The 113,567-nt window shown below is 51.2% G+C and overlaps 5 protein-coding genes across 8 annotated transcripts; 3 read left to right on the top strand and 2 right to left on the bottom strand.

Annotated features, from left to right (window-relative positions):
• The first annotated feature begins 8,016 nt into the window (after positions 1 to 8,016).
• Positions 8,017 to 28,558, top strand: EIF3L (eukaryotic translation initiation factor 3 subunit L). 2 transcript variants are annotated; one of them, XM_055567103.1, is made up of 13 exons: positions 8,017 to 8,130; positions 10,278 to 10,326; positions 11,014 to 11,224; positions 12,443 to 12,522; positions 14,647 to 14,708; positions 15,837 to 15,906; positions 16,104 to 16,177; positions 18,751 to 18,922; positions 20,449 to 20,603; positions 21,328 to 21,498; positions 22,577 to 23,074; positions 27,422 to 27,502; positions 28,343 to 28,558. In XM_055567103.1, the coding sequence occupies exons 1-13, from the start codon at positions 8,098 to 8,100 to the stop codon at positions 28,379 to 28,381; spliced, it is 1,695 nt and encodes a 564-aa protein (XP_055423078.1). In that variant the 5' UTR covers positions 8,017 to 8,097; the 3' UTR covers positions 28,382 to 28,558. The 2 variants fall into 2 exon arrangements, with proteins under 2 accessions (XP_055423078.1, XP_055423082.1); XM_055567107.1 differs by lacking the exons at positions 8,017 to 8,130; positions 10,278 to 10,326; positions 12,443 to 12,522 and having other exon boundaries at positions 11,146 to 11,224.
• A 24,627-nt stretch (positions 28,559 to 53,185) lies between these two features.
• MICALL1 (MICAL like 1) lies at positions 53,186 to 80,679 on the top strand. Of its 2 annotated transcripts, none has more exons than XM_055567053.1 (16): positions 53,186 to 53,652; positions 57,818 to 57,866; positions 58,309 to 58,450; positions 62,744 to 62,832; positions 63,899 to 64,041; positions 65,231 to 65,676; positions 67,785 to 67,842; positions 68,533 to 68,894; positions 70,289 to 70,758; positions 73,886 to 74,020; positions 74,572 to 74,698; positions 74,841 to 74,931; positions 75,085 to 75,158; positions 77,540 to 77,654; positions 77,826 to 77,872; positions 78,904 to 80,679. In XM_055567053.1, exons 1-16 carry the CDS (start codon positions 53,507 to 53,509, stop codon positions 79,023 to 79,025), a joined length of 2,616 nt encoding a protein of 871 aa, XP_055423028.1. In that variant the 5' UTR covers positions 53,186 to 53,506; the 3' UTR covers positions 79,026 to 80,679. The 2 variants fall into 2 exon arrangements, with proteins under 2 accessions (XP_055423028.1, XP_055423021.1); XM_055567046.1 differs by having other exon boundaries at positions 62,741 to 62,832.
• Positions 80,680 to 81,314: 635 nt separating this feature from the next.
• C1H22orf23 (chromosome 1 C22orf23 homolog) lies at positions 81,315 to 89,494 on the bottom strand. The gene is made up of 7 exons (XM_055567091.1): positions 89,305 to 89,494; positions 88,893 to 89,004; positions 87,651 to 87,713; positions 84,023 to 84,205; positions 82,723 to 82,854; positions 82,401 to 82,501; positions 81,315 to 82,252 (listed from the first exon to the last, which is right to left on the bottom strand). The coding sequence occupies exons 2-7, from the start codon at positions 88,993 to 88,995 to the stop codon at positions 82,181 to 82,183; spliced, it is 654 nt and encodes a 217-aa protein (XP_055423066.1). The 5' UTR covers positions 88,996 to 89,004; positions 89,305 to 89,494; the 3' UTR covers positions 81,315 to 82,180.
• Positions 89,495 to 89,520: 26 nt separating this feature from the next.
• On the top strand, positions 89,521 to 97,891 carry POLR2F (RNA polymerase II, I and III subunit F). 2 transcript variants are annotated; one of them, XM_055567068.1, is made up of 5 exons: positions 89,521 to 89,678; positions 90,150 to 90,219; positions 92,975 to 93,105; positions 97,136 to 97,207; positions 97,651 to 97,891. In XM_055567068.1, the coding sequence occupies exons 1-5, from the start codon at positions 89,659 to 89,661 to the stop codon at positions 97,835 to 97,837; spliced, it is 480 nt and encodes a 159-aa protein (XP_055423043.1). In that variant the 5' UTR covers positions 89,521 to 89,658; the 3' UTR covers positions 97,838 to 97,891. The 2 variants fall into 2 exon arrangements, with proteins under 2 accessions (XP_055423043.1, XP_055423050.1); XM_055567075.1 differs by having other exon boundaries at positions 89,522 to 89,678; positions 97,698 to 97,891.
• A 3,481-nt stretch (positions 97,892 to 101,372) lies between these two features.
• On the bottom strand, positions 101,373 to 111,775 carry SOX10 (SRY-box transcription factor 10). The gene is made up of 3 exons (XM_055567089.1): positions 111,249 to 111,775; positions 106,122 to 106,390; positions 101,373 to 103,399 (listed from the first exon to the last, which is right to left on the bottom strand). The coding sequence occupies exons 1-3, from the start codon at positions 111,683 to 111,685 to the stop codon at positions 102,696 to 102,698; spliced, it is 1,410 nt and encodes a 469-aa protein (XP_055423064.1). The 5' UTR covers positions 111,686 to 111,775; the 3' UTR covers positions 101,373 to 102,695.
• Positions 111,776 to 113,567: the final 1,792 nt, after the last annotated feature.

The following is a 113,567-nucleotide window of genomic DNA, read 5'->3' as shown; positions in this document are numbered from 1 at the left end:
TCTGAGAGCCAATCACTGAGCCAGCAAATTCTCTGTGCTAGGTCCTGGACACAGCATCAGACTACGCTCTGAGAGGCTCACGTCGGATGGGAGAAGTCAGAGCCGGAAACAAGGAAGTGTTCCGCAAACCGCTAACGGTGAGCTTAGCAACCTCTCCCAGGTACCCTGCTTTGTAAGAATTTTCACAACCCTGAATCCCACATGCACTTCTGTAAAGTGAGCAAAGAGGATCACCGCTACTTCATAGACGAGGGGCTGAAACCAGAGATAACGGACTTGTTCACGGATGCCCAGCTCTCTTGAGAGGAAGACTGTCCTGGCAAAAGTTGTTCCTTGTTATTCAGCGCAGTGAAAATGTAATCTTTTTCTGACAGTTGAAAAGCACTTTCAGATTTTGCAGTGTTCTCAGAACACCACTATAAAGTTTATCATTGTAACATATGGAGAAAAATATTTATTATTATTATTATTCTTCTCCTCTGCCCCATGCAGGAGAAGGGCATATGCCAAGTTCATTTGTATCTAGAAAGAAACATTGAATGGGTACTATTTACCAAGTGCTTAATATATATGATGCCATTTAGTTCTCCTTCACAAGAGCCTTAGCAGGTAGATATTATTATACTGACTTAGCAGAATAGGAAACTGTAGTCTTGAAATGTCATATGAATCAACCAGGGGTATGAGACTAGAAAGTTGGAGAACTGGGATTTGAACATAGAAAATCGTCTTTCCATCACACTGTTCTCTTTAATAAAGAGCCCACTGGAAACCTGCGTCCAGAGAATATAAGTGACTTCTGGGTGTTTATACCTCACTTCTGCTGAGTGTACACTGAATTAACTTTATTACTCATTCCTCAACTTTTTCCATGTAATAACCTCCAAAATAATCTTCATCCCTCCAGTCTCTCTTTGAAGAATCAAGGTTTACTTGTTGTCTAAAGCACAATTCTCTTCATGTCCTACTAGTGGGTCTGGTCTTCAAGCCATCTGGTCTCCTAAGATGTTTGCATTGTCAGAAATCTTTTAATTTAAACAGGATCCCTAAACTCTAGAGGTTGCTGTTACTTCTAAATTTTAAGTCAGCTTTGTTGAAGTGCATAGCCCAACCCTTTGTGTGTTGCAAGAACCACTTGTTATTTGGGATTGGAAGAATGGGATGTGGGTTGGATGTGGACCCAGTTAGCCTAACCAGATGAGTTTTAGAGCGGAATTTGGGACTATGAAATTGTATTCCCTCATAATGCCTGGCTCAGCAACTGGAGCCAGCATATTGTAACTATTTGACTAACTTACTGGTTGAATGAATGAATGTATGAGTAAAGATAGCATGTCCCAGTGGTTAAGACCATCAACATTGGACCATAAATATGTAGTTTTATGGCTCTGAGCAAGTGACTTTCCTTTTCGTATCATCAATTTCCTTAGCCACAAAATAAAAGTAGGAGTAGTCCCTATATCATGTTAGTGCATGCTCACTCAGTCATGTCCAACTCTTTGGGACCCCATGTGCTGTAGCCCACCAGGCTGCTCTAGAGGCCCATGAAATTTTCCAGGCAAGACTACTGGAGTGGGTTGCCATTTCCTGTTTCGATGATCTTACCAAACCAGTGATCAAAGCCAAAGATAAAAGAACCTAGTGGAGAAGGCAATGGCAACTCACTCCAGTACTCTTGCCTGGAAAATCCCATGGATAGAGGAGCCTGGTAGGCTGCAGTCCATGGGGTCACACAGAGTCGGACACCACCGAGCAACTTCACTTTCACTTTTCCTTTCACGCATTGGAGAAGGAAATGGCAACCCACTCCAGTGTTCTTGCCTGGAGAATCCCAGGGACGGGGGAGCCTGGTGGGCTGCTGTCTATGGGGTCGCACAGAGTCGGACACGACTGAAGCGGCAGCAGTAGCAGTAGCAGCAGTACAGAGTGTGATACAGTTATTGCTCAAAGTATGATAGTTGTTCTTATAAAGAAGCTTAGGATGCAGGTCAGTTCAGTTCAGCTGCTCAGTTGTGTCCGACTCTTTGTGACCCCATCGACTATAGCACGCTAGACTTCCCTGTCCATCACCAACTTCCGGAGCCTGCTCAAACTCATGTCCATCGATTCGGTGATGCCAGTGCAAATCCTATGCGATTGTGGGCATATCACACTGGCATGAACTTGATCTAAGGGTGCTGCAAGCATTCATATGCAAGTCAGTATGTTTGGTCAGTTAGCAAATAGAACATGGAGCACTTAATGGGAGACAAAGAAAGTACCTCTAATGTTGCCATGTGGGAAAAGCTTCTGCTTGGGAATCCAGGGGCTTGTGTTCTAAGACCTACTCTGCCAAGACTCACTTCATAATTTGGGGACGAGTGTTTCCTTTCTTTGGGCTTCAGTCTTCACATCAAAAGTATTGTCCTAGGTCAGATATTGACACTGGCTCAGGCTGGCTTGGCTTTCCCTTCATTCATTCCTTCATCCTGTTGGCCTACACAGTATTTTAGAGCAATTTGAACTGGTTTCCAGCATTAAAAAATTTAGATCTTTCCCATAAAACTTTTTATTTCCAGATTCTTTTAAAAATAAAACAGTATAGCAATACACGACCAACTCTGCCACATGGCAATGGTTGGCTGGAGCTGCACAGCAACTTTCCCCTTTAGATGGGGCATGGTATTCTAGTTTGCCACAGTCCCCACCACTCTCTGTTACCTCTGTTTGAGGCCTAAAGGCAGTTGCCATTTGTCCTCATACCTGTGATTTTTTTTTCAATGGAGCTAACAGGAAATTAAAATATCACTTGTCTCCATCAAATGTGGAATAATGAAAACTAATGTGGAGGAAAATTATTTAGTATGTAAAAGCATGATGTACAGTGATTGTGTGACTTCTTAATGCCATTCTAGAGAATTTCTAATAAACCTACATAAGGGACATCTGACTTTCTGGGGAAATTTAACTTTGACTAACAATTGACTAGGACTCAGTGATGTTTTTTATAACTCTGTAAAGTTAGAGGTTAGCTTGTAGGAAACTGATAAAGTAAAGTGATTTTTGTATATCCAGTAAAGAACGTAACACCAGAGTTATGGTTTTGTTACTCTGGAGGGAAAGACACAGATTTGGATCTAATTTAGCAGTCATATTTCCTTCTTTCTATTTTTTGGCTGCACAGGATCTTCGTTGTGGCATACAAGTTTCTCTAGTTGCAGACGTGGGATCTTAGTTCCCTGACCAGGGATTGAACCCATGTCCTCTGCTTTGGAAGGTGGATTGTTAACCACTGGACCACCAAGTAAGTCCCTAGCAATCATATTTCAGCATTTCTTTGCCCATTCTAGTGCACGTGTGCCCAGTTGTGTCTGACACTTTCTTTGCTCATCAACTATTCTCAAATTCTTTTCAGGCCATGTCTGTCATACTGCTGTTTCCTTCATTAATGAATAAATAAGCTCACTCTTTATTGGTATGAGAATTATGTTTTTAATCTCTTAGTGGTATTAATCTTTTATCTACTGTGGGAGTTCCAAAGATTTTTCATTAGTCATTTGTTGTTAATTTTACTTATAATTTTTAAATGAAATTTACTCATGCGAAGAGTTGACTCATTGGAAAAGACTCTGATGCTGGGAGGGATTGCGGGCAGGAGGAGAAGGGGACGACAGACGATGAGATGGTTGGATGGCATCACTGACTCGACGGACGTGAGTCTGAGTGAACTCCGGGAGTTGGTGATGGACAGGGAGGCCTGGCGTGCCACAATTCATGGGGTCGCAAAGAGTCTGACATGACTGAGCGACTGAACTGAACCGAGGTTTAAAGTATATACAAGAAAATTCCACGTTTTAACACAAGGCCACTGATTTCTGATAAATGTATACACTCAGGTGACTATCACCTCAATCAAGATATGTAGCATGACAAAGAAATATATATATGTGCACGACAATTATATTTGTAACAATTTGAGAATTGCTATTTTAGATTGTAGAAAGAGGGACACGCCCTTTTCAGAAAAGTAGGTATTTATTTGCAGGCAAGAAAAACAGTCTTCAATAGTCTCTATCAAAGAAGGCTACAATTTAACATATATTTGGAAACAGCCTCCTACTTTCTTGGTTTTGTTTTTTTTTTCCTATCTAGTGAACTCCTGTACCAGATGTTCCCTAAAGATACTTCTGCTTCTGATTTATGAAGACTCAGCTACTTGTCTCTCAAGGCCTACATACTACTGCCCCAAATGGCAGTGAGCAGAGGCTTCTGAGATCATTTCAGGAGAGTGAAACAAACAAGATAATACATCAACTACAAACAACCTCAAGATTCATGGGAAGTGGGGCTTGACATGAACAGAGCTGAAGAGCCCAGGATGACTATTAAACATAACTAATGGCTTTTCTGCATCAGAATTTCCTGCCTCAAATCCCAAGCAAAAGATCAAGAGAAACAGGCTAGCTTTTCAACTGCTAAATTCTCTCAGTAACTCTCTCAGGTAAAATTATTCCAGGAGCTTTGGCCTGCCCCCAGTTTCTTTCCTTTTGAAGTACTGGTTTTCCATTAACAAGGGAGCCTTGCAAAATCAAACACTCCGTGATCAGACATTTCATAGTCTACAATGGGGGCCCAGCTACTCTCAGGTCAAAGTTGGATTTCTTTCTTTTCTAAAAAAATTGTCTTCCTTGGATCTTAATTGTGGCATGTGGGATCATCATTTGGGTGTGTGGATTCTAGTTTAGGGGGCACCTGGGCTCCATAAATTGTGGCATGTGGAATCTTAGTTCCCATCAGGGATGGAACCCATGTTCCCTACATTACAAGGCAGATTCAAATTACACGAGGAATAAACAACAGAAAATAACAAACCAAAAATGAGAGAGGAAAGAGATTTATTTATTTAGAACGAAGGATCACAAAGAAAATTGTGGGAGAAATCTTGCAATTACAATTTGTAATTTTAAAAAGCTAACAACACAAACATTATGAAATCCAGAGATGAAGCCCTAATTTTCTTAAACACCTCTATTTTTTCTTTTGAAAGGCTTGACTTTGATCACTTCTTTATATAACAATTTTGTATCATTTTCCACAATTTTAATGGAAAGACAATTTAGTTTTTCCTCCAGCATATCAAAGCAAAATTTTTTTACTATAATTTAGAAAAGTTCCGTCAGACTTCGCAATTCTTTTTTAGTAACGTCATGAACTGACCTGGAAAAGTTCAGTTTTCATTCCAATCCCAAAGAAAGGTAATGCCAAAGAATGCTCAAACTACCGCACAATTGCACTCATCTCACACGCTAGTAAAGTAATGCTCAAAATTCTCCAAGCCAGGCTTCAGCAGTACATGAACCGTGAACTTCCAGATGTTCAAGCTGGTTTTAGAAAAGGTAGTGGAACCAGAGCAATTTGCCAACATCTGCTGGATCATCGAAAAAGCTAGAGTTCCAGAAAAACATCTATTTCTGCTTTATTGACTACATCAAAGCCTTTGACTGTGGATCACAATAAACTGTGGAAAATTCTGAAAGAGATGGGAATACCAGACCACCTGACCTGCCTCTTGAGAAACCTATATGCAGGTCAGGAAGCAACAGTTAGAACTGGACATGAAACAACAGACTGGTTCCAAAAAGGAAAAGGAGTACATCAAGGCTGTATATTGTCACCCTGCTTATTTAATTTATATGCAGAGTACATCATGAGAAACGCTGGGCTGGAAGAAGCACAAGCTGGAATCAAGATTGTCGGGAATCAATAACCTCAGATATGCAGATGAAACCACCCTTATGGCAGAAAGTGAAGAGGAACTAAAAAGCCTCTTGATGAAGGTGAAAGAGGAGAGTGAAAAAGTTGGCTTAAAGCTCAACATTCAGAAAACGAAGATCATGGCATCTGGTCCCATCACTTCATGGCAAATAGATGGGGAAACAGTAGAAACAGTGTCAGAATTTATTTTTGGGGGCTCCAAAATCACTGCAGATGGTGACTGCAGCCATGCAATTAAAAGACGCTTACTCCTTGGAAGGAAAGTTATGACCAACCTAGATAGCATATTGAAAAGCAGAGATATTACCTTGCCAACAAAGGTCCGTCTAGTCAATGCTATGGTTTTTCCAGTAGTCATGTACGGATGTGAGACTTGGACTGTGAAGAAAGCTGAGCACCAAAGAATTGATGCTTTTGAACTGTGGTGTTGGAGAAGACTCTTGAGAGTCCCTTAGACTGCAAGGAGATCCAACCAGTCCATCCTAAAGGAGCTCAGTCCTGGGTGTTCATTGGAAGGACTGATGCTGAAGCTTGAACTCCAATACTTTGGCCACCTCATGAGAAGAGTTGACTCATTGGAAAAGACCCTGATTCTGGGAGGGATTGGAGGCAGGAGGAGAAGGGGATGACAGAGGATGAGGTGGCTGGATGGCATCACCGATTCGATGGACATGAGTTTGAGTGAACTCCGGGAGTTGGTGTTGGACAAGGAGGCCTGGCATGCCGCGATTCATGGGGTCGCAAAGAGTCGGACACGACTGAGCAACTGAACTGGACTGAACTGAACTGAACGTCATGAACATTTTGAGAATTACCAAAGTTGAGGGCAACCTGTATCAAATTTTTGTCATATACTAACTAAGATTTTGGGAAATTTGAAGCTTTCTAGTTGCCCTGCTGCTGCTGCTAAGTCGCTTCAGTCGTGTCCAACTCTGTGCGACCCCATAGACTGCAGCCTACCAGGCTCCTCCATCCACAGGATTTTCCAGGCAAGAGTACTGGAGTGGGTTGCCACTGTCTTCTCCTGCAACTGCATAGTGATACACTAATTCAAACTTACTGCTAAGGGGGAAAAACACCATTTAATGAGACATGAAGACAAAGCACAAACCCGACTAAGGGGACACACGCTGTGGACCACAGCACTGCTATGACCAGATTACCCTTAAATACTTATTTCATTGAGAACCCGCAGTGATCACAGCGGGTGGTAGGTGTACGTTACACACGGAGGGTCAACATTAACTATTCACAGAAGAGCATCACATAAACATATCCTATTAAGCTCAAACGTTCCCAACAAGATTTCCTCTAGCTGAATCCCAAACGCCACTAGACACAAGGGGAAATGTGATGGGAAGATAGATCGGAATAGAAAGAAGTTCTAACCGACTGCAATAAAAACATTACTCTTAAAAAATTTTCAAAACCATATGACTATGTGAGCACGGTGCTGGGTACCCTCCTTAAGCCAACGAAGAGTTCCGGGGACTCGACGGGCCCTTTAAGCTTAAGCTTAGTTCCATGATGGTATCACCTTTTGGTAACCGACGACGCAAAGCAAGAACGCACAAGGAGCTGGGCCGAGGCACTGATGTTGTAATGGCTAAACTAAGGCTCTTCACCCACACACCGGTTTGTGTTGGTCTGTTTTATAACCCTGTCCCTGACTCTAGGGTTTCATTAGGACTCGAACTCATTCAAACGCCCGGTTGTGAACACCCCTCACAGCGTGCAGTGCGGTAGGCGAGGGTGGGTCCTAGGACTTCCTCCTCCCCCCACAGCTGGCTTCATCTTTGCCTGCTCCAACATTAATGTCCACAGTTGGGGGCGCGGGGGCTTTTCTCAATACCTTCGCACTGAACTGGACTAAACCTCCATTTTTACACTCGGTTAAGTTTAGACTTTGGCGAGCAGAACATTTGAAGACCTTTTTTTCGCCTCCGGCAAACCTCTAGCACCTAAATCCACATTCAGGCCCCCATAGCCAAGTGACCCATCTCGCGAGAGGACGGCCGAGGGCGTGGTCAACCATCCTTTGAGAGGGATTACTTCTGGTTTCTCTTTGCCCATTCTTTATTACCCTGAGATACTTAACGTTATTATTTATAAAATTTTGCAAGCACTGTAGAATCGCCTTCCTTGTAGAGCCTCTATTTGAAGAAGGAAGATAATGGTGTTTACTTGCGCCCTTCCCAACATGGCTACCTCAGCTTGCCGGCGGCCCCAGAAAAGCTTCCGGTTTCCCGGCGGCCTCCAGGGAGGTTGGACTTCCGGCGCCCAGACGGAGGAGAGGCCTGATTTTTCTGCTCTCTCCAGGCTGGGCTTGCGGCCGCCGCAGCCATGTCGTACCCCGCTGATGATTATGAGTCTGAGGTAACTTGTCCTTGAGGTGTGCCGGTCTCCGTCACAGGGGCAGGGCTTTTGGGATACTGACCCCCAAGGGGAAATGGTGTCTGCGCCTCTCTGGGAGGCCCTGCCGGCCTCGCCGCGTGCGCGTACTCATGCTGCTGCCACTCACAGCTCCGGACTCCAAATCAGCTGGGTCTCGGCCGCCCACCTCGTGTGTCCGGTCCCCTCGTTCTCTCCTTTTCAAGCCCGGGGGCCGAGGCTGGAGATAAGGGGTTCTGTGTTTCTATAACTGAACTCTGATTTCTTATGATTTGGGCTCAGTTCCGTCAAACCGCGCTGATTCCCACAGCCTCTTGTGCTTTGCTCTTCCGTATTGCAGCCGTAACGAGGTATTGTCATTGCCTATTTATTCTCCCTTTTCTCACAGGCACATGAGTCGCTCAAAAGCAGGGACTGTGTCTTGTTCGTCTTTGTGTCTTTTCAGTTCAGTTCAGCCGCTCAGTCGTGTCCGACTCTGCGACCCCATGGACTGCAGCACACTAGGCCTCCTTGTCCATCACCAGCTCCCGGAGCTTGCTCAAACTCATGTTCCTCGAGTCCGTGATGCCATTCAACTGTCTCATCCTCCGTCGTCCCGTTCTCCTGTCATCAGTCTTTTCCAGCATCCAGATCTTTTCCAATGAGTCAATTTTTCACATCAGGTGGCCAAAATATTGGAGCTTCAGCATCAGTCCTTCCAATGAATTTTCAGGACTGATATCCTTTAGGATGGACTGGTTTGACCTTGAAGTCCAAGGGACTCTCAAGAGTCTTCTCCAACACCATGGTTTGAAAACATCAATTCTTCTGGGCTCAGCTTTCTTTATAGTCCAACACTCATATCCACACATGACTACTGGAAAAACCATAGCTTTAACTAGATGGACCTTTGTTAGCAAAGTAATGTCTCTGCTTTTTAATATGCTATCTAGGCTGGTCATAGCTTTTCTTCCAAGAAGAAAGTGTCTTTTAATTTCTTGGCTGCAGTCACCATCTGCAGTGATTTTGGAGCTCAAAAAAATAAAAGTCTCTCAATGTTTCCATTGTTTCCCCATCTATTTGCCATGAAGTGATGGGACTAGAGGCCATGATCTTTGTTTTCTGAATGTTCAGTTTGAACCCAGTTTTTTCCATTCTCCTCTTTCATCAAGAGGCTCTTTAGTTCTTCTCTTTCGGCCATAAGGGTGGTGTCATTTGCGTATCTGAGGTTATTGATATTTCTTCTGGCAATCTTGATTCCAGCTTGTGCTTCATCCAGCCTGGCATTTCACATGATGTACTTTGCATATAAGTTAAATAAGCAAGGTGACAATATACAGCCTTGATGTACTCCTTTTCCTATTTGGAGCCAGTCTGTTGTTCCATGTCCAGTTCTAACTGTTGCTTCTTGACTGCATACAGATTTCTCAGGAGACAGATAAGGTGGTCTGGTATTCCCATCTCTTTCAGAATTTTCCACAGTTTGTTGCGATCCATGCAGTCAAAGGCTTTCGTGTAGTCAATAAAGCAGAAGAAGATGTTTTTCTGGAATTCTCTTGCTTTTTTGATGATCCAGTGGATGTTGACAATCCGATCTCTGGTTTCTCTGCCTTTTCTAAATCCAGCTTGAACATCTTCATGGTTCACATGCTGTTGAAGCCTGGCTTGGAGAATTTTGATCATTGCTTTTCTAGCGTGTGAGATGAGTGCAATTGTGCGGTAGTTTGAGCATTCTTTGGCATTGCCTTTCTTTGGGATTGGAATGAAGATTGACCTTTTCCAGTCCTGTGGCCACTGCTGAGTTTTCCAGATTTGCTGGCATATTGAGTGCAGCACTTTCACAGCATCATCTTTCAGGATTTGAAATAGCTCAACTGGAATTCCATCACCTCCACTAGCTTTGTTGTAGTGATGCTTCCTAAGGCCCACTTGACTTTGTATTCCAGGATGTCTTGCTCTAGGTGGGTGATCACACCATCGTGGTTATCTGGGTCACGAAGATCTTTTTTGTATAGTTCCTCTGTGTGTTCTTGCCACCTCTTCTTAATATTTTCTGCTTCTGTCTTACTCGCCTTTGTGTCTTTAGGAACCTAGAACGAGCATGTTGGAGTCACAGACTGGTGACTGTTTATCTGTGTCTCTTTTGTTAATAGGCTGCTTACGATCCCTATGCTTATCCCGGCGACTATGATATGCACACAGGTGAGTCTACGGGTTTGGCTAGCTGGGTGCTTCTGAGGATTGGCACCTTTTTGAATGTCTCATAGCTGCCTTGATGGGCACCTGTTTAAAACTAGGTGTTGATGATCCAGGTTTGGAGTCAGTTATTAGCTCTCAGCCAAAGGGTGGTACAGAGCCTATTAAACCAGGCTTTTTTCATGCTCCACCTCAAAGTCTTACAAAGTAAGGATGGTTGTCCTGGCTGTGGTTTTCCTTGTTTAAACTATTACCCGAAGAAGAAAATGTTGTTGTGAAAAGTTAAAGTTTAGTTGCTTGCACTGTCATATTGATAGAGAATGGCAGTTGGTTATTTATTTAAAAAATACTAAGTGCCTACTACTTACTTTCTCTTAACCACAGTTCCACCCCCTTCCCGATAACCATCCCAAGTTCTGAGGGTAGACCTGGGTACAAGACAGATAAGGTTCTTCCTGTCATAGACTTTAGATTCTGGTGGGGGCACCAGTAAGCAAATAAATTACTTTAATAATAAAATGAGTAGTGGAAAATGTTGTGAAGAAAGAGACCAGTGGGGATTGGGAGTGACATGGAGAGTGTTTAAAAAGGCATTACACCTAGTTTTATAGACATTTTAGTTTTACGAGAGACCTTGCCCTCTTGTTATGTCATACATAGGGATTTGAAGTGTTTATCATATCCAATCTCTAGGAGATCCAAAGCAGGATCTGGCTTATGAACGTCAGTATGAACAGCAAACCTATCAAGTGATCCCTGAAGTGATCAAAAACTTCATCCAGTACTTCCACAAAACTGTCTCGGACCTAATTGACCAGAAGGTGTATGAGCTACAGGCCAGTCGTGTCTCCAGCGATGTCATTGACCAGAAGGTGTATGAGATTCAGGACATCTATGAGAACAGGTATGGGCCATTGGCTGAAATGATCTCCTACTGGGTGAGACTGGCTGAGTAATACAGTCTGTAGAAGGGGGTGATATTTAATCATTATTCTGTAAAGAGAGTGCCCTAGGGTTTTCTGTGATTCTTTGGGGGTTACAGAGATTATTTTATTGGACTCTATATCCAGAACTTGTACAAGGCCTAAAATAATACCATCAGTATTAATTATAATAGTAATTACATATATGATCAGTATAAATTAGACAGTGTCATGAGTGCTTTTCTTGTATTTACTCATGTACTCTTCACAGCAACCTTGTGAAGTAGGTACCATTGTTTTCCTCCTTTTATAGTTGAGTAAACAAAGCACAGAAGGATTAAGTCACATAGTGGATGTTCTGAGTTTTGAACCTGCACAGTCTGTCACCAGAGCCTAATTTCTAAATTGTGCTGTACAACTTCTCAATGCATGATAGGATGAACAGAGCTCTTGAGTGGTTGCTTCTCAGTTTTTTTGTCTTAGTCGTCCTCCTCCCCACTTTGTTCATGCCGTGTGACTTGTGGGATCTTAGTTCCCTGACCAGGGATCAAACCCAGGCCATGGCAGTGAAAGTGTCAAGTCATAGTCACTGGACCACCAGGGAATTCCTGATTGCATCCTAGTTTTGAGGGCACTGCTTTTGTGTAAAGGGTTTTAGAAGTGAGACAGGTCAGTCAGAGCTGGATAGTCAGCAGAGACTTCAGGAGGAAATAGGGTTGTGAAGCATCTTGGGCATCAGTGTTTGGGTTGGATGCTCTAGGGCTGTTGCGGCATCAAACTGCAGCAAATACCGTTGCTGCCGTGTTTGGAGAAGAGCACTCTCGGAAGTGGAAAGAGGGGAAGCTGAGGGAGGTATGTGGGGGTGTCTGAAAGGTAGTCCTCAAGTCAGGGAACAGTGAGCAGTGAAATACAACTCCAGAGTTCATGATACAAGGGCAGGAGATGATCTTGAAGAGCTTGGTGGTTGCCTAATTGATGTAAAAGAAATGTTTCACTGTGTTAAGAAAGGTTGGGGTGCAGAGTTGGGTTGAGGAAAGTTACAGAGTTGGAGGCTCTGGCCCTGGCTCTGTTTCTGTGACTTCTTCCCTTTACTGAGCTTGGGTACTTACCTATAAAATGTGACAGATCTCTAAAACTGATCCTTCCTGTTCAGATCCTTCCTGTTTTGGACTTACGGAGTATTTCTGTTTGGTTTTCAGCTGGACCAAGTTGACTGAAAGATTCTTCAAGAATACACCTTGGCCTGAGGCTGAAACCATTGCTCCGCAGGTTGGCAACGGTAGGTGTCCTGGGTGCTGGATGGGATCCTATGACTGGAAGTCATTAGAAAGTTCAGAATGGTCTGTGTCTGTTTTGTTCTTCATTTTATTTCCCCAGGGTTTGGTGCATAGTGTATGTAACTTGTTGAATGAAAGCTGAATAAATGAAAAGAGGACAGATTTTTCATATGTGGTGAATGCTGAAAGTGAGATTTTTGTTTTGACTGATTTCTTTTTCCCTGTGTAATTTTTGGGGTCATTACAGTTGCTCCAGAGTGGGCTTTCTGACCTCCTCACATTTCACTTTCTGATGGAGTCTTTCATATATGGTGTAAAGTGTTAAGATCATGGCATCTGGTCCCATCACTTCATGGGAAATAGATGGGGAAACAGTGGAAACAGTGTCAGACTTTATTTTTGGGGGCTCCAAAGTCACTGCAGATGGTAAGTGCAGCCATGAAATTAAAAGACGCTTACTCCTTGAAAGGAAAGTTATGACCAACCTAGATAGCATATTCAAAAGCAGAGACATTACTTTGCCAACAAAGGTCCGTCTAGTCAATGCTATGGTTTTTCCAGTAGTCATGTATGGATGTGAGAGTTGGACTGTGAAGAAAGCTGAGCTCCAAAGAATTGATGCTTCTGATCTGTGGTGTTGGAGAAGACTCTTGAGAGTCCCTTAGACTGCAAGGAGATTCAACCAGTCCATTCTAAAGGAGATCAGTCCTGGGTGTTCATTGGAAGGACCGATGCTAAAGCTGAAACTCCAGTACTTTGGCCACCTCATGCGAAGAGTTGACTCATTGGAAAAGACTCTGATGCTGGGAGGGATTGGGGGCAAGAGGAAAAGGGGATGACAGAGGATGAGATGGCTGGATGGCATCACCAACTCGATGGACATGAGTTTGAGTGAACTCTGGGAGTTGGTGATGGACAAGGAGGCCTGGCATGCTGCAATTCATGGGGTGGCAGAGTCGGACACGATTGATCGATTGAACTGAATTGAACTGAACTGAAAGTAGGAAGAGCCAACCTCATTCTTTTGCATGTGGATACCCAGTTTTTCCAGTACCAGTTTTTGGAAAGACTTTTTTTTTCCATTAAATTGTCCTGACACTCTTTTTGGAAATTAGTAATCATGTAAGGTTTATTTCTGGACTCTCAACTTGACTCCATTGATCTTTTATGACTGTACCAACCACACTGTCTTAATGATTATGGCTTTGGACAGTTTTGAAATTGGGAAGTATAAGTCCTCCAACTTTGTTGTTTTTCAAAATTGCTTTGGGTCTTCTGTGTCCCTTGAATTTCCATATTAATTTTAGGATCAGCTTGTCAGTTTTGGGATCAGCTTGGATTTTGATAGAGGTTGTGTTGTATCTGAGTATCAGTTTGAGAGAACCTCAGTTTGAGATTCTAACATTCGTCTCCAGTGGAGTCACATGGATTGTACTTCATTCCTTGAGCAAGGAGTTGTGATACCATGTGTGACCATAGTTGTCTACCATAGCAGCTCATTACAAACTCAACATGTACTGAAATTCCAGACTCCCAGAAGGAAAGCAGGTATTCAGTATAAAACATGTTGTTTGCACAAACAGTTTAAGGACACCAGCCCTATCAGGTTGGTGGGAACCCTTCTGAAACCTGGGTTCCCAGATGCTAGTCAAGGAGCAGCTTTACTAGCAGGCCTAAGGATAATAGTCTCAGACCTGTATGTGAACTCTGCACAGCATCAGTATCTGAAGAGCGTCCACACATCTTTCTTTTTCATGGTTGCATCGTATCAATAGGATAAATTCCTTAAAATAGGATGTCTAAGTCAAAGATCCCCTTGCACGTGCAATTTCAATAGTTAAAAGTCATGTTATCTTCCTTGGAGCTATTATTATGTCCTGGTTAAGCAACTGGATGGCAGCAATAACTAAATGGTGAAGGGATATGGGCCTGAATGAGGTTAAGATGAATTTGAAAGAGTAAAATGGGAAATGAATTTTCTCGTTGCTTGTATTCTTGGAGTGTGAGTGTTAGACGTTTGATGTTTAATCTCTGAAATCACATTGACCCTGTTACTTCCCACCAAGGGCTAAAACTGAGTAGTAGTTCAGTGGATTCCTAAAGCATCCCTCTGCCATCTCTTTCAGATGCTGTCTTCCTGATTTTATACAAAGAATTATACTACAGGCACATATATGCCAAAGTCAGTGTGAGTATCTAAATGTTACTAGCAGTTTTTAAACTCTCTGCCATTTTTGTCCCTGGAACACAATTGCTAGTTTAATTTCTCCACCTCGAATAGTTCTCCTTGACTGGGCTCGGGCAGGTGGTGGTTTCACTGGAAGAGCGTTTACTGTATTAGGCACTTTACCTTCATAATCTTATTTTTCAGAGAGATCAAATGCCTTGTCAGACCCCATGGTTAGTAAGCTGTGGGACTAAGACTCCAAGGCAGTGTTCTTCCTAATCCATCAAAAATACACTGTTCATCATGTTGTTCCCCAGCTCAGACATCTTCAGTGGTTCTCATTTACCAGCAGCATAAAGTCTAGCTCCGGGGTCAGCAGCCTTCTATGTACAGAGGCAGTTAGTAAGTATTTTGGGCCTCTTCAACACTCTGTTCACCTCTGTAGTAGCCACGGACAGTGAGTACACATAGCTGTGTTCCAGGTGAGCTTTTTATTTACCGAAACAGGTGATGGTGGATTTGCTGAACCCCTGGCTTAATTCTTGTTTGGCCCTAAAAGACCTCTGCATTTCTGGCCCATTGAAGCCCAGTGTAGCATTGTCTGCCTTACTCCCCAGCCCTCAAGCACCATACACATCTCTTTGCCTCTGTTAGTCCTATTTTTCCTGAAGCATGTTCCCCTTGCTCCTCTGCTTGCCAGATGTGCGTACCTGATGTCTAAAGGTCAGTTAAGGTTTTTGGCATAAAATTTGACCCTTAGGGTCAGATACTCAGGATCGCTTTGAACTGCTCTAGCACTTACTGTCTTCCCTATCACTGGAGTGCTCTTTACGTGCTAACAAGGGGGGAGCAGACGTCAGTTCTCATGTATGTTTGACCCTTGAGCAACATAATTTAGAACTGTGTGGGTCCACTTACATGCAGATATTTTCAGTAAATATACTGCAGAGTTGACTCTGCAGATAATGGAAAAACCAAGTGTATGGAGGGCCGACTCTGTGTCATACATAGATTTTTGACCGGAGGGTTGGCACCCCTGACCTGCATGTTTTCAAAGGTCAGCTGTATTTGTCTTCAGCTGTCAGTGGCAGGCCATGAGTAGAGTCCGTTAGGTTAAATGTGTCCTCCTGTCTTCTGCTTTCTTTACAGGGAGGACCCTCCTTGGAGCAGAGGTTTGAATCGTATTACAACTACTGCAATCTCTTCAACTACATTCTTAGTGAGTCTGAGGTTATGATGAAACCTAATATTTGTCTTCATCTCTTTTTAATAGGATTTTAACATGCAGGTGGGAAGAGGGGAGGTCTTGAGATTCATAGTCCTTTTAAGAGAGAAATTAAAAATTGTGTTCTGCAACCTTGCTGAATGGGCATAGTCATTGACTTGAGTCTGACTTTTCTGTGGTCTTCTGCATAGATGCTGATGGTCCTGCTCCCCTTGAACTCCCCAACCAGTGGCTCTGGGACATCATCGATGAGTTCATCTACCAGGTAGCTGGCCAGCCTTGGGTTAATTTGGAATATTCAATAACTGGTCCAAACAAAGAACAGCTGTTAAGTGTTGTTCGTGTTATTAAAAAGATACAGGGACACTCTCCATCCCCCTTCTGATGTCTGTGTCAGAAGCTTTTTCTGTCCTTTTTCACTTTAATAAAACTCTGCTACACACACAGAAAAAGATACATAATATAAAACCGTCTCAGCATAGTGAGAAATAACCCTGTCACATTGAACTCCATGTCGTGGTTTTCTGAAGAATTCAGTGAGGTCTGAGAGCTCCATTCTGAACTTGGAAGTTGAGCTCCAGACTTCCAACACTTTGTTGTCTGACCTTGAGAGGTGGTCTGATAGGAAGAACACAGGTTTCCTAGGCTTTGGAGTCAGCTAGAAGTGGGGTCTTGCGGGTTGTGGCCAGCTGGTGGCTCTGTAGCAGTGACATGTTTTTTCAGCTTTCTGAGCCTCACTTGCGTCACTTACGGGTCAGGAAGTTTTTATATCTTGATTGTGGTGGTGGTGATGTGAGTATATTCTGGATTAGAGTAAAACGGGACATTTTTATCAAAGGGGAAATATTACCTAAGAGTACTGTTACTAAAAAAAGGAAGTCGAACTTGGGGAAAATTTTTTTTCTTGTGTTTTACTGAGATAACATAGCCCTTAGTGGGTATTTCAGGAAAAATCGGTTTGTTAATAAAGCTCTTATTCGAACTCCATGAATCATAGAGACTCTAAATACAAAGTGCTGACGCGTTGTAATTGGAGAGCTGAGGAAACCTTCCTAGGCCCTTTGAGAAAGAGGCTTCTTGCTCGATAGGCTTCAGTGCCTTTGGGCAGTGAAGGCCGCAAAGCACACCGGCTTTGTTTGCCTTCTCTGGCTCCTTGGCTTGTTCTGTTGTTTGTAATTTATTTATTTGGCTTTACCTGCTGTTAGTTGCAGTTCATGGCATCTCCACTGTGGCATGCAAACTCTTAGTTGAGGCATGTGGGATCTAGTTCTCTGACAAGGATCAAATCCAGGCCCCTGCTTTAGGAGCTGGAGTCTTAGCCACTGGGCCACGAGGGAAGTCCGTCCCTTGGCTTGTTACTTGGCATAATTTTAGAAGGTTGGCCATCCTGTTGGCTCACAGCAAGTCAGAGTCTGTGTTAAGGTTCTTCATCTGACTAAAGATAATCCTAATTCCCTGGCTTAACTGGTGCTCTATTAATGGGTTTAAGTGCTCTCACTTCTAACAAAGACTCCCACTATGGGCTAGGTGTGATTCCTCCGGCCAGTCTTTGTGAGAAGTGAGAGTGCTATAAGCCTCTTAAGAAAATGCCAGCTATACCTCATAGGGTGAGTGGCTCCTCCCCACCACTTGTTCCTTTTTTCTTTAAAAAAAATTTTTAAAAAGTGTTTTTTTTTCTCTTTATTCCCCACCACTTTCATTTATTTGTATTGATATAGTAATATATGAATTTGTTATTACTGAGTTTTTTTTTTAACTACAGATTAAGTGAAAGTGTCTTCCTGCCTTACCTTTGCAGAGATATCAATTAGTATCTGCAAAGATAATCAGCGTATAAAGGCCTGCCTTATTCTTTTGTGCAATCCACATGACGTACCACTCTTCTGGTCTATGTGCTACACATAAGTCTGTTTCTGGAGATGACTGGAAGTAGAGTTGTTGGCTGAAGGATATTTGCTTCTTAAATTGTTTTAAATCAGGTTTATAGAGTCATAAATTGCACACAATAAAACATACCAATTTTAAGAATATAGTTGAGATCTGACAAATATATTGGAGAAGGAAATGGCAACCCACTCCACTATAACCACAATCAAGATATAAAGCATTTTAGTCACTTCGAATTTTAATAAATAGTGATTACTGCCCTCAAAAGGCTGTGTCAAATGTACTACTACTATCAGCATTATTAGAAAACAAGTTTTCTGTATTGGATGTTATTGGTCTAATTTTTGTCAATTTGGTAGGTAATCATTTTAATTTACATTTCTCTGAAAAGATTGAGCATTTTCTCTACTAACTGACCAGGCCTGTTCAAAGTAATTATCAGTATTCTTTGCCTGTTTTTCTGTTGGCTGATCTTCCTCTTTTTGGCTTAATGAGAATTCCTTCTACATTCTGGATACTATTCTTTGTTTATTGTAAATTTAGAAACGTTTTCTCCTGCCTTCTTAGAGGAAGATGATATTTTAAAGTTGAAGAGTGATCTTAGGTCATCTAGAACTTAGCTTCTAGGTCACTGGAACCTGTGTTTGGAAACCAGGTTCTAGTGGCCAGCGCTGTGATGCCCAGAGACATTAAGTAACTTTAGGCTGTGTTTGACTCCAAATTGAAAGTTTTCTTTTTCCCACTACTTGTCATTTTAGAGATATTTACTTCGCTGTGGAATAAGTAATATAGTAATGAACAAAATTCACAGCTTAGTCAAAGATGGCTTTCAGAGAACCAGTAGTGAGCGCGCAGATTGCTGTAGCGGAAGTGACAGCCGCAGCGCTGTGCGCTTGTGCCGTCCCTTTGGGTTTTACGCCCCTGCCACATCGTTCCCTTCTTCCTCAACAGTTTCAGTCATTTAGTCAGTACCGCTGTAAGACCGCCAAGAAGTCAGAGGAAGAGATCGACTTCCTTCGCTCCAATCCCAAAATCTGGAATGTTCACAGTGTCCTCAATGTCCTTCACTCCCTAGTGGACAAGTCCAACATCAACCGGCAGCTGGAGGTGTACACGAGCGGAGGTGAGCGCTGCCCGCCGTCGGTTCCTCAGGCATAGCGGCGTGGGTAGGAGGAGCCGCCGTCTTTCGGGTGACGGGCTGCTCCTCTGGTGTCTGGGGATGAATAGGAGCTAAGTGCTGATTTGGAGGCTGCTGGGCTTGGCCATCTGTTGGCTGACAGAATGAACCAGTACTTCCTAAGAGCTGTGTTTGTAAACACTTCTGCTGCCTCTCCAGGACCTTTGTTTAGATAAGCACTTCTCAAACATTTTGGTGTGAGGACCACTTGACACTCTAAAAGATTGAGAATCCCAAAGTTGATCTCTATAAGCATTTTGTTCCAGTGAGAAGAGTGGAGGTTTTGCAAACCTCTTTAAATGTGGCTTTGTGGAAGAGTGCTGGAGGAGTCTTCTGCCTCTTCCTTCAGTTTGTGGCAAGACGCTGCTCTGGTTGATGTATCTGAGGGGAATCTGGCCTCACACAGATATTTAATTGGGACAGGGAAGAGAAACTTTGTTTAACAGCCTTTTTGCATAGCCCAGCTCTTCTCTGATTCTACACCAGAACTTGACCATGGTAGTTTCTGTAGGTTCGTTGCAATGTAGAATCTGAAACCTTATCAGTCAACTTTTACTTTGTTATGTTAAGGTTTACTAGTCTCTCCTGCAGCCTGAGTGAATTTTTTTTATCCATGCATGATGTTGTAAAATGAGCTAGCAAGATTTTCTGAAAGTTGACACATTTTATTATACAGTTTTTTGAAACCACATCTGTTACTTTGACCATCAACCTCATCAGATAAGTCCTTATTTTGGGAAGCTGTTGTTCATAGTAGTTTTATGAACTACTAGTAGATAGACGTTTTATGAAATTCTAATTTTTACTTAAAAGTTGATAAGTTCATTGACACTTAACAGACATTGGTATCTTAACAAGTTCGCTGCACTCATTTTTGAGAAAATGTCTGCTAAATACCCATGTCTGAATAGTCATAGTTTGTATATCAGTTGTTCTTTTAAGTAACAGTGGGGTTTTGTGAAGAAAGAGGGGCTGGTTCTTTGATTGCAGGTGAGTGGTGGTCAAGAATACAGTGGTGATGTCGAGTTCGGTGCCACCGTCGGATTGGTGCTAAGCTGCCGGAAGTTTTACTCAAGTTGTTTCTGCACCGTCAGTGCAAATGTCAACCCAGTGAGAAAGGCACGCGGTATCTCATGTTGTGAGGAAGGTAGCTTTGGTCTCATGGACATCCCGAAAGGAGGGGCTTAGTGAGGAGCTCTTATTGATGAGAGGGGTCCTTCTGTGTTCTCAGGTGTGTGCGGGACTGGCACCCGCCCCCGCACCACCAGGTGACTTAACTGGTGAATATAAGATTAGCATAAGGCAGGCGTGCTGCTTCTTCCTGTTCATTCAGAGGCAGAGTTACTTCTTTTGCAGAAAGCTTTGGAGGCTGGCAGTAGGTTAAGAGTTTACTGAGTGACATTGAAGGTTCGGGCCTGCCCTTGTTGCCGGCCTCCCCTGAAGTGTACACTGTCTGTCTGTCTGTCTCTCAGGCGACCCAGAGAGTGTGGCCGGGGAGTACGGACGGCACTCCCTCTACAAGATGCTCGGCTACTTCAGCCTGGTGGGCCTGCTGCGGCTGCACTCCCTGTTGGGGGATTACTACCAGGCCATCAAGGTGCTAGAGAACATCGAGCTGAACAAGAAGGTAATTCCGTTTCCTCAGGCCCACATTTGCAGGGCCTTAAGAGAATACCTAATCTATTAGGACAGATTTCAAGGAGAAAAAAATGAGGAATCCTCTCCAGGGAACATTGAGACAAGAATTGGAAAACTACTGCAGGGAAAACCTGAATCTGGACAGGGTGGTTTTCGCTTTGATGCTTAGTAACGTCTCGGATATTCACCACTCCTATTGATACTATTTTCAAATCAGAATGATTAGGCAGATTTTTTACCTTTCAGCTTTCACCAAAGAATTAACAAAATACTTTAAAAGTTCTGAGGTGGTAGAGATAATGGTATGTTAGCAGTGGTTGTTTGCCTCGCCATAGAAACATGATACCTTTTTTGTTTGATGTATGTATCTTATCAGTGTGTTCCTTTATAGGGTTTATTTGGAAAAGCAAGAAAGAATGTAAAAGTGAGGTGTAGAGGATTTTAGAGTTGAAAGAAATTTTAGGGTCATCTGGTCCAGTCTTTTTCTCTTACAGCCAAGGAAATGGAGTCTTCAGGTCACATAATCAGTTAGTGATACAATCTACTCGGAGCCTCCAACTCCAGAGCCAGGGCTTCCTCTGAGTAGTTCAGGGCCTCTGCAGGGATCTCTTGATGCTTCTGCTTTGGCTGACACTAGGCCCCGCCGATTTTTACATCCTAGCTGGGATAAATTGGTTAAGACTCATGGATGCTGCTTCTGCCTCCTTCCACAGAGCATGTATTCCCGTGTGCCCGAGTGCCAGGTTACCACATACTATTATGTCGGTTTTGCATATTTGATGATGCGTCGCTACCAGGATGCCATCCGGGTCTTTGCCAACATCCTCCTCTACATCCAGAGGACCAAGAGCATGTTCCAGAGGACCACGTACAAATATGAGATGGTAAGGAGGCCTCTGACCAGCTGACACACCAGTGCCAACAGTTTTTGGGTAAACCAAAATTTTGCTATTTTGCCTGCTTTTTCAATAGGATGATTTCTTAATGGCTAGCCTATTCTGAGTTTCTTTTGTTACACACATTACTTTGGATCATTAACACCTTGATGATCAGGACAGTAGTGTCTTTTCTTTTACTTTTATCCCCCAGCAGTACTTAGGATGTTCACTGGGCTGTGGGTACTTAAAATCAGTTAGATATGGGTACTGCACTCAAGCAGTTTGCCTGGAGGACTATGGATCCAAAACATGCCTAGAATTGGAATGATGATGTGGGTGATTGAAACACAGGCGTGTGTGCCCAGTCACTCAGTCATGGCCGATTCTTTGAGACCCCGTGTACTGTAGCCTGCCAGGCTCCTCCGTCCGTGGGATTTTCCAGGCAAGAGTACTGGAGCGGGTTGCCATTTCCTTCTCCAGAGGATCTTCCCAATCCAGGGATCAAACCCACGTCGGCAGGCAGATTCTTGATGCTCAGCCACCTGGGAAGCCAGAATTGGGGGGAGGTTTCTAAATAAAGCAGAGGTGTCGAGACTTGGAAGTATGATCATGTAGCAGCCCAGAAAACCAGATGGACTGAAAGGCAGAAGAATAACCAGACTGGGGTGGTAGATTTTGTGATAACCTTTACTAGTCAGCTAAAGTATTTAATCTATATTCTACAGGCGTTAAGTACCATCAGAGATTTCTAGATATTATAAGAAACAATTAAAATATTAAAAAAAAAAAAGATTTCTAGGTGACTTGATCATAATTGGTGTAGGAGGATTGACCTGCCACTGGTACATAGGGTGGACTATGAGACAGAGACGGAGGTACCAGTAAAGAATCCAGGAGACAGGGAGGACTTGGAACTAGACCGGAAGTTCGGTGGAGCTAGAGGGAGGATTGGGAGAGACATTGGGAAACTCAGCTGCTGGGTGTAAGACAAAGGGAGACGTCAGGAGGTCTGAACAGAGAGCATTTGGGAGGGTACAGGGTCCTTTTCATGGGACCCTGCAGCAGTCTCTCCCACCAACCCCAGATCAACAAGCAGAATGAGCAGATGCACGCGCTGCTGGCCATCGCCCTCACCATGTACCCCATGCGTATCGACGAGAGCATTCACCTCCAGCTGCGCGAGAAATACGGGGACAAGATGCTGCGCATGCAGAAAGGTGACCCGCAGGTCTACGAGGAACTTTTCAGCTACTCCTGCCCCAAATTCCTGTCGCCGGTAGTGCCCAACTATGACAACGTGCACCCCAATTACCACAAGGAGCCCTTCCTGCAGCAGCTGAAGGTGTTTTCTGACGAGGTGCAGCAGCAGGCCCAGCTCTCGACCATCCGCAGCTTCCTCAAGCTCTACACCACCATGCCCGTGGCCAAGCTGGCCGGCTTCCTGGACCTCACCGAGCAGGAGTTCCGAATCCAGCTTCTTGTCTTCAAACACAAAATGAAGAACCTGGTGTGGACCAGTGGCATCTCCGCCCTAGATGGAGAATTTCAGTCAGCCTCTGAGGTTGACTTCTACATTGATAAGGTATGGCCGGCCCCCCCGCCACCCCGCCAGGCTAGGTTCTCAGGATGCTCCCTGTTCTGTGCATCTGGGACGTATCATTGAACAAAATCAACAAAGATTTCTGCCTTTGTGCTGGTATTCTAGTGTTTAAAAAGTAGGTGGTAAACATCATCATTAAGCAAACCATGTAATAGTTCAGATGTTGCCCCTTGCTGTGGAGTAGGTCAGGTTGGTGGTAATAGAAGCCACAGGTTGCAGTATTAAATAAGATGATCAGGATAGACTTGGTTGGAAAGTGAACTTGCAGCTGAGCCTTGAAGGAGGTGCAGAAATTAGCAAGCAGATACCTGGAGGAAGAGCATCCCAGGCAGAGGGGGCAATTAGAGCAAAAGCCCTGAGGCCAGAGCGAGCCCAGACAGCTGCAGAGCGCTTGGAGTGGGCTGTGAGGAGGCTGTGGTGGGAGATGGGGTGGGAGAAGAAAGGGGGATGGTGCTTTGTAGACTGTTGGAAGTACCTCACTGGATAGGAAGCCATTGTCCTGACTTGTACCACCCTAGCTTGGTGCTAGCTGATTTTGAACTTCTTTTAGGGGAATTATGCAGGACGTGCTCTTTTCTGTCTGACTTCTTTGGCTCGACGTTGTATTTGAGAGAAATCACCGTCCAGCGTTGTCATATGCAGCAGCAGTTTAGTCATGCCTGTTCTGTGGTGGTCTAACATCTACTGCGGTTACTGACTGCAGCGTTTCCATTCTTCTGCTGGCGGACATTTGGGTGGTTTTGGCAGTTGAACGGTACACATGTGATTTTATAGAGTGGCTGTCAATCGTCCATTTAAGGTTTTTTTTTTTTTAATGATATATATGCTTGTATATGCAAAGAGTCATTTCTGGAAAGATGCACAAGCAATATAGTGCATAGAGAAAGGCAGTTTGAGGAATATTGTTCATGTTTGTTTTTTAATAGTAATTTATTTGGCTACGGCGGGTCGTAGTTGCAGACTGTAGGACCTTCCTTGCGCCATGCAGGATCTTTTGCTGTGGTTCGTAGGCTGCTTTCTAGCTGTGGTGTGGGGCGCTCTGGAGCACACAGGCTCAGTAGTTGTGGTGTGTGGGCCCAGCTGCTCTGCAGGTCGCGGGATCTTGGTTCCCAGACCAGGAATCAAACCTGTGTGCCCGGCCCTGCAAAGCACATTCTTAACCACTGGACACCAGGGTAGTCCCTCCCTGTCAGAGTTTACCTTCAAGTTGAACATTTTAATGTACTTGTGAGTTTTTTTTTCCCCTAAGTTGTTTTAAGTGAGTTTTTCCAGACTTAAAATATGCTGGACTTCTCAAATTGTTCTTTGCAGGAAATATCACCTTCCCCCTGTTTGTTTGCACCGTGTACGTAATACTCAAAAATGAATGGAACGTTCTTTTTTCCCCTCCTCTTTTCTTTCTGGGCTCGTGGTATCTCAGTTCTCCAACCAGGGATTGAACCTGGGTCGTGACAGTGAAAACCCAGAATCCTAACTAGTAGGCCACCAGGGAACTCCCAAGGAAACGTTGTATTCAGACAAGTTTGGAACCCTGATAAAGACTAAAGAATCTGTTAAAAGTTAGTGGATCAGTATCTCTCATCTCTTCTGGAATATTCTTAGCCAGTAAGTCTTAGGTATTGTTTCTGTTCTGTTCTCCTTCTGGAATTCTTTAATCCATATTAGACCTCTATCCTTCATGTCTCTTAAACCTTTCTTCCATCTTTTTGTCTCCTCTCTTCTGGATACTTTTGACTAAAAACATCCTGTACCTGTTGATCTATCTCTCCAGCTCTGTTTCTAGCTTTCTCTTAAAAAAAAAAAAATAATGGTGCAGTGTTTCCATATGTGCTTGGTTATTATTATTATTATTTTACTACATATGGTTCATTGTCCTTGAAAAAATATTTGTTGATATTCTTTGAAGCCAAGGATGAACATCTGTTCCTGTGAAGGGAATTTGTTTTTGCCTCCCCGAGGTGCCTGGGAATATTCTTGGTCTGGGACCACCGTAGACTGAACTCACCAGACTGGGGTTCCTGGGACCAGCTGGGTGACGAGGCCAGGCGGTAGACTGTCAGAAGAATATGTCTCAGAGAGGAGTCTCTTTTATGCTTCTTCCCCCACCCTTGGCAGGCTTTGCTTGGTGTCAGGAGTGGGATGGCAGTTCACTTCTGGATCACCCGTAGCTGAGGATGCAGCTCTTTAGGATCTCAGTGTTACAAGGATGGTCTTCTGTTAGACTGGCCTTCTGCCCAGGTTTTCTAGGATTAACAGATCCCCTCAGTGCAGAAGGGGCTTCTGTGTTTTGCTCGCAGAATGGTTTGTTTTCTCTTAAATGATTCTTCATTCTCTTGTCAGCTCTTTGCTGCTATGAGGCAATTTTTTAAAAAATATCCTACATTTTTGGTTGCTTTCAGAAAGTATAATGTATTTAAGTATAGTTGATTTCCAGCGTTGTGAAGTTGTGTTAATCTGTGCTGTACAGCAGAGGGATTCCGTTACGCATATGTATATATTGCTTTTCATATTCTTTTCCATTATGGTTTATCGCAGAGTGTTGACTATAGTTCCCTGTGCTGCCCAGTAGGACCTTGTTGTTTATCCATCCTGGATATAATAGTTTACATCTGCTAATTCCAAACTCCCCATCCATCCCTCCCACACCCCCATCTCCCTTGGAAACCACGAGTCTGTTTTCTGTATCTGTGAATATAACAACTGCGTTTTAAAATTAACTCTTAGACCCCTGTTCCAACAAAAATAACCAGTCAACACAAAACTTACTTTGAAACTGTCAGATTAAAAAAGTAATCATGTTCAGAAAGCTAATATGTCGTTTGACCCATTCACCTTTGTGGATATTGTGATACTCATCCTTATAAAAGGCAGAAAATCAGCTTAGCACAGCTGAGGTGGGGCTTGAGGGGTGAAAAGGGGAAGAAAGTGTAGTGGTCTAAACATACTACTTTTTGCTGGCAGTTTTTAAAGCTAAAATTAATAACAAACTTTACTGGGTAAAATTCCATGATTAAGTAGTATATTCACCATGTTGGGCAGCCATCTCTGCTCTGATTCCACAACATTTCTGACATCCCGAAAAGGAATCCCTGTCCATTAGCAGCATTCCCATTCTCCTGCCCCCACAGCCCCTGGCAGATCAGTAATTTGCTTTCTTTCTCTCTCTGGATTGGTCTGTTCTTAATATTGTCTGAAAACTAGAATCATGAAATGTGTGGATTTTTGTGTTTAACTGCTTTTATTGAGCATCTTTTCAAGTTTCATCCAGGTTGTAGCAGGTATCAGTGCTTTATTCCTTTTTGTGGCTGAGTAGTATCTCGCGATTTGGACATACCACACTCTGTTTATCCATTCATTAGTTCGTGGGCAGTTGAGCTGTTTTCACATTTTGGTCATTATGGGTAACACTGCTATGAATTTTTGTGAACCTGTTCTCTTGTGTTTATGTACCTAGTTCTAGAATTGCTTGGACAGTTTGGGTAGTTTGCTTTTGGAAACTTACCTTGCTAAACCAGATCCTCTCATTTTAGACTTCATGGCTTTTGGGAGGATTGGTGTTCAGCAGAACTTGGCTATCCCTGCCATGAACAGAATCACCAAAAGTAGAGATGTGTCAGTAGTGAAAGTTTTAAGTTGCGTGGGTTTTGTTTTTTATTGGTGGTGGTGGTGGGAAATTTTGGGGTTTTTTTGTTTGTGCTTTTTGCCATGCAGCTTGATGGATCTTAGTTCCCAAGTCATGTTTTTAAAAATCAAAACCACCTACCCCCTGCAGTGTTGTATCAGCTACTTAAAATTCTGTTTGAATTTATTCCTAATGCCTGACACTCTTGGGCCATATCAGTCACCTGCTACATTCCTTTTAGTGAGCAGACGAACTAGTCCCAGCCATCTCTGGATTGTCTTCTTCCAAGAGTTAGCAAGTTCATTTTTTTTTTTTTCCATTCTTGACTTGAAAAAAATCAAGAGATTCAGGAAGTTCTTGGGTCCTAACCTAGATTATGTAGGAATTTACAAATAGTGCTCAAGAAAATATTTTGAGCTAAAAAATCATTTAAAATCTAAACTAATTTGGAACTTAAAAACAGTATATGAGAATAAAATGTTATGTTTTAAATGTTACTATTGCCAACAGATTCATGGTCATTAAAAAGTCCAGAAAATAAATGAGTTAACATGAAGAAAGTAAAACTCAGCATCTATAAAGAGCGGCTCCCAGCTGTTAATGCCCCCCCATAGATAGGGGTTTATCTGGCACTTAGCACCACTGGTATCTGCAGAGTCCGTCAGTGACTCCTCCTCACTGCACCTCTGTGGTTGCTTTTCCCACAGGACATGATCCACATCGCAGACACCAAGGTCGCCCGGCGCTACGGGGATTTCTTCATTCGGCAGATTCACAAATTTGAAGAGGTGAGAGGTGTGGAGAGTGGTGTGGGGGCTGGAGACAGGAGTTGGGAATGGAATGGGGAGTTTGTTTAAGTGTTTTATTTCTCATTTCTATTTTCAAGAAAGCCTGAAATTGGCCTTTGAAGTTTCTGAGCTAGACTGGCTGGCTCCTTGGGGTCGGGGTGGGTGGGGCTGGGCCTGTAGGAGTTGCTGCGTCAGCCTTCTCTGGAGCATCTCTTCCCAAGATCTCTCTCTGCGGGTGGCCGGCTCTCGCCTCCCTCCCTGTTATTTCCTAATATGGGTGGATTCACTGCCTGCTCTTACCCGTCCCTCCCCATCTGGCAGTTAGTTACTCTTCAACTTAGACAGGTCTGGCCAGTCTTTGCAGGCAGATACCCTGAAGCTCTGTTTTGACAGACCTGGTGCATTCCACGTCCTGCCCTCAGAGAGGCCTTGTGGGTCACTCTTTGTGCCCATAGCTAGAGCCACAGCGTCCTGGTGCTTTGAGTCCTCCAGCAGAGGTCACTGCTGTGCTGTGGGCCATGCTGCTGGACTCCTGCAGGACAGTAACACAGTCCTGGCAAGTCTAGCCACTCTGAGGCCCTTGCCTATCTATAAAATGATTAGAGCAGTATAAGGTGTGTGTTCAGTGTGAAAGGCAGATAGAACAAGCTGCGTGAACTGTGCGGCACTATGAGAGTGTCGGGTGGAGGGCCCACCACTGTGATAGTAGACACTGTGTTAGTGATGTGATAGTAGACACTGACGGGTCTGCTCGGGAGTGTGGCCTGGGGATCCTGCACGCCGTAGGAAAAGGTTTGGTGAAAAAGCCAGTATCTGACTTTGCTTTTCCTTCCCTTCCAGCTTAACCGAACCCTGAAAAAGATGGGCCAGAGACCCTGAGTATATTCACACTTGACACTACTCAGGAGCTTATTTTGATGTCATTGTAGGGGGTGTTCCTCCACCATGAAGCCTTTACCCAGCTCAGCCATTGGCCAGTCACCTGGGTTGAAGTTTTTTGAATCAAAGACTGAAATGTTTTAAGTAGTTCTTAATAAAGGATCTTCTTTGGAGTCAGATTTGTCTTCTTCTTCTTGTTGGGGAGCATCTGTGAACAAGAATACTATATGTAATTTCCCATGTGTCATGAGATACTATTTCCTGATGCCTTAGTTATTGATGTTTAAATTGAATTACTTAATTCCTGTATTCATAAAGCATTATACAGTATACAGGACAGTTTCATATTTAGTGTCTTATCTGCATCTCAAAGGAATCCTGTGAGCATTAATGACCTGCCGAAATTTGCATGCATGTTTGTGCAAGTGCTGGGTTTTTGGAAGGAACCACTGAGCACCTACTGCCAGGACTGTGCTGAGGAGTCCAGGTACACTCCTGTGCTGTACAGCTCGGGTTTGGTAGCAGGGCCCCATCTTGTTGAAGAGGAAACAGACCTGGGGAGTTAAGGGACTTAATCAAGGTCATGCAGTTTTATTGGGTTGAGCAAAAAGTTTGGGTTTTTCTGTAAGATGGCTCCAAATTCTACTGTGTTATGCTGCTAAGGTCTTGTGATTCTTCACACTGAAAACTTATGTTAAAAAAAACCAACCAACTTGTGCAGTAGGCAGCTTCTCCCACCCTCAGTGAGTTTGGAACTACTGCTTGTCTGCCAGAACCATCACAGCCAGTCACTACGAAGCCGTGTCTGCTTTTCATATTCTTTCTCATCCCTCCTGTAAACGACCATATGGGATCTGCTATCTTGGAGACTTCTTTGAGATGGCATCTTCACCTCAAAACCTAGCAGCCTACACTATTATCAGAGCCGATTTCTAATCTTATCTTTTCTCACAGTTAAAGCACAGATCATATAGATCTGTGATAGTTGAAAACTTCACTGAAGTTGTCTCAGGTAGCTCACCTAACCTACACAACAAAGATCAAGTGTTCCTGGACCTGTAGAAATCTTGGATTCAGGGGTAAGCCCTCAGAATGGTCTGTACACCATTTATGCATTATCTCACCCAAAGATGTGGAATCCTGATGAGGCTCCTTTGTCCATGGGGATTCTCCAGGCAAGAATACTGGTGGGTTGCCATGCCCTCCAGGGAATCTTCCCAACCCGGGGATCAAACCCAGGTCTCCTGCACTGCAGGCAGATTCTTTGCCATCTGAGCCACCAGGGAAACTCAAGGAAAGAGGCTTAATTAAGTAGCTTGCCCAAGTCAAAGATGGTAGGGAGATGAAGACTGGTCTTTCATTTCCCAAACTTGTGTTTTTATCTTAGAAAGTCTTACCCTAAGACTGGTAGCAAGAAGAGCTTCACTGGTGGCTCAATGGTAGTCTGCCTGCCAATGCAGGAGACATGGGTTTGATCCTTGGTCCAGGAAGATCCCACATACCACAGAGCAACCAAGGCCGTGCCCCACAACTACTGAGCCTGTGCTCTAGAGCCCGGGAGCCACAACTGTGGAAGCCCGAGCAACCTAGAGCTTGTGCTCTGCAACGAGAGAGGCCGCTGCAATGAGAAGCCCTGGCATTGCAACTGGAGAACAACCCCTACTCACTGCGGCTAGAGAAAAGCCTGTGCAGCAACGAAGACCCAGCACCACCAACAATAAATTAATTATAGAGCATCATATCCTTTTTAAAAAAAGACTGGTAGCAAGAGGTTAAATAGCAGTAGCTATACCATCGAGATCTACAGGGTCTATATATCCTCTCCAAAGCAATTTCCTGGAACTTGGGAGGGGGTGGCTGGTGAGGCTCCTGGCTGCCACCCAGCAACAAGGTGGTTGTGAATTCTGAAGCTAGGCTTTGTGCTCACCTGGTACATGGCTGGTTTCTTTTAAGTTTTCCGGCTATAAGGAGGCTAGAGAACATGGAAGAGCCACTGTTTTGAAGGCATCACACCTGGATTCAAGTCTGAATTGTGTCACTACTGTGCAACCTCTTAGCTGGTAGACTTAGCGGAAAATTAAGCTCTGCCTGCCCTCTGTTGAGAGAGGATCTGCCATCTCTCTGTTGAGAGATGAAATGAGGATGATTGGGCTGTGTTGCTCCCTGCTGTGCAGCCCACCTGAGGATCCCTAGAGTCTGCAGCTGGGCAGATCTGGGCCTGTTCCATGGCCTCAGTGTTGGGACAGCGGTAGCTGGAACTGGTCAACTGGCTTCCTTATCTGGGATGTCACCTGTCACACTGGGGTGGATATCTGTATGGCTCTTGGGGTGGAAGCTCCTGCTCGCAGGTCAGTTCATCACTGCACACTGTTCCTTGCTTGTAAATGAGGATGTTGTGTGTTAGTCGCTCAGTCATGTCTGACTCTTTGCAACCCCGTGGCCTAGGGTTGTAGCCCACCAGGCTCCTCTGTCCATGGATTCTCTGGGCAAGAATACTGGAATGTGTTGCCATTCCCTTCTCCAGGGGATTTTCCTGACCCAGGGATTGAACCTGGAGTCTCCTGCATTGCAGGCAGATACTTTACCATCTGAGTCACCAGTGAAGTAAAGGAGGATAGAATCTGCTTTAGTGGGGAGTCAGGACTAAATGTGGAGAAGGAAATGGCAACCCACTCCAGTATTCTTGCCTGGAGAATCCCAGGGATGGCGGAGCCTGGTGGGCTGCCGTCTGTGGGGTCACACACAGTCAGACACGACTGAAGCGACTTAGCAGCAGCAGGACTAAATGAGATGCTGTTATTTTCCCTCCACACACTTTAAATTCATAAACTCTTCTGTGTCTTTGTTTCCTATTGATACGAATGCTGGTAGTTCATTTGGTAGTTACTGAATGCTGGTCCCCGAAAAGATACGCCCATGTCCTAACCCCTGGAACCTATCAGTGTGATGTTTGGAAAAAGGTCTTCACAGATGTGAGTTAAGTATCTCAAGATGACTTATCCTGGATTATCCAAGTGGCCCTTAAGTCCAATGACAAGTGTCCTTGGACTCAGAGACACACAGGGAGGAAGGGGGCCACAGAAAGGTAGAAATTAGAGAAAGGCAGCCACAAGCTAAGGGACACCTAGAGCTAAAGAGGACCGAGGACAGAACGCAGGTCAGACCAGTTCGAAAGCCTGTGCTGTCTCTGAGACGAAAAGAAAACCAAAGGCAGGCTCTTTGTTAATTGCAAGAGGCGAGGAAGCGCTCTCCACTAGAGCTGGTACCTTGATTTTGGATTTTCAGCCTCCAAAACTGGGAGAATAAGTTTCTGTACTAACCACCAACTTTGTGGTAATTTGTTACAGCAGCTCTAGGAGTCTAACACAATGCCTGCTGTGTATCAGGCCCGTTGTAGGGTTTCATGCACAGAAGATTGGATCCTTTTTCCTACAAGTGAGCCAGCCAGGTGTTGCTAGGCATGAAGGAAAGGAAGTGGGTAAAAAAGCAAAACCCATAAAAGACAAATAATTACTTTAAAAAGAAAAATAAAGTCCCTGTCCTCATCTTAAATTCTAATGGGTGGAGGCAGGTTATAAACCATGCAGAGCATGTTGGATGGTAATGTATCTTACAGAGAAAAATCAAGGATAGGAGTTACTGTTTTGAACTGGATGGTCATCACCCTAATTGGGATCATTTGGGCAGAGACCCAAGGGGCAAGAAGGCAATGTTGGAGATACCTGGAGAAAGTGTTAGGAAGAGAAAACTTGCAAGTCCAAAGGCCCTGAGGCCAGAGCATGTTTTGTATGTTGAGAGAACGTAGTGAGAAGGCCAATTGGAGGAGAGCTAGCAAGCGGGAGGAAGAAAGGTTCTGGGTCATATATACGCCTTGCGGAGACTATTAGGGCTGTGACTGAGTCCGAGCTGGGAGGCCTTTCTCCACCAGGGAAGTTACATGACTTGTCCAAGTTCCAGGAGCTAAAGAGGACCGAGGACAGAATGCAGGTCAGCCCAGTCTGAAAGCCTGTGCTGTCTCTGAGACGCAAAGAAAACCAAAGGCAGGCTCTTTGTTAATATGTAATAAGTCCAAACATTCAGAGAGCTCTTGGTAGCTTTCCAAACACTTCCTCTGTTAGCTTGCTGGATTCTAACAAGTGGCAGAGTTGGGATCCAGTGCCAGGCAGGCCTCCTTAGCAGCCCCTCCCCGGGACCTGTCCATTCTCTGGTTCCCTGGCCTTCTTAAGGAGGGCTCATGCAGTGTCATCTCTCCTGTACCCACCACCCGTCCTGACACTGGGCAATGGCGGCTCACAGGATACAGACCCACCTGGGCGGCCCTGGCGTTAACTTGTTTTGAATTCACCACCAGAGATGCACGGTTCATGTTGGAGTCTCCTGTCTCCACCACTGAAATTATGCCAGCTCAAGGTGTGCCGTGTCTGACCCAGCCCCTCAGCACTCTTCTTACCAGGAGACAGGCCATTTCAGGAGCCCAGGGTCACACAGAGCCACTGTGTAAGCGCCTGGCTTGGGCCGCTTCCCAGTGTCTTGGCCCACGTCCAGCCACAGTGCTGGGCAGCCGGCAGGCCTAGTGAGGGGGCAGGCACAGCTGAACTCCGCCTGGTACCGCTTGAGGAATGCAGGGCACCAAGCAGCTGCAGTCAGCTTGCAAGACTTTTATTCCAGCTTGTCTGGAGTGGAAGAAGCAGCTTCATAATCCTCCCACGTGTAATGGGAGTGAGGATTTTTGAGTTTGTTTTCAGGTTTAATTGACTGCACCGGGTCTTAGTTGCAGCGCACACAATCTTTTTGCTGCTGTTGTGGGCATGTGGGATCTAGTTCCCCAACCCGGGATTGAGCCCTGGCTCCCTGCATTGGGAGCGTGGAGTCTTAGCCACCGGACCACCAGGGAAGTCCTGATGGTCCAGTTTTATGGTTTTATTAGCTGGGAATGGGGAGCTCTGGGTGGTGCCACTTACCAAACCTTCCTGTGCCAGAAACAGAAAGCAGCCCAGCAAAGTGTGCAGGCTCGGGCTTGGTCAGACCTGGGTTTGAATCCTGACTCCACACACTAGCTGTGTAACCGTGGGCCAAGTTACTTAGCTTCTCAATGCTTTATTTGCTCATCTATAAAACTGGGGGGTAGTAGCATTTCCCTTAATTAAATTATATGAAGTACTTAGCGCAGCACCTGGCCATCATGTGCAATGAACGAATGAAGTCCATTGTTGTTAGCTGGCCATGACCTTGGAATTCAGAGTCATAGATTATATGGATAAGCAAGGCTGTTTCCTGGTGGAGCTCAGACTCAGGGCCTACTGACTCACCCAAGGGCTTTCTCTACTCCCTATTCCTGGGTGGACTCAAGGCAAGTCTGTGTCGAGACAGTGTAGAGGCCAGTTCACAGAGAGGCTGAGGTGCTTGTCTAGAGTAGCCCAGCCATAGAGGAGCTCTTGCAGGGTGCTGGCAGGGGAAGGGAAAGAGACGCCCAGTCCTCTGGCTTTTGCAGCTGGGGAGACAGTGGAACCTCCCTCGAGATGCGGGCGGATGGGTCAGCTTGAAACAGGAAGCATGTGCAGGTGGGTAGAGAACTGGGTTCAGACATGTGCTCAAGGCCCTGTGAGATGTTCAGGTGGACATGCCCAGGGCATAAGAAGTTGGGCACTGGCCGTGAACAGCTGGGGCCGGAACCCTGATCGTCAGATCCCAAGGCTGCAGCTGGTTCCTCGCCACACAGAGCAGCCTCTGGTGGCCTTGGCTCCCTGTCCACAGCGTGGACTGGACCGCAAGCCTGAGATGGGGCTGTTCTTCACAGAATGGCCTTGACCTCGGGTGGATGCTGACCATTTCCTCATCTGCAAAGTCAATGGGACCGGCTGTTGTCCAAAGGCTGCAGCCCTACAGTTTTAGAATTCTGGGTAAGACTGTGGCATCTAATGGGCCAAGACCTCCCCTGAATACCAGAGAAAAGGGGGTAGCAATGGGCTTTGCAGTAAAGAGAAATAGTTGGATAAATGAACTAATGATGAATACACGAGGAAGCGAGTGAATGAGGCTTATCAAACGAAACAATATGAGTGTGTCAATAAGTGGAGTGCTTTAAATCCTTTCTAGAAGACAGAGGCATAGGATGAATAAATGCTGAATGTATTCACTCTCTTCAGCAAACGGAGAGTGTGGGTGGGCCTGCGCTGTCTCCTTCTCTGTGTGGCCTTTCCGCCCCACCCCCACCTGCCCTGCGCACTGGAGAGGGGCTGGCATGGGCTGTTGCTTGGAGTCAGGAGCCAGGCTTTGGGAGGGCAGAAGGGCATCAGGAAGAAGCTGTGAGGGAGGCAGGGGGTGGCCAATTTGAAGATTCTGTCAACTACAAATTGACACTGGTCAAGAGAATTTGCCAGCAACTGAACAAGAACAATAACAGCATTTGCCGTCTGCCTAGAGGAGATTGAACCCTGTGTTGCTGCAGCTGATGGCTTTCAATACCGCCTGAGGAAGTTCAGGGTGGAGGGAGGCCCTCTGTGTTCCAGGGAATCTGGTGGGACAGGTCTTTAGATAGATATTTTCAGGAACTGATTTCATGATCCCAATCTTTGCATTTCTTCGTATCTATTGTTGTTGTTCAGTCACTAAGTCGTGTCCGACTCTTTTGTGACCCCATGGATTGCAGCATGCCAGGCTTCCCTGTTCTTCACCATCTCTCGGAGTTTGCTCAAACTCATGCCCATTGGGTTGGTGATGCCATCCAACCATCTCATCCTCTGTCGTCCCCTTCTCCCCCTGCCCTCAATCTTTGCCAGCATTTGGGTCTTTTCTAATGAATCATCTCTGTGCATCAGGTGGTCAAAGTACTAGAACTTCAGCTTCAGTTTCAGCATCAGTCCTTCCAGTGAATTTTCAGGATTGATTTCCTTTAGGATTGACTGGTTTGATCTCCTTGCTGTCCAAGGGACTCTCAAGAGTCTTCTCCAACACCACAGTTCAAAAGCATCAATTCTTCAGCGCTCAGCTTTCTTCACAGTCCAACTCTCAACGTCCATGCATGACCACTGGAAAAACCATAGCCTTGATTAGATGAACCTTTGTTGGCAAAGTAATGTCTCTGCTTTTTAATATGCTGTCTAGGTTGGTCATAACTTTCCTTCCAAGGAGTAAGCATCTTTTAAATTCATGGCTGCAATGACCATCTGCAGTGATTTTGGAGCCCCCAAAAATAAAGTCAGCCACTGTTTCCACTGTTTCCCCACCTATTTGCTATGAAGTGATGGGACCAGATGCCATGATCTTCGTTTTTTGAATGTTGAGCTTTAAGCCAACTTTTTCACTCTTCTCTTTCACTTTCATCAAGAGGCTCTTTAGTTCCTCTTCACTTTCTGCCATAAAGGTGGTATCACCTGCATATCTGAGGTTATTGATATTTCTCCTGGCAATCTTGATTTCAGCTTGTCCTTCATCCAGCCCAGCATTTCTCATGATATACTCTGCATATAAGTTAAATAAGCTGAGTGACAATATACAGCCTTGATGTACTTCTGTCCCAATTTGGAACAAGTCCATTGTTTCATGTCCAGTTCTAAGTGTTGCTTTTTGACCTGCATACAGGTTTCTCAGGAGGCACGTAAGGTGGTCTGGTAGTTCCATTTCTTTAAGGATTTTCCACAGTTTGTTGTGATCCACACAGAAATCACATTTAGAATCAAACTTCTTACCTGCCAGAGACACTTGGAGGGCACGAAGCCTTGTGTGCACCAGGACCCAGGGACCCCACAAGACACTGAGCCAGACCTGTGTTTGAGTGTCTCCTATGGAGGCATGGGTCAGCAGTGGCCTGCCGTGGGAACAGGGGCTCTGGCTGCAGCAGACCTGGGAGGCACAGTGTGTGGCGTAAGCCCTCTTGGAGGAGGTCACCATCAGCCCCATCACAGAGCTGCTGAGCAGACGACCCACAAACTGCAGAACAATTATACCAAAGAAGCTCTCCCACTGTTGCAAAACTTCTAGGGTCCACAACAGATTTCCCAGCCTGAGGATCAAGCAAAGGGATTGAGAACCTCCAGGGAATTTGACTTTGAAGGCCAATGGGATTTGATTACAGAATTTCCGCAGGACTGGGGAAACAGATTCTTGGAGGGCACAAACAAAACCTTGTGTGCACCAGGACCCAGGAGAAAGGAGCAAGGTCCCCACAAGAGGCTGAGCCAGACTTGCCTGTGAGGGTCCCAGTGTCTCTGGCAGAGGCGTGGGTCAACAGTGGCCTGCCACATGGTCAGGGGCACTGAATACAACAGTCCTGGGAGCCCCAATGTGCTGGCTTAAGTCCTTTTGAAGGAGGTCACCATTACCCTGACCATAGTTTGGCCTCAGGGAGTGAACTTCAGTGAGGGAACACAGCCCCACCCATCAACGGAAAATTGGATAAAGATTTACTGAGCACAGCCCTGCCCACCAGAGCAAGACGAGGAGATTACATGACAGCCTTGCTCCAAAGAAAAGGGATGATTCCTTCCAGCCAGTTATGGTTTTCTCAGGTGACTGAGAAATTTACAGGAGCGGTGGAGGCAAAGTCCTCACACAGTGCAGTGGTCCCATAGAGAATGCACGCATGCTAAGTTGCTTAAGTCATGTCCTACCGTTTGTGACCCCATGAACTATAGCCTGCTAGGCTCCTCTGTCCATGGGATTTTCCAGGAAAGAATACTGGAGTTGGTTGCCATTTCCTTCTCCACCCATAGGGAAGTTAGTTAAATCACTCAGTCGTGTCCGACTCTTTGCGACCCCATGGACTGTAGCCTACCAGGATCCTCAGTTCATGGGATTTTCCAGGCAAGAGTACTGGAGTGGGGTTGGCATTTCCTTCTCCAGGGGATCCTCCCGATCCAGGAATCAAACCCAGGTTTCCCTCATTGTAGGCAGACGCTTTACCGTCTGAGCCACCAGGGAAGTCTCACTCATTAATTAAAATACTTGCTTGTCCGGGGTCACAATAAGCATCGGCCATTCAGTGACCTGAGTAGCCATGGTGGTCTTAGATTGCTGGAGGCAGAATCTGAGACACATATACATGTATACCTGTGGCGGATTCATTTTGATATTTGGCAAAACTAATACAGTTATGTAAAGTTTAAAAATAAAATAAAATTAAAAAAAAAAAAAAAAAGAGGAGCTGAAATGACTCTGGGGTGACTCCTGGAGGAGTTACACTCACAAACAGCACACAGGCCCGTCACACAATTTCACTAGTGATTTTTATCCCTGACAGATTCAGCTTAAAATGGGAAGCATCTCAAAAACAGAAACGAGGGGTGTCAGAAAGCCAACCTCTGACTAACACTCCAACCAGATTCATGTACAGTATGTACGGAGTTCATATTTGCAAGTACTTAGTTAATTGGGGAAATTACGCTAAAGAAGATCTTAACAAAAGTGTCCAAATTGGAGTTCTTTTGATATTCCAAAATTGATATTTTTGCATGCACCGTTAGGAGAAGCCAGGTGTAAGATCAAGCAGACTGAATGGAATGCTTACTTTGGTACCTAGAAGGTTCTAAAAGAGGAAGCAATAGGGTAACTTCTTTGCAGGAAGCCAACAAGACATTGCTTGAAGTAGATCAGAACCAAAAACGGCTGCTAGCACTGAGTCTCCCAGGTTAGAGGTCTAGTGGGACTGGGAAGTCACGTTTGACATTTTTGCCATTTGGCTTTTGGTTTCTGGGCATCTCTCTGCCTTTTGTTTTACTTGGAATGTGACTTCTGGCTGGTGAGATTCTGGTTTGGTTTGAGTGCACAGACATCTGGTACAAACTGCTCAAGTTAAAATGGGAAGCGCTTCTTCTAAGGTTCCACACCACACCTGGGAATCCCTTGCAACAAATTTTTAAATGACTGGTCAACCTATAGCTATGATCCAATGACAAAGGAAAACGGCCTAAAAATATTAGATCTCTATTGCCACAGGATGGGAAAATGAACTGAAGTTCCCTGATGTCCAGGACTTTTCTCCTATAATCAACAGCTTGGGGCTGATCAAACTAAGACCCCCATTTCCCCAGAGGGACAGTCCCTGCTGGGACTAATCTGCCCTGGTTATCAGGGCCAATTTGAGCACTCAGTTCAGTTCAGTTCAGTTGCTCAGTCGTGTCCAACTCTTTGCAACCCCATGAACCACAGCATGCCAGGCCTCCCTGTCCATCACCAACTCCCGGATTTCACCCAAACCCATGTCCATTGAGTTGGTGATGCCATCCAACCATCCATCCTCTGTCGCCTTCTTCTCCTTCTGCCCTCAATCTTTCCCAGCATCAGGGTTTTTTCAAATGAGTCAGCTCTTCACACCAGATGGCCAAAGTATTGGAGTTTCAGCTTCAACATCAGTCCTTCCAATGAATACCCAGGACTGATCTCCTTGCAGTCCAAGGGACTCTCAAGAGTCTTCTCCAACACCATAGTTCAAAAGCATCAATTCTTGGACGCTCAGCTTTCTTTATAGTCCAACTCTCACATTCATACATGAACACTGGAAAAAACATAGCCTTGACTAGACGGACCTTTGTTGGCAAAGTAATGTCTCTGCTTTTGAATATGCTGTCTAGGTTGGTCATAACTTTCCTTCCAAGGAGTAAGCGTCTTTTAAATTCATGACTGCAATCACCATCTGCAGTGATTTTGGAGCCCCCAAAAATAAAGTCAGCCACTGTTTCCACCATTTCCCCATTTATTTGCCATGAAGTGATGGGACCAGATGCCATGATCTTAGTTTTCTGAATGTTGAGCTTTAAGCCAACTTTTTCACTCTCCTCTTTCACTTTCATCAAGAGACTCTTTAGTTCTTCTTCACTTTCTGCCATAAGGGTGGTGTCATCTGCATATCTGAGGTTATTGATATTTCTCCCGGCAATCTTGATTCTAGCTTGTGCTTCTTTCAGTTCAGCATTTCTCATCATGTACTTTGCATATAAGTTGAATAAGCAGGGTGACAATATACAGCCTTGACGTACTCCTTTTCCTATTTGGAACCAGTCTGTTGTTCCATGTCCAGTTCTAACTGTTGCTTCCTGACCCGCATACAGGTTTCTCAAGAGGCAGGTCAGGTGGTCTGGTATTCCCATCTCTTTCAAAATTTTCCACCATTTATTGTGATCCACACAGTCAAAGGCTTTGGCATAGTCAATAATGCAGAAATAGATGTTTTTCTGAAATTCTCTAGCTTTTTCGATGATCCAGCGGATGTTGGCAATTTGATCTCTGGTTCCTCTGCCTTTTCTAAAACCAGCTTGAACACCTGGAAGTTCACGTATTGCTGAAGCCTGGCTTGGAGAATTTTAAGCATTACTTTACTAGCGTGTGAGATAAGTGCAATTGTGTGGTAGTTTGAGCATTCCTTGGAATTGGAATGAAAACTGACTTTTTCCAGTCCTGTGGCCACTGCTGAGTTTTCCAAATTTGCTGACATATTGAGTGCAGCACTTTCACAGCATCATCTTTTAGGATTTTGGAATTCTATCACCTCCACTAGCTTTGTTCGTAGTGATGCTTTCTAAGGCCCACTTGACTTCACATTCCAGGATGTCTGGCTCTAGGTGAGTGATCACACCATCGTGATTATCTGGGTCTTGAAGATCTTTTTTGTATAGTTCTTCTGTGTATTCTTGCCACCTCTTCTTAATATCTTCTGCTTCTGTTAGGTCCATACCATTTCTGTCCTTTATTGAGCACATCTTTTGTGAAATGTTCCCTTTGTATCTCTAATTTTCTTGAAGAGATCTCTAGTCTTTCCCATTCTATTGTTTTCCTCTATTTCTTTGCATTGATCCCTGAGGAAGGCTTTATTATCTCTCCTTGCTATTCTTTAGAACTCTGTATTGAGCACTACCCGGTCTAAATTTTGGAAGAACTGATCTCTTTAGAATTCTTGCCCTGTGGGAATAGCTCCTCTTATGCCTTGGCCTTGAGACCAGAGCTCTCTGAATCACTTATTTAGACTATCTCTAATTCCTGAAACTGAAGAGGGGAAAAAAGGGAAAGAAGCCTTTTAAAAAATTTCTTATTCCAACTGTTATTTACAATTAGTGAACTTTATATTGTGAAATCTGATTCATAACTAAGTTAGGAAAGCAAAGCTGAGATCTCTTGTGTCTGTTTGAATACATGTATGTCTCGGTATATGTCTTTGTCTTTGGATAATATTGCTGATTGCTGAGATTAGTTTGTAAATGAGCTCTAATCTAATTGGCCTAAAGAAAAGTTGCTGTTCAGTTGCCCAGTCCTGTCTGACTCTGCTTTCCTGCCAAGAAGCAGTTGTCTTCCACGTTCATGGCTGCAGTTGCCATCCGTGGTGATTTTGGAGCCCAAGAAGAGGAACTCTGTCATTAGAAAGAAAAGTGCTTACAAATCAAACAATTCTAAATACAAGAGAAATCAACCCAAATGAATTTCAGGTTCATGAGAACTGGGAAATACTCAGTGTTAAACACCTGGTGTTAATCTTTGTGATATAATATAGACAAGTTTAAGAGTTATTAACATTAAGCATAAGATTTTCATTGTGCCTAGGTTTAATGTAAGTTAAATATTATTATATCTGTTACAAGTTTGTCAGCAAGGAAAGTAAACTCAAGTGAAGAAATTTTTAAGGAAAGAAAATGTATATGAAGCCTTTAGAAAAACTCTATTAAAAATGGTTATACTTTAGGAATGTCTAAAATAGTCTCTCCAGATTTTGGTAACCTGAATCTCTAGCATTGTGCTAAATGAAGTGATAGAAGTTTATTGAATAGCTAGGTCATTTCCAAATGAAATAAGATTCTGAAACACTGATTACTGAAAACTAATTTCCCCTTAAAGAGAAATGAAAGAGATTTTTGACTATTAACGAATAAGGTTTGGTGCCATCCTGAGATGCTTTCTTTAAGAAAGCAAAGGTTTTTTAGAAATTATCCCTGGTATTTACACCCACCAATCTATAGAATGCTAATATAAAGGTCAGTTCTTCGCTGCTTAAGGAAAAGTAGGATGTGTGTTTTCAGTAAAGAAGGTATGAGGAATGGAATTGCATTTTATGAAGGGAAAAGGAAGTAGGTCTGACTTACAGGTGGCTGTTTCAGGATGGGAAAACAAAGTAATGGGTACAGAAAGTAATAAGTTTTGTGGAAAGTGGACCCTGCAAAAAGAGTTTTGTGCATGGTCAGGACTGACTAAATTGAATATAAATCTACTTAAGCTTACTTTTAAATGAATTTAAAACTTGAATTTGGCTTTTCTCTCGTTAAGGGAACACACTTTCCTCAGATGCTGGACTTCTTTTGATAATAGATTTAAGTTTCTTTACCTCTTAAATGATCTATTCTATATTTGCCTTTGAAATCCTTTTTTGTTACTTTGGCTAAGTGAATAAGCTATTGTTTCACAGTGACCTATAATCCCACCTAGACAAGGTCAGTTTTCATTACAATCCCAAAGAAGGGCAATGCCAAAGAATGTTCAAACTGGTGCACAATTGCCCTCATTTCACATGCTAGCAAGGTCATACTCAAAATCTTCCAAGCTAGGCTTCAACAGTACATGAACTGAGAACTTCCAGATGTTCAAGCTGGATTTAGAAAAGGCAGAGGAACCAGAGATCAAATTGCCAACATCTGTGGGATCATAGAAAAAGCAAGAGAATTCTAGAAAAACATCCACTTCTGCTTCACTGACTACGCTAAAGCTTTCAACTGTGTGAATCTTAAAGCCTTCAACTGTGTGAATCAACAAATTCTTAAAGAGACGGGAATACCAGACCACTTTACTTGCCTCTTGAGAAACCTGTATGCAGGTCAGGAAGCACAGTTAGAACTGGACATGGAACAACAGACTGGTTCCAAATAGGAAAAGGAGTACGTCAAGGCTGTATATTGTCACCCTGCTTATTTAACTTATATGCAGAATGCATTATGCAAAATGCCAGGCTGGATGAAGCACAAGCTGGAATCAAGATAGCCAGGAGAAATATCAATAATCTCAGATACGCAGATAACACCACCCTTATGGCAGAAAGTGAAGAGGAACTAAAAAGCCTCTTGATGAAAGTGAAAGAGGAGAGTGAAAAAACTGACCTAAAACTCAACATTCAAAAAACGAAGATCATGGCATCTGGTCCCATCACTTCATGGCAAATAGATGGGGAAACAATAGAAACTGTGACAGACTTTATTTTCTTGGGCTCCAAAATCACTGCAGATGGTGACTGCAGCCATGAAAATAAAAGACACGTGCTCCTTGGAAGGAAAGTTATGACCAACCTAGACAGCATATTAAAAAGCAGAGACATTAGTTTGCCAACAAAAGTCTGTATAGTCAAAGTTTTTCCAGTAGTCATGTATGGATGTGAGAGTTGGACCATAAAGAAGGCTGAGCACCAAAGAATTGATACTTTTGAACTGTGGTGTTGGAGAAGACTCTTGAGAGTCCCTTGGACAGCAAGGAGATCAAACCAGTCAATCCTAGAGGAAATCAACCCTGAAAATTCATTGGAAGGACTGATGCTGAAGCTGAAGCTCCAATACCTTGGCCACTTTATGCGAAGAACCGAATCATTGGAAAAGATCCTAATGCTGGGAAAGATTGAAGGAGGAGAAGGGGATGACAGAGGATGAGATGGTTTGACTGCATCACCGATTTGATGGACATGAGTTTGAGTAAGCTCCGGGAATTTGTGATGGACAGGGAAGCCTGGCATGCTGCAGTCCATGGGGTCGCAAAGAGTTGGACTCAACTGAGTGACTGAACTGAACTGAATTGATTTCTTCTGGGTACTAGAACTACCCAAGGCTTGGTGGAGTTATCCCCTCTAAGGCTCTGACTGGATGCCCCCTAGGAAATTTGTTTTAGAAAACAGTTAGGTCCTGTTCTGTGTACTCATGATATTATTAGATGGGATGCTGTCATCTGGCAAATTAACAACATCTGCTCTGACACTGGCCACAAATTTAAGTCTTCTCTTAGGATCACTCAGACTCAGTCAGAGCAATGAACTAAGTCTCAATCAAATACTGTAACCTGTCATCTATTAAAAGGAAAAGTTCCACAATTATGGGATGGATCTATATCGTTAACACCAGGCTATGATCATTTAAGTTTAAAAGCTCCTGTATGTTGGGAACAATTAAATCATACTAAGGACGATCAACCTAGTTACATTAGGAAATGAGGCTAGGTGCCTTATGAACTATGCTTATTATTACCCTTAGAGACAGTGATGGGTATGGAACTGACTAGGTCAGATGACCAGAGATTCACTGGATTGCATCTAATGGAACTCAGTACATTTGTGGCACTAATTTCTGGCCTTGGCTTCTACTGGGGTGGATAGGAAGGCATAGCCTGGGAGTCCCATGAACTCAAGGTTGTATACGCAACAAATTAGAGGCAACTCCAGCCAATCTAACATTAATGTGAGCTTGATGAGTCAAGAGATCTGTATTCTACTGGTATGACCATTTAACAGCTATTTTTGTGCCTTCAATAGGATTAGAGGATATAATTGGCCATATTGAAGTCTTAACAACTTTCACTCAACAAGCTTTACATGATAGTAACCAGGCTATTAGCTTATTGAACTGTGAGGTCTCTCTGGTAAGGAAGGTGGTGCTACAGAAGCACAAGGCCCTTGACACCTTACAGCATCTCAGGGAGGTACCTGTCCCATAATTCAAACTGAATGCGGTGTTTTCATACCTGATGAGTCCTCTGATATAACACATTTGATGAACCATATGAAAAATCAGATTTCTGCCTTAAGTGACCCATTCCCTAGTCTTGAAGATCTTTAAAAACAAACAAAAAACCAAAAAAACTGGCTTGGTATGGGAGGCTCATAGCTGAAATATTTACTTATAAGGCCACTAATGTTATTAGCTATACTGTTTGTATTTTTCCTGATTTACAAGATTATTGTTTCCTGTTTTATCAAGTGTATAACTGAGCCTCCCATGAAAATAATGATAACTAGACAAATGCATAGCTTGATATGTGATCAATGGTAATAGTGTAACTCTGGATATGGGAAGATGCATTGAGAGGGAATACTTTCCTGAACCGTAACTAGAAGACAGGTGTCCAGAGATCTTTGACTATTATGACCTAGTCCAGTAATAACACATTGAGTAGTCCATCAGCAAAATCTTCTCCAGAACTAGGAATGGGCCTTCCCAGCAACGTGGGACAAAATAGTCATGAAATGCCTCCTAAAGTATAGTTGGATTTATGACCATGAGGGGGCCCTATCAACTACAAATCGGCACTGGCCAAGAGAATTTTCCAGCAACTGAACCACAAGAACAAGAGCATTTGCCATCTGCCTCGGCAGAGACTGAACCTTTTGCTGCTGCAGCTGCTGACCTTCAAGATCCCCTGAGGGAGTTCAGGGTGGAGTGAGACATTTTCAGGTGGACAGATATTTTCAGGAACTGATTTCATGATCCCAATCCTTACATCTCTTCATACCTAGAAAAGCATTAAATCCCTTCATGACGACATCAGCAGAATGGTGACTGGCGGAAATCCCCTTGTAAAACAAGCATTTGACTGCATTGAACTCCCCCCTCACCAAAATCTTATATACTGACCTTGCTCCACTACCTCTTTGGAGCAGCCTCTCAGAGCTATCTGAGGTGCTGTCTCCTGGGATGCAGTGCTCATTTTGCCCCAAATAAAACTTAACTCGCAACGCTGAAGTTGTATTTTCTTTTTAGTCAAGAATCCAAAGTCTGACCAGCAACTTTCCTGACTTTTCCATAAGGCGGTGGATAAGGAAAGCAGCAAGTCCGCCCGGTTCCTATGGCTTCACATTCCTGTCAAATCTGCAGCTGAAAAACCCAGCTTTCTGTATTTCCGGCCTCGCCCTTGATTAGGATACCTCCCTGCTGTTCCCACCCCCACTCCTATATCTCTCCCTGGGGCTAGTTGACCTAGAGGGTGGACTTCTCCACTGTCTGGTCAGGCAGGGGGCCCAGCTAAACTTGTCCCGACACTGCCCTCTTAGAAGCCGGAAGATTTCAGGCAGGTTGCTTAACTTCTCTGGGCCTCTGCTTCCTCATCCGTCAATGCAGAGAATAGTTCCCCCCCACCTGCCTCCCCGGGAGGCTAAGTCTCAGCACTTGGAGCTGGAGCCAACACCCGTGTTGGCTGTTTCTCTCGTCCGTCCCACCTCTGCTGTGTTGCGTCATCTGGAGATGAGGTGTGCTCTTGCTCACATCTGTTCTACTTACAGGAAAAACAAGTTGCTCAGAGCTTCTGCAGAAAAGTCTCACTTTCTGTTTCAGACGGGAAGAGCTGCCTTTCTCACAGTTTGGTGTAGACAGTCAGGTAAGCAGGAGACAAACCGTCCTTTTCTAGTGTCTGACAGCCTTGGCAGGGGATCTGACCTTCTGGCTGACTGAAATCTCTCCAGCCTGGTAGCCCCTTCCTTGTCACTCGGTCCTCAGAGGCGAGATGACCTTCCAAGGTCAGGAAGTCTCAGAAACCATTTCCCACCCTGCCTGCATTTCACTAGCAAAGCTGGCCGGGTTGATTCTGAGGGATAGTTGAGAGGGCTCCAGCACCCATGACCTCTACTGTAACCCCCAGTCACCCCTAAAGAGTCCAAACCTAAACGGGGACTGGCATTGCAGACCCAACTATAAGTCAGGCCCTCTGATCTCCCACCCCCTCCTTCCTGCCAAATTTCTGTCCCCAAGCCCCACTGCAGAGCCACAGGAGCCCAACTCTTAGGGCCTAGAACATTCCATTTGCATCCAAGCACCAAACTTATTAGCCTTCAGGAAGAACCCCAGTACCAGTCCCGTTTATTGCTGTCAGAAGTGAGTTGGAACAGCTGCTGGGGGCTGTGGACCTGGGGTCCCTGGGAGGGGGGGACTCCCTCTGAGAGGCTGCTCAAAAAGCTCACTGGTACATAGCAGTGAACGAACTTTCAGTGAAAATAACGTGTGCAGAGGCGAACCTGACACAAGGCAGGCCTCAGTCCACCAGCGGCACATCTTTGTGGTGAAAGTTTTTTTTGAAGTCAGAGCCAGACAGAGTCCTGACCGCCTTTTGACAGCTGTGTGGCTTCGAGCAGAATTTACTTCTCAGAGTCTTACCCTCATTATAAATGGGGATCACGTGACGCTCACAGAGTTGTGAGAAATCAAAGAGGGGATGTACATCAATAAGAAAACATCCCCCCAACAACACACACACACACACACAATGTCTAGCATAAGGTTCGTGCTCAATAAAGATTAGCTATCAATATTCTTAAGGATCTCACAGTCCAATGGGGAGAGACACATATACACAAATAAATGCCACATAATGGGAGCCACTGTTCAAATGCCACTTTCTCCACGCAGCCTTCAGGGATGTACCCTCAACCCCCGGACAGGAGAGGAGAGGCTTCTTGTGGAAGTAGTGTGGCGCTTTGTCCATTTCTATATCACCTCCCTTGTCTTGTCTTTCTGTGACTGTTTATTGTGATTATTTACATTCTGTCTCCCACACTGGCCTGCCAGTCTCTCCAGGGTAGGCCTGTGGAAAGTCCTCTCTGATACTGGCAAGGATATCCCCTTTAGTTTCCATCTAATTCAAGGGTGGGATTCTGTAAGAAGACCTGGAGTTGTGGCTTCTATCTGGGTCTATCAGGGAAGGCTTCAGGGAGGAGGTGACATCTAGGTTGGACCTTGATGGCTGTGTAGGATTTGGAAAAGCAGCAACAGGCATTTCAGGGGAAGCCTAAAGGGGCAAGGGACAGTGTGGGAGGCTGAGATCTCACAGGCGGGCTGTAGCTTGGAGAGCGAAGGTCAGGGGGATGGGGTTCAGCCCCAGCCTCTCCTCAATGGCTTCTACCTTCTGTCCCCAAGCCCCACTGCAGAGCCACAGGAGCCCAGCTCTTAGGGCTTAGAACATTCCATTTGCATCCAAGCACCAAACTTATTAGCCTTATTGTTTATCAGAGCTACCTTAGGTGAACACCTTCCCTCCTTGGCTCCAGTCTCCTATACCCGGAAGGGCTTTGCTAGATACTCCCTAAGGGTCCTTTCCAGCCTGGATATTTCAGTGGCTTCTTTGACCTGTGTCCCTTCCTGGGACAGACTCAGAAGGCAAAGTATTTCCCAGCTCAGAGAGAACCCTCCCAGTGATGGGCAGTTCTGGTTCTCTCTACTCTGGAAGGTTCAGCTGCAGAGTTGCTTCATTTTGGAGTAAGGATGCAAACCTACTTGCGCAATTCCAGACAGATTTTCCAGAATGTGTCTATGTGGGGAGCAGTAGGGCCTGTGGAGAATGGCTTGGAATAACTGCCTATCCCAGACATTGCTGGGAATCTATGGGACTCGACTCATCCAGGTTGGCTGGGGCGGGGACGCAGGGTGCTGTCCTGACGTGCTCAGGGCATGCCTCTGGCCCACCGAGGATGAGGAGAGCTACAAAGTGGCTGCTACTCCTATCTCCCGAGCTTCCCACATGCCTCTCGCTGCCCCCAGGCCCTGGCTTCCAAGGTCCCACAATGCTCCTATTGTCCGCTGCTCTGCCAGGCTGCCCCCTGGAGAGCAGCTCAGAGCCAAGGGCCTGGGCAGGGCCCTGATGCCTGGGGTACAGTCTGGACGGAAAAGCAGTGTGGTCAGACCCACATGGATCTTGGAGTCGGAAAAGCTTAGAAAAATGAAATGCTAGAATTGGAAGCTCACAGGTGCCAGGGCTCTGGGCTGCCTAGACTGGAGGGATGGCCCAGTTCCTAAAGTCCTGCTCTGTCATCGGTTCACTTTTTCATGATGAAGCTATGCTTGTTCTACCTGATTTACCTGGATTTCTCGTCTTCCAGTGATCTTCTGCGGCCCTGGTGCTGTGTGAACAAATTTCCTCTTGCTCATTTGGGGCTGATTTTATTTTAAAATTCGAGCCCCGTTTGTTTCTAGCACCATTAATTAAACTGCAAATAATGTTGTGTTGGTATGGGAAAGTTCTCTTGTTTTTTCAAGTGACTGGTTAAGATTATGACCAGAGCAAGAATCTAAACATTACTCAACAACAAATATTGAATGATTCCACTTACAGGAGGTACCTAGAGGAGTTGAAGGCTTCCCTTGTGGCTCAGCTGCTAAAGAATGAGCCTGCAATGTGGGAGACTTGGGTTCGATCCCTTGGTTGGGAAGATCCCCTGGAGAAGGGAAAGGCTACCCACTCCAGTATTCTGGCCTGGAAAGTCCATGGACTGTATAGTCCATGGGGTCACAAAGAGCCGAACATGACTGAGCGACTTTCACTTTCATTTTCAGAGGATTTGAGGGCTTCCCTGGTGGCTCAGTGGTAAAGAAGCTGCCTGCCAACACAGGTGACTCGAGTTCAGTTCCTGGATTGGGAAGATCCCTTAGGAAAGGAAATGAAAACCTACTCCAGTATGCTTGCCTTGGAAATCCCATGGACAGAAGGAGCCTGGCAGACCTGGCGGTCCATGCCATGGGGTTGCAAAAAGAGTCGGACCCGACTTAGCGACTGAACAACAACAAGGAGGAGGGGAATACATAGAAAGTAAATATTGGTCGCCAGGGGCTGGGCAGGGGCCTGGGGGAAGGGCAGTGGGAGTCAGTACTAAATGGGTACCGAGCTTTGGGGTGATGAAAATATTCTAAATAAAATAATGATAAGGGTTGCACAACTCTGTGAATATACTTAAACTCGCTGAATTGTACAGTTCACAAGAGTGAATTTTATGGTATGTGAATTATATCTCTAAGCTGTCATTTTGAAGTTATGCCTGCTGTTGTTACAAATTCAAACCATAATGACTTTTAAAAAGTTAGTCTACCACACTCCTATCTCACTACCAGGATGAACCACTGACAGCATTTTGTTAGATTTTTTCCCTTTCTTCTTGACGTTTTAAAATTCCATGTATCTGCATATGTAAATGTGCAGATACATATACATTTATATACATAAATATATATGATATATATATATATTATATGGGTTTCCCTGGTGGCTCAGTCAGTAAAGAATCCGCCTCCAATGCGGGAGACCTGGGTTCGATCCCTGGGTTGGGAAGATCCCCTGGAGGAGGGCAAGGCAACCCATTCCAGTATTCTTGCCTGGAGAATCCCGGTGGATAAGAGGAGGCTGGTGGGCTAAAGTCAATGGGGTCACAAAGTCTCAGACATGACTGAATGACTAAGCACAGCCCAAGAGGTTCCCCAGAGGCAATGATATTCTTTTCCCCTCAGCCGCTCCAGGTCCTCTCTATGGCCATTCCTCTCCCCTTCATCTTTCTGAAATTTACCCTGAGATTTGCATGTGAAAATAAATGTAAGCTAGGGACTTCCCTGGTGATCCTGGTGGCTAAGATTTCAAGTTCCCAAGGCAGGGGGGCTGAGTTTGATCCCTTGTCAGGGAATTAGATCCCACATGCCACAACCAAGAGTTCATCTGCCACAATTAAAGAGTCCGCATGACGCTGGGAAGATCCTGAGTGCTGCAACTAAGACCCAGAGCAGCCAAATAAACAAATACATAAAATAAATATATATATATTTTAAATATAAACTATAGGTCCTGGTCATGCATTCACACAGCCATTCCCATCCGTGCTCATTCTACATTAGCTCCCTACCCCTTGGGCTTTTTTTCATCCTCCCTTTACACTCCCTCCTTCACAGCCCTCCTGCAAAGCAGGCTGGAAGGAAGAATGGGAAGTAAAAAGCATTGCACCCTTTTCCAGACTAGTCAGGGTTCTCCTTTAGACGCCTGTTCTTCCTTAGGGCTTCCTTTTCCCTTGCCCCTTATGCTGGACAAAGAGTATTCACTAGTCTGTCTCACTCACCACACCAGTCAGCGCTTCCCTGCCTAGATCCTGCCCGGCACTGTTACTGGGAATTTTTAGAAGAAGTCAAACTACCTGCAGGGACATCTCTCACTGGCTTGCATTTGACTTGCTTTCTTAGGGGGATGGGTATCACTCAGCTCAAATGTCCCCACCACAAAGAGGACTTCCCTGGCTGCCCTGACTGTTTCCATGGTTCTCAGTCACACTGTCTTGCTTTATTTTCTTCTAAGCCCCTTTCACCATCTGAAATGATCTTCGCTGATTTACTTGTTCCCTGCCTGGCTGCCCCTCTAGAATGTTAGTTCCATGAGGGCAGGGATCCTGTTCTGTTCACACCCCATCTCCCCTTGAGCTCCCCAGCCAAGAAGCAGGTGCTTGGTCAAAATCTGTAGGATCCGTTTGAGTATAAAAGCATGCACAAGGTTTGGAAGGCTTGGCTTCAAACTGACAACCGTGACTACATCATAGGAGGGGACTGGGGTTGAGGGAGTCAGTCAAATAGGAACTCTAGCTTTATTTTGTTTTAAAGTTTTTGATAAGGAGAATGTATTTACTTAATGGATAGTTAAAAAAATAAATACACCAGATGAAGGGCCCAAATCCCTCAGTCCTAATCCTGAAATTGTGGCATGATTTGGGCCCATGACCTGACTTGTGTAACTATCTGTGGCTTCTGACCTCACCTGTAAGCACAGTCCCACCTCTCACCCGAATCCTGGACTGACAGTCTGCACAGCATTTTTACATTCATTATCTCACCTGATTACCCACAACCCTGGGATGCATGCACAGCAAAGATTATTATGTCAATTTTATAGGGTAAGAAATTGGGGTTCAGAGGGGTGAGTTGTCTGGGCTGTGGTCATGCAGGCCCTTACTTCCTATCATGGTGAGCTGACTCAGATAATGAGTTTATAAACCCTACAAAGGCTAATTGGGACCCAGAGTCTGGGCTGGGTGAGCTATTATCATGGCAATGGGATCGAGGTTAGATCTGAAGCTGTCTTCAGGGACCTGAAGGGAGCCCTTTAGGCCGGTGAGGACAGGATATAATCCCTCCTGGGTTTTAATGAAGAATACTGGTGGTCTTTGAAGGCCAAGGAGGGTGCTGGTACCAGAGTCCTGAGCCCAGGTCTCTGATTTAGTGAGAATACTTGGAACCCTCCTTTCTTAGAGTTGCTTTCCCACAGCGACAGGGCTGGAGGCGGCAGGGAAAGGCTGGTGAGGGGCCAAGAGGGCTGGCCAGGCAGCCTGGCTCACGGCGGCCCTTTCCTAGGTAACGTAAGAGTCTGTATTCTGGGCAAAGATGGTGGCCTTCCAGTCTTGTTACAGATCTAGGGTGTGAGGTTCCCCCAGGTGGGCAACCTGGGGTGCCCCACCCTGAATCATAATTGTATTCTGGGCTGGAACTCAGTGAACCTTTGAGGAAGAAAGTGAAAGAAAGTGAAGTCGCTCAGTCATGCCAAACTCTTTGCGACCCCATGGATAGTAGCCTGCACCAAGCTCCTCCGTCCATGGGATTTTCTGGACGGAGTACTGGAGTGGGTTGCCATTTCCTTCTCCAGGGAATCTTCCCAAACCAGGGATCGAACCCAGGTCTCTCACATTGTAGACAGATGCTTTACCGTCTGAGCCACCAGGGAAGTCCTGAGGAGGAAGGATTCCCCAAATCAGCCTCTTTCCTCCATAGTTTACTTAAAAAGTCCAGGAGATAAGCTGGGTAACAAAACGTTTACAATCCATTTTACTGCATTGTTATCAGGCACTGGGTATCAAGTTAGAATTTATGAGTGATGACTAATGGTGAGGCACCTCTTACTCCTCTCAGCCACTGTGTAAAGCAGGAATTACCCCATTTTTAAGATATGGAAGCTAAGGTTCATGGAGACACAAAATCACATGGCTGAGTGAGCAGGAAAAGCCAGGATTTAAGCCCGAGTGGATATGACTCCCAAGCCCGTTCTCTCCATTCTTCCCAGGGCTGATGGCTGACAGAAATGATTAGGGCCCTGCTCCTTCCTTTGGGGAGTGGTGAGACAGACTCATTCTGGCTTCAAAGTGATGTCACCGCCACAGCAGCCTAGTGGAAGCTGATTCATCTCTCCTGGAGGTCATTAGAGGCTTCTGGGGAGGGTGGACCCAGGTCTTGATGGGGGAGCAGGAGAATGAGGCTTCAGAGGTTCCAAGGCCAGACACCCAAGGCCCCACCAGACAAGGGCCTGCTTCCTATAGGTCCTTCCCATGGGACCCCAATCCTCCACCACTCCAATCAGGATGCCCCAGTGGGGATGGGTGAGATCCCGGAGCCTACACAGGGGGCAAGGAAAACTCTGCAGGACCCATTGTGAGGCTCAGAACATCACTGAGTAGACAACAGGACTGACAGTGGTGATGGGGGGTGATGGGTGATGGGTTCAATGCCTGGGTTGGTGATGGGTGGGGTGGAGGGGGATGGAGTCTCCCCCTCAGGCTCTGGGGAAGAGGGGGAGGTGGTAGAACTACCTCGAAGTCAAGGGTGCTTTGGAGTGGTGAGAACAAAGCTAGTGGTCATCCGGGGGGCTTTGGAGTCTGCAGAGGAACTGCCTGATTGACTTGAGGTGGGGGGAATGCCTCCCCTCAAACTTCAGGCCAGGGGAATGTGAAGGATTTGCAGGTTCTTAGGCCAAAGAGTGGGAAGCACTCAGGATGGGAGAAAGAGAGTTCCCAGCGGGCAGCGTGGTGGAGGTGGAAGAAGTTATTGTGGGGAAGGGCTAGTTTGCGGTGGGTGAGGGGTTCAGGGGCCATCTCAGAGCTCTTTAAGAGGGGGGACCTACAGTGGGGGGGTGGGTGATCGGGATCTCCAAGGAGAGGGGCGGCGGGGTGCTGGCCTGTGTGTGCGGGAGGGGGGGCCTGGCGGGGGGTCCGCGTCTGGGGGGCGGAGCCGCCGCTGGGTGGGGCGCCAGGCCACCGCCCCCTCCCCGCTCTCGGGCGGCAGCAGGCGGGACCGAGATCAGGACGCCCGGGGCCGGCCCACAGCTAGGGGAGCGGGCGGCGGTGAGTAGGCGGCGGCGGCCGGCCGGGCCGGGCCACGCGGGCGGCGGCTGCTTGGGCAGGTCCGGGCGGGCAGCCGGCAGCCGAGCCAGGACCCTGCGCCGGGAGCCCGAGCGAGGACTCCCAGGCCGCGGCCCCGCCTCCTCCCCGCCTTAGAGCCCGCCGCCCGCGGGTCGCGCCCCGAGCTCCTAGCGGCGCCGGGGCAGAGCCGAGCCGCAGCCGCAGCCGGAAACCGGCCCAAGCCGAGTCTGCGGGTGAAGTCCCCGGGCCCGAGCCCCGCGCAGCTCATGGCGGGGCCGCGGGGCGCGCTGCTGGCCTGGTGCCGCCGCCAGTGCGAGGGCTACCGCGGCGTGGACATCCGCGACCTTAGCAGCTCCTTCCGGGACGGCCTGGCCTTCTGCGCCATCCTGCACCGGCACCGGCCCGACCTGCTGTGAGTGCCGGGAGGGCGGGCGGCCGGGGCGCAGGGCGGCGCGGGCTCGTTGCTGGGGACCCCCCGCCCCCCTCAGTGACGCGGAGCCGGGGCGGTGGCAGACGCCGCCCCCAGAGGCCGAGACGCCCACCCTTCGGCGGGCCCCCGCGCCTTGCGGGACGCCGAGACCCTCCGATCCAGGGCACCCCTCCCCCACTTGGCCCCTGACCCCGCCCACTGGAACACTGAACCCGCCCCGCGTGCTGGTCCCTCTACCGGGGGCCTGGCCCCGCCCACAGGGCACTGATTTCCGCCATAGGGACACCGAAGCCCCCAAGGCATTGACTCTTTGAAAAGGCACCCGCGCCCTCCTCCGGGACCCTGGGCCTTTCTTACACTAAACAGGAGCTCTGAGCAGCCCCGTACCCGTTCGGCATTGAGGCTCCCGTTCTCTTTGTGGGGCCCCCTTGCTTTGATTCCCCTGGGCCATCTCTTCTCCAGGGCACTAGCACAGGGCCTGGCACAGAGGAGTCCCTACGTTAGCAGAGGTCAGATGAATGGATGGAAAACCCCTCCCCCCAGGACACAGCCCTGCCTCCCAGGTGTGTGCCTCATGACCCAGCTGTCCTCCATGGGGCAGGGAGGCTGAATGAGCAACCCCTAAAGGGCTGCTCCAGGGTGTGAAAAGGCCCCTTCTTGCCCTCAGCTGCCCAGTTCCCAGGCTCCGTTGGAGAAGCTGACTTGGGGTTTCTGCTCCCTCTACCTGGGGCCCTGGAACCTCTTCCACTCATTCATTCATAAAACACAACATGTTTATCTGGCACTTGCTGTTCCTTGTACTTCTGGTCTCATCTGCAAATTGGGGACAAGAGTCATGGTCCTTGCCTGTCTTGCTTACAGCCCCTCGGATGGGGCTTCCCTGGCAGGGTCTGGAACCTTTTGTGTGTCTGTTCCACCTTCAGACCTGTGCTCCCCAAAGACAGCACCTGGGAGGCTTTGATGAAGGAGAGAAGGAGGGAAGGATGACCTCAAGGTTCGATAGTGTAGGTGCCCTTAGTTTATTCTGTACCATGTGGTACCGTGTCTGTGGGTGGTGGATCAGGCCCTGGGCTGGGCCCTGGAGGAGAGGGTGTGGGTGTAGAAGTGAGATGGAGATGTAGGTGGGCCACTGTCTGCCGTGGGGCATGTGACATGGGGTAAGGGGGCTTAGGAGCCAGGGCTTGAAGATGGAGAAGAAGGGTACCCGGACTGGGCCCTTAAATTAGAGTGGAGGCCTGCAGGGGTCTTCTGTTTTGGCTGGAGGGCAGGTGGTGAGGCAGGGCCAGTATGTGAAACGACTCAAGTGTCAAGCTAAGCTACATCATGGACTTGAGCCTGCCAGCCACAGAATGCAGGCTGCTTGGTTTGTGGTCAGCTTCTCTGTGTCCTAGGTGTGGCAAAACTAGTAGATCCCATCAGGCATCAGTTTCCTCACCTGTAAAGTGGGTTTGACAATAAGACCTAACCTCCCAGGATTGTTGTGAGGATGAACGTTCAGTTAACATTAGTGATTGTAGAGAGTGTTATTAGGCAGGAAAGGATGATGCAAGTGTCTTATTCTTTCATTTATTCCCAAAAGTGTCTGCAGAGTTATACTCTGTGCTGGGCACTGAACCTGGTAATGGAAATAGTTTCCAATCAACCAAGAGACAAACCCTACACAGTCTCCTATGGCCTGTGGAGGTGATAGACGTATAAGCAGTGCTGAGAAGTCCACGTGGGAAGTGCTGTGTCAGAGGGCCAGGCTGGGGTGGCCTGGTCACCTCATCTTCAAGGAGATCGCAGGAGCCGGGCCAGGGAAGGGCCTCCCAGGCAGAGAGGATATCCTGAGCAGAGATACAGGCAGCGCTGTTGGAGGCCGTAGCACAGGGCGGGGAAAACCAGGACTTGTGGCTGGGCCAGAGTGCTTAGGGCCTCCCAAGGAGGGTGGGTGGGGCCACAGGGAGGGACGTGGCATTAGTGTGGAGCAGAGGGGGGCTTCCCTCTTGAGAAGAGATCCGGAATCAGGTCCAATCATTCATTTGCAAGGCAGGCCAGCATCTGGGCTGCCAGCCCATTGCACAGGATAAAAACTTGAGGCCCAGGTCCTACGTGAGGCACAGAGAGGACCTCAGTGATGGGTAGGGGAAGATCTCCGTGAGAATAGGGCTGGGGTAGGGGTGCGGACAAGCACTATCTTCTTAAGTGGTTCAGGCTGCTGGAGTGGTGGGCCCAGGCCTCTGCTGGGGGTGGGGGGGTGGCTGGCCCATCTGCCCTTTCCCAATTGAGGCATCTTTAAGCTCCCTTGCGGGCAGGACCATGTGGGTTTCATTTTTGTGCTCCTCATCTCCCCCATGGCCAAATAGAACTTCCCAGGCCTTTGAAAACTCTCAGGAAATAGGCTTCCCAACCCCAGGTGTTGATTAGGGGCCAAGGTGGGGGAGGGAGAAGCAGCAGAGGGGAAATTGTAGCATCCCGGGACCTTTACAGTTTTCAGGCTGTTGCCATCATGTATGCATTCAGTAGACATGTATGGAGCGCCTACTAAGTACCAGGCAGTGTGATGAGTGTTGGGTGCATGGGGTGAACAAAAATGTGACCCCAGCCTTGAAGGAACACCGCTGGGGAGACTGCAGTCCAGGGCCCTGACAAGTTGCTTTTGTCTCATTTGGTCTCAGAACAGGCTTTTGTTGGGAGCTGGGGTGGTATCACAACCCTAACCCTCACCCCAAGGTTTAGAGAGGTTGTGTGTAGCTTACTCAGGGTCGTACTCTGAGGCAGTGGCGAAGCAGGGGGAGGAGTTAGGGACCCAGTTGAGGGGAGGAGGAAGCAGCCTGGCCAGAGGTGGAAAATGGAGCTGAAGTGCATACACAGCCCCCTCCGCCTCCCAGCCCACCCGACCCTGGGCCTTGGGACAGTTTGCAAGCGACCCCCTCCTATCTCGGCCCAGGGTTCACGGCACCTTGGACTCTGCCTGCAGGTGAGCAGGAGGAGGAGGCCTCTCTTGCGTCTGCAAGGCCTGCCTCCACCCATCCCGGTCCTCCCCACCAACCTGGGAGGTGGTACGAGGCTTCCCCCAGTTTGCAGATGGGAACACAAAGGCCGCAAGGACTGTTGACTCGCCCCAGGTCACGAGGCCTGGCCTGGAAGAGCAGGGCCTGGAACCCAGACTTGGGAGGCCGCGTTGGCCCGCTGCGGCCTCTGGGCCCACGTCTCTCAAGCAGTCAGGCTGCAGTTTTCAGCCATAGAAGGACAAGACCCAGGAGGCTGCTGAGCAAGCAGGCTGGGCCTCCTCCGCCGGTTTCAGCCGCTCCAGCAGCTGGAGCGGGCAGGTGGGGAGTGGGGATACCCACAGCCAGGGTCCCCTGGCAGGCCCTGCCACTTCTCACCTGTCCCAGCTAAGAAACTGGAACACCCTTCGCTGCTCCCCCACAGAGGGTTCCCCCAGGAGCGGCCCAGCTGGGTCAGCCAATCATTTAGTGCCGGCAGCTCTGGAGAATATACCATTTCCAGGCTGGTTCAGACTTGTTCTATTCCTGGCCCCATTAAAACAACATTCCTCTTTGGGCTGGGTTAGGGATTCAGGAAGCTGGGGTGGCTTCTCCAGGTTTGTGGCATGCAGTGGAAGGACGAGAAATGCAGATTCCCACAGTGGCTACCTCTCCCCACAGTGGCTTCCTCTCTCTGGACCTCAGTGTCCCCATCTGTAAAGTGGGGTGAATACCTGCCAAGTAGAGCTGAAGACAAATTGAAGGCAGGCGCTCAGCCCAGTGCCCAGAGTGAGGTCAGCAATCCATGGCTGTCCCTCTCGTGACCAGCCTTGGACTTGGTCTTAGTGTTTACGTTTGCCACTGAGTCAGGACATGGCTTCTTGGGGAATAAACTTGAAGCTGGGACTTTTTCAGCCCCACCCCTTCTGCGTGGATTTCCAGCCTCTACCTGGAGGCCTCCTGGGACAGTGAGCTCTTCCTCTCTCCCACCTGGCCACCCCTACTCTTTTAGCCTGTGCTTGTTGCCTCAGTTTCCTCCTCGACAGCCCACGGACGCCTCCCTGAACCCTGCTGAAGCCCAGGCTGGTTGGGATAAGGTCACCTCCCCTGGTCACTCTACACCCATGGCCCTGCCCCCTGCTCAGTGCTCCTCCCCACTGACCCCTTTTCTCTTGCAGAGATTTTGATTCACTTTCCAAGGACAATGTCTTCGAGAATAACCGTTTGGTGAGTTCCCCAGGCAGATAGAAGCCCACGATGAGGCTGTGTGTTGTGTGGGGCAGGGGGTGTTTATTGGAGGGCAGGGGTCTTGCGGAACAGGAGCCGATCGAGGGGCTCCTGGAGCAGCTGTCCTGCCCTGGGGCCCTGGCTGCTCTTCTCCCCAGCCCCTGCTCCCCTCTGTCTGGCTTGTGCCTGGAACACCAGCCCTTCCCCACTCCAGGTCACAGTGTGGGGCCAGAGCTGCGGGGAGCCCACTCACCCCTGCCCTGGCCCCCTCATCCCTCGGAATGAGGCTGGGCCTATGCAGGGTGGCACCCCCTGACCCTGCCTCCTCTTCCTCTCTGATTCCCACCCTGCCCAACTTCTCCCTCCCCTACACCTGCCCCCATCCCCACCCCTCTCCCTTACCCCAAACCTTCCCCGACCCTGACATCTGCCCCCACCCCAGGCCTTTGAAGTGGCCGAGAAGGAGCTGGGCATCCCTGCCCTCCTGGATCCCAATGACATGGTCTCCATGAGTGTCCCCGATTGCCTCAGCATCATGACCTACGTGTCCCAGTATTACAACCACTTTGCTGGCTCCGGCCCAGGTGAGAGGGTGCCCCAGGTGAGAGGGTGCCCTCCTTAGGGGCGGGGCCCTGGGAGTGTATCACCTGTTTTCTGAGCTGCAGACAGGGTGCAGGCAGGCAGCCCATCATTCATTTACCATCATTCATCCACTCACTGAAATATTTATGAGTAAAATAACACTGGGCTGGGCCCCCAGGGATTACAGCTGTGAAGGAGATCACTGCCCTCAAGGAGCTCACAGTCTGGTGGGGGAGACAGACCGCAAACACGTGAGCTGGTCACTGAGCAAAATAATGGCAGAAGAGGGACTTCCCTTGGCGGGCCTGTGGCTAGGACCCTGAGTTTCCATTGCTGGGGGCTTGGGTTCCATCCTGGGTCAGGGAATTAGGATCCTGCAAGCCATGTGGTCTTGGCAAAAAAGTAAAAAACAAAAGAAAACAATAGTGTCAGAGGAGACAAAGCAGGGCAAGTTTATCCGCTGTCTGGGAGTTCACCTCGCTGGCTCCTACCCTCACTTCCTGTTTACAGACACTTCCCTGGGTTTTTTTCTCTCCAGCCAGACAGTGATCCTGTGGGGCTATTTGGCTTCATCTTTCCCAGCAGTGACCTTCACGGGCTGAGAACTGAGAAGCTGGGGAATTGTGGGAGGTGGGGTAAAGGAATGCGGGTGGGGGATACAAGGGTATTTCTCTGCCCTGAGTCAGGTGGCTACTGAATCTCCTGCATGGAGCGTCCCCATGCAAGAATCTCTCCTAGACCCTAACCTTCCGTGGAGAGGACATGGGCTCAGAGAGGGGAAGCGAGGAGCTCAAGGTCACACAGCCGGAAAACCGAATCTGGGTGTCCTGACTCCTGCGCTGTGTCACGCCTGTCATGGGTCCTGTGGGCCCTGCCATGTCATTCCTTCCTCCTGCCTCTGCTCTCCATGTGGACAGTCTTATCCCATCTCTTAAAAAAAAAAAGTCAGGGTGTTTCTGGTTTGTTTGGAGTAACACATGCTTACTGTAGAAAATTTAGAACATAGAAAAAAGCGTAACAATTTAAAAATTAAAATACTCTGTTACTCCCCATCTTTCCCATAATGCTAGGGATTAATATTATAATTGAACAAATAACATTCTGTGTATTTGACTAGAAATCAAAATGAAAGTATTTCTCAACTGCTGAGTCTTTGATGAGAGGCAGCCTGGTGCCTTTTACTGTCTGGGTGACAGTGGGTCACGTGGTCACCTCTCAGCTTAGGGTTCCCTTTGCAGTGAGGACCGAATAGCGCCCAGGGGACTTCCCTGGTGATTCAGTGGCTACGACTCTACGCTCCCACAGCTAAGAGTTTGCATGTCACCAGCTAAAGATCCCATGTACCACAGCTAAGATCCAGGTGCTCAGTCGCTTCAGTCGTGTCCAGTTCTTTGCGACCCCATGAACTGTAGCCTACCAGGCTCCTCTGTCCATGGAATCCTCCAGACACGAATATTGGAATGGGTTGCCATTTCCTCCTCCAGGGGATCTTCCCGATCCAGGGATCAAACTTGCGTCTCCTGCGTTGCAGGTAGATTCTTTACCCACTGAGCCACCTGGGACCTGGCACAGACAGATAAGTAAATAATAAATTTAAAAAAGAGGAAAGAACAGCGCCCACCTCAAAGGGTTGATGAGAGTAAGCAAGGAAGCATGAACCTGTGCCTGGCCCTTCTTTAGGACCCAAGGTTACTATTATTATTATTATTTTTATCCACTGGTTAGAGTTTAGCTTGCTCACCTAGAATCACAGTTCAGTCTTTTCTTCTGGAGTGTTCCTGGTGGCTGAACCCCAGTCTCCCTCTACTAAGCTCTTCTTTGGAGAGCCACCTCCTGGGACCCTGTGGGTGGGTGGGTGGGTGGCGAGGACCCTTGGTAATACTATGCCTCACCAGGCATCCTGGGGGTGAGGTCACTGAGGTGACCCAGTTCCCCCAGCTGTGCCTGGGTGAGAGCACCCTGTGGGCCTGCGGAGATTTCTTGTCACTAAAGGCACAGCTTGTGCTTTCCATGCAAATTGGTCCCTAAATGCAGAACATTTTTATCCCACCTGCTGCTCAACCAGAGGAGGCGCAGGGAGGTGTTCCAGCCCTGGAGGCGAAGCTGGCATTTAGCCTCCCCCAGATGGTCGTGTTCTGTACTCTCTGGGCCAGGGAAGGGACTTCAAGGGTAAATTTGCCCAGGCTTGACTGTCTCTGCACTGGGTACCTTGGGAAGCTGGCCGTAGGTGAGATACCACTGTGCCATGCTGCCTGTTCATCTCATGCCAGAGCTCTGTGGGGGCTGGTGATCTTGGGCACATCAGCTGACCCCTGATCTCCAGGAGCCGCTGTGGAATCTGGAACCAGTGTGTGAGGGAAGGAAGCCCAGTGGCTGAGGGAATCAGAGGAGGGGTACCCCCCCCCCACCGTCCCACCCCAGGGTGACAAGGGTGGTGTTATCAGGATGAAGCCCAGTTTCTTAGCCAGGCTCCTGAGGGCCTCGCCCCACTTAGCTTAAGCCACTCACCGCCCCGGGTTGTAGTCATACTGAATTTCCTGTGCTGCTCTGAATATATCACATTCCTTTACTGCTCAAGTCTTTCATCTTGGTGATCCTCTGGTCCCTGTTCCCTGCCTCCTGTGCCCTGGCACGTTCTTTCCTACTCATCCTCTTATCTCCACATTTTGCCTCCTCCAAGCAGCCTGCCCTGATGTACTCCAGGTGCTCTTGTAGCTCCATACCCCATGGTGAACGCATAAGACTTTGGTCACAGTATCTCGATTACTCTTCTTTCCCCTGTAGACCATCTCTGTTGAGTCCACAGCTGCCTGACTCCCGCACCTGGCACTTACTCATTCATTTAACAAATATTTCTTTCGCTTCTACTGTGTGCCCGGCACCGTGTGAGGTGCTAGGGAGAGAGCTGAGAATGACACAGACTCAGAGCTTGCAGTCTAAAGGATGGGCGAGGGAGAGAGAGAGAACAAAGTAGTGAATGTAATTTCAGATGAGCCGGATAAGGAAACAAAATAAGGTAATGGTATAGAAAGCAATGAGAGGAGGAAGTGGCTATTTTTGGTGAGTAGTCAGGGAGGGCCTCTCTGAGGAGGTGACAGTTGAGCTCAGCTTTGAATAAGGAGGAGAAGGAGGCCGTGTGAAGATCTGGAGAGGAATATTCCAGGCAAGGGGGAAGCAAGGGGCCTGTGTGCTCCAGAGGAGTGAGGGGGAAGGAGGAGGTGAGGACGGTAGGGGGTACGGTGGGAGATAGAGTGGGCCCCAAATTTTTGACCATGACTCATGGTGAGCAATGTGTTTCCCATTAGAATCCATGTTCACGTACACATATGTCACTGAAACAAGTTTCAGGAAATGATTCTCCCCTTACAATACAAGATGCCTGCGGATATTTTCTTCTAATTCATCTTTACAATATGCTGTTTACAGTCCACTCAGTTGATTTCAGGGTCTGTTAATGGATTATGACCCCAGTAAGGAAGTTGGATTTTTTTTTTTTTTTGGTTGACAGCTTGTGGGATCTTAGCTCCCCAACCAGGGATGGATCTTGTGCCCTGTGCAGTGGAAGCACAGAGTCCTAAAGCGCACTGGACCACCAGAAAACTCCCTGGATTTTATTTTATTTTTTATTTTTTGGATTTTATTTTTAAGAATTATCATATAGCAGCATTGACTTTGTTTTCTTTTTGTATACAGTTCTCTGAATTTGTGGGGGTTATTTTAATCCCTGGGTACAGAGTAGGTGCTCAGTGGAGATTTGCCGAAGTAATGACGGGGCAGTCTTGGAGGAGGCGGGTGGGGTAAGGGCTAGGTTTCTTCTGGCTGGGGGGCATGCAGGCAAGGTTCAGGGCTGCAACTGGCCACCTGGGCAGGGGCAGGGCAGCTCCTCAGGAGCTCCCAGGGAGCCAACCCATCTTCCTGAAGCTTCAGGCTGGCACTGTGTGGTTCCTCCCCTCTCCTTTCCTTCACCCGCTAAGCCTGGTGGGAAGGAAGCCACCTGTCCTTTCACATACTGGGCACCGTTGGTCCTGTGATTGTCCTCATGGCTTACTGTTCACACTGCTCTGGGTGGTGGGACTCACGTCCCACTCTGTGGAGGCTCGGCGAGGTTGGGTACCTTGCCCTCCGCACTTAGCTTGGCAGTAGAGGCATCCCCCGTGTCTGTGTGAAGTGGGAGCCTGGTCCAACTGCCTCGGGTGGTTCACCCTCAAGTGGTGGCCGGGGAGCCCAAAGCTCAGGCCAGGTTGGGCCTCCAGAGTCTCCAGCTGCCTCAGGGCCCCTCTCTGGTCTCTCAGCAGCCGGTGTCTCAGCACCCAGAAAGGGCCTGGTGCTGTCCTCCCCGCCGTCTGAAGCATCTACTCCCGCGGACCCGGGAGACAGGGCTCAGGTAGGCAGTTGCTGGGGGCTGGGGAAGTGAGGGTGGCCGGGCGGGACAGCTGCCATTGCCGGGTTCAGCGAGTGTTCTCAGTCCCTTTCCCGCTGGCTTTGGAAGTAGCGGTTCATAGGCCAGGGCAGAGGGCAGGGGCAGGAGACGGCAGACCCAGGAGGGGCACAGAGCATCCAGGGCACTGACCCTCCATCATGGGACTGGCAAGACTGACACATATAATATAGCAGAGTCTCCCCTTGATTCTCATGAGACTGAACTGTCAACCTCCTAACCTGATTCCACTTACTCCTCCCAACAACCCTGGGAGGCAGGTATTGTGTGTCTGATGTACCGAGAAGGAAACTGAAGCCCCGAGAGGTTTGGCCTCTTGTCCAAGATCTCTTAGCTGGGAAGTGGGGGTCACTCTGTCAGTTCCAAGATCTCATGGGGTGATCCCAGACTTTCACATCTGGACAGCACTTCCCAGCATGCAAAGGGCTTTCCCCACCTGCTCCCATCTAGTGCTTGCTGGAGGAGCTCCTGAGGGGCAGGGAGCCTGGCCCAGGGTGGGTACCCAGTGAGCATGTGCGGGGCTGAGACAGGCGGGGTTATAGAATTCCACTGGGCAGGTGCGGACCCAAGGCCCAGAGATGGAAGCAGCTTGCTCAAGGTCACGGTGCTTAGAAGCTGAGAAACAGATTTAAATCTACTTGGCTCTGGTTGGGGAGACAGAGGCAGTCAAGGTGGGCCTCGGAGGACAGTCATCTGTCAGGGAAGGTTCACCTGCAGGGACGGGAAAGGCTCATACAGCCAGAAGCTGCCTTCCTGCAGAGAGAGCCCCAGAAACCGGAAGCCAAGCTTTTTTTGTTTCCATCCTGACTCAGTGAGCTTGAGCAAGTCTTTCCCTTTCTGGGCTTCCTCAGGGGTGAAACAGTGACAGTCTCCCACCCTCTGCCCCTCCGGGGCTCTGGTGGAGCTGTTAGCACCGTGCACACTCGGGGGATGGCCACCATTAGAGCGGGGAAACAGGGCGTGTTCTTGAACCAAAGGGCTGGCGACCCTAACCCCACCCCATTCCCTGCAGGGTGAGGAGTGCTCCCCGGGCAGCCTGTCGAAGCAGGGCTCCCACCGGACCCCCAGCAGCACGTGCGCCGCCTGCCAGCAGCACGTGCATCTGGTGCAGCGTTACCTGGCCGACGGCAAGCTGTACCACCGGCACTGCTTCCGGTGAGCGGGCGGGGCGGGAGCGCCCCGAGCTTCAGCACCGCGGGCTGCCAGGCCCCTCGCCACGCTCTTCGTGCTGGAGCATCTTTCTTATAACCATTTTACTGATGAACAAACAAACTAGTGAAGGGAGAACATTATTGGCTCAGTCCCAGAAATAGAGACAGAAACGGGGCCAGAGCTCTTCGAGACTAAGTACCTGATGATGGTCAAGGTACAGAATATGCTTTAAAAGCCTGGAGAAAAGAAAGCACTTGTAAAATTTTCATTTTACTTTTAGTTTTTTCTTCTGTTTTATTTTGCTTTTGTGTTTTCTAAAAAGAAAGCAGTTAAAAAAATCATAGTAACAACTTGCTTTGAATGTGTGGTTCCCGGGGGAAGTGACAGTTTAAAGAAACTTGAGTAAGAGGCAGGGAATATATAAATAGCTTGGAGAATGTATGGAAACCGTTTTACAACTGAATAGTCAATGAAAACCAGTGAACGGGAGTTATAGCATGTATTCAGCTATGGGTGTGTGTGTGTGTGTGTGCGTGCCTGCACGTTCAGGTGTAGTGGCTGGACCTGAAACCCAGGCACCTGATTGCAGAACTGAGGTGTCATGAGGGCCAAAATCTTGAGAGAAGGAACCACTGCATTGATGCTGTCATGTCTGGCTGTCAGGACAGTGTTTTAAAATCTTTTTATGGTAACCACCAGTAAGGCACGTTTGACACCATGACCAGTCGTAGGTACATCCATGAAATCAAATTTGCGTAAATAGATACACAACCGGAATTAGGTTCATAAAACAAGTGTGATACACTCTGTTACATTGTACTTTATTCTATTTCATAGAAAAACAAAACAAATGGTTGGTTGCAAACCACTAAAGTGATTTTTTGAGCCACTAATGAGTGGTGGCTTGCATACTGGATGGAACCTCGAGGGGGGAACCTTTGCTTCCTCTTGCAGCAGAAACTGAAGGCATGTTTTACAACTATGGTGTTGCTTTCACGTGGTTTTATTGTTCTGCTATGATTCTGACAGTTACCATTTTCCTTTTCCGCGGGCAAGTTTTGAGTACTGAGACAGGATCCGGCTGGCAGCCGGGAGGAGGAGAAGGTACAGCTTTGGCTGCTGGAGAAGGGGTAGCCAGCACCCTGGGCTGGTTATGTTGACCCCCTCCCCCCACCCCTCTTCTCGCTGGCAGGTGTCGGCGGTGTTCCAGCACCCTGCTCCCGGGAGCTTACAGGAATGGGCCAGAGGAGGGCACCTTCGTGTGTGCAGAGCACTGTGCCAGACTGGGCCCCAGTGGGCGGTCAGGGGCCAGGCCTGGAACCCTGCCACAGCCAAAGCAGCAGCAACTTACAGAAGAAGCCAAGGAGGTTGAGGGCGGCAGCCCCAGCCCTAAGGCGACTGCAGGGGCCGAGGCGGACGTGACCAAGGCCAGCCCCGAGGGCCGACCCCAGGTCCCCACCAAGCCCCGGGTTCCCGGCAGACCACAGGAGCTGGCCAGCCCCCCCGCCAGCCGCCCCACACCTGCCCCCAGGAAGGCCTCCGAGAGCACAGCCCCGACGCCCCCCACGCCCCGGCCCCGCTCCAGTCTGCAGCAGGAGAACTTGGTGGAGCAGGGAGGCGGCAGCGGCCTGGTGAACGGTGAGCGGGGGTCCCGTTGGGGCTGGGCGCTCCCTGCGTTGTGGCTGCTGTTTAAATGTCCCTGTGCCGGGGAGTATCCATGGGGCCACACTGTCTGTGCCTGTGTGTGATGGATATGCTGGGGGCGGCTGTAGCACTGAGGTTACTAATTCATGCAGCAAGTTGTTACTGAGGCCCCTCTGCACGCTCTGTTCTCCATGCTGGGGGATGGGATGTAGACCCCCGCCTCCGGCCTGGACCGCCCCCTTCTGTGTGCCCCAGGCGTGTGTTCTTTTGTGTCTGTCTTGTGAGCTTCAGTTTCGGGGCGTGTAGCCAGTGCACACCACAGTGCCTGTGTCCCCAGTGTGTCTGGGACTCTGTGTGTCCACACTCAGGTGACCTCCCCCCATGCCCAGCCTGTGTGTTTGTCTACATCTGGGTGTCTGGCAGGGGCTGCTCAGGGGCTGGGGGGCGGCGGAAGCTGTGTCCCTGGTCAGGTGTACCCGGGGGTGCTCCCCAGCCTGACCTCCTGCCCTGCAGTAGAGATCTCTGCCTCACCAGCCCGCCCCATAGAATCTTCCCACGTGACCTCCCTGGGCTTCATGAGCTCATAGGAACAAGGTTCTTTGCAACCCGAGACATGCTGGGCAACTCTTATCTGTGGAGGCATGGGGGAGGGAGGCTCCCTGGTTTCCTCCCTCTGGGGCTTGTTCTGTTCCACGCTCATGGGGACTGGTTCCTGAGCTGGGCGTTCAGACCTATTTGTGCCTCGGAGGCGCTGCCGGTCTCAAGGGAGAGACAGACAGAGAGACACACACACACACGGATTTCGGTAGAATGTAAGAAGTCTATTTAGATGGAGGAGCATGGAGAAGGAAATGGCAACCCACTCCAGTACTCTCGCCTGGGAAATCCCATGGGCAGAGGAGCCTGGCAGGCTACAGTCCATGGTGTCGCAAAGAGTCTGACATGACTTAGTGACTAAGCAACAGCAATAATAAGGGGTAGTGGGTGGTGGTATGATCTGATGAAAGGAGATTCAGAGCTGAAACTTGAGGGGAGAAAAGGGGGTGCACAGAAAGAAGCAGTGGGGGGCAAGGAGGACCCTGCCCCATCCCCACACACGGTGGCACTAGGGCCATGGGAGAAGACACAGCCTGACTTGAGCGGTTGCAGGGAAAACTGTGTCTTCAGGGGACAGTCAGGTTGCTAGCACCAGACTGTGAAGGGAGCATTCAGGATACCAGTGATTTATTTCACTGATGAAGGGTCCAGGGACTAGGAAGGAGTAGGAGACAGGAGTAAGGAATGTCTGGGACCTGGACGACAGTGCCCAGTGTCCGTGCTTCTGTTCCTCAATGTACTGGAGGCCCTAGTCAGCTGCAAAACACCAGAAAAAAGAATGAGAAAGAAATAAAATGTTATTTTCAGGTAATAAAATTGTCTAATGAGAAAATATTAAAAGAATCACACAAGTATAAGATGAATGTACTCAATGCCACAGAATTGTGTACTTTATTTAAAAAGTTACACGCGCTGTGGAATCCTGTTCCACTTTATGTTATATTTATTTTACCCTTTTGTTTAAGTGTGAGATTTTTGGTAGACTTTTTTTTTTTTTTGAGGAAATTGACAAGTTGTTTCTAAATTGTATTACATGAAGGAATAAAGAGTCAAAACATTCCTGAGGGGGCAAAAAAAAATGGAGGAGCAGAGGCTACTGTGGAATTCACGGAGGACACTGGGGAGTCAGGGGAGGCTTTCAGGAGGAGGTGACCTCGCGCTGAGTTGAGACAGTATTTCCTGTCCACTTTGGAGAAGTGTCAGAGGGGCACTTGGGTTCCCCCTCCTTAACTGAAGTACACTCTCCAGGTGTCCTGGCCTTGTGGCTTTGACCTTCTCTACCTGTTACCTCTGGTGTTTTATCTAATCTCCCCGAGCGCTGGACTGGGGAGGTGCAAGGGTTCAGGGGAGGTTGCCATGGCCACCTGGAGTCCACGACCTGCCGGGTGGGATGGAAGGGCACTCTTAGGTGAGGCAGGCACTGGGGTTGGCTCCCTGACTGTTCCCCTCTACCACTGGCTCACAGCCGCCCATGAAGGCCTGTCTCACTCTCCTCTCCCACCTAGGGAAGCTGCAAGAACCCCCCATCCCCAAGCCCAGAGGGACCCCCAAGCTGTCAGAGAGGTACGCTGGCTCCGAGGGCTTTCAGGGCCCTGGCGGGGTAGGGGGGGAGGGAGTACCCCTTGGGGGTCTGGGTCAGCAGTAAGGCCATGTGACCCACCAGCGCCCCCTCCCGAAAAGGGGGCGGGGGGCTCCTCTCTGGTGGGCAGGAGCCTGTGGCCACACCCCCTTCCTGTGTGGCTCCCCCGGGACCCCTCTCCCCATGGGCGGCAAGGCCTGGTAGCAGGCTGCCTCGGGGGTCCCTTAATCTCCCCAAGCCTCCACTGCGTCTGGAGTGTGGGAGGCCTAGGCCTCCTAGAGTAGTTTTAAGAGTCAGTAGCAGAGTATAGAAAGACCCAGCAAAGCTCCATTGTATGCCAGACTCAGAGCCTCCACCCCCTGGAACCCCATGTCACAGGCGAGGAACCTCAATTTCCAGTTCTTCTTTGGGAGCTGTGCTTTCCTTGTATGGTCCCTGGACAGGAGGGCGGGGGGTGGAGAGAGACAAAGAGAGGTAGAGGGAGGGGAAGAGAGAGGGCCCCCCACTCTTTCCATTTGGGCTTTGGGCCCAGACGGGCCCCACCAGGCTGGGGTGGGAGAGGGGAAGGGTGCCGTGTCTCACCCACCCGCTGTGGGATGCACTGTCCGGGGAGAGAAGGACGCTGCCCCTCCTTGCCTGCTCATGGGTTCTACCTCTTCTTGGCCTCCGTCCAGGACTCCAGCCCCCAGGAAAGACCCGCCGTGGATCACACTGGTGCAGGCAGAGCCAAAGAAGAAGCCAGCCCCCCTGCCCCCGAGCAGCAGCCCTGGGCCGCCGCCGGGCCAGGAAGGCAGGCAGGTGGAGAACGGGGGTGTGGACGAAGCAGCCCCACGGGGCCCGGAGCCCAAGCCCTACAACCCCTTTGAGGAAGAGGAGGAAGAGCCCCCTGCTGCACCCAGCCCGGCCCCCGGCCCTGCCCCGACCCCCCCGGAGTCCACACCCAAGTCGCTGCACCCCTGGTATGGCATCACCCCCACGAGCAGCCCCAAGACGAAGAAGCGCCCTGCCCCGCGAGCACCCAGCACGTCCCCCCTCGGTGAGTGCCATTCCTGGGAGCTCCCTGGAGAGCTGGGACCCTGGGGTTGGGCACCTGGGTGAGTGCAGGGCCCGGGAAGGGCAGGGGTGCTGTGGGATGCCCCCTCCAGGTCAGGCGCCGTGTGTGCCCTCAGTTAATCAGAGCAAACCCGTGGGGTAGGTAGTGTACTCTGTTTTGCAGGTGAGGAAGCTGAGGCACAGAGAGGGTGAGTCACTTGCTCAAAGCCGCACAGCACTTAAGCAGTGGAGGCAGAATTTGAACCCCGGCTCTCAACTCTACTCTCAACCCTTCATAACCCACCTTGCAGGATGGTTGTGAGAATTAAATGTGTTATCCATTGATGTGCTTATTAACACAGAGTCAGGCTTGGGGAAGGTGCGCGACAGGGTTAGCTCCAGTCCTGCCCGTCCAGTCTCTGCCCTCCAGTTCCAGGCGCCTGAGGCTCTGACCGGGCTGTGGGACGCGGGCGCTAGTGACTCTGAGCGGTTCGTCCCCTGTGTGTGTCCTCAGCCTCTCCGGAAGATGGAGGTGGTGGGCCAGGTCCCGGGCGCTGTGCCTCCCTCCGCCCGGCCCTCCCTCTCACCATCCTGCAGTCTTCTCGGGCCCAATGCCGGTCCCCTTCCATCACGGCGGGGCTCCAGCTGCCTTGGAGACCTCAGTGGGAGTCCCTCAGACAGTGAGGCTGAGAGCACTCTAGAGATGACAGGAGGCCGGTGCTCAAGTGGTCCAGGCCCCCCCAACCCCTGCTAGGGCCCTGGGACCCTCCAGCTGAGCGTGGGTGGGTCGGCTGATTGGAGGTGGTGGGCGGATGGTGGAGGCAGCCAATGGGATGAGCTCTGAGTCAGACACAGCTGGGTCCAATCCCAGCCTTTCTCTCCAAGTCTGTCCTCTCACCTGGAAAGCACAGATGATACTTTGAAGTGTGGCATCCGTCATCCTTGAGGCTGAAAGTGGCGCAGGGCAGCGCCTGGCCGGGAGCCGCCTGCTCCTCCTCCCCTGTTGCTTTCCCTCCACCTCTGCTCAGCGCGAGGCCTTTTTGCCCTTTCAATTCGGCTTTCTTTGGGTCAGATCAGACGTGGGAGGGGAAGCGGAGGCTGCAGCCACGCTAGAGGAGGAAGCAAGAGCCGTAAGGAAACCAGGGCTACAGCTGCACCACGAGGCGCAGGCCAGAGCCCAGAGCGTGCGGGATGAATTTGGGTGATCTGCCTGCCAGTGACCTTGGTCCTGTCCCACCTTTGCTATCCTTGAGGCTCCTGCCTGCCTGCCTGGATGTGGAGGACTTGGGTTTCCTGGGCCACCTCTTACTTCACCGTCGAGAGCGAAGTGTCAGGCGAGGCCAGAGGGCCTGTCTCTGGCCCCTCGCTCGGCGCCCATTTGCGGTTTGGTTTGTGCAGCTCTCCACGCCTCCCGCCTGTCCCGCTCGGAGCCGCCCTCGGCTACCCCGTCGCCAGCCCTCAGCGTGGAGAGCCTGTCGTCCGAGAGCTCCAGCCAGCCCCCCAGTGAGGAGCTCCTGGAACCGCCCGTCGTGCCCAAGAGCTCCTCAGAGCCTGCTGTCCATGCCCCTGGCACCCCTGGGACCTCTGCCAGCCTCTCTGCCAACTCTTCCCTGTCCTCTTCCGGGGAGCTGGTGCAGCCCAGCATGGACCAGACGCCTCAAGCCAGCCCTGGGCTTGCCCCCAATACCAGGGGCAGCCCGGGTCACCCGCCAGCCAAGCCCTGCAGTGGCACTGCCCCCACCCTCCTCGTGCTGGTTGGAGACAAGAGCCCTGCGCCTTCCCCTGGAACCTCATCCCCCCTCGTGCTGGCTGGAGACAAGAGCCCTGCGCCTTCCCCTGGAACCTCATCCCCGCAGCTGCAGGTGAAGGTGAGTGTCTGCTGTCCTGCCTGTTGGATGTGGGCCTGGTCTCGGGGCAGGAATGTCCAGGGGTGGTCATCGTCGCTGGCCCTGACGTGTGGGGTGACCTTGGCTCTGCCCATCTGGCCATTCATCATTCCATGCATTGAGGTACAGCTCCCTCTCAACATCCTTTCATCCACTGGCCAGACCTCCTGTTCATCTGTTCAGCTGTCCACTTGCCCGACCTTCCATGTCTTGAGGCATCCAGCTCTTATTTACCTGCCGAGCCCATGCACCTGCCCGTTGGAGACACACACACCAGCCTCCACGCACCCACACATCCTCTGTCTGCTTCCCATTCACTGAAGCCCTATTTGTGTCAGAACCTGGCACAGCATCGAGACCCTGTCCTTGCCCTCCAGGGGCTCACCCTCTGCTCAGGGAGACAGGCCTAGACGATTGTCCATCCACCTGGGGTAGAGAGCACAGAGGGGAGGGGATGATGGCCTTCTTGGGGTCGTGTTCCTTCTCCAGAGACCTCAGTCTCCCCTCCTATAGAATGGGGCTGATGGTGTTCATCGAGTGGCTCCTGTGTGCATGGGCTGGCCTGGGCTCCCGGGCTGATGGCTGTGGTGGTCCTTGTCCCCAGGTGCTCACAGCCAAGTTGGGGGTGGGGTACCGAGACGACTGTGGCTCGTATGGAGTTTGTAGTGGGATGGACTTGTAGAGGAGGGGTCAGCTCTCAACAGGCAGACGGCCCAGGAAATGGCTTTACTGGGTGCTTCTGCTGTGGCCACTGCGGGGCTACAGACGGCCCCTGCTGCCGCTCCCTTCCCAGGCCCCCTCCCAGGCTGGCCCCACAGTGCGTCCCCTCTGGGGGCTGCAGTGGGCACCCACCCCCGGCAGCTCGTTTTCCAGATGACCTTTGTGACTGGTGGAGCACCTGTTTCTCAGGGCCCTGCCAAGAACCAGGGGTCACCGGGGGCAGGACACTCCTCTGCGCATCTAGTTTACCAAGCGGTCTCTCCTTTGTGCCACCAGGGTCTTTTTTTTTTTTTTTAATATTTATTAAAGGACCAGAGTCCCTTTGTGCCACCAGGGTCTTTTTTTTTTAATATTTATTTATTTGGCTGTGCCAGGTCTTAGCTGCGACATGTGGGGTCTTTAGTTGCGCCATGCAAACTCTTAGTTACTTCATGTGGGATCGAGTTCTCTGACCAGAGATCGCGCCTGGGTCCCCCTGCAGAGTCTTAGCCACTGAACCAATAGGGAAGTCCCGGAGCCACCAGGTTCTTTTTTAAAAAACTATTAATTATTTTTGGTTGTATTGGGTCTTTTCTGCTGCGCGCGGGCCTTCTCCGGTTGTAGGCGCGGGGGCTACTCTGTTGCGATGTGCCGGCTTCTCAGTGCGGTGGCTTCTTTTGTGGCTGAGCACAGGCTCTAGGCGCATGGGTTTCAGGTGTTGCAGAACGCGGGCCCGAGAGTGTGGGCTTCGGTAGTTGTGCACAGGCTCGGTTGCTCCGAGGCGTGTGGAATCTTCCTGGACCAGGGATCGAACCCGAGTCCGCTGCATTGGTAAACGGATTCTTAACCACTGGACCACCGGGGAAGTCCACCGGCAGGTTCTGATCTTGCACTTTCTCCCGCACTCTGCAGTCCTCTGAGGGCCCGGGGCTCACCCACCTTGGGTGGAGGGTGGCTCCAGGCCGGCTGTAGTCCTGATCTGACCAGCCTGACAGGGGATAAGTCTGCAGAGGAGCCTGAGCTGTTGGTGTGTGCACCTTTCAAATGTCATTTACCCTTCTTTGGTCTGGGTGACCACCCCCAGCCCAACTGTCACCACCTGCTGTGTGACTTGGACAAGGTCCCGCCTTTTCTCTGGGCCTCCGGATGCTCTCAGGGGTCCCAGGGTTCCCTGCTGAGGGGGTGGAGGAGAGAGCTGATTCTGAATCCCCCCATCCCCCCTACAGGCAGCTGCCCATTTCCTGCCCTGGGGTGTGTGAAGGGTTGGTTTGAAGTTCTGTGGCCGAGAACCTTTGAGGGACTTGGGGCCTTCGGGCTGTCTGACCCTGCTGAGCTGCTCCAGGTGCGATTGTGGAGGGTGAGGGCAGAGCCCCAAGGGGGCTTCCTTCTGGGGTGCCCCATCCCTTACCCTCACCATAGGACTCGGAGGGAATCTGAGACAGTGAGGGCAGGAGACAAGGCCCTTGGGTGGGTGCTACCCTGTGGGGACCAGACTGTCTCCTCCCAGCCGCACCTGGACTCCTGTGTCAGCTCCCAGAGCAACTTCCAGCCTCAGAGAACTCCCTGTCTCCCACCTGAGCGGCTGGCACAGGTGAGGTGAACAGCTCTCCCCTCCCTCCTCCTCCCCCAGCTCTTGGAAAGCCAGGTCCGCACTCCTGGGAGCACTCCGTGGCCTCAGGGACGCCTGTTTCCCATGAGCTGGGGCAAGTGGTGGGAAGATGCTGGCACTGCCCTCGTGGCAGGCAGGGCCTGTTTCTGTGCTGGGCCTGCCCGCTCTGCTGGCTTCAGAGAGGACAGAGATCTCCCTGGGGAGGAGCAGTGTAGGATGGGGGCCTTTCCTGGGTAGGGCAGGGGCTGCCTCCCTCTACTGAAAGCGGGATCCCGCTTTTGTACTTCCTGGCTGGGCGACCCTGGGCAAGGCGCTGAGCCCCGTAATCCCTGCTGGGAAAGGGGTGTTTGTGAGGCCTGGGTGAGCTACTGTTGCTTCGTCCTGCCCTAAACTGCACGTCCTGACCACTGCCCCCAGCGCCGGAGGGCTGCCTGGCCTGAGACAGACCAAGTCACACTCCAGCCTGGGCCCTTGGGAAGAACATGACCATGGGCCAATTACTTAACCCCTCAAAACTTGAGTTTCCTCACCTGTAAGATGGGCAGACACGACCCACTTTGTGGAGGGGTTGTGAGAATTAGACAAGCATGTAGAAAAGTGTCCAGTGTGGCAGCTGCACATGAGAGCTGCTGGGAAGTGGAAGTCTTTGTTGAATGACGGGGTGCCTCAGAGTGGATGCTGGGAGATTCTGCCTGATTCCCACCCGCCCTGCTTTCCATGGTCCCACGTGATCAAGCTCCCAGGGTCCTACTGCCCCTTCCTGACTTATTAATATCTTCTGTCATGTTTCCCTGCCTTTAGTCTTCTTGCAAGGAGAATCCTTTTAACCGGAAGCCATCACCTACAGCATCCCCAGGTGTAAAGAAGGCCACCAAGGGCTCAAAGCCAGCGAGACCACCTGCCCCAGGACATGGCTTCCCACTCATCAAACGCAAGGTATCTGCTGGGAGCCCCAGATACCTGGCTGCCTGGGCTCCGGCCCCGTGCCTTAGTGGCCTCAGGCTTCCTGTGGGACCCTGCGACAGGGTGGTCCGTCTGGGCAGCTTCCCTGAGAGGTGGGAGGGGGCGTGCCTGGGAGGTCCAGGTGGGAGATCTGACTTGCAGCCAGGGAGAATTTTGAGCACATCAGCTGCCCTGACCAAAAGCACTGGGTGATCCATTTAAATTGTTGCTAATAATAGTGTAAGGATCAAAGCATTCACATGACATACTTCTACTTAAACAGCTTAAGAGTGTTCTTGGTTTCTCTCTCCTTTGGGTCACTTTCTCATATTATGATGTCCTTTCTGGAGTGGCAGAGGAGGGGAGGAAGTTGCCAAGAGAGGCAGAGAGTTGTGTCACCCTCTGGGCATGCCTGATGGCACTGGGACCCAGGGCATGGGGTGTGGGACAGGGCCTGGGGGGCCAGCACTGGCCAGAGGGGAGCTCCTGGTGGCAGACAGGTGGGAGGGCGGGCTGGTCGCAGGTGACTGGGCACTGTTGGGCAGGTCCAGTCCGACCAGTACATCCCTGAGGAGGATATCCATGGAGAGATAGACACCATCGAGCGCCAGCTGGATGCCCTGGAACACCGTGGGGTCCTGCTGGAGGAGAAGCTGCGTGGCGGAGTGAACGGTGTGGGGGCTGTGGGGGGCTTGGCAGGGGGTGGGGGGCACTCGGGTGGGGGAAGCCTCTTCCCCAGGGTGGGAGCCTCCATGGCTCCTTCGAGGATGGGGACGGTTGCCAGCCCTGGCCTCAGTGAGCACCTGGCTTGCAGAGGGCCGTGAAGACGACATGCTGGTGGACTGGTTCAAGCTCATCCACGAGAAGCACCTGCTGGTTCGGCGGGAGTCCGAGCTCATCTACGTGTGAGTCCTGCCTCCTCTCCGTCCCCGCCTGGCTCACCCGACCCTGAATCCACAGAGCTCAGGACTGAGAATCTTCGCCTTCTTCCCGAATCAGCTCAGGGCAGGGCAGGCAGCCGGGGCAGAACTAACAGTCACCTTCTTCCCACCTTCCAGCTTCAAGCAGCAGAACCTGGAGCAGCGGCAGGCCGACGTGGAGTACGAGCTCCGGTGCCTTCTCAACAAGCCAGGTGATGGTGGCCACGCCCTGACCTCGGTCACCTGCCCTGGGGCCTGGTGACACGGAGAAGTGGGCTGGGGAAGGATGGACAGAGCCCTGATGGGGAGGCCTGGGCAGACTGTGGGAGCAGGGCCAGAGGACATGGCGGAAGGTGCTGTCTGGGTCCTAATAGGGGGTTAATAGACTCAAGCCAAGACGGGAGAGGGGACCCCCATGGGGCTGTGACGTCTGTGTGTCGGATGACAGGCCTGCAGGGAGCTCTCCAAGGCCAGGAGCAGACTGACCTTTTTGGGCCCCCTCCCCCGCCCCAGAAGGTGTGGGTGGGTAGGTCCTGGGATGTAGGGTTGGGGGCGGTCAGCCTCCAGGGCCCTGGGCTGCCTCAATGGGTGAGGGAGAGCATGTGTCTGTCCTGGGGCAGCTCTGGGCTCATGGCCATTAGGTCAGAGCGTGGCAGGACTCTGCTGGTGCAGGGAGGGCCAGTGGGAGGGCCCCCTGCACAGCGTGGCTCAGAGCGACTCTGGGAGGGAGGGATGGGGGAGGGGCTGGGCGTGGAGCCACACCGTCCTGTGCGCTGCGGAAACTTGCTGGTGCCCTTATGGTGTGTGTTGGCTGCACATCCCAGGCTTGGCACGCAGTCTCAGTGGCTCCATGTGTGACACAGGAACAGAGGTGCCCACCTGGGAGGGCGTTCTCAGGACCAGGAGATGGGATGTAGAAATGCACTGTGCCCTCAGAGGGGCTGATGCTTACTACGTGACCAAGTTGGGGTCTGGCCACGACGCGGTGTGAAGCACAGATGTGGGCTGAGAGAGACCGCGGGACTGTGGCATGTTCAGAGGCAGGAGCCAGGGCTTTTGACCACTTCCTCTGGCCCAGGTGGTTAGGAATCATTGTTTCCCATTGAACAGATGAGGAAATGGAGAGCCAGAGAGTTTGAGTCTTTCCCCTTGATGGGGGAGCCGGGCTTCTTTCCGAGTCTCTGACTTGGCCGTGTGCCTGCACACACGCAGTCCCTCCTCCTGGCTGGGATGGTAGCCCTGCTTTCCCATTGACTGGGCCACTTGGAAGGCTGGATGAGACCCAGAGTCAGGAATGCCCCTGGGGAAGTCACAAAATGTCCCAGCCCTCCACTGCCCTCTGTGAGTCATTCCCAAATCTCTGGAGGCTGGGGCGTGGCCACCATGCCGAGGGAGCCGCAGCGACACCTTGTGGCCAGAGAGGGGCCCGCACCTCTGTTCTCCAGGCCAGCCTGGCCCTGGGCTTCCTGTGTGTGTTACTACTCCAGTCCTGTGTGAGACGGCAGTGCATCCTGGGCTTGTCTTCCTGTCCTGGTTGTCGCCTTTGGAGGGTGATACTGGTTTAAAGGCCCCAGGTGGGCCAGAGATCCGTAAGACACTGTAAGGGCTGTAGCTTGGGGACATGGGGCTGCCTGGAAATAGGCACTGGCTCCACCCTTGCTGTGTGACACTGGTCGAGGACGTAGCTTCCCTGAGCCTCAGTTTTCCCCCATGTAGGTTGCGGACATAACTTACCCAGATTCGAGAAACAGCAGAGTAGATTTGGAACTGGAGTAATGACTCTGAAACCCACATTGTCCCCAGAACTATGCTGCGCCATTGGTCTGGTTTGGCAAGAGGAGGCGGTGCGGGTTTGGGGCATGGCTGAGGGGTGAGGAGGCCTGTAGCGGCAGATGTTGTAGAAGGAAGGTCATGTGTTGGGGCATCCGTCCCCTAGAAGTCTGCAGGCTGGGTCAGAGGAATACCAAGGAGCAGGTGGGTCTCTGAGGCTGTGGTTCTGTGGGATGGCCTGGGTTCTTGAAATCAGGAGACTGGCGGGGAGGGCAGCAGGTGTCTGAGATATCAGGGACACTTCCTGGCAGGTCTCCCAACCCCCAGGGTCCGTTCTAGTCCACCCTCCTTCCTGGCATTAGATGGATGTCCGAGGATGCCTCTTGGGTCACACTGCTTCTCCTGTGTGGTCTCCCTGGGGTTCCCTGGTATCTCCCCACTCCAGCCAGCCCGCCATCGGAAATGCTCGGCAGGCCCAGCCTGAATCCTGCTTCCCCCAAGAAACCACTTGGTGAACACTGGTTGCATGAACGCGTGAACATAAACAGGAAACTCTTTGGCCCGTGCTGGTCTCTGTTCGCAGAGCCTATATTGTACTGGTCCTCTTGGAGCCCCCTGGGAGAGTTTCTTTGGTAGGCAGACTGGTATTCTTGGTCTCTTCTGCAACAACCTCTATTTCTCCAAAAACTGTAATCTCCACCCATCTGGGCTCCTCCTTGTCCTCATGATGTCCAGTGTGAGGCTGGTCTGCAGCCACCTTAGCACTTAGGCGTTGGTTCCTCGCTTCCTGGGCCTCATGTCCCCGGCTTTTCTCCTTGAGCAGAAAAGGACTGGACAGAGGAGGACCGGGGCCGAGAGAAGGTGCTGATGCAAGAGCTCGTGACCCTCATCGAGCAGCGCAACGCCATCGTCAACTGCCTGGATGAGGACCGGCGGAGGTGGCTTGGCTGGGGGTGGTTCCTGGGGCTTCCTTGGGGATGAGACCTTCACTGCCAACCATCCCAGCTCCCCCTTGCTCAGCCTGTGTGGACTCAGAGAGTCTGGAGGGGCCTGAGAGATTATCTGGCCCTTCCTCCTGTGGGACACTCAGCTTCCCTGTCTCATTTCAGGGAGGAAGAGGAAGATAAGATGTTGGAAGCCATGATCAAGAAGAAAGGTGAGGCCCCTCCTGGGGCTCTGGCCTGTTTGAACTCCTGCAGAGTTGGGGGGGGCCGGTTGAACACAGAGTTGGAAGGGGCACCCATAGGGACAGTGTGTGCAAGCCTTTCTTTTGCCAAGAAGGCCATCTTTGGCCAGGAAGATGGGTGTGGGATGCCACGGTACCAACAAGGAGGGTGGTGGCTTATAGGGCCATTTCCCAGGGCATGTCTGCCTTGAGCTGTGCATTCCTCCTTGAGATCCATAGCTGGTTCAGGAGGGGTCTGTGGGTTCAAAGAGCAGTCCCCCCACAACCCCCCCGCCCTTGGAGAAGATAGTGCCCAGAATCGTTGAGAGAGCACTGGACTGGGAGTCAGGAGGCCTGGGCCTAATCTTGGTTCCCCCAGTGACTCATTTTGTGGCCTTGCGGTTCCGTCTGGGCTCCAGTTAGACTGGATTCTGGTCCCAGCTCTGACGCGTCCCAGCTAGGTGGCTTTGTGCCAGCGCTTCACCCCTCCAGGCCTCACTCTCCTTGTCTGCAGGATGAGGGTGACAGAGGCACCCACCTCCTGGGTGGGTGCTGAGGATGACTGAGATAACCTGTATAAACCGCTTTGCCATGGCCTGGCACCCACAAAGAGCTTGGTTGGTGGTAATCTGTTTCAAACTCACATTTTCCTTGTCCATAATAAGTGAGGGACTGGGCCAGATGATTTCTGCGGTTTCTTCTAGCTCTGACAGTCGGTGTTTGTGTTGTGAGCCACAGAGCTATAGGGGAATAGAGGCTTTTAGAGATAAAACATCAGCCGTGCTCTGGGGCTCCCCCACTGCCTTCATGAGTGCTCATCTCCCGATCCCTGCCGAAATTCTGGGAAGGGGTGGGGTCCCGTCCTAGAGGTGAAGAACTGGAGACGCAAAAGGATAAAGGGACACGTCCACAGTTCCAGGAGACGTGGTGGTGGTGGTGGGCTGAGACTGTTGGCTGCCACTCCCTGGCCATCACTACCACCCCCTGGCCCGCCCCAATCGACTGCCCTTTCCCTTCTGCAGAGTTCCAGAAGGAGGCTGAGCCCGAGGGCAAGAAGAAGGGCAAGTTCAAGACCATGAAGGTGCTGAAGCTGCTAGGAAACAAGCGTGATACCAAGAGCAAGTGCCCCGGAGACAGGAGCTAACGGCGCGGGCTGCCAGCCGGGGACACCACCCACCACTGGCTGCACTCTGCAGGGCGGGGGTGGGGCTTCTGTGTCCCTTCAGGATCAGTTGAGAGGAAAGATGACTTAGGGGAGGGAGCCTCTGGGTGATGGCCTCTCCTTCCTCAGGGTCCTCTGGCTGGTCTGGGCCAAAGAGTTTTTTCTTCCCTCTCCTCTGAGCCCCTTGCCTGGCTCCCCTGACTCCAGATGCTGTGACTGACCCCAGGAGTGAGCAGGGTCTCATCCCACGAGCCCCTGCCCTTGGTCCCGCTTCACTCCTGTACCGCATGCAGAGGGGAGTGGAGGGTCTGTCTGCCCATGGGGGTCTGCCCATGGCAGACCCTCTGGCCTGGGTCTCCTGCCCTTTGGGCAGGTCAGCAAGCCAGGTTCGACCACACTGGCCCCTTCCCGCTCCCCTCCGTCCTGGGTCTGAGTCCCTGTCGTCCTGTCAGGGCAGGCGGCCTTGCCTCTCTTTCTCCGCGCTCAGGAGCTCTATTTATGAAGTCTCTTAATTAAAGTTGGAGGTAGTTACTGTGTCCTCAAGACCCGAAGGGGCCTGATGGACAGACCCCTCCCTTTGTTCCTCAAAGTCTTAGGAGGTGTGTCCCTCACCTCCCCTCATTCCGCAGGAAGTGTCCCTGCCCGAGACAGGGTGCTGGGGTGGGTGGGGTGCCTGAGAGCTGAGCCCCCCGAGGGAGGGCCTCGGGGGAGGTGGGCGGGCCCCAGGCCAGCAGCAGGCGGGCGCATGCCTGTAGGTGCTAACCCTGGCCCTTCATCCCACACCGTGGCCCCCGGCCCCTCCTGTAGGCTCTCCCTGCCACCCCAGGGCTGGGGTGCGGCGGACCCACCCCTGGGTGGTCAGCGCCAGCCTGTCTCCTCACATGCGCCTGTTGTCTGTTCCCTCCCGACTTTGTTGCCTCCGAAGGACTGATGGCCGCTCACCCCGAGACGGCTGTGGGAGAGGAGGAGCCGATGGGGACCAGCACCTTCGCCCCAGGGCACGTGCCCAGCAGCTCTTGGGGCAAAGCACTGTTGCTATAAGCTATTTCCGGGGTGCCTTTAGGGCCCTTCCCTCAGCACGCCTCTGGGGAAAGATCACACTGTATTAACTTGAGAGGGTTTTCCTCACCGACAATAAACAGAGACCACCTCAGCTGCCAGTGCCTTGCAGCCCTGGGCCGCCCTCCCCTTGCCAGGCCTACCTTCTTCCCTGCCTCCGCCGTGCCTCTTGGCTGGCATCTCCGCTGACCCGGGAGGGCGTAGAGGGGCTGTCCACTGCCGGGGGCCCTGGCCCCTCTCTCCCTGCCCCTGGGCAGGACGCCTTCCTCTGCAGGGACCAGTGCCGCCTCCGACCATCTCCTTCCTGACGGGCCTGTTGACTGCCGCTGGAGTCACCAGCTCCAGCGCCTTTCGGGGGCCAGGCAGGTGACACACGTGAACCCAGGCTGGATGCGTCCTGCGGGGCAGCCCCGTCAGGCTGCCTTGGTGTCAGGACACCTGGGTGGTGGGGACTGGGGTGAACTGGGTGGTGCAACCAGAGGGGGAGGTTGTCCCTCACCCAAGTCAACTGTAGCCTGTGGGATATGGGCCCAGTGGGGCCAGATCTTTGCATTTTTCAAAAGAAACTGGAAATCCAGTGGAGCGTGTGTGTACTTTGTAAAACTGACTTGAACTGAAATCAAGGGTACGTGCTACCATGTCCTTCAAGGTAGAGGACAGCTGTCCTCCTCAGGGTGTGCCCTGAGCCCTTGGCTTCTTGAGGGAGTGTGGATGCAGGCTTCCCGTGGAATGTTCCGGAGCCCCAGCCCTTGAGCTGGTCCTCTCTGTTTTTATTTGTTTGTGGCTGCAGGACCATGTTTATTCTGCAAACCCCAACTGGGGTCATGTGGCCCGAGAGGATTATATGAATCCCTCCAAGTGGGAGGCTTGGTTGAAATTTCTGAAATACTTTGATTTATGGGGATGGGAAAATGACAGGATACTGGAGAGCGTAAGGCCTGTGGTTGTCAGAGTTGTGGGAACTGCTGCATGCTGTGTGCCAGGCCCGGGACGCAACTCCTGTGTGTGGACATCTCAGCACCCAGGCCCCACAGGCAAGCTGCTGGAGATGAGGCGGGCTGGCTCAGACGCACGGGCTGGGGGTGGATCTCTGAAGCAGGGCTCCTTCGGTATGGATCCCTCCCACCCCTTTGGGTTTCTTTCTGTGGGTTGTGGGTTTGGTAGTGGAAAGACTGAAAGCTAACTCTGAATACTGAGGAGGCCACTTGCTGGTTAACTGCCTCTGGTCGGAGTCTCTGGGTGAGTCCTGGTTTTCACCAGGGATGATGAACCATCGTGGGTGTTTACTGAGGGAGTCAGCCAGGAGTGACACGGGTGCCTAGCACAGCACCCGCCCATGGGCTGCTCCAGGAGCCTTGGTTCCATTTTTACTGGAAAAAAACAGCTAAAAACCAACTGGGCTTGAAAAATTCTAACTCCTTGAACAAATAAGCCTTATGCCTCTGAAAACAAAATGGTGTGTGTAATGACCTACGGTAAATGTGTTTTACTAGCCAGTTAATCACAGTGGTTAAATATTTGTCCAAGGCTGTAAGAAGTCAAATAAGTAGGTCCTAAGACGGGTAGGAAGAAAGGAATCATATTCATTAATAAGTTTAGAAAACCTAATGTGTGGGACATGGACACACAGTGGGCGAGGTGTTGGGAAGAGGCCCTGGTGGACACCCTTAGACACACACCCAAGATGGTTAAGACCTGGACTTGGTTTCACTGTGTGTGCACGTGTGTGCGTGTCTGTGTGTGTGTGTGTGTGTCTGGACTTGCTTTCACCGTGTGTGTGTGTGTGTGACTTTCCCCGAGAAAAGACTGGGAAAGTATGTGTGTGGGTGTCTGGATCTGTGACTGGTCTCAGAGGCTCAGCTGACCCCAGATCCCCAGGCAGAGCCTGGAGGAGAATCAGCTCATTTTCTGAGATGTGGTCCATTTTCTAGGGTGCTGTGTCCAGGGTACCATAGGTGGGGGCAATGCTATACAACCATTTCCATGGCTGAAGGGCAGGGTGGGTGGGCTGACCTGGGAGTGACCCTGCTCGGCAAGGGGGTGGGCTCCCCTGCCCTCCGGGGGGAGCGGGTAGTAGATTAAGTGGTGGCAAGAGCCTTCCTAAGTTCCTCACTCCTCTTGTGGTCAATGTCTTCCATTTCCTGTAGTTTCTGCAAAGGGCATGGGGGAAAGCTGGGTGTCAGGGCAGATGTGAGGCTAGAGCGGGACCCCCGAAACGGCCCCAGTGAACCCTCACTTCGGCTCACGTCTCGTCCCCCGCACTCACGTCCCGTCCGCCTTCCCTGGTGCTTCTCCTACCTGGGAGATTTCAGTAAGGATGATCCCGCGGTACTGTCTGCCCTGCCCCAGGGCCTTCATGTCAGCCAGGAATTCTTTCCTCTCCTGAATTTCCTTCACCACTGGACAGGGAGAGGGCCGTCTGTGTACAGGACAGCAGGGGCCCCCGCGCTCCTGGGAGGGCTGGTGGGGCGGCAGGTTGCCTCTCTTGGGAATGGGAAGCAGTTCGGTTGTTTCTCACTCGATGGCCCTCAGGGATTCCCCACTTCCCCTGCTCCCCAGGGCCCTTCCACACACACTCCGCCTTCCCCTCCCCAGCATAACTGGCCCCTGAGGGGCTCACATTCTTCAAAGCGGTCCAGCTTAGGGGCTGGGTCCTCCTGTCGCAGGGGATGGGGCTTTCTTTTCCGTTCCTCCGGCTCCTTCCCGGTGGCAAAGATATTCTGGAGTCTTCGCTTCTCCTTCTCCAGATCCCCTGTTGGGCCCAGACGTGGCCTAGTTAAGTTGGGCAGGGCACCCTCAATTCCTAGAGCATGCTTGCTCCAGGGGGCCTGGGAACATGGCAGGGCTTCTGCAAACCCAGCACCTCCTACCCTGGGCCGCTTCTGCACTGCTCAAGTCACAGTAGGCCGGAAGGTGTTGCAAGAACCCAGCAGAGAGCGTCATCAAATCCACACACTGGGCTTCCCTGGTGCTCAGTGGTAAATGTGGTGGTTTAGTCACTAAGTTGTGTCTGACTCGCGACCCCATGGACTGTAGCCTGCCAGGCTCCTCTGTCCATGGGATTTTTCAGGCAAGAATACTGGAGTGGATTGCCATTTCCTTCTCCAGGGGATCTTCCCAACCCAGGAATCGAACCCGGGTCTCCTGCATTGCAGGCAGATTCTTAAATGTAGGAGCCATGGGGTTCGATTCCTGATCTGGGAAGCTCCCACATGCCACGGAGCAATTAAGCCCATGCACCACAACTGAGCCTGTGTTTCAGAGCCTGGGAGCCGCAACTCCTGAAGCCCAGGTGCTCCTCAAGAAAAGCCACCACAATGAGAAGCCTGCCCGCTGCTACTGGAGATGAGCCGCTGCTTGCTCAACTAGAGAAAAGCCAGCACGAAGACCCAGTACAGCCAAAAATAAATAAATAAAATTATCAAAAAAAAAAAAAAATGCACAGACTGCCTGGGTGCAGAGCAAGGCTAAGGAAACTCAATGACTGTGCAGTATATCCTGGATGGGGAGGCTGTGTGGAGGGGCCAAGAGTCACGTAGGTGCCAAGTGGAAAGCGGGGGATGTAATGGCTCCCTGAAACAGGCTGGGGCACAGAGGAACCCGGGGTTCCAGGCACCATATGAGTTAGAGCAACAGCTGTGATACCTGACCTCCAAACATTCATCAGAGGTGGGGGGGAAACCAGTTAACTGTTAAAGAGAATTCTGGGAAAATGTATAAAAAGGAACCAGCTAACTGGTTTCTCATGCACCCTGAATGCCTCCAAGGTAACATGTGCAGGGGTTCAAGAGCACTGATATAAATGGCCTGAAAATTTGATTAGCCGCCTACTCAGCACCCTGTGGGCTGTTTGTCTCCCTGCCCCCCTTAACCCCCCTCGGAGGGTAGAAGAGGGGCTGCGGTCGAGGCTCCTTACTCACGGGTGGCTTGAGGCTTGAACTGCTCCCGGCTGTAGGCCCCGTTGGCTTGGCATCTTCTGGCAGGCCGGAGGTGGGACCGGGCTGCCAGGATGGGAGGCAGGTAGATGGCTGAGCTTGGCTGCTTGGAAGGCAAGACCCTCTGGCTGGAAGTTGGGTTGCACTGCAGGGGGAGAGTGTCTCCTCCTGGGGAGGGAAGGGTCAGGGTCAGGAGGCCCACCTAAGTGGTCCCTACCTGTTAAAACAAGTCAAACGGTACGGAAGAGTCTTCCTTTCTCCCCTCCACACCCTCCCCTCTACAGTGAGCCATGGTAACAATTTGGTGGTCTCAGCCCCTTCTTTTCGATGCTTACCTAAACATGTTCAGATATATGGGCATGTATAAGATTCCTTTTTCAAAGATTGGATCACACTGCATTCTATTCAGTGATAGACTAACAATCTTCCATGGGGTGGCAGAGTCAGACACAGCTGAGCGACTGAACTGAACTGAACTAACAATCTACCATGAACATCTTTCCAGATCACTCCATTTATCTATAACGTCTTTTATTTTTTGGCTGTGCCACGTGGATCTTAGCTCCCTGACCAGGGATTGAAACCGTGCCCTCAGCAGTGAAAGCTCGGAGTCCTAACCACTGGACCACCAGGGAATGCCCCCCAACCACTGTTTTGATTTGGCTCCTGTCGACCTCCTGTACCTTTCCAGCCTTCTCTGTCATCACCTAGCAGGTAGTATTGAGCATGTACCCTATGGGCCAGGCCCGGGACTCGGGGGGTAAAGTGGTCAACAAAGCCCTGCCCTCATGGTACTTACATTTGGGGTTTAGATGATGGTAACAGCGCTGATGTTGACAGTACAGGAAGGGCCACAGGGTGTATCAGAGCAGGATTTACGGTTACAAATAGGGTAGCCAGCGAAGGCCTCATGGACACGGTGACATTTGAGAAAAGACCCATAAGTGGTAAGAGGCCAGCCAAGGTGATATTTTAGGGAAGAGCATTCTAGACAGAGAGGATGGCTCAAGTGAAGGTCCTGAGGTGGGAATGTGCCCAGAGCATCTGAGAACAGGCAGCAGACTAGGGTGCCAGGAATGGAGTGAGCCAGGGGTGGGGTAGAGTGGGAGTAGAGGTCAGAGGTCAGGGAGGGCAAGAGACGGACTGGGCCTCATAGGCCTCTGGAAAGACTGGCTTTTACTGTGTGTGAGGTGGGAAGCCATTGAGGGTTCTGAGCAGAGGAGTCACCACTTTAGCTGCCATTGAAAATACAGTGTTGGGAATTTCTTGGTAGTCCCTGCTTCCACTGCAGGGACCACAGGTTCGATCCCTGGGCTGGGAACTAAGATCCCTCAAGATGCACACACACACACACAAAAAAGATAAAAATAGAAAATATAGAGTTGAGGGTCAAGGGCTTCCCAGGTGGTGCTACTGGTAAAGAACCTGCCTGCCAATTCAGGAGACATAAATGACGTGGGTTCGATCCCAGGGAGGAGAGCACAGCTACCCACTCCAGTATTCTTGCCTGGAGAATCCCATGGACAGAGGAGCCTGGCAGGCTGCAGTCCATGGTGTCACAAAAAGTCAGACACGATTGAAGCGACTGAGCGCACACGCATGGGGGTCAAGGGCAGAGGTAGTCACAGTCAGGATATGGTTTGAAGGTCAAGCAGACAGGACTGTTGGTGGGTTGGATGTGAGGTCTAGGAGAAAGGGAAAGGGGACAGGATGACTCTGATGTGTCTGCCCGGAAGAACCAGAAGGATGGAGCTGGCATTGTTTCCCGCTGCCTTTCCTTTCTTGTGCCCTCTATGTAGGGCCAGCCATGGTTTTTCTCTCTCTTCTCTGAAGAGATGCTATGCTTCCTAGAATGTTCCTCTTACTCTGTCTGCTATTTCTACTTGTCCAATGCCAAATGCCACCTTTTCTTTTGGCTCAGTCTCAGCAAATAATTAGAGCCCAAGCAATTCTGGGAGTTCAAGTGAAGGAGAGGAATTTGTGGCTTGCAAAAGAATTTAAGCCTCAAAGAAGTAGGACTTGGTTAAGAAGAGAGAGGGGAATCTGGGAGAAGAAAGTAGACTCAACACCAATGCTTGGAGGCAATATTTTAAGAGAAAACATCTAAGGAGAAAAAAACTGGCAAACTGGTGACTTGTGTTGACCTAACCACTAATCAAATTAGTTTTTCAATAAATATTGAGCACCTCGGAGTCAAGGACTTCCCTGCTGGCTCAGATGGTAAAACGTCTGCCTACAAGGCGGGAGACCCAGGTTCAATCCCTGGGTCGGGAAGATCTCCCGAAGAAGGAAATAGCAAGGCAAGATTTTCTTGCCTGGAAAATCCAATGGATGGAGGAGCCTGATAGGCTACAGTCCATGGGGTTGCAAAGAGTCAGACACGACTGAGCAACTTCACTTTCACTAGGAGTCAAGGTACAATGGTGAACAAGGCAGGCTCAATCCTTGGTCTCCTGGTGTTTACTTTTAATGGAATTTCTAGCACATTCTCATTATGGTCATGTTGTAAGGAAGGAAGGAAGGTTAGTTGCTCTGTCATGTCTGACTCTATGCGACCCATGGACTATAGCCTGCCAGGATCCTCTGTTCATGGGATTCTCCAGGCAAGAATACTGGAGTGGGTTGCCATTCCCTTCTCCAGGGCATCTGTAAGGGACATCAAATGATTAGTAGATGACTTGAGTTTGGAGATTGAGTTATATGACTCAGCTGTGTTGTGGTGTTAGGCTCTGGCAGCCTGAATTGTCCTTGTCCACAAAAAGGAAGGAGATCTGACTTCTGAACTGACCTGATGGAGCCTCACTCCCCCAGCCAGTGCTCGGCAGTCAGTATTTGTCTCTCTGACTCTCCCATCCCAGTTTCTGTGGTTGACCAGATGCCTCCTGATAGCACCTTCTTTCTCAAAAGAAGGCAATAGCTATTGTTAGATTTGAGTGAAACCTGGCAGGCTTGAACCTTCTGGTATCCTCTTAAAGGTAACTTTACAGATCTCTGTTCTGATCCCCTAAAAGCTGATTCAGTTAAATCTCAGAAAGCAAGGTTGTTTTCAAGATCTTAGAGGGCACCTTGTTACCATGCCCATGAACATTCAGTTTTTTTTTTTTTCCTTAAAAATAAATAATACAGTGTGTGGTCAGAGGTGAAATGTGGAAAGGTTTTGCATAGTTTTCCTAAGTTGGAAGCCTGCCAGTAATCATGTTTCTGCCAGCTAAGCTATGAATGAATAAAACTATGCATAAGACACACACAGGCCTCTAGTCTGGAGAGCTCATATGTCATGTGTGTAAGAGGGTGGGAGAGATTGCAGACTTGACAGCGTTCAGACTGTCTGACTGGGCAGGAAGTCTCAAATAGGCTGGTGCCCTGTTGGGAAGGCTGGCTAGAGCTGGACTGCAGAAGAGGCTCATGGGCTGGGACCCATGTCTTGTGAAGAAGCAAAGACCAAGACCCTGCAAGGTCAATTCCCCAAGAGCAAGGGTCAGAAATACTATTCAATTTTGTTTGTGTGTGTGTGTGTGTTTAAAATGAGGTTCCCTACTCCTCAACATGGAGAAAGCATTAACATGTGACCCAGAATTCCTCTGCCCGGAAGCCTCGGTGGTCAGCCTCTTACGTTTCATGGTGTCTGTTATGTGGCGCTGTTGGAAGTTCGTCAGTTTGGATTCCTTCATCATCACTGCAAGACAAAGCACTTCAGTGAGGCTTCCTGGGCTGCAAGCAGATGCCTCATCTCAACCCACTGAAATTCAATACTGTATCACCTCCTGCTCCCATTCTGGGCACCTGAGTACTTGGCTTGTGGGATTTGAGTTCCTTGAACAGGGATTGAATCTGGACCTCCCTGCAGTGAAAATACTGAGTCCTAACCACTGGACCACAAGGGAATTCCCTTCCTTTTCTACACTTTTTTTTCCCTATACCACTCATCACCATCTAAGTTCTATATACCTTACTTATTATTTGTTACTTTCCTACTAGAATATGAGCTCCAAGGGAACAATGCTGCTGCTGCTGCTAAGTCGCATCAGTCGTGTCCGACTCTGTGCGACCCCATAGACGGCAGCCCACCAGGCTCCCCTGTCCCTGGGATTCTCCAGGCAAGAACACTGGAGTAGGTTGCCATTTCCTTCTCCAATGCATGAAAGTGAAAAGTGAAAGTGAAGTCACTCAGTTGTGTCTGACCCTCAGCGACCCCATGGACTGCAGCCTACCAGGCTCCTCTGTCCATGGGATTTTCCAGGCAAGAGTACTGGAGTGCGGTGCCAAGGGAACAATAATTTTTGCTTATTTCTTTTCTTTACCGCTGTTTTTTCAGCACCTGGGATAATGTCTAAAGCACACAGTGGGCTTTAAAACTTTTTTGTTGAGTGAATGAACAAGTATTCATTAAGCATGTGCCAGGGGCTGGAGCTACAAATGTGAGCCAAAACAGGCATCATGCCCTGATGGAGTTCGTGAACTGAATGTTAATTCACCATTAATTCAGCAGAACACGCTAGGTATCTGATTACAGGTTGCACTAAGCCCACTGAAGGAAAAGGTATTTGGTAGTGTGCAGACACGTAACAGTTGGTTCCACTGTGGTGATAATGGGTGGAGAGGAAATAAGTCTTCCCTGGGGAAACTGAAAGTGTGATCTAAGGGGTTCATGGGCGTTAACCACTCTGAAATTCTTAGTTCTTTGACTTTGGGTCACTTCCAAGTTGTAGGACCCGGACCTCTGAACCTTTCTGAACTCCAGGCTTCTTACCTGTAAACTGAAAATACAGTTACTAAGCCATAAGTCATGTAGGGGAAAACTGAGAAACAGAGGGTAACTGACCACCGGTCTTCTTGTGCCCTTTAATGCACTGACCTCTGAGCAGCTCGCAGGTCTCTGGGGTGTAAGTGGTAGGCTTGGGGCAGCGCCAGAACCCTGTTCCTTTGGTCACCGTCTCCACCCTCTCCTGGGAAGCCATGGGAAGGCTCTGAAGAGGGAAAAACCCAACGAAACATTTCCTGTCTCCCAGATCCAATCTCTTCTCACACCCTCAACACCACCCAAAGTTTGGGAGCGGGTGTCGGGTCGCAAGAGTATCATGATGCCGCCTGTCAATATCGCGACAGTGCCCGATCCTCCCACCTCGAACAGATCCACTGGCAGATAAACACACGCGAACAGAGACCTCATCCTGACCTGTGCCTGTGGCAGGGAAGCCCCCTTGGGAGGAAAGGGGCGTGAGGGTGGCCGTGCCCGTTGTGTGATACGCCCAAACGGGAAACCTCACCCTAAAGTAAGACCCCGGCTGGGTGGCCTCTCTCCCCACAGAGAGCGGTGGCTGGGCTCCGGAGATCGTAACCAAGGCTCTGAAGCAGCAGCCGCGCCTGGTCTCTCGCAGAAATACTTTTGAGATCTCAGCCACTAGAGCCTGCAGCTAGCGGCTCCGGCTACCATGGTAACGCAGACAAACTGCTCCACGCATGTGCATATTTATGGCCCCGCCTGCCTCCCGGAAGTGATTACCGCTAGGTCACGGCGCAGGCGCAGAGTACGCTTGGCATCACGCGAGGCGGAGGTACGCTGTTCGCCGGTCTCCTCGCGGGTCTGGGTCGCGGAACCCGGTGGCTGCCGTGCGGGCGTCATGTCAGACAACGAGGACAAGTGAGTGAGGGAGCGAAGTGACTTTTCCGAAGACTCAGAAAGGGCGGATGAAGCGGGAGCCAGGATCGAAGGAAGTTGAGCCAGGGGTTTAGAGGACTGGGGGTGCTGAGGGGGCCCGCAGAGCCGGAGAAGGGAAAGGCTGGGAACTGGGAGCATAGACCCGGCCAGAGGCTGGGCGCGGAAAAGGCTCCGGCTCGAGGGTCCAGAGAGGATCAGTGAAAAAGTATCTTTCAGCAAATTTCCACTGAGTCGGGCTCTATGTCAGTACCAAATGTTGATTCAGCTGGGGTCTCATTCTAGAAGAGGCCCATAGTTAAGATGAGGACGTCAGATGACTGAGTTATTGAATGATTCACTGGTTAGGTGGATATTTATTGACAGCCTCCTACGTATCACATGAGACTCAGATTTTTGCCCACTTTGATTCTAGTATGTGATGCTCTAACTAACGGGCTTCTTACACTTGTGCAGTTTTGATGGAGACGACTTTGATGACGTGGAGGAGGATGAAGGGCTCGATGACTTGGAGAATGCCGAGGAGGTCAGTTCTGAGCCTTGGGCTCCCCTCTCTGCAGCCCAAGCTGCCAGATAGCCCGGCCAGTGATGGCCGACTGCATGCCTCTGCCTCCCGTTTGTGGTCAGGGTACTGCCAGTTAGAATGAGGGGAGATCTAGCCCTGGGTAGTGGATGAGTCCTACAGGGTTGGCCCAAAGGCTTTTGCCCTCTTGGACCACAGAGCATGGCTTCTGGGGCAGTTAGTTTACTCAGAGTTGAAATAGCCCCTTCATTCATTGTGCAGACATGTGCTGAATGTTTATTATGTACCATGAGCTTAGCAGGGTGGGGCTAAATAAAGAGCAAGGGGGAGAGTGACCTGGGATAAGGCTGGAGAGGTGAGGGCCAAGATCAGGCAAGATTTTGTAGCCTAGGGGTAGCGGGAAGCTGCTGATAAGTTTTGGGGAACTGGGGAGTGGCATGATCCAGTGAGGAATGAGTTGGGTGGACCAAGAGTCAAAGAGAGGCCAATTAGGGTGCAATCCAGGTGACATCTGTAGCTTGTACTTGGGTGCTGGTAGTGTTTATGATGAGAAAACAGATGAGAGATTTTGGTGTATTGGATGTGGGGCTGAGAAAGTGGGAGATGACAGGAATGACTCCCGTGTCTCTGGCTTGAGCAGCTTGGTGGATGAGTTACTGGCGTCATAGATAAAATAGGGTTTTCTGTGCTGTGTGACTGGTGGAGGAAGAAGTGCTTTATGTCTTCTGGAGAGAGGGATCCCTTGATTTTTTTTAGGTTGGTAAGGTGAAGGCCCTCTTTTGTGTGGGTTTTCCTGTCTGCCTGACACTCTGAGGTTATCTGTTCACTGAGTCAGAAGCCTTCTTCTCTGTTCTTCTGATGCCTTTCCATCTCTCTACTCTTGATTCTGCCTCCTCCGTGTAGTTCAGTCCTGTTCCCGTTTCTCTATTCCTAGTGCCTCAACCTGGTTTAGATCTTTATTGGTTTTCATCCGCATTGCTGCAGAAACTTGTTACCGGTTTTCCTGCCTTGAGTCTGCTGTTTGCCTTTCTGCTGCCAGAGTCCACTTTTTCTCCTACCCACATGATTGGTTACTATTGGTCTTGCTCAGTGTTCTCTCTGCTTCGGTCCTTACCCTCTACAGAATATTCTCAACAGAGTATCCAGAGTGATCCTTTTAAATCTTCAGTCACTCTGTCTCTCCTCTGCTCAGAACCTGCGTCTGGTTACTTCTCATCTCATTCTGAATAAAAGCTAAGAACATGAACAAGGTCCCCCATGATCCGACCACCTGCTCCCTCTGTGACCTTATCTCTTCTTGGTGTCCCAGTCATGCCAGGGAAGTTCCAGCTCAGGACCTTTGACTGTGCTGTTCCGTCTTCCTTTTCTCTTAGATATGCACACAACCTGCTCCTCAGCCTCCTTCAGGTCTGTGTCACATGTCACCTCAATGAGGCCTTCCCTGACCATTCTATTTCAAATCACTGCATTTGCTCCTTCCTCCAACATCACCACTTGGACGCTCCCTGTCTTTTCTCTCTGTTTTTATATTGCACATTTTACTACTAATTTTATTTATTGTTCATCTCACTGTATTCCTGGGTTGGGAAGATCCTCTGGAGAAGGGGTAGGCTACCCACTCCAGTATTCTTGGGCTTCCCTGGTGGCTCAGCTGGTAAAGAATCCACCTGCAATGCAGGAGACCTGCCTGGGTTCAATCCCTGGGTTGGGAAGATCCCCTGGAGAACGGAATGGCTGCCCACTCCAGTATTCTGGCCTGGAGAATTCCACGGACTGTATAGTCCTTGGGGTCACAAGGAGTCGTACAGGACTGAGTGACTTTCACTTTCACTGTATTATAATGTAAAGCTCTATGGGAGCTTTTATCTGTCTTACTGCTCTGTGTCAAGCACTTAGAATGCTATCTGACATAGAGTAAGCACTCAGTAAATATTTGTTGACTTAATTTTATATTACAGAATTTATTCTCCTATCTATAACCCCGTTTGCACCTTTTGTGCTTATCATACCCCACAGTTAGGCGTCCAGGCTGAGTACGCTCTCTTCCCTCCTGTGTCTTTGCACATATGCAGTTCAGCCTGCCTGAAATGCCCTTTCTTCCTTTCCTTGTTAGCTTGGCAGCTCGCACTCATCCTTGTAGACTAGCCCAAGTCTCATCTCTGGACTGTATTCCTAACCCCCAGGATGAGGTAGGTGCCCCTCATTTTCTTGTGTAGTTTGGGGCACACTGGCACACTTTCATAGCACTTGATGTTTTGTTTACTCTTGTCTTTTCGCCGGACTGTGAATTCTTTAAGAGCAGAGACTCTTTCCGTCTCAGCACCTTTATCATGTCTGGCACATGACAGATGCTTAATAAGTGACTATTAAATATATACATATGTAAAAATGGGGCGTTTCTTCCTCTTCCTGCTTCGGGTGAGGTTGTCTGTGCTCAAGAACTTCTTTGTATGGGGCCAACTCTCTCTTCTGGATGAGGTGGCTGGCTTTGGACTCCTGATCACAAGTCCTCTTTCACTAGCTCTGAGACTTTGGCCAAGTTAGCTAATTGTCCAGCTCTTTAAAATGAGCATTGTAATCCCCGCTTCATAAGGTTTTTTTGAGGATTAAGTGGGGTGTTAATGAGGCAGTTGCGTGGTCACGGGCACGTAACAAGCAGTAGTGTGGAGGCGCTTACAATCACTGTTGTCGTCGTCCTGCCCCTCACCCCCAATAACGCAGCCTGAGATTTTCCCCTCTTTTCTGCTTTTGTGTCCAGGAGGGCCAGGAGAACGTTGAGATTCTCCCTTCTGGAGAGCGACCGCAGGCCAACCAGAAACGAATCACCACACCATATATGACCAAGTATGAGCGAGCCCGCGTGCTGGGCACCCGAGCCCTTCAGATTGCGTGAGTATGAGCACCCTCACCATCATGTCCTTTAATCAGGCCACAAGGAGCCTCCGAGCTGTTGATAATGGCCCATCCTGGCAGCAGACCCTTCCCTTTCTCACAGGCTTATCAAAGGCAGCGCCGTCCCCATGTGCCAGGCACTGTGCTAGGCCCCTGTCCTCGGGGAGATTGTTGGGGGAAAAGGACATAAACGGTAGAGAGTAACAGTGAGAGTACAGAGCGTGAGGACCGCCTGTCAGGTGGGGAAGCGAAAATAAATGCAATAAGACCAGACCTAGACCCTTGTGGGCTGGTTCTTGGGGGTGCCGCAGCAGCTCCCGCTGGGCTTAAGGTGGTTCTTGAGTAGACTGGGGCCAGCCCAGGAGAGTGAGAGAGCCCTCCACGTTGAGGCCGCGCTGGGAATGCGGAAGCACAGAGCAGTGGTCGGGGGTGTGGGGGTTTGAAATTAGCAACCCTTCCTTTCTCTCCCAAGTTGGGAACTTGTTGAAGAACAACATGATTCAGGAGCCAGCCAGTAGCCAAGTCAGGTCAGGTCAAAATATGCGATGCTCACATGTCCACCCGTCAGCACAGGCATTGCAGGCGTCAGAGGCCGTGTCTGCAGGGGCGTGGGCCTCGTGCAGAACAGACCCAAAAGCAGCCCCCCTGAGGGCAGGTGGCTTGGAGGAAGCAGGGGCCCTTGAAGAGGCTGGGCCACAGGTGCTGGCTTTCCCTGCCAGGCTCCCCTGTCAGATGAGCTCCTCCTGTTCTGGCCAGAGTTAACTGGGAGGACACAGGGCAGACATGTTACTGTTGCGCTCATGGCAGGTCCTCCCCAGGGAAACAGGAGGCTGCGGAAAGGAGCCCTATCTCAGACTTCTTACCAGCTGCCGGGGGAAATGGTGGACACCTGGAGGAGGGGTGCTTCGAGAAGAGAGGATGGGAAACAGGCTCGAAAGAAAAGCTGGGGTCAGAGTTGTGGGTGATAAATATGCTAGGGGAGCGGTGATGCTCAATCTGTGTGCTCCCTGCCCAAAGTTTTCAAACAGTGTTGGACTTTATCTGTGGAGTGAAGATGACCACTCGGTGGAGGGTCTTATTGGGGCGGGAAACTGTTCTTCACTCTCTTGGCAGCAGGAGGCCCCCTGCCAGCCTGGTTGCACCCCTTGCTGGTCTGGGTGAGTTGAGAGCCGCACCCTGTATGATGATTTCAGTGTTGCTTGGATCCTCTAGGCCTGCACCACAGGTCACTGCTGCCTACATTTGGCCATTTAAATTAAGTAAAACTAGGTAGGAGTTCAGTGTTTCTATCTCCTTAGTCATATTTCATGTGCCCAGTAGCCTCTGTGGCTGCCGTGATAGGTAGCACAGATAGAGGATGTTTCCATCCTTGTAGAGTGCTAGATGGGCGGTATTCATATCTGCTGAACACGACCCAGCAGGAAGAATAATTCGTAAACTGTTTTTTAAACAAATAAACTGTATGCAAGTTAAAGTCTTTCAGCATCAAATAAGATATTGTGCTCGTGCCTTTTGGAGGTGTAGAGAGGATTAAAGACACAATTCCCTAGTCCTCTAGATGTTTACTGTCTAGTAGGGAAAGGGAACCTGTTCTAAATACTCAGAACCCAAGGCAGACGAGATTGATGCTTTACAAGAGAAACAAAAAAGGAGAGAAGGGAATAAAGGGACGTGGTTTTGAAGGTCTCCTAGGTGCCAGAAATAGCACTCGGAAAGTGAAGGCAGACGTGGGTGGATTGTGGTAGAGGAATGGCAAGCAGCCTGGGGCACAAGACTGGAAAAGATATCACTGGTCCCTTGAGTGACAACTTTAGAAGATGGGCATGCATTTGGTGGACAGTCTGGAGCAGGCATTCCAAACAAGGCCCAGGGTCCTGCTTTCCTTTGGAGGTAAGACTCTTGTCCAACCTTTTTGGGCTGTAGCACTCCTTCAGATTAAGAGCTCAGAGGCTGTCTGGTGGTTTCCCAGCTGCTGTAAGCCCTTGGACAGTCAGGGCTGGAGCTTGTCTTGAGTTATGGGCCTGTAATCCTGCACTTGGTAGTAGAAGCTGAACAGTGTTTTCTTGGGTATTTGTGGATGAAGTCTCACTCCAGCTCATTAGCCCCATCTGGTGGCTGAATGGTTGCAGCTGTGCTGTGCTTTGCTCAGCCTCTGAGTCGTGGCTGACTGCGACCCCATGGCTGCTTCCCAAGGAAGGTTGCCCCTTGGAACCCCTGGTGGAGACATTGAGGGCACACTCTCACATTTCCTGTGCATGTAGCAGGGCTGGATGAATGACTGCTCTTGAATGATTCATGTCTTGAAAGAAATAAGGCATATGCATATCAGGGAAAGCAGTTTGCCACATTCTTTAAAACATTAAATATTGGGGGGAGTTTAAATAATTATTGAGAGAAGATGTAGAGAAAGTTAAATACTTGGTTTCTGCCCCTGGGGAATTTTCATGCTTTAAGGAGTAACAGACATCAGAATATTTAGCAATAAAATTAGTAGATCATTTAGTGTTGACTGGAGGCTCTCAGACTGGCTGGTTTTCTGAACCACCAGGGGAGCTTTGCTAATGTAGGTTCTCAGGCTCCTTCACTAGAGAATCTGTTCAGCGGGTCTGGGGAAGGACCTGGGAACCTGTATTTTTAGCACGCTCTCCTGGATCATCATCAGGTCTGGGGTCCATTAGTGTAAACTTGAGTTGGAATCAATAAGGGTGACTTCCTAGAGGAGATGGGCCTGGAACTGGTCTGTCTTTTTTAAGACCCTCTGCTGTGGGCCAGGTGTTGCACTAGAATAGAACTTGGGGTCCTGGACCACCAGGTCTTGTTTGGAAAACTTCAAACGGGAAGTCACAGTTTAGTGACAGTGGTGTTGAGAGAAGTGTGTGTAAAGTGAGTCAGGGCCCTGAGGCTGCAGCACGTGCTTTCCAGGGTGGAGACTTCTGAGCCTCTCACAGGCCTGTAAGAAGAGGAAGCGCTGGTGTGAGGATGCAGAAGGGAAACAACGGGGCCCGCATAGGAAGCTGCAGGGGTTTGGTGCGGCTGGGATGTGGGGTGAATAGAGGCAGGTAGCATGAGAAAGTACTGCAGAGGTAAGTGGGGCCAGAGGAGGTTCTGCCTGCCTGATGGCCATGGGGTATCGAGGAAGAGAGGTAAGCAGGGGAGAGCCTGACCACAGGCCTTGCGTAGGGGCTAGAGGAGCAGGACCCCTGCAGGGGGTGTTGCCAAGACAGAGGAGGAGAACGAGGCGAGCTAGGCCCTGAGGCAGGGCTGGGGGTTGAGTAGAGTAGTCAGAGGGTGAGCTCTTGCACTTGCGGGTCCTTTGTGTGGGAATATTCTGCTGTGGCCGAGGGCTCAGGAGTCTGTGACCGGCCCTGGGGAAGGCCCTTGGCCGGGGGAGTGGATGTGATGAATGTCACACGACCCAGTAATGAAAGCTCACGCTTCTGCCTTTCACAGTACCTGGTTTCAGTTTGTGGATCACCAGCTTTCTAATGGGAGGTGTTACAGCATAGTAGAGGAGTCTTCAGGGTTCAAATCTTGGTTCTACTACTCACTGGCTGTGTGACCTTGGGGAAATTACTGACCTCCCCTTGGCTCAGCTTCCTCCACAGTAAAACGGAAGTAGCAGTAGTACTTGCTACAAAGGAAACAAGCTCCGTTGGTGGAGCGGCTGTGGCGCTTGGTGAGTCTTTGCCTGTAGCCAGTGGTGCTTTAGCATTATTGTTGTGCAGGCGTGGCAGGGCTTTTCGTCTTCATTTTCCAATGCGGATGCTGAGATTTGGGGAGAGATTGAGGGACTTTCAGGCCCAGTTTAAGCCTAGTCTACTGGCTGCCACTCGAGCACCCTCGCTGTCAGCGTCCCGGGACAGCTACTCCGCACCTGCCACTTTGGGGAGGTGTCCTTTCTCGGGGCCCTTTCTAGGTGAGCTCTGGGGTGCTGATCTGATCCTGTTTGTGAAACTCTGCCCAGCTTCATGCTGGGCCCTCTCCCTGTGTGTGTAATCTCTCCCCACACCTGTCCTTACACCTGCAGGATGTGCGCCCCTGTGATGGTGGAGCTGGAGGGGGAGACAGATCCCTTACTGATCGCCATGAAGGAGCTCAAGTAAGTCATCCAGATCCTGGTTTGCGGCTCCAGAGCCCTGGGGGCGTCCCTTGGGTGCTCTGCTGCGCGCCTTCCCGCACTTCCCTGCTGGGGACGTGTGGTCTTGTTCCTGTAGATCCTTAGTTTGGGTGTCAGCCCTTCACGGGGGAGGAGGGGACAGGCGAAGGGGGAGGGGAGGACACTGACGAGACATGGACTGTCCCAGTCCCAGCGTCCCTTTTTCCTGCTGCAGTTGGCCTTACCAACATCCCTCTGCTTTCCGCCTTGCCCTTCGCCGTGGGATGGCAGGCCATTTGTAGATTTTGGTCCCACACTCAGAGAAGCAGGGACTTTTTTTTTTTTTTTGGCTGAAATTCCTTACCTACAAAGTACATCCGTGGTCTTAGGATGCTCCTAAGGCTTCTCCTCCCTTGCCTTCTGCACCTGTTATCCCTCTGCTGCAGAGCCAGGGTCACCACCCTCATGTACCTCGACCTCTCCCCGGTCACAGGGCCCGGAAGATCCCCATCATCATTCGCCGCTACCTGCCTGACGGGAGCTACGAAGACTGGGGCGTCGACGAGCTCATCATCACCGACTGAGCCGGAGTCAACCTCTGGACTGGGCCTCCGCCCGTGGCTCGTCTCATAGTCTTTTTATAGTCTTTATATGTGTAAATAGTAAATTCTTCAACCTTTCAACCTCCTCTGCCTCCTGCTGCTTGTGAGGCCCACCTGCGTCTTCACTGTTACCATCCTGCTGCCTGGAGGCTGTGCGCATCCCAGTGGCCCTGGGACCATCAGCTCTTTAAGAAGCACCAGGGCCCTGACCCCCTGGGCTCCCCCGCGTACCCCTCCCACCCATCTCACAGTCCACCAGAGCAGAGGCTGCTGTAGGAGACACCTCGGCTGCCTTCCCAGCAGACAGACCAGCCTTTGTGTCCAGGGAGCTGGTTGCCACGGAAACCCCCAATTTCCTTTCCAGTGGGGACTGGCTGCAGGGGCTTCTCCCTTCTCAGGAGTATCACAGAGCAGGTCTCATCAAGCCACCCATTGTTTTCCTAAGGACCTGCCTCGAGCCTCTTATCATGGGCTGGGATCCCCTTTCAGGAGCCAGTGCCCCCAGCAGGAAGCTTGGGGACGCAGTGATCTCCTGCCCTCCCCGAGAGAGCCCTGCTGGGCAAGTCAGCAGCTGGAGCAAGGGCCGAACACCTGCCTATCCCAGCCGCACAACCCCTCCCATTCCCCACCCGTCAGACCACTCCCCATACGCCAGTCTGTTCTCCACGACCCACCCGTCTGGTCTGCCACACCCATACCCTCTCCTTCCCCAGACTCTGGACAGTGTCCTTTCCCTTCTGTGTGGAGCCCCTGATCCCTCTAAGGCCACTAGGATGGGTGCTGGGGTGATGGTGGGCAGGGCAGCAGGGTTTCTGGGTTCAAGGCGTGACATTAAGTCCAGTCGATCACACTGGTTCTTCCCTCCCTTGGGGTGCAGGGTCAGATGACAAGGAGAGGGTGTATGCTGGCACCAATAGGGATGGGAAGGAAACCCATCTCCCTGAATATTTCAGCCTTGACCTTCAGTCTGCTGCCAGCCCTCGCTCCCAGGAAGAGGAAGAGCCAGGCCTGCCTGACCTCTACAAGAGGCGAGGCCCCCGGGGTGGGTGCACCCTGGACAGGGTGGAAGTGACGAGCATCCCCAGGAGTGGGAGGGGTGTTCGCTGCTCTGGAGAAGGGTTAATTCAGGGAGCAGTGGACTTCGCACCCCCTTCCACCCTCCTCCAAGCCTGTGGAATCCTTTAATCAAGTTGGGTGCTGAAATTTCAGCTCTGAAATGCCGCCTTTGTGCTGGCATCCAGGCGGCCGCCCCAGAGTGCGGGGGTCACTTTCTCGGCCCTGTTTCTCTAAATGGTCTCTTTGTTCTTGCTGGGCCGCTCAGTATCAGATGTGATTAAAGGGAGATGGGGCTGGGGTGGCAGAGGAGAGAGGGACTGGGGGAGGGAGGGGGTTAACCCTTAGGGGATAGGGTGCAGAGGAGATGGAGAAAGGGGTGTTTACCCTCCCACCTGCCCCCTCCATTCTGCTCCGCTTTCACGGAGTCAGGCCCTCGCTACTCAGCTGGCCCGGCCAGGGCACCATCTCCTTGACCCTCTCCAGATACACCTGTCCCTTCTCTGTTTACTGCGGAGCCACTACTTGACTGAGGCCTGAGCTCATCGGGAATCTCAGGTCTAAGGCATGAGCACAAGCCCGGTCTTCTGACTTCTGTGGGCCATTCCCTCCTCCTGTATCCCCAGTGACTCTCCAGTCTCGTTGAGGTCATGCAGGTGGTGATTTCATCTTGATGTAGCCCCGCCCACCTGCCCTGCCCGCTCCACGACCACAATCCCAGTGAACACGGAGCACATAGGAAACACTGGACAGGCTAGAAATGGACTGATGTCCTGCTTCTCAATAGAGGGAAAGGGAGGTTGTAAGAAGTAGAAGCGCAGAACTGATTGACCCCCTGACAAAATTCTAGAATAGGCTATTGCATATTTGAAAACACTTGGATAATAAAGAAGATTCTGAAGCTCGCATAGGGTTTCTAAGAATATCACCAAGTGAACCGAATTTTCTTTTTTCCAGTGGTTACCGGCCTGGTAGGTTGGAGGAATGCCACAGATACAGGGAACCTTGATTTGAACAAGGCATTAGGCAGTCTGTGTGGCTGTGATGGAGAAGCAGGTACTGCAAGGTGACAATTAGATTCAGAATTGAAAGCTTTACGAGTATAGACGATAGAATGGATGGAGAGGTTTTCGGTGGTGGACACAGGGTCTGTCTCTCTCATTCCAATTTTTTTTCATTAGTAACCTGAATGAGGATATTCAAGTTTCAAACATGAAGATCAGGAGAGCTATAAATTGGATTCAGAATTCCAAAGGATCTAATATAGGTGGGGAAATGGTCAAGTGCAAAAAGATGAAATCTGTTCAAGACCAGTAAAAAAATCCTGCATTTATCTACAACACAACGACATCAGCCAAGCAGCAGACAACTGCTTGTATACAGTTCAGGGTGGTCCAACTTGGCTGCAGGTTTTAATCTACAAGAGGAAGGATTTGTAGTTACCGCTACACTTTATGGGAGCCAGCAGTTTTGGCGAAGTGGCCTGAGGAGCTTGCACGACACAGCTTCCAGGTGGCGGTCTGGCCACCCTGGAGGACTGGGCTAGTTCTTGGTGCCCCCTCCCCCACCTGAGGTCCTGACTAGGAGGTGAGGGGCTGGGGCCCACAGATAGAAGAAATGGATACTGGATCTAGGGATGCTGGTCTGGAGCCATGACGGAAGCACAGCCTCAGATTACAAGTGGAAATCGGGCAGGTGGAAGAGACGATGGTTAAGGGTGCAAGGTTTGGAGTCGGCTGGTTTCAGATTCTGTACCAGCACTTCTTAGCACCCACCTCTCAAAGCATCAAGTCTCCGTCTGGGAAATGGGGATAACAATTGGACTTACTCCCTCGTTGGCCAGAAGGATGTAAGGCACTCACCCAGGGAGCACTCAGTCATGGGAGCTATTAATGTCCCTCTGAACTGGGTGGAAGGGGAGACTTCAGCCATCAGAGCTGCCCATCGACGGAGCGTGGGGAAGAAATTTCCCCTGTCCCCGAGGTGGAGGAGCCCCAGTTCCCAGAGTGCAGGTTGGAATTCTGCTGAGCAAAGAGCTTTTGGGGAGGAAGCCCCAATGGATTAGATGGTTATGTCTGCCATCCTAGTTTATACTTAGACATGGGCAGCTGCTAGATCCTGGTGTGGACCTGTGTTGTGTGTGTGTTGCTGGGGGAGGTGGCAAGTGGAAGGTCCAGTGAGAGAAGGCCCACTCACCCGTCCTAAAGGACCAGGCCTACTGACTGCAGACAGCAAGACCTGATCTACCCTTCACATACTTGCTCCTTGAAGTCTTTGCAAGGCCCCTTATCTGCTGGGCGAGAATGGGCTGCTTGGAAGGCACTCATGCGGAGTTCCAGCTGAGCCGGCAAGTGGCCCACCTGGAATGTGGACACAGCTGGGCTGGGGGCACAGCTCCGGCCTGAGGCCTCAGTTCTGAGCACCCGCTGACCCCACTGTGATGCCGGCTGTCCTGAGCTACCGCACTGGGTGAGAGAGGGGACCGTGGATTATCTGTCCTTTGCATTCTACCCTCTAGCTACTTCCAGAAAGCATTTAAGGAAGCAGAGGTGCAGGGATAAGAGACCAGGTCAGGCCCACCAAGCAGGTAACCGGAACCTTTAATTTTATTATGTGGAATGCTTAATGCAGAGTTAATAGGGGCTGGAGTACCTAGCAGAGGGGAGGGGGTGCAGAGGGAGCTACTGAGATAAATAAGAGGGGGGGCAGTAATGAGTTACATGTGGACTTGGGGGCGGAGGGCTGCAGAATAGGAAAATGGGGGCAGAAGACAGCTACATACTTTATTCAAATACCACTGGGAGGCAAAGGGCGAAAGGCCAGGGCAGCATGTACATGTCAGGAGTTTAGTGTCTTCAGCCTGCTGCCAGCAACCAGGGTGCTGGGCCCTGGGTCTCCCTCTGGAGCCGAGGGTTTGGGCCTGAGCAGCTCTAACTCTCTGGGAAGCCCAAGGAGCTGGGGCTGAGAGCGCAAGGACCACAGAGCCTGGGGAGGTTGGGGGACGGGGGCTGGTGGGAGCCGGGAGGAAGGCTCTGTGAATTGTCTCCGAATCCTTTCCTGGGGTCCCGGCCTCCTCACGTCCTGGGTGTGCCTCAAAGTAGAGAGGTTGTCCTGGAGTGGGACCTGGGCCCTTTTGCTCCATTAGACAAAGAACGAGGTTATTGGCACCGAAATGGATCTGAGGGCCTCTGTGCCAATTCCTTCCTGTGTTCAGGAGGGCAGGGGGCACTGAAGGGTTGAGGAGACCTCCCTCTGAGCTCCCATCCCACCCCACTCCCTTGAGGCGGTTCAAAGCTATCCTCAGCGCCCCGCACCCAGGGGCAGAGGGAGCCCCAGTAGTCCCTGACACAGGTTTCTGGTTGGCCGCGCTCTTAAGACACGTGGCCTGGGTGCACGGGTTAGGTCAGACCCCCATTCCTCGCGGAAGAGGAAACACAGGCACAGGGGTGGCCAGGCCTCCGATTCCCATCCGACCGACCCTGGGTGCTTCACCCTCCCAGAGGAGGGTAGGCGGGGCCTGCTCAGATCCTGGGATCGAGGGTCATTCCTTGGGGGGAAGGTACAGCCCCTCATTTTTCGGTTTAGGGGCAACAAACTACCTCCTTCTCCTCTGCCCAGCCGAGTAGCCCAGGGCTGTGCCTGGGCCGGAGCCTGGGTAGGACGGGGTGGGGTCATCAAAGGCAGTGAGCCAGACAGAAGGCCTTCCCCTCAGCTGTCAGCCTCTGCAGCCTCCTCCTCTGCCGCCACCGGGCCTGAGATGGGCGAGGAACAGGGCGCGAGGGCTGGGGGAAGGGGCAGGGCAAGACGGGTGGTGACGGGGGTGGGGAGCCCCCCCTCTATGGCCGGGACAGCGTCGTATATACCGGCTGCTCCCAGTGTGTGGGGCTATGGGACTGGGGCCCTGAGGGGCTGGGGTCAGAGATGGCCGTGTAGAGGGGCCGCTGCGAGGGCCCCATGTAGGAGAAGGCCGAGTAGAGGCCGGAGGTCTGGCCCGAGTGGCCATAATAGGGTCCTGAGGGCTGATGGTCAGAGTAGTCAAACTGGGGGCGGGAGATGGAGGGGAAGGCGGAGCCGTAGTGGGGCAGACTGAGGGAGGTGTAGGCGATCTGCGAGGTGGACGGCTGGTCGGTGTAGTGCGGGGGCCCCTGGGGCCCCGCGGTCTCCGTCTTCACCTGGGCTTTGGCGTCCACGCCAGGCGGCGAGACCGTGGGCAGAGCCACGCCTGGAGGCTTGGAGATCCAGGCAGAGTGTCCGCTGGCCACAGCCAGGGCGCTGCCCAGCCCATAGCCAGCTGCCGAGTAGCCGCCCACGTGGCCCGGGTGCCCGTTGGGCGGCAGGTACTGGTCCAACTCGGCCACGTCGAAGGTCTCCATGTTGGACATTACCTCATGGCTGATCTCGCCGATGTCCACATTGCCGAAGTCGATGTGAGGCTTCCCGCCCTCCCCCAGGGAGCGCCCATCCCGCTTGGGGTCTGCCTTGCCGGATTGCAGCTCTGTCTTTGGGGTGGTCGGAGGGGTGGGCGGGCCATGGCTCTGGCCTAGAGGGCGAAGGGAGACACAGAGAGAGAGAGAGAGGAAGCAGGAACCGAGGTCAGCGGCTGATGGTTCACTTTTCAGATGCGATGCCTCTGGGAGGCTGAGGACCCATCACGGCATGGCCTTGTACGTTTTAATGTGTTCGGGGTGGCCTGCGGTGGTGTTTGGCTATGTCCAGTCATTTACAAAATTCCTCAGTCCTAGGAATGAGTCTTTCTCCTACCAGGATAGGACTCCCCTCTCTCGCCCCCGCCCCCTCCCAGAGAGGCCTGCTTCATTTTGAGCAAGTTTCCATTGTCCCCATTGGAAGGTTCTTCCTCACACCAGCTGAAGTCGGCTGCCCTCCTGTGCTCCTCAGCTGTGCAGCCCGATGGGGTCTGGCCCGTAGGCCCCGGCTTGCCCGCTCTCTCTTAAGCACACTTGGCCTCTGCTGGTTGCCCGCCCTGCTCACCTCTCAAGCCCTTATCACTTTGGCTGGCTCATCTGCACACCTCCGCCACCCCGGGCCCCGAATGGCGATGTGTCGCCTCCCACCCCATCCCTCCACCCAAGGCCACCTCAAGTGCCCTTTATTCAAGGAAACCTTCCCTCCCACCCGGCGCCCCCGACCACGCTCTCAGCTCCCATCACGCACCGCGCGGCCCACTATCCCTCCAGTTGCCTTCTCCCTGCCCTTCCAGGAAAGTACAGACATGAGTGACCTGTGCTACCGCGTTCCTTCGTCTGCCCATTTGCCCTTTCCCAGGTCCATTCAGCAAACACTTAGGGGGCACCGCTAAGTGCCAGACACGGTTGCCAGGCATAGGGGAATACAAACAAGTCAAATGGTTCCTGGCTGCACAAGCTCCTGGTCTTGGGGTGGGGGGTCCAGGGATGCACCCAGGGCTGGAGGGCAGTATCACAGGTGCTGTGGTGAGGGATGGGTGAAGGGCTCAGGAGACCAGCGGAGGAAGCGTTCACCCTGCCCTGGGGACGTGGGGAAGGGCTTGGGGAGGAGGAGTAGCGGGGCTGTTTATGGGGAAGAGAAAGCCAGGCCCACGGTAATAGAGTGAGCTGGTTCTGTGCACGGTCCAGGGTCTTGTGTGTGTATACCCCCGAATCTCCGAAGCAGTGTGAGGGAGGGATGGCTGGACGGGGGATCCCGTTGGATAGAGAACGTGTTCATGGTCTAGCAAGCCAGGCGTTCCTTGAGGGCAGGCCTGTGCTGCCTCCATCAGACCAGAGGCAGTGCTGAGTCCTATGCTGGCCAAGGTGTCTGGACTTGGAGTAATTCTTGCTCTGTCATTGTGTGACCCTGGGCAGACCCCCTATCTTCCCTATCAGTTTCCTTATCAGTAAAATAGAGATGATACCAAGCAGTTGAGGACATGGCCTCCTTCTGGAAGCTTTCCTTGACCAGAGTCTGGTGGGCAGCTGGATATTTTTGCAGACTGACTAGGGGGACAGGGGGGTGACTCCTCCCCAGAGGTCATGCTCCCTCTGGGTCTTGCATGGGCTTCACGTGCCCTTGATTCTTCCTGTACTTAATTCACGTGCTTTCATCACTGCTCATCCCTCTATAGAATGTGGGCTCCTGAGGGACCAGGGACCATGGGAAGCAACAGGAGGCTCCAGGGACCGTGGCGTCTCATTTGGACGCCTGGTGTCTGCTTCCAGGTCTGGCACAAAGGACTTGGAGTGTGTCTTCTGAAGGCAGAGCTCTGCTCACTGACACTGGCCATGTGCCTGGCCCCAAGCACGGTGTCCTGTACGCTACAAGCACAAGGGATGTAGCTATGGTGCCAGCAGAGGCCCTGGAGCCCTCAGCTACATGGCAAGTTACCCTCAGTTTTCTGTAGAGTCTGCTCTGTAGCATGAGGGTGATTTGCCACACAGCTGAGGTCTGAATGCAGGCAGTGTGGCTGCCTCATCACAGTTTAGACGGATTGAATGAGCTAACACACACAAAGCAAGTAGCACAGAGACCAGCACACAGTAAGTGCTCAATTAACGTTAGCTGTGCTCATCACCCGGAGAAGGCAATGGCACCCCACTCCAGTACTCTTGCCTGGAAAATCCCATGGATGGAGGAGCCTAGTGGGCTGCAGTCCATGGGGTTGCTAAGAGTCAGACACAACTGAGCAACTTCACTTTCACTTTTTCACTTTCATGCACTGGAGAAGGAAATGGCAGCCCACTCCAGTGTTCTTGCCTGGAGAATCCCAGGGACGGGGGAGCCTGGTGGGCTGATGTCTATGGGGTCACACAGAGTCGGACACGACTGAAGTGACTTAGCAGCAGCAGCAGCAGCGCTCATCACCAATGAGAACGAAACAGGATGCCCTGCCTCTGGCTCCTCCAGGCCATGTGCTCAATGTCACATGCCGTGTCTCCCCCGTCAGACTGGGGGAAAGGCAACGCGCTGTCCTCCATCTGCCCTCCTGTTTCTCAGAATCGTCCTGTCCCACCTTTCTCTGGTGTAACTGGCCCACTGGCCTCCTTCACGGGTCTCTTCACCCAGAACCAGTGCCCCTCCTAGCAGTCCTGGCCACAGCCCTCTTGCCCAGCCGCCTCCCCTGACCCCTGAACCCCCTCTGAACTGCCACTGGGCCCCTGCAGCCCAGCTGGGCCACGACTCAGCCCGGCCAGCCCTTCCCTTAGCCTCAGGTCTCAGGTCCTCCCACCCTTTGCCTCTCCCCGCTGCCCACAGCCTCCTCCCACCCGAGCTCCCAGCCCCAGGCTCACCCGAGGGGTGCTCAGGGTTTCCGTCTGACATCGGGGAGCCCTCGCCCGGGTGCCGGTGGTCCAGGTGGGCGCTCTTGTAGTGGGCCTGAATGGCGGCCGCGCCGCCCTGCTCAGCCTCCCCGCCTGGGCACTCCGACTCTCCCTGGGCCGCCTTCCCGTTCTTCCGTCTCCGCGGCTGGTACTTGTAATCTGGGTGGTCCTTCTTGTGCTGCATCCGCAGCCGCTCGGCCTCCTCAATGAAGGGGCGCTTGTCGCTCTCGTTCAGTAGCCTGGGGTGGGGTGGTTGGGGTGGGGGAGACAGCAGAGGGGCCACTGTGAGCGCCTGCCCTGGAAGAAACGAGGCCTGGGGGCTGGGGGAGCCTGGCGGGCAGGGTCCCGGCTGGGAGTTGTGCTGCCTGGTCTAGGGACTGGAGATGTGAGCCTAAGGCACCACAGCCTCCGAGAGCAGCCATCTCTGCCCCCAAACCTCTCAGGGGCTGGGTTGTGAGAGAAGAACCAGCCTGCCACTCCAGGCAGTCCCTGAGGATGGGGTTAGAATAGAGTTTACAATAGAGCTTCCTTCAGTTTGAAAAGTGAAAGTGAAGTCGCTCAGTCGTGTCCGACTCTTTGCGACCCCATGGGCTATAGCCTACCAGGTTGCTCCGTCCACGGGATTTTCCAGGCAAGAGTACTGGAGTGGGTTGCCATTGCCTTCTCCAGGAGATCTTCCCGACCTAGGGATTGAACTAGGGATTGAGCCTGGGTCTCCCACATTGTAGGCAGATGCTTTACTGTCTGAGCCACCAAAAACTCTTTCTTCAAAGCTGTCTGCAAGTGGAGCTGGCTGCCTCGTTAGTGGGTGAGCTCCCTGGAACTGGAGATGTGCAAACAGAAGCGGCAAGGTGAAGGGGGAGAGCCCAGTGTCTGTTACTTCCTAGCTGTGTGACCGTGGGCAAGTCACTTCTCTGAGCTTTAGTTTCTTCACCTATAGAACGAGGATAATACCTACTTCCAGGTGTGGGAGTGGCCAGGATAATGGCTGTGAAGCCCTGTGCATGGGACCTGGGGATTGGGGTGGGGGTGGGGGTGCAGCACCTCGAGAAACAGGTACAATTCTAACGCTGCCTGTGAGGTGGTGGGCAAGAGGACCTGCGGTGGAACCCCTCAACTCTGGAATCATTTTTGTGAATTCCAGCGTGGTGGGGCCGAGGGGGGCAGGATGCGTGTGCCCCTCACTACGTACGGACCCCCACCTCAAGGGGAGATCGTATCTCCTTGTTGAGGGAGTGAAAGAAGGTAAAGGAAGCTCCTGTCTTCCGAGACCCTAGATGGGGGCATTCAGACCCTCTTCCAGTCTGAGCCCAGCCAGTGGAACGCAGCCCCTGCAGACCATACGCCCACCCACCTGACTCCAGCCAGGGCTGGGGCCGCAGGGAAGCTCAGGGCTGGACTGCCCCTGGTGAGGAAGGCAGGAAAGATGCCTTGAAGAGGGGCTCAGGGGGAAGAAACAGATTCCTAGATCCCCAGACATAAGGGACTCTCCAGAAGCAGCTCTGTCCTTTAGCCCAAAGGGCCTCTCTCTCCAGCTGCCCCCTACACCCCCCTCTCCCGTGGGTGCCCTCTTCACCCAGTCAGGAGAAGGCAGGGCCCTCCCTGCCCAGGATGGGAGGGGGTGGTCATACCAGGCACCTCCTAGCGGGCAGCGGCATTCCTCTCCAGCTTAGCCTGCTCGGCTGCCCTCGCCCCGGGCCGCGGCCCAGCCCAGCCCAGCCCAGCTCTTTCCAAGGGCCCCTCTAGCTGAGTAATGGGATGGGGACCCCAGACCATCAGGGGCTGGGAGTGGGATGCAGCCCTTCTCACCCAAGCTGTGCCCTCTCCCCCTCCCCCAGCCAGCCCAGGGTAGGTGGGGCAGGCCCAAAGGTGGGTGCCTGGTGAGGAGGGGAGATGGCACGTGGGGGTGCCTCAACCAGCTGTGGCCCTGGCACAGAGGCTCCTAGGATGGCAGGGGACCCTGCACTCCCTCTCCCACCCCAAACCTTCCCTGTGCCCTCTGCCCACTGGCAACCGGATGTGAATCTGAAAGAAAATGGCAGGGGGCACGGAGTGCGAGCCGGGGCACAGGCTAGAAGAGAGGAAGACTCCAACTTGCACCCGTCGGCGCCTCCCAGCGCTAGTTCCCAGCACCCTAACTTGGAGAGAAACCTACCTGGGGGGTGGGTGTGGGGTCTGCCAGCCCCAACCCCAGTCCTAACTTGAGCCCAACGCCAACCTCACCCCCAAACCCAACCCCAGCCGCATCCAGACCTTCAGCTTCAGCTCTGTTCAGGCTCTTCCCTGACCCCAAACCCGTCCTCCCCCACCACAAAAACCCAATCCCAAATTTCATCTTGACTCCAGCACTAGCCCTCGGTCACCACAGCTCTAACTACAAACCTTGTTTGGTCTTCACCTCTGGGTCTCCAAGGTCTGGAACAGGGAGGGGCAAGGGGTGGGCTGGCTCCCCACCCAAACTGGAATCCCCAATTGGTGGGGGGGTGCTTCCACAGTAGGGCACACTGGCTCTGCCCCACCTGCTGCTGTGGGGGCTCACCTAAGGGTCTAGGGAGGTTCCAGCCTGTGACCCCACCTTTCCTGTCTCTTGGTTCTAATTATTCTCCCCAGGCGGGTCAATCAATACACTGCCCCCCCAGCGCCATGAGATCAACATCTAACAGGCCTTTCCTGGGCGGGCACTGAAGGGCAGCAGTTGAAGGTTAGCAGCTGGCACATTCCCCAGGCCACTTGCGAGCCAGGGCCTGGATGCTGGTGTGTCTGACTGACCCCCTTCCAGCATCCCACACAATCTGCATGTCTTTCTCTTTTCAGGTATAGGGCCTCTGATTGCCAGTTCTACCCAGCTAGCCATCCGCCTTCTGGATAGCCTGAGATTCATGAGACGGTGGAGGGGCGGGGCGCACAGATTTCAGGAGAAGCCCCTGGAGAGGTGGGCTAGCTTAACCCAGTCCAGAGGTCTCCGGGGTCCCCACCCAAGATCATGTAGCCCACTCCCTGTTGGCATAGCCTTTGATCCTTGTCACTGTCTGGTCACCCTCCCACTGCTGGGTTGGGTCCTGAGTAAGCAGTGCCTGCTTTCCTGGTTGTGCCCCCTCCCACTCAGGTTGGCCCCTGGGGATCACCTTGGGCCCCTGTGCACGCAGCCTGAGGTGAGGGGTGGTCAGGAACAAGTCCCTTGAGGGACCCCAACGTGGGGTTCTGGGCTGGGGAACAGGGACAGACAGGGACAACAGAGGCTCCAACCTTAAATCCTTGGCAACAGCTTGGGGGAAAGGTGGGGGGTGTCCATCCTCGCTTTGATGCTCTTACTGGGCTTACACTGTGGTCTGCTCATGGTGCCTAAGGCCTGTTCCGTCTGCCTGTCTGCCTCCCTCCTGGTTCTCTGTCTCTCACTTGCTCGTCTCTGTCCCACGGCACCAAGGGTCCTGGCTTGGGCTAAACCCTGCCACGATGTGGATGGACCTTGGGCAGAGGAGCTGGCTTCAACCTCTGATCCTGGGCAAGGCTAGACCCTCTGAGTCCATGCAGCAGTTTGACCACTGAGCCCAGGGCCTGCTGGGGTGAGCCGAGTGCTGAGGGGGGAGGGGAAGAAGCACCAGGCCTTTAGCAGGCCTAGGGGGCTGGATGCGAATTCCTCTCGGTCTCTTGGGGGCTTTCCTGCTCCTTGCACCACCTTAAGCCTTTGGCCTTCTAGGCCAAGCTCCACTGTGTTGGGGCTGGCAAGGGGAGGGGTGGCAGGCTCCCCTGACACTTTCTGCAGCTTGGATGCTCCTCATTCCTGCTCTCCTCTGCCCTCACCCCACAACCTCCTGATCGTGTCTTAGAGGGGAGGGGTGACCCACTTCTGTCACCAAGGATAGTGTGTAGGAAGACCACTGGCTGAAGCGTCAGGAGACCTGGTTCTGGCCCTGGCTCCGCCACCAGCTGTTACATGGCCTGAGCGGTCCCTCTGCCTTCCTGGGCCTATCTCATGGACAATCTAGTGGGGAATCAGGTAACCTCTGCAGACTCTCACCTTCTGGAGCCCCTGTTCTCTTTCTGAGCTGCCCGGGACTTCTTAGGGGGTGGGGGGTGCCGTTGCCCTGGTCAACAACATATTCAAAAGGGAGCAGCCTAAACCCCAGACCAGAGGTGAGGCCAACTTCCTTCTCAGGGGCATGTTTTCCCCCCAAAGTTTGAGCTGCTTCCAGAGAACCTGGGACTCTGAGGGACCCTGGGTAGGAAAGGGGCCAGCCTTTCCTCCTGGCCAGGGCTCTCAGCTCCAGGGCTGGAGGGGTAGGAGGTTACTCAATCCTGGGTGGGGCCCTGGAAAGGAAGATGGCGCCTGGACTGGGAGAGGGAGGGAGGGGAAGAGACCAGCCTGGCAGCTCTGGGACCCGGTGGGAGGGGGAGTCTCCTCTCCACGTGTCCCCCTTCCCTGGGGGGGATGAAGAAGCCCTGGGCCTGAAGGAGGGGTGCTCAGAAGGGTGCAGAGGAGGAGGCTGGGGTAGGACAGGGACCTGCAGCGGTCGGCTTGGCCTCCATCCCTCACCCTTTCAAAGACCCGGACCTGAATTCCTTGTCAGCCCCCATCTCAGCCTTGCAGTTCTCCACCTGGCTGCCTCAGTTTCCCTGCCTCTCCAGCCAGGCCTTCAGTTCTTTCACAGACGTTTCCCTCGCATCCCCCTTGACCCTGGGGCAGCGGCACCCTTGAGTGGCACCTGCGGAAATGGGGTTAGTGGACGACTATGGTGTGGATGCCTCCACCAGCCTTCCCTCCCTTCCACCTTCACTCTCGCACACCCCGCCCAGAAGCCCAGGCCCCAGCTCCTGCCACCGGCAGAATTCCAACCGCGAGGGGGCGCCTTCCAGCCCACTGCCCGGGCTGGGGAGCGGGGCCTAGGCCGCTGGAGACAGGCGCGAGAGCAACCCCAAGGGGTGCCGGGGGAAGGGCGGGCCCGATGCTCTCAGCTGGCGGTCCAGTCCCATCGAGGAGGCGGCTGCCCCAGGAGAAGGGCCCAGGCCGTGAGCGCCTCGCCCCATTCCACCCGCAGGTAGAGGGCCCGGGTAGAGGGCCCTGAGGGAGCTCTCCGGAGGCGGGTCGGGGGCGCTCACCTCCAGAGCTTGCCCAGCGTCTTGCTGAGCTCGGCGTTGTGCAGGTGCGGGTACTGGTCGGCCAGCTTCCTGCGCGCCGCCTGCGCCCACACCATGAAGGCGTTCATGGGCCGCTTGACGTGCGGCTTGCTCTTGCTGGCGCCGTTGACGCGCACCGGCATGGGCACCAGAGTCCAGTCGTAGCCGCTGAGCACCTGGCTGACGGCCTCGCGGATGCACACGGGGAACTTATCATCGTCTGCCTCGCCGTCCTGCTGTTCCTTTTTGACCTTGCCCAGCTCGCCGGGCCCCGGGCTAGCTCGCAGGCCCGAGCCGCCGCCGCCGCCGCCGCCGCCGTCGGGCCCCAGCGAGGGCGCGCTCCCCGGGGACAGGCAGCGCGGCTCCTCGGAGCCCACGGGGCTCAGCTCCACCTCGGACAGGTCCTGCTCCTCTGCCATGTCGCCCCCGGCCGCCGCCGCCGCCGCCGCCGCCTCGGCCGCCTCCCCGGGGCCCGCCGCCGGGTTCCTGGCGAAGAGTCCAACGCTCACCTGGACGACGGGAAGGAGGGCGCGATGGGCGTCCTGCGCGCAGCCCCGACGGCGGCCCGGCACGCGACTCAGGCACAGTCCCAAGGTGGGGCCGGCAGGCTGCCCCTAAACCCACCGCAGCCCCTGGGGCCCGCGCACATGCCAAACCCGGTCTCGGCCTCTTAGCTCCCGCCTCCATGTCTCCCCCCACCTGGTTCCAACCGCCTCTTGCTGTGGGTGGGTTCGGGTTTTTTTTTTTTTAAAAAAACCTCCTCTTGGGTGGAGGTTTGTTGATGGAAAGGAAGAAAAACGGACTCTTTCTTCTGCTCTAATCCTGGCTCCTGGAATTTCCCACCTTTTCGCTCACCTTTCCTTCTTCCCTTCCGCCTGCCCCCCGACGGGGGACTAGAAGAGGAACTGGGCTGGGGGCAGACGCGGGTGTCAGCTTCTCTCAGCCCCATGCCCCCGCCTACGCCCCACCGCAGGGTCCCAGGCCTGGGCCCCGGGAAGGGAGGAGCGGGCTGCGCACTCACTCACCTCCTCGGACCTCTCCTCCAGTCTAGGGCTCGTCCTGAGGAAGTGGAAAACCGTGTCCCAAGGTGTGCGGTCCAGCTCGGGAGCTGGGGGTGGGGGACGCTGGTGGGCTGGTTGGGAGGGGCTGGGGGCCCCCGAGCCTCAGGCCACGGGCCTTGTCAGGACGGAGCCTGAATCCTCACCACCAACCACCCTGGCCGGACAGCCTGAGACTGACTGAGCGCTGAGCTGCTGCCGAGGGCTGGGGAAGGAAGGAGGGGGGAGAGGGGGAGGGGGAGGGGGAGGGGAGGGAGGGAAGGGCAGAAGGTGGAGCCTCCAGCGCTTTCCTTCATCCCCAACACTCTGGGCTCCTCCGCCAGGCCCCCCCCCCACCCCAGCTCCCTGCGCTGCTGGCTGCCCCCAGGCCCATCCTGGGAAGGTGTAGGAGTGGGGGTGGTCAGGCCGGGAAGGCCAGTGGAGGCAGGTAGGGAGGGTCACAACGTGTCCCTTGGGCGAAAACTGGGCCCACCTGGGACCCCCAACCTCTGTCTCAGGTGTCGGAATGGGCAGCTGGCAGAGGAGAAGGCAGGTGACGGTTCTGTCAGTGGGGGGGTGACACTGGCCGGTGTTGCTTCACTTAAGACCTCTTATTGCGTGCCAGCCTGTCTCACCCCGCCTCCTACCCCCCACCCAGCTGTCCTCTTTCTTGGACAGCAGGAGAGGAAGACTACAGGTCCATACCTGGTGAAGCGGGGTGCAGCTGGATACCCCCTGCCCAGTGCAGATGCCCCGGCTTTACCCCTAGTCTCCTCTCACCGGACACCCAGCACCGCAAGGCCTGGGCTGGCTCAAGAGAGAAAGGCTCAAGTGTGCGGGAGGCTGGGCCCGCACTGGGCTGGGGTCCTCTTCAAGTAGGTCTGAAAAGCTTCTGGGGCCCTATTTCCTGGGACCCAACTCCCTCCACCCTGGTAGGGGGAGTCCCAGTCCTGGTTGTCAAGTCACCCCCAACTCCCCCACCCGGAGAAAGGGTGAGGAGTCTTCTTCCTCTCTGCCCACTTCTCTACTCAACCCCACTCCCCCCAGAAGGGTGACTCCTTCATTTTTTTGCCCTGCCCATCATCTAAGGCTTTCGCAAGGCCTCTAAGACCACAGCCCCTCTCTGTTCTCAAAAGGTGGGTGCTGAGGCAGAGGTACGGGTGTGTGAGGAGGACAGATGGAGCTGGGGCCGCGATGATGACCATGGACGGTTCTGAGCTCCTCAGCGGCTGGGCGAGGCCCCGGGCCCAGCCCAAGGGAGTCG

Source organism: Bubalus kerabau, chromosome 1 (assembly GCF_029407905.1).
Source record: "Bubalus kerabau isolate K-KA32 ecotype Philippines breed swamp buffalo chromosome 1, PCC_UOA_SB_1v2, whole genome shotgun sequence".
Taxonomy (NCBI): Eukaryota; Metazoa; Chordata; class Mammalia; order Artiodactyla; family Bovidae; genus Bubalus; species Bubalus kerabau.
This window is presented reverse-complemented; position numbering and strand designations above follow the sequence as displayed.

What these genes read in the sequence shown, in the direction of transcription:
- MICALL1 (XM_055567046.1), top strand. Translation starts at nt 53,507, where the DNA reads ATGGCGGGGCCGCGGGGCGCGCTGCTGGCCTGGTGCCGCCGCCAGTGC. An exon ending in ACCCGGGAGACAGGGCTCAG is followed by an intron (nt 62,833 to 63,898) that starts GTAGGCAGTTGC and finishes CATTCCCTGCAG; the next exon opens with GGTGAGGAGTGCTCCCCGGG. An exon ending in CTGGATGAGGACCGGCGGAG is followed by an intron (nt 77,655 to 77,825) that starts GTGGCTTGGCTG and finishes GTCTCATTTCAG; the next exon opens with GGAGGAAGAGGAAGATAAGA.
- EIF3L (XM_055567103.1), top strand. Translation starts at nt 8,098, where the DNA reads ATGTCGTACCCCGCTGATGATTATGAGTCTGAG. An exon ending in CCACGTACAAATATGAGATG is followed by an intron (nt 21,499 to 22,576) that starts GTAAGGAGGCCT and finishes CACCAACCCCAG; the next exon opens with ATCAACAAGCAGAATGAGCA. An exon ending in TTGACTTCTACATTGATAAG is followed by an intron (nt 23,075 to 27,421) that starts GTATGGCCGGCC and finishes CTTTTCCCACAG; the next exon opens with GACATGATCCACATCGCAGA.
- C1H22orf23 (XM_055567091.1), bottom strand. Translation starts at nt 88,995, where the DNA reads ATGGCTTCCCAGGAGAGGGTGGAGACGGTGACCAAAGGAACAGGGTTC. An exon ending in GACCTGCGAGCTGCTCAGAG is followed by an intron (nt 87,714 to 88,892) that starts GTCAGTGCATTA and finishes TTTGTCTTGCAG; the next exon opens with TGATGATGAAGGAATCCAAA. An exon ending in TCCTTACTGAAATCTCCCAG is followed by an intron (nt 82,253 to 82,400) that starts GTAGGAGAAGCA and finishes TGCCCTTTGCAG; the next exon opens with AAACTACAGGAAATGGAAGA.
- POLR2F (XM_055567068.1), top strand. Translation starts at nt 89,659, where the DNA reads ATGTCAGACAACGAGGACAA. An exon ending in ATGTCAGACAACGAGGACAA is followed by an intron (nt 89,679 to 90,149) that starts GTGAGTGAGGGA and finishes ACACTTGTGCAG; the next exon opens with TTTTGATGGAGACGACTTTG. An exon ending in ATCGCCATGAAGGAGCTCAA is followed by an intron (nt 97,208 to 97,650) that starts GTAAGTCATCCA and finishes CCTCTGCTGCAG; the next exon opens with AGCCAGGGTCACCACCCTCA.
- SOX10 (XM_055567089.1), bottom strand. Translation starts at nt 111,685, where the DNA reads ATGGCAGAGGAGCAGGACCTGTCCGAGGTGGAGCTGAGCCCCGTGGGC. An exon ending in ACGCTGGGCAAGCTCTGGAG is followed by an intron (nt 106,391 to 111,248) that starts GTGAGCGCCCCC and finishes ACCCCACCCCAG; the next exon opens with GCTACTGAACGAGAGCGACA. An exon ending in AAACCCTGAGCACCCCTCGG is followed by an intron (nt 103,400 to 106,121) that starts GTGAGCCTGGGG and finishes TTCGCCCTCTAG; the next exon opens with GCCAGAGCCATGGCCCGCCC.